General features: G+C 48.7%; 1 protein-coding gene across 2 annotated transcripts; it reads right to left on the bottom strand.

The window, feature by feature from the left end:
* Window positions 1-36,925: 36,925 nt before the first annotated feature.
* Window positions 36,926-136,286, bottom strand: LOC309377544 (transcription factor COE1-like). 2 transcript variants are annotated; one of them, XM_081924964.1, is made up of 18 exons: window positions 135,901-136,286; window positions 134,581-134,702; window positions 98,893-99,049; window positions 97,184-97,247; window positions 95,100-95,155; window positions 92,702-92,775; window positions 86,158-86,226; window positions 72,872-72,953; window positions 69,830-69,947; window positions 68,497-68,630; window positions 66,317-66,443; window positions 62,364-62,452; window positions 52,229-52,294; window positions 46,314-46,491; window positions 44,712-44,897; window positions 43,284-43,472; window positions 41,793-41,873; window positions 36,926-40,554 (listed from the first exon to the last, which is right to left on the bottom strand). In XM_081924964.1, the coding sequence occupies exons 1-17, from the start codon at window positions 136,225-136,227 to the stop codon at window positions 41,800-41,802; spliced, it is 2,112 nt and encodes a 703-aa protein (XP_081781090.1). In that variant the 5' UTR covers window positions 136,228-136,286; the 3' UTR covers window positions 36,926-40,554; window positions 41,793-41,799. The 2 variants fall into 2 exon arrangements, with proteins under 2 accessions (XP_081781090.1, XP_081781091.1); XM_081924965.1 differs by lacking the exon at window positions 41,793-41,873 and having other exon boundaries at window positions 135,901-136,282.
* Between the last annotated feature and the right edge of the window lie 7,321 nt (window positions 136,287-143,607).

The raw sequence follows: 143,607 nt of genomic DNA, 5'->3' as shown, positions 1-143,607 counted from the left end.
GCGCCTCGACCCGGATGTCGGCAGGGGGTGGGCTCCCCGTCCTCTCTGAACCCAGAGTGTTGCCTCCCCTGGGAAAAACTGCCTGTGGCTCTTCAAACACATGGCATGTGCTAGCATGTTGCCGAGACAAAAGCTGATGAGGGTTGCATTGGAGTCAGGAGAAGAAGCTCTGAGATTCCTCAACTTAGTGCCAAACTATGGTGAGAATAATTTTTGAATCGATAGTGTGTTGCTGTTGTTGGGGCACTTGCCAGGGGCCTCGATCCACAAGGAGGGGTAACAATACTTGGCCTTGTTTACTTATACTCTTTTCATCAGCCAAAGAAAAGTCCTCCTTTCCCTGCAGATTGGCTACTCACAATGCCTGCGTTCTCCTTCCACTGTCAGAAGCACCAGGGCACTGAATATTATTTATTTCAGGTCAGGTTCCAGCACTTAAACACAGCATCAAACAAACAATTTAGAACTTGCAGCCATTAAAAGTGTGTCCTAAAAGCCAACAAGGGGCTCAGTTGGTAGAGCGTGAAAAGTCACCTAACCTGCACTTCTTCAACTGTTGGGATAGCTCAGTCAGTACAGCATGAGGTTTTTAATCCCAGGGCTGTGGGTTCAAATCCCATGTTGGGCAAAATATTCCTGCATTGGAGGGGTTGGACTAGGTGACCCTTGTGTTTCCTTCCAACCCTACAATTCTATGATTCTATGGGACGTGGGTGGCGCTGTGGGTTAAACCACAGAGCCTAGGACTTGCCGATCAGAAGGTCAGCGGTTCGAATCCCCATGACGGGGTGAGCTCCCGTTGCTCAGTCCCTGCTCCTGCCAACCTAGCAGTTCGAAAGCACATCAAAGTGCAAGTAGATAAATAGGTACCACTCTGGCAGGAAGGTAAACGGTGTTTCCGTGCACTGCTCTGGTTTGCCAGAAGCGGCTTAGTCATACTGGCCACATGACCCGGAAGCTGTACGCCGGCTCCCTCGGTCAGTAAAGAGAGATGAGCGCTGCAACCCCAGAGTCGGTCACGACTGGACCTGATGGTCAGGGGTCCCTTTACCTATGAAAAGGAGCCAGCACAAAGAGCTGTGTCTCTAGCATCCTCTGGAGTAGGGGAAATCAGCCAGATGGGCAGAGTAATAATAATAATAATAATAATAATAATAATAATAATAATAATAATAATAATAATAATAGTAATAATAATAATGCTGTGCAGTGAAGGTGCCAGATGCATCTCTCTCTCTCTCTCTCTCTCTCTCTCTCTCTCTCTCTCTCTCTCTCTCTCTCTCTCTCTCTCTCATTACATGTTTTGTTTTACAATTTAAATACTCATTTTTACATCCTTAAGATATCAATGACTTCTCTTCTTCTCTTTCCATGGTTACATATCATAAATCGCTTCACATTTTACAGACACTATACCACTCAGTATTCCATTATTGCACCCATCAGAACTTATTTACATTGTTGAATTTATCTCAACACTGCCAGCATTTTCAGCTGCACACAGCTTTCCCCCCATATATTCAATAAACGTTTCTCAATCTTCTCTAAACCTATCTTCTTCTTGTTCTCTTATTCTATAAGTCCGCAAGCTGTGCACATTCTGTCAACTTAAGTTGCCACTTCTTCTTCAGTTGGGACCTCACTCGTTTTCCATTGGGGCTAACATAACACAGGCCTACATAAATAACCAGGAGCATCTCTGTGGGGAAGGAGTCCCAGAGCTCAGGGGCCACCACAGAGAAGGCCCTCTCTCCCTGGGCCACCACCTCCTGAGCCACTGAGGGTGGAAGAACTACTAAGAGGTGTCCCCTTTGCTGATCTCAGCACTGGAGATGGTCTGTAGGCAATGAAGGGGTCTTTCAAGTATTGGGGCCAGGGTAGCAGTTGCTGAGAGTCCTAGTTAAGAAGCAGGGTTTCTGTAATGGGCTCCTAGTTGGCCAGTGTGAGACTGAGCAGGGTGCTGGACCAGGTGGTCCTGATCCAGCAGTTGGGTTCTTCTTCTTATGACCAGTCCCTGCTTTGCGGTCACTCCCTGGGTCTTCGCTAAACCCACACCTGCTGCATTTCAAGGTTTTCCCCCTAAATTCAGCTCACTCCCCAGAGCTTCCCAGCTCACGGTGGCTGCCGCAGTTGAATCAATTCCTCAGGATTTGACAATTAACACCCTGGGAATTATTTGGGGGAGGGGCTACAGCGAGAGGAATAAACACCCCCCCCAGGCACACTTCAGACTTAATTGCTGCGCGTTACCTGCTGTGCACACCTGGTACATGATGGGCTACTTTCGGGATGGGGCTTTTGGCAATCTGCTCCATGCCTGCTCCCAGCCCCTTTTACTTCCATCAAATAGGCTTGCTATGCTCAAAAAAGGCCTCTCTCTCTCTCTCCTTCCTTCCTTCCTTCCTTCCTTCCTTCCTTCCTTCCTTCCTTCCTTCCTTCTTTCCTTCCTTCCCGCGTCCCGTCTTCCCTGAGCGGTGCAAAACATAATACCCCAGGCAGATAGCTGGGTTGCATGTAAAGGTAAAGGTAAAGGGACCCCTGACCATTAGGTCCAGTAGTGACAGACTCTGGGGTTGCAGTGCTCATCTCGCTTTATTGGCTAAGGGAGCCAGTGTACAGCTTCCGGGTCATGTGGCCAGCATGACTAAGCTGCTTCTGGCGAACCAGAGCAGCGCACGGAAATGCTGTTTACCTTCCCACCGGAGTGGTACCTATTTACCTACTTGCACTTTGATGTGCTTTCGAACTGCTAGGTTGGCAGGAGCAGGGACCAAGCAATGGGAGCTCACCCCGTCGCGGGGATTTGAACCGCCGACCTTCTGATCGGCAAGTCCTAGGCTCTGTGGTTTAACCCACAGCGCCACCCGCGTCCCTGGGTTGCATGTAACGCATTATAATTCACACACTGCAAAAGAGAAATGGCATGAGGGCTGTGTGCTGGGCCTGGGGGTTAACCCAAGCAATGCGGTCCAGGTCCGGTCCTGAATCCAGGGATTCCACAAGGCGTCCGTCTGACAGGGCCAAGGCAGGAAACCAGGCTGGGTCAGGCACAGTGTCTCAGGCAGGTTCCAGCAAGCAGTAATGTTGCTCCCACAACTTGGGGCGGAGTCCGATAGCCTTTTATTTCTGTCGGGTAACAGCTCGCCCGAAGGTGAGCACTCCTCCTGCGAGTACTCAGGTCTCTCCTTCTCTCAGATCTTAGTCTGTGCAGCTTGGGAGAGGTCGGTGGGTTACTAGACCCAGAGGCCGCCTCAGCCTGACTCGGCCCAGCTGGTGCTTGTTGCAGGAGTACCTGTGCAGACTGGGGCTCTTCAGAATCAGGCCCCAGATGATGCCTGAGGCAGAGGATCTGGCGTGGACTGAGACTCCTCTGGTTCCGAGTCCCTGGCCATCACAGGCTGTTGCTATAAGTGAATGATCTTAAGAACAGAAGAATGAAAGAAGTGCCTACTGGATCAGGCCAGAGGTCCATCTAATCAAGCAGCAACCCTGGTCAACTGCATGTCCCAATGGGAAACCCATGAGCAGGATTCGAATACAAGACCAATGCTCTTCATTCCTGCATTTTTCAACAAGTGGTCTTGTGGACTGCAGAGGCAGGGCAGAGCCATCAACAATAGCCATCAATAGCTCTCTCCTCCTCCGTGAATTTGTCTCATGCTCTTTTAAAGCCATCTAGGTTTGTGACCATCGCTGCCAAAAGACACACTGCAGACTCACGGTGTGCCAGGAGCTGTCCAATATAGCCTCTTTACATGTTTAAAAGCTTCTTAGGCACACTTTTTGTTCTCCGGTTCGGGATTTCTTTTCTTCCTTCCCTCCCCGCCCTCCAGTTATATCTTATTGAATTTTTGGTACCATTACAAATACAGAGGCAACTTAGAATACGAAAAGCATAACAGGAAGTCAACATCAGCAAAAATAATGAGACATCGGAAAGGAATTTCTGCATAGAAACAAAACCCACTTGCTATTTAATTGGGTAAGTACAGTCATTGGGACGCGGGTGGCGCTGTGCTCTAAACCACAGAGCCTAGGACTTGCCGATCAGAAGGTCGGCGGTTAGAATCCCCATGACGGGGTGAGTTCCCATTGCTTGGTCCCTGCTCCTGCCAAGCTAGCAGTTCGAAAGCATGTCAAAGTGCAAGTAGATAAATAGGTACCGCTCTGGTGGGAAGGTAAACGGCGTTTCCGTGCGCTGCTCTGGTTCGCCAGAAGCGGTTTAGTCATGCTGGCCACATGACCCAGAAGCTGTATGCCAGCCCCCTTGGCCAGTAAAGTGAGATGAGCGCCGCAACCCCAGAGTCGGCCACGACTGGACCTAATGGTCAAGGATCCCTTTACCTTTACATACAGTCATACAGACCAGCACTTTCTCCCCAAATTTAGTATAGAACCAGGGGTGTAGTGTGAGGGGTGCCAGAGGGGCCGGACCCCGGGTGTGGGTTTTCGAGGGCGCATGAAGTAGGGACCCCCTGGCAGTGCCGGTGGTAAGAGCTGGGGTGCCATGGCCAGCTCCTTCACCCTCCGCACCCAGCACACACTCACCCCTTTGGCACATGCGCGACCTCACCACACACTGTTGTGCATGCAACACCACTGTATAGAACACCGTACAAACATATATTTCAAAGAGGCATTGTCCTTGCCGCAAATTCAGGGTAGAGCTATCTTGGAAAGTCCTTTTTTATACACAAAAGGAGTCAAATAATACCTAAATATTATTTTCGGTTGTATAAGTCTTAATTTAAAGGTCCATCAATAGCTTTAGTATCAAGCAGTGCTTTTTTAATAAAAAAATGTTTAGGGGTACTCTAATTTTGACTCAAGAAAATCACCATTTTATAGTTCAAATCAGGAAAAATAAATACAGTAAATGGACGAAAGTACAAAGATTCACAACATGTTTAGGGGTATCAAGGCTAAAACACTTTCCCACGGTCTGGGTAATATTGAACATTCTAATTCTTTATTCCAGTACTTTCTCAAAGTCTGCATATTGAACTTATTGATTATAAATAAATATCTATACAAAGTAATCACAGGCTTTTTCATTTCCAAATGAGTTATCCAATTTCTCCAGTATCTTGGATGTCTCAGAAGCGGAAAATGCTGCTGGCCGAAACAAACCTCTTTGGAGATATTGTAACTGGATAGAGTACCATTGGGCCACATCTGATAGATGACACTTTGTCATAAAACAGCAGAAGTATAAAATTCATCTTCCTTGTCTATCAGTTGGTCCAAAGCAGGCATAGGCAAACTCGACCCTCCAGATGTTTTGGGACTACAATTCCCATCATCCCTGACCACTGGTCCTGTTAGCTAGGGCCTGCTCCAAAGTTGGACAGCTGCTGCCAGCCCATGTAGACAACACCAAGATAGATGGACCAATGGTCTGACTGGGTAGGAGCAATTTTCTTTCTTCATATGTTCCAAAAAGAGGGCCGGATTTGGCCCAGCGGCTGGTAGCTGCCGACCCCCTATTCTAAACCTACTAAATGGACCATAACGGAGAATATTGTGAAGGAAAATCAGTGACTTGAAAATGTTGCTTCTCCAAAATGATTTAAAAGCTAGCAGATGCACGGTGGGGGGAAACCTAAATATGGTACCTTAAGCAGGCACAGATGGAGCGTGAGCCAGAGAGAGTAAACAGGAGTTGTTTCCTGCTAGCTGAGTTTTGCAAAAGAGCCCGTCTTTGCTGTAATAGAGAAGATCTCCCTGGGGTTGTGAGTTGCTAAGCTGGGTGCAAGGCAGTTTGAGTTACGAGCTGGGGCGAGAGTTAAATAAACACCAAGCAGCAAGCTGCAGGCAGGTTAATGGAGAAGGCGACAAGTTTCTGAATGTGGAAGCCGGGGGTGTTTTCTTGGGCTCCAGAGACTTAGAAAACCAGCCAGGTGGCTTTTATGGGAAGATCAGATTTAAGGGGACTCAGATCAGAATCGGAGTCAAAGGATCCGTTGAGCAAGGAGCTGCTGTCTTGAGAACGTGTGGTCTGGCCTTGACGGAAAACACAGTCCACCACAGCACTATAAAACTGTGTGGAGATTTCAGTACAGTGCTTTAAAAAAGCAATTCAAGAAAGAATAGGAGATGGACCCATGTTCATGTAGAAACCACGAAAGAGATGGCTTTAATTGCATTCCTATCCCAGCTTCCTCTCTTTCCAAGGAGAGGAATACGTGGTTCTCCCCCTCCTTTAACCTCCACAACAACCCTGCGAGGTTGATTAGGCTGAGAGGCAGTGACAGGCAGAGAGCTTTGTGGCCGAGTGGGGATGTGAACCCTGTTCTCCAAGGTACTAGTCCGTTGCTCTAACCCAGGCTTCCTCAACCTCGGCCCTCCAGATGTTTTGAGACTACAATTCCCATAATCTCTGACCACTGGTCCTGCTAGCTAGGGATCATGGGTGTTGTAGGCCAAAAACATCTGGAGGGCTGGGGTTGAGGAAGCCTGCTCTAACCCATGGGAAGGCAAACTAAGGCGCGGGGGCCAGATCCGGCCCAATCGCCTTCTAAATCCAGCCCACGGACGGTCCGGGAATCAGCGTGTTTTTACATGAGTAGAATGTGTCCTTTTATTTAAAATGCATCTCTTGGTTATTTGTGGGGCCTGTTACAATTCCTGCTCCATTATTGCTGTCATGGTGTCAGGGAACTGACATCTAAAGCGCCGCAGGTGCAAAGGCTCCCTGAGGTTGAGAGAGCAGTAGCAGCGGAAGAGGGAACCAGTAGAGGGCGAGCAAGAACTCCAAGGGAAAGTGAGTCGGAGGGATGGCTCAGAGACGCTTCAAGCGAAACCAGTGGGGAGGTCTCAGGACCTCCTATAGGGACACCCACACCTCGACGGAAACTGTCACGCCGAGAGGCCAGACGACGTGTTTCCGTTAAGGAGCTTTTATGTTGGAAACGTTTCCGAAAGCAGCCACTTTCGGATACTACTAGTGATTGACGCAGCCATGCTGGAGGGGCTCCGTCACAGGCAGAGGTTTGAAAACCTGATCAAACTCTGAGGGACTTGCATTTTACGCACAAGCAGCTCATCGTCCCATCACAGCAATCCGAAAGTCACCGAAAGCCAGCTTGTGCAGAGAGAAGCATCATGAGCAACCCAGCCGGAACCGGGGGTGCAGGAGCAGCTGGAGGGGGTCCAAGCCTGGAAGAAAGGTACAGAGCGTTGGAGATCCAGTTGGCGCTGCAAACGGCGAGGCTTGAGGAGAGGAGGGCTCAGGATGCAGAAAAGGGAAAGGAGAAAACCACCCCGCTCGCCAGAAAGGTACCAGGATTGGTGCAGAAATTCGGGGGGGATCCCAGGAACTATCATGCCTTTAGAACAGAGATGCAATACGCTCTAAACTTGCAGTTTGATGACTTCCCCGACGAGGAATCGCGAGTGGCGTATGTGATTGGCCATCTCGAATCCGGGGCGAAAGATTGGGTTAGACCCCTGATGGCAGCGAATAATGAGATCTTAAAGGACACGAGGAAGTTTTTTCGTGCCATGGACCTGATGTTTTCCAGCGATATTGAGCAGGGGGTGGTGCGAAGGCAGTTAATGGCTTGCCAGCAAGGAAGCAGATCTGTCCGTGAGTACTGGACTGAATTTACTATGCTGATTCATAAATTGGGGTGGGACCTATCGGCGGAGCCCATCCAAATGCTTTTCGAAGAGGGGCTTTCTTCAACCGTCAAAGATGAGCTTTCCCGGGGGCCCAGGGCGGAGTCTATGGACCAATTAACCAAATCTGCGCTGGCCATAGGAGCGCGCCAGGAGGTGAGGGCTTTGGAAAGGCGGGAAGGGAAAGGAGACCGTTGGAGGGAGTTCCGCATTCCAGACATTCCAGAGCCATCTTTCCCGCCGGCAGAGCCGATGGAAGTTGGAACAGCGCGGGCGCGCGCAGTTTCAAATCCCAGTGAAGGGCGGAAGAAGGAGGGAAAGAGCGCCAAGAGATGTTATCTCTGCCAACAGCCAGGGCACTTTGCCAGAGTCTGCCCACAAAGAAAGGAATGGCAAGGGATGGCAGGAGCTGTTGGGGGAAAGGAAGAGGAAAGCAAGGAGCAAGTAAAAGCCAACGCCTGGCTGCCACCGTCGGGGCACAGCAGCCAGGCCAAAGAGCAATGAAAGTGCCCATGCCAGAACCTCCCAGACCTGCTTTAGTGATAGAGGTGTTACTAGAACTGCCAAACGGACACCCACTAAAGGTCAAGGCGCTTTTGGATTCAGGCAGCTCCTGTAATTTCATGAGTAAGGAGTTTGCAGCTGAGCACCAGATACAGACCATCCCTTTAAGTAACCCCTTGCAGGTGACTACGATTGACGGCAGAGAGCTGTTGGGGGGAGAAGTTAGCCAACAGACTGTCCCGATGATAATGAGAGTGGCAAGGCACACCGAACAGATAGCGTTTAATGTGGCCATCCTGGGAGGAGCGCCCATCATTTTGGGGATGAGCTGGCTGGCGCTACACGATCCGCTAGTGGGCTGGCATCAGAGGGTGGTCTCCTTTGGGTCAGCGCATTGCCTAGAACACTGCAAGGAGGGGAAGGTCTCGGGAGGAGACAGAGTCACCCTAGCGGGGATGGAAGTGATGGGCAAAGGGAAGGTGCCCCCGCAATACGCAGATCTGAGCAACGTATTCAGCGAAAGGGAAGCAGACAAACTGCCACCGCATAGACCCTTTGACTGTCAAATCAACCTACTCCCAGGGGCCCAACTCCCAGTAGGCAAGCTGTACGCCATGTCAGACAGGGAGATGCAGGAGCTGAGGGAGTTCATTGACAAAAACTTGAAGCGAGGTTTCATCAGAGAGTCCCGAGCGGTGGGGGGCAGCCCAGTGTTTTTTGTGGACAAAAAGAACACAGACAAACCGAGACTGGTGTGTGACTTCAGGGGCCTCAATGCAGTGTCGGAGCCCCTGGCTTTCCCTATGCCCCGAATTGACGACATTTTGACCAGAGTAAGGAAGGGAAAGATTTTTACAAAACTGGACCTGCGGGGGGCGTACAATCTGATACGCATAAGGAAGGGAGATGAATGGAAGACCACCATGTTTACCCCTTTGGGAGCCTTTGAATACCTCGTTATGCCCTTCGGTCTACAAGGGGGCTCCGCCTGTTTTCAAGCTTTTATAAACCACGTTCTGGGACCTTTGCTCTACAAGAACTGTGTGGCCTTTTTAGACGACGTGTTGGTGTATTCGGAAGATGAGGAACAGCATGTGAGGGACGTTCGAGAAGTGTTGGGCAGGCTGCAAGCCAACCAGCTGTGGGTGAAACTGGAGAAGTGCCAGTTTCATACCAAGGAGGTGGAATTCCTGGGGTACCGCTTGTCAGACAAGGGATTGGCCATGGATCCAGGCAAGGTTCAAGCGGTACTGGAATGGAAGACACCGAAGACCAAGAAGGACGTGCAAAGATTCTTGGGGTTTGGGAACTTTTATCGGAAGTTCATCAAGAACTTTGCCCACTTGACGGCGCCCATCACCGACTGCCTCAGCAGCAAGAAGAAATTTGTTTGGACGGTGGAGGCGGATCGAGCCTTTGAAGAACTGAAAAGGGCTTTCGCCTCGGAAGAACAACTTCTGCATGTGGATTTACAAAAACCCATGAGAGTGGAAACAGATGCATCCGACCGGGCTATAGGGGCGGTCCTTCTTCAACCGGGGAGGAGTGCGTCGGAGTGGAGACCGTGTGCATTCTTCTCGCGGAAACTGAATAAGTCCGAGAGGAATTACACGGTGTATGACAGGGAACTACTTGCCATTCACGAAGCATTCCGGAGGTGGAGACATTTATTAATTGGGGCACAACACAAGGTGCAAGTGTGCACCGACCACAAAAATTTAGAGTATTGGAGAACAGCTCGAGTGCTCAACCAACGACAAGTGAGATGGGCACAGGAATTCTCCAAATTTAACTTTGAGATTTGTTATGTGCCAGGCCCAGAAAACGTCAGGGCGGATGCGCTCTCACGCAAACCAGAATATTGGGAAGGGGAGGAGGTGATCGAAGAGAGACATGTCATCCCGGAGGACCGCTGGGTGTGTGGGGCGGCGCTGGTGGGGCAACGGGAACTGGTGGAGGAAACGGAAAATGATGAATATGCCCAGGATAAGCTCAGAGGTCTCAGGGGGGAGGGCGAGAGCCCCGGAGGTTTTGAGGAAAGAAATGGGGCATTGTATTACAAAGGGGCACTGTATATACCCGAAGGTGAATTGAGGGGGAGAGTACTCAAGCAGTTGCATGATAGCCCCACGGCGGGACATTTTGGGCAACACAAAACCATGTGGTTGGTTACCAGGGAATTTTGGTGGCCTAAGGTGAGGGAAGATGTAAGGGAGTATGTAAGAGGGTGTGACCAATGTCAGCGAGCCAAAGGGGAAAGAAGGGCGCCGGCAGGGTTATTAGAACCTTTACCCACACCAGAACGGCCTTGGGAAGCGATATCAATAGATTTTATGACGGATCTGCCAAGGTCCAAGGGGAAAACAGCCATCATGGTAGTAGTAGACCTGTTAACTAAGATGTGCCATTTTGTAGCATGCTCACATGCAGTCACAGCGGAAGAAACGGCGAAGTTGTTTGTGGAACATATCTTTAGGTTGCACGGGGCTCCCTCGAGGGTGATCTCAGATCGAGGCAAACAATTTACTTCCAGGTTCTGGAGGAAGCTCATGAGCTTGCTACACGTGGAAGTTAATTTTTCAACTGCCCGGCACCCTGAAACCAACGGGCAGGCGGAAAGGGCAAATGGCATTCTTCAACAATATCTTAGGTGTTATGTCAATGACAGAGAGAACGATTGGGTCGAAAAGTTGGCGTTGGCAGAATTTGCCTACAATAATGCGGAGAATGTGTCCACAGGGATGAGTCCCTTTTTGGCTAATTACGGGTGTCACCCCAGGGCATTTCCAGGGGAAGGAGGGGAGAGATGGAGCGTTCCAGCGGCTGAACATTTTGTAGAAGAGATGGAAGCCATCCATCAGCAGCTCCAGCTCAACTTAGAAAGGGCCAAGGCACAATATAAGAAGCAGGCAGACAAGAACAGAAGGGAAGGTGAAACCATAAGGGTGGGGGATCAAGTGTGGTTGTCAACCCAAGGGTTGCCGTTCAAAGGGGGTTGTAAGAAACTGAGGCCCAGAAGATTGGGACCCTTTGAGGTGATTCAGCAGGTCAACCCGGTAGCTTTCAAACTCCGATTACCCAACCACATGAAATTGCACCCAGTGTTCCACAGGTCGTTACTGTCACCATACAGGGGGGGACGTGAAGGGGAGCACGTCAGGGGACCAGCCTTGGAAGAGAGGGAACGCCGCAACCATGTAGCGGAAATCCTCGATTCCAGGTGGAAGGGTAATCAGGTGGAGTATTTGGTGGCGTGGGAAGGGGAACCGGAGTCAGAAAACACCTGGGTAAGTGCAGAGGAAGTCAATGACGAGGTTTTAACAGAAACGTTCCACCAAAGGTTCCCGAGGAAACCTCAGCCTATAGCAAGGTTTAGGAGGGAGTATTTCGGCACCACCGATGAGGAAGAGGAAATGGAAGGGTTCGCGGAGTCGGAGTTGGAAGATGGAGTGGACTCTGATGACGAAGAGTACCTAGAGAGTAGGAACAGCAACAAGTGGAAGGAAGTGTTCGCGACGTCGGAAGATGAGGGAGGTTCTTTCAGGGGTTTTACCTCCTCACCGCCAGTAGGAGAGGAGACGGGAGGGGGTGAAGGGGGCCCTGGAGGGGAGGTGGATGTCAGGGAACTGACATCTAAAGCGCCGCAGGTGCAAAGGCTCCCTGAGGTTGAGAGAGCAGTAGCAGCGGAAGAGGGAACCAGTAGAGGGCGAGCAAGAACTCCAAGGGAAAGTGAGTCGGAGGGATGGCTCAGAGACGCTTCAAGCGAAACCAGTGGGGAGGTCTCAGGACCTCCTATAGGGACACCCACACCTCGACGGAAACTGTCACGCCGAGAGGCCAGACGACGTGTTTCCGTTAAGGAGCTTTTATGTTGGAAACGTTTCCGAAAGCAGCCACTTTCGGATACTACTAGTGATTGACGCAGCCATGCTGGAGGGGCTCCGTCACAGGCAGAGGTTTGAAAACCTGATCAAACTCTGAGGGACTTGCATTTTACGCACAAGCAGCTCATCGTCCCATCACACATGGTGTATGTTTTGACTCCTCAGAGTGGGAAGTGACGGAGACAGAATGTTTGTGTTACTGTGTTCCGTGAAGTGGGACTATTGTCCTTTGTTCTTTCTCTTTGCTGTCTGATGCTAGAGAGAGAGGGAGCCATGTTGCAGTGCTCTGTGTGTGTTTATATGTAAATAAAGTAGATTAGCCAAAATGCTAAGTTGCTGAGGTCTGTCACGCAAGTTGTGCAAACTCTGCAGATCCCTAAGTGTGCCGATGTCTCTTGGCATTGGTCGCTGTGATGTTCAGGCTGAAGAAAGATTTTGAAGCTCCTGAACGATCAACCAGGAGGGAGAGGACATGCCAGTCAGGCATGTGTCTCTACCAGGGTCCTACTCGAGTGTAGGATGAGCTCCTGACAGTTTTTACATGAGTAGAATGCATATTTTGATTTAAAATGCATCTCTGGATTATTTGTGGGGCATAGGAATTCGTTCATTCCCCCCCCAAAAAAATATAGTCCGGCCCCCCACAAGGTCTGAGGGACAGTGGACTGGCCCCATGCTGAAAATGTTTGCTGACCCCTGGACTTGACTGACAGCTTTATATCCCACAACAAGGTCTGAAGGACAGTGGACCGGCCCCCTGCTGAAAAAGTTTGCTACACCACACCACATGAGCTCTGAAAAGACTGGTTAAAAAAAGTTGTGGATACTTTAGGTGGCTGTGACCAGGATGGTAGGTTTAGCAAACAACTAAACAACCTGGAAAAGTGTGACGAAGACATCCATTGAAAATCGGCATAAGAAAATACGGAAAGTTAGTATTATGGGTGAGTCATTCTCTGAGAGGGTAAGCACTGAGCGAGGATCACTTTTTAAAAAGAAGAAAGGGATGTATTTCCAGCAAGAAAACACACACGCGGGAATAATCAGATGTACAAATATAGGATGAGGGGACAGTTTTATGTGTGAAAAGGATCTCCGTGGACCACAAGCTGAACATGAGTCAACAGTGTGATGCTTCAGCAAAAAAAGTTAATGCTATTCTAGGCTGCATCCACAGAGGTCTAGTGTCCAGGTCAAGGGAAGGAATAGTCCTACTCTATTCTGCCTTGGTCAGACCCCACCTGGAATATTGTGTCCATTTCTGGGCACCACAGGTCTCCAATATGCTCACTATATCAATGGCGTCTTCTAAGTCCAAACAGTTCAGTTCATCCATCTTGGCTCAAAGGTTCTAGCATTAGCACATAAACACTTGCATACTATTTTCCTCTTTAAGTGATGTTGGCACTTGTATTTTGTATTTGATAGCATCTTAAAAAGCAGAGACATCACCCTGCCAACAAAGGCCCATATAGTTAAAGCTATGGTTTTCCCAGTAGTGATGTATGGAAGTAAGAGCTGGACCATAAAGAAGGCTGATCGCTGAAGAATGGATGCTTTTGAATTCTGGTGCTGGAGGAGACTCTGGAGAGTCCCATGGGCTGCAAGAAGATCCAACCTCTCCATTCTGAAGGAAATCAGCCCTGAGTGCTCACTGGAAGGACAGATTGTGAAGCTGAGGCTCCAAGACTTTGGCCCCCTCATGAGAAGAGAAGACTCCCTGGAAAAGACCCTGATGTTGGGAAAGATGGAGGGCACAAGGAGAAGGGGACGACAGAGGATGAGATGGTTGGACAGTGTTCTCGAAGCTACCAGCATGAGTTTGATCAAACTGCGGGAGGCAGTGGAAGACAGGAGTGCCTGGCGTGCTCTGGTCCATGGGGTCACGAAGAGTCAGACATGACTAAACGACAATTTGTCCTTGAGCCTCTCTGTGCATGCACAATGACTACTTCTCTGCCAATGCTACTTAAATTTCTATTCATTTGTTCATTGTTTTAAACTGTTCACCATCATTTTAAGGCTGCTTTTGACATTGTATTGCCGTTGTGTCCTGCTCGGGGACCCTCAGGGAGAGGGACTGGTTGTTAAACCGCCTTGGGAACTATAGTTCAGGGAGGAGAAAACAACTCTCGGCACTCCTAGCAAACTACAGCTCCCAGAATCTTTTGGGGGGAAGGTGTGACTGTTTAAAGCAGTGCTTTTAATGCAAGGTGTGAATGTGGCCAAGGTCTCGACAGGGAGTATTGGGGATAGAGACAGCTCAGGATAGAGACAACCTAGAGAGGAATCGTGCCCCCTCCATTGAAAGAGGTGCAAGGAGGTTAAGGAAGCACCGCACCGTTGTGTCTCATGCACCTGGTAATAAAATCCTCATTGGCTCAAACGCGGCAGGAGGAGGAACGGCTGCTAAGTGACTCCATCGCTTATCCTTGATTGCTCGCGGATGAGCAGCCGATGTTTCCTCGATGGACATTAATGTCTGGAAGATGTTTCTCTAATAGTCCATTACTGTTAATGGTTGGGACCTGCCCTGCATGCTGGGGGTGGGGTTGGCAGGGGGAGAGGAGCCTGGAGAATTACGTCGCTGCCACAAATTGATAAACAGCCCTGAGTTTTGCAGGGCAACAACACTGGGCAATCCCCCTATGAGGAAGAGCTGAAGCATTTAATACTTACAGCTTAGAGGAAAGGTTGAGCGAAACACGGCATGATGGAAGTTTTGTGCAGGAGAAGACTCCTGATGGCTCCTAGCCACGATTTCTACACTTTGCCTCCACGGTTGCAGACAGCATGGTTCTGAATCCAATTGCTGCAAACCACAGGTGGGGAGAGGACTCTGGTTCCTGGATCCTGCCTGCGGGTTTCCCATAATGGGCATCTGGTGAGCTGCTGTGAGAAGAGGATGTTGGACCACATGGGCCATTGGCCTCATCCAGCAGGCTCTTCTTACATCCTCAAGATTATAAAATTCCAAACACCAATTGCTGTTAACCCAAAGCAGAGACATCACCTGGCCGACAAAGGTCCGTATAGTTAAAGCTATGGTTTTCCCAGTAGTGAAGTATGGAAGTGAGAGCTGGACCATCAAGAAGGCTGATCGCTGAAGAATTGATGCTTTTGAATTGTGGTGCTGGGGGAGACGCTTGAGAGTCCCATGGACTGCAAGAAGATCCAACCTCTCCATTCTGAAGGAAATCAGCTCTGAGTGCTCAGTGAAAGGACAGATCCTGAAGCCGAGGCTCCAAGACTTTGGCCACCTCAGGAGAAGAGAAGACTCCCTGGAAAAGACCCTGATGTTGGGAAAGATGGAGGGCACAAGGAGAAGGGGACGACAGAGGACGAGATGGTTGGATGGTGTTCTGGAAGCTACCAACATGAGTTTGACCAAACTGCGAGAGGCAGTGGAAGACAGGAGGGCCTGGCGTGCTCTGGTCCAGGGGGTCACGAAGAGGAGGACATGACTAAACGACTAAACAACAACCTAGGTGGGCATAGGGCTCTGGTTCCTGAATCCCCCTTGCAGGTTTCCCAGAATGGGCACCTGGCTGGCCACTGTGAGAACAAGATGTTGGACTTGATGGGCCATTGGCCTGATGCAGAAGAGATATTTGGATGTTCTTAATAAAACAACAACAACAACAACAACAACAACAACAACAATTTATTATTTATACCCCGCCCATCTGGCTGGGCCTCCCCAGCCACTCTGGGCAGCTTCCATAAAATACAGTAAAATATCACACGTTAAAAACTTCCCTGAACAGGGCTGCCAAGATGTCTTCTGAATGTCAGGTAGTTGTTTATCGCTTTGACATCTGCTGGAAGGGCGTTCCACAGGGTGGGCGCCACTACCGAGAAGGCCCTCTGCCTGGTTCCCTGTAGCTTTGCTTCTCGCAATGAGGGAACCACCAGAAGGCCCTCGGCGCTGGACCTCAGCGTCCGGGCAGAATGATGGGGGTGGAGACGCTCCTTCAGGTATACTGGACCGAGGCCGTTTAGGGCTTTAAAGGTCAGCACCAACACTTTGAATTGTGCTCGGAAACATACTGGGAGCCAATGTAGGTCTTTCAAGACCGGTGTTGTATGGTCTCGGCGGCCGCTCCCAGTCACCAGTCTGGCTGCCGCATTCTGGATTAGTTGTAGTTTCCGAGTCACCTTCAAAGGTAGCCCCACGTAGAGTGCATTGCAATAGTCCAAGTGGGAGATAACCAGAGCATGCACCACTCTGGTGAGGCAGTCCGCGGGCAGATAGGGTCTCAGCCTACGTACCAGATGGAGCTGGTAAACAGCTGCCCTGGACACAGATTTAATAATAATAAAAATATTTAGATCCCACCCTCCCCAGCCAAAGGAAGGCTCAGAGCGGCTAACAACCATAAAAGTAACACAGTTTACATAAAATCACAATCAATTAATTGAAATGCATTCTAAAATCTAAAATCAATTCATTCTCAAATCAATTAAAAATCAAATTAATGGCAACCATTGGGCTAGAGTTCTGTGAGGATTACCAAAGGAGGGGGTCAGACTGTGCCTTGGCCAAAGGCCTAGTGGAACACCTCTGTCTTGCAGACCCTGTGGAAAGATGTCAAGTCCCGCAGGGCCCTCATCTCTTGTGACAGAGCGTTCCACCAGATCGGGGCCATGGCTGAAAAAGCCCAGGCTCTGGTTGAGGCCAGCCTAACTTCCCTGTGGCCCGGGATCTCTAAGATGTTTTTATTTGAAGACAGTAAGGTCCTCAGTGGGACATACCAGGAGAGGCGGTCCCATAGGTACGAGGGTCCTAGGCCGTATAGGGCTTTAAAGGTTAAAACCAGCACCTTGAACCTGACCCGGTACTCCACCGGGAGCCAGTGCAGCTGGTATAGCACCGGGTGAATGTGATCCTGCAAATAATCTTATGTTGGAAATAATCAGATGTTACGAAAGGAACCCCTGAACTCTGATCCCAGGGGAACCAAACTCCATAGTGCTGTTGCCCCTGAAACTTCCCACCACAGCACGTCCAGGTACAATTGATGCGTAATGGTTCCTCTTCCGCTCTCCCTTTTGCATTAGCAACAATCGCAGAGAGTTTTAAATGGGCTTTTAGTGCTAAGAGACCCTGAACACGTCTCCAGCAAGCACCCTGCCCAACCTTTTCTCGTAAGGGGAAGGAGATTCCCAGGGTGCTTCTGCAGCCCCCAGAGGCAATCATTGCATCCCTCCCAAGCCAGTTCATGGCCTGCGATGGATATGAGGTGCAGTTCAAAGTAGGAAGAGGCTGACAACACCCACAAGAAATGTATTTGCACAAGAAATCAGCACCTTGTCCTGGAGAGGTTTTATTCCCTCTGAAGGTGTGGGCACCCAGTCTGGGATTTCTTCCATATCACCTCCCCGTCTTCCCCTCTAAGTTTTAATTTATATTTTTTTAAACTGTTGCTATATCTGTATTGTCCCTGCTATGCCTAATTGCAGATTCAAATGTATCCCTATCATGTTTTATGACTTCCTTGATATTGTATGTGGGCTGGAACTGGTCTGTGACCGAAATAATAAAATTCTACCCTTTATGTCTTCCCTTCTCTAAGCTCAACATACCCAGCTCCTTCAACCGTCCCTCATCAGGCTTGGTTTCCAGACCCTTGAGCATCTTGGCCGCCCTAAACTGTACACCTTCCAGCTTGTCCATGTCGTTCTTAAATTGTGGTGCCCAGAATTGGACACAGGACTCCAGGTGTGGTCTGACCAAGGCAGAATAGAGAAGTTGTATGACTTCCTTTGATCCGGATGCTAGACTTCTGTTATAGACATAGTTGTTGCCATTTAGTTGTGTCTGACTCTTCATGACCCCATGGACCAGAGCACGCCAGGCACTCCTGTCTTCCACTGCCTTCTGCAGTTTGGTCAAACTCCTGCTGGTAGCTTCAAGAACACTATCCAACCATCTCGTCCTCTGTTGTCCCCTTCTCCTTGTGCCCTCCATCTTTCCCAGCATCAGGGTCTTTTCCAGGGAGTCTTCTCTTCTCATGAGGTGGCCAAAGTTTTAGAGCCTCAGCTTCAGGATCTGTCCTTACAGTGAGCACTCAGGGCTGATTTCCTTAAGAATGGATACGTTTGATCTTCTTGCAGTCCACGGGACTCTCAAGAGTCTCCTCCAGCACCATAATTCAAAAGCATCAATTCTTCGGCTATCAGCCTTCTTTATGTCCAGCTCTCACTTCCATAGATCACTACTGGGAAAACCATAGCTTTAACTATACGGACCTTTGTCGGCAAGGTGATGTCTCTGCTTTTTAAGATGCTGTCTAGGTTTGTCGTTATAGACATAGCGATTACATTGTTCTCCTCCTCTAGCTGGGAACACACATTACTCCACAGAGGGGTGAGGTTCATGTGCTAACAAGGTGTAGGGAACCTCGGGGGAGACCACTGCCCACCACAACCCCACGCAACCCCTCCAGAGCACAATCTGTGCCGTCATCCTATAAACCTGACATCGCCTGCAAAGCAATCACAACTCCATTTTGCTGCCCCCTTGGTCTAGTCCACAGATGGTTTTGATATCCCCGTAAATCATATTTATACAAGCCTACGCACTCTTGTGTGTATGGGAGCGCATTATATGTATATATATATAAAAGGACAGATGCATTTATTCCCCCGGGGAGGTCAGCAGAATTTATGAAGGGAAACAGCCACAGGCCTAGCTTTCTTTCTCCTGCCTTTTAAATAATAACAACAATAATAGAGAGTTCTTTTTTTGCTTTTCTAGGGCTGTCTGTGCATTGGAGAGGAGAAGAAGGGTTGGATTTGCTTGGATTTTTCAGTGGGGGTAGGAAAATGGCAGGAACAAATCCCAGTTTGAATCCCTATGTTTATTCGACCTCAACATGGATTTTGACTGCTGGGGAGGAGTCAGCAGAAAGCCCCTTTAAAACTGAGTTCCAGATTCAAAAAAATGCCCTCGACAAATGTGTATCTTTTTCTTGTTGTTCTTTCTAAGCACCCCAAATCCCCTTGAAGCACCCCGGTAGAAGGATTTGAAATGTGAGTTCAATCAGGACTACAGATGCGCAAATCCGTCCATTTTGATTTCTTCCAGTTCCTCGATTTTCCAGTCATTAGTTCAGTTCCCCACATTACCATATGAATTTGCCATTTTTTAAAAGCTCGTGAAAATTCACCATCATTTTAGCACCAATTTCTCAGAATATTCACATTTTCCTTCTATGCAAATTTTGCCCAATACACACATTTCGGCAAGCAATTTTCCCCAATATAAGGCATTTTTAAAAGAATGTTATCGCCACTAATCTGTGTATTTTATGCACACATTCCGCTGCTATGTTTAGTTTGCTTGATACTGTTTTTTAATGTTTCGTCTTAAATTGTTGTGACTGACTCTGGCAACTTAGGGTAAAGGGTTCTTAGCATCCGGAGACAATGAAAAAATGAAGTCAAAGCAGTGCCAGATTTACGTATAAGCTAAACAAGCTATAGGGCCCCACTCTCTTGGGGGCCCACAAAAAAAAAATTAAAGGGGAAAAACTGGATGTACATTTCCAAAATATAAGATAAAAAACAAATAAAATAAAACCTACATTCAGCAACAGTGTTTTGTGTTGTGTAGGCTCCTGTCAGGGAACTGCCATCGGAGCTAGAGGCGGAGGGAAGGCTCCAGAGGGATGCCGGAGAGGGTCCCAGCAGGGAGAGAGGCAGCCCATCTGCTGGGGAAGGAAATCAGCGTAACACCAGTGGAGAAGGGGGGCAGATGGGGGAATCGGAGAGGAGGCTCCAGGACTCCTCGCCAGAGACCAGCGGAGAGAGCACGGGTGCTCCGCTGCCCACACCCTCCCTGCGCAGAAGACTTCCGCGCAGGGAGAGTAGGAGGAGACTTGGCGTCAAAGAACTTCTTTGATGGAAGAAGTTCAAGAAACGCCCACTGACGGATTCTGCCAGCGACTGAGACAGCCACGAAGTGAAGGGCTGTCCAGACAGAAAGGGTTCAACCAGGTAACCTGGCCAGGAGTGGCGGCAACGTACGCACGAGCAACCCCTATAACCATTACAGCTCCTATTTGTTATGTGCAAATGCCTTTAGATACCTGTTAGGTCCATAAATTACCATATACCATATATTCAACACAATTTTTAAAATATTTTTTAAAGAAATGCTTTGTGCATCCTTGTCTAATCTTGCCCCTTTCCAAAATGCATTTGTTGGCATGTGCTTTCCTTTTAGTAAATCGAAATGAAATGAAATTGGGATTAATGGGTTTTTGCAGGACGGTGGTAATGGCATTTGCCCTTCTTCTGATAGGAAGTGCTCTGCGGGGGGTGTGTGTGACAAAAAATGGGGAGGTCGAGGAGGGTCAGTTGCAGAGGAGTGAGAAATATCCCTATTATTATTACAGTGGTATCTCGGGTTACATACGCTTCAGGTTACAGACTCTGCTAACCCAGAAATAGTGCTTCAGGTTAAGAACTTTGCTTCAGGATAAGAACAGAAATCGTGCTCACATGGCGCAGCAGCAGCAGGAGGCCCCATTAGCTAAAGTGGTGCTTCAGGTTAAGAACAGACCTCCAGAATGAATTAAGTACTTAACCCAAGGTACCACTGTATTGGAATTTATATACTGCCCTATACCCGAGGGTCTCAGGGTGGTTCACAGAATAAAATCAAGATCTCAAACCAAAATGCCTAATAAAAATAAAAGCAATAACCCAATAGCTGCTCCACCTCCCGAAAAAACACATTTTAAAAGGGCATAGGATGTAAATCAGATCAACCAAAGGCCTGGTGAAAAAGGAACCTTTTTGCTTGGCGCCTAAAGGGGTATAATGGGGTCAGCAACCTAAGGCCCATGGGCCAGAAGCAGCCCGCGGAGGTCATTTGACCAGCCCATGAGCCGCCCCCGAACTGAGCTGCCCACTCGCGTGCTGCAGGCTAAACCGGCGCAGCATGGCACAGGGACTCGCTTCCGTAGCGCTGAAAATCTTGGGCATGCACGCAATCTGACCCAATCCAGCGCAGGCCAGATAAACCTTGCTGACCCCTGGTGTATAATGAAGGCGTATTTTTATCTGAGGAATGTTGGAGGGTCTGCGTCTTCTGGGGCGCAGGATGTAGTGCGTGCACACACACACACACACACACACAAACATTTTAACCACAAATGGAAGCTTTGGAAGGAACCAAGCCATATTTACAGCCCAGAATGAAACCTGCAGCTGCGAGGCTATTAGCAACATGGAGAACTGGAGGAGGCGGGAGAGGAGGCCCAGTGAGACCCTTAAAAATGGAGCCAGTTGGAGCAGACTCAGCTCATTCCCCAGCAGCTGACTCTTGCAATGTGAAGCCCCCCCCTCCGATTCCTTCCTCTCCCATCTCCTGGATTTGGCAATCTCCGCTCAAGACTGCTGCCTGCAAACTCCCTCCCCGCCCATGGCAAAACATTCTTCTCCATCACCCACACCAGCCTGGAGAAGACTTTACGAAATTCGCACAGAGAAATGGCTTGCAATTCTCAGAACATGCCCCGTTTCTTGAGCTCAAGCAAATGCTTTACTCCGAGTCAGACCATTGGGTCCATCTAGTGCAGTGATACCTGCACTGGCTGGCAGCAGCTCTCCAGGGTTTCGGGCAGGGGACATTCTTTGTCCTACCCAGAGGTGCTGAGAATTGAACCTGGGAACAACTCATGCAACAAGGCAGATGTTCTGTTCTCCTTACTTCATTACAGTCATACCTCGGGTTACAGACGCTGCAGGTTGCATGACTTCGGGTTGCGCACTGCGCCGAAGCCAGAAGTACCAGAATGGGTTACTTCCAGGTTTTGGCGCATGTGCAGAAGTGCTAAATCATGCTTTGCGCATGTGCAGAAGAGGCAAATTGCAACCTGTGTGTGCGCAGACGCGGCACTGTGGGTTGCGGACACTGCGGGTTGCGAATGTACTTCCTGCATGGATCACGTTCGCAACCCGAGCGTCCACTGTACTTATACTTCGCATCAGTGGCATGCAGTGAAATTTTTCATAGGAGAACATTTAGGGCCAGAGGTGCCAGCTTGTGAGAGTGATGGGGCAGGGGAGAAGGTTGCGCACGTGACATTGCATGTGTGAGCATCGTGTCTCCCTCCCTAACCCAGGCAGAATCTTCCTGGGTTTTGGGAAGAGGGCACCAGGCTTTAATACTTTAATACTCTAATTTACCGGGAACATTTAGGGGGCTAGCCTAGTTCCCCATGTTCACTGATTGCACATCACTGTTTAGCATTTATACTTAGAGCTTATCCACACTTACCTTTCCAGGTATGGCCCTTGCTTCAAAGCCCCATATCCAAACACCCTTTTCTCCCTGCACCAGAGCTTTCCCCACGAAAACACACTCTTTAAAGCTGAATCGGAACAAATGGCAAATGGGAAACTCGAATGGCTCTTTTTTGCCCTTCAGCTTTAAAGAGCGGGTTTTCACAGGGCAAAACAAAAAAGGGTGCTTGGAAATGGAGGTTTAAAGTGCGGGCCTGTGTCTGGAAAGAGCGGGGCAAAAGTTAAGAGAGGATAAGAGGCAGTGTGGTGCAGTGGTTAGACTAAGACCTGGGAGACTAAATTCCCCTCTCGGCCATGAAGCTTACGGGGTGTGGCTGTGGGCCAGTCACTGCCTTTCAACCCAACCTACTTCACAGGGTTATTGTTGCATTTAAATGAGCAGGAGGAGGCCCATTTACGCCACGGCGACCTCCTTGGTTCAATCAATCAGTTTTGCATGTTCAAAGCCCCTCATGTGAACTTTTCAGTTTGTAATGTTTGTAACATCCCTGTCAGGATGCTAGGAATTATTTGTTATTGTTTGGCAGTTTTTGGTAGAAATAAATGACTTCCTGGTGAGGTGTCAGGCTTGATGAGGTGAAGGGGGTCAATAAACACAATCTCCCATCTCTTAAACTATCAATCAGTTTTGCATGTTCAAAGCCCCTCAGGTGAACTTTTCAGTTTGTAATGTTTGTAACATCCCTGTCAGGATGCTAGGAATTATTTGTTAGGAGCGCATTAATGGCTGCAGGTGTGTGTTTGTGTTGTTGTGCATACTTTCCAGAAATGTAGGACCAAACATCCAGAGCTCCTATAATCCCAGAAGCCACACCTGTCAATGATGCATCTCCCAGAGTCTCACTATCTCCTTCTCACCTGAGAAACTACCGTGTTTTGAGAGATGTCTTTCTGAAGCAGATAATGATAATAATAATAATAATAATAATAATAATAATAATAATAATAATAATTATTTATTATTATTATTATTATTATTATTATTATTATTATTATTATTATTTATACCCCGCCCATCTGGCTGGGTTTCCCCAGCCACTCTTAAAAGCTTCCCTAAAGAAGGCTGCCTTCAGATGTCTTCTAAAAGTCTGGTAGTTGTTCTTCTCTTTGATTTTTGGTGGGAGGGTGTTCCACAGGGCGGGTGCCACCACCAAGAAGGCCCTCTGCCTAGTTCCCTGTAACTTGCTTCTCACAGGGGGGAACCGCCAGAAGGCCCTCGGAGCTGGATCTCAGTGTCCGGGTAGAACGATGGGGGTGGAGATGCTCCTTCAGATATACTGGACTGAGGCCGTTTAGAGCTTTAAAGGTCAGCACCAACACTTTGAATTGTGCTCAGAAACGTACTGGGAGCCAATGAAGATCTTTCAGGACCAGTGTTATATGGTCTCGGTGGCCGCTCCCAGTCATGGGAACAAGAATTGTGGTAATACAATGCAATGCAATCCTGTGGGTGGTGAATATTAATTACAGGGGTGTTGTTTGGCTCAGCGAGGTGGTCAGCTGACCCAAGCAAGCCTCACATGACTCAGCCAGAGAGGGTCACCTACCATGGAGGTGCAAATGTGTGTGCTGGTAATTGTGAGACCCAAGACTTGACATATCTGCTTGGTGGAGCTTTCCAGCAAGGGAGCATTGTGCGAAATGGGCACGGATCCGTTTCTCAGCCCAGTGCACAGTGGCTGCCTCATTGCGTCCAAGAGATTGGAGAGCTAATAAAACTGACGTAGATTAAGCCCGAGAGTCTTTGACCTTCTGCGGCCAATTTGAGATGAGCGAATAAAAGAGGTCTGCTGATCGGTCCTGTTTCTCCTAACAGTTCTGGAGCCAAATATATGAGCTCTTAGACGGCCTTTACTTTGTTAACGGAGAAATCTGAGGGCTCCCTTGGCCAAAAAACAAGGACACCAGCCAGGAATACCAGAGCAAAACAGCCCTTGCAGACAAATAGTTTTCTTTGGGGGTTTTAAGGGGGTCTCGCCTCCCTCCCTCTCCCCAACATCCAGAAGCCCAAAATGGTCTGTGATGTGTGTGTGTTTGTGTGTTTTTTAAACCGGCAACCTTTCAAGCTGGCGAGCTGATGAAATATGAGCGTGAGATCCAAGCAGGAAAATAAAATTCAGCAAGGCAGTTGGGGGGGGGGAGCAAGGGGAAGGTTTTATGGCCCCCCACCATTGTAGGCTGGGCTGCTAAAAAGCTCAGCCAGGTTTTCCTCCTTTAAAATGCTTTTAGCAACTGCCTTTATGGGCCTCCGAAGTGACGTGAAACAGGAGAAACTCTAAACAGATGGGCCTATAAAAAGCATTCGGTTTTGGTTGTCAGATATAATGGCACTCCCGGACACAGTTCCTAAAATGCACACACATGGACATTATCTCACAGAGATGTGCGTGTGTGCGTGCGCATGCCTTCAAGAGCAGCATTCTGTTCTCACTGCGGCCGACCAGATGCCTGTGGGAAACCCATGAGCAGGATTCGAACGCAAGACCACTCTCCCTTCCTGTGGCTTCCAGCAGCTGGTATTTGGAGGCATCGCTGCCACTGGCTGTGGAGGCAGAGCAGAGTCATCCTGGCTATTATTATTATTATTATTATTATTATTATTATTATTATTATTTATATCCCACCCTCCCCAGCCGAAGCCAGGCTCAGAGCGGCTAACAACAATAAAAGTAACACAACATTCTAAATTCAATTCATTCTAAAATCAATTCAAAATCAAATGAATGGCAACCATTAGGCTAGAGTTCTGTGAGGATTAGCGAAGGAGGGGGTCAGACTGTGCCTTGGCCAAAGGCCTGGTGGAACAGCTCTGTCTTGCAGGCCCTGCGGAAAGATGTGAAGTCCCGCAGGGCCCTAGTCTCTTGGGACAGAGCGTTCCACCAGATTGGGGCCACAGCCGAAAAAGCCCTGGCTCTGGCTGAGGCCAGCCTAACCTCCCTGTGGCCTGGGACCTCCAAGATGTTTTTGTTTGAAGACCGTAAGGTCCTCCGTGGGAGGTACGAGAGTCCTAGCCCGTATAGGGCTTCAAAGGTTAAAACCAGCACCTTGAACCTGATCCTGTACTCCACCGGGAGCCAGTGCAGGTGGTATAGCATCGGGTGAACTTGATCCTGCGGCGAGGACCCCGTAAGGAGTCTTGCCGTGGCATTCTGCATCATTAGCCATCAGTAGCCATCATTAGCCCTCTCCTCCTCCACAAACTAGTCCAATCCTCTTTTAAAACCATCCAGGTTGGTGGCGACTGCTGCCTCCTGAGGCAGGGAGTTCCATAGGTTAACTGCATGACGGAGGGGATGTGATCATTTGGTCACCCCAGAACTGGCCCCTGGACTCTCCACTTCAGGTCAGAGGGCTGCTGGCTACCCCGAAAGATTAGTCTCAAGCCACAGCAGACAACTCCGAGTTGCAGCAGTTGATGGGCTGTCTCAATGAAAATAATGGAAGCAAAGCTATTTCCGCCCTGCAGAGGAGGTGGGGTTGCGGGCTTCACGTCCTCACCATGCGCACAGGGGCTGGAGCCTAGCCCCCACACGATTGGGGGAACCCCCAGCCGTGTCACTCCCTGGCCAGCCAATCAGCTGGCTCTGGGGGCGTGGTCTGCCCTATTTAAGGCAGGCACGGCTGGGGATCTCCCTCTTTGCCGCCCCGCCAGTTGTTCCTGCTTTTCCCACCCTCCAGCCCTATAAGGTTTTTGTTCCTTGACCTTGCTATGGACCTCGGTTGGTCGCCGTTTAGGGGCTTGGTAGGAATTTTTCCACTTGGCAAATTGGCACCAGCCACTTGGTTTTCGCCTACCTCGTAGCAAATCGTCACAACTTTCTGGGTATTGGCGGTTAGGCATTGGTATAGTTCTGTAGATGGAAGAGGGAAGGTTATGCCATCACCTGCCCCACATATTGAAGGGTAGTCTGGTAAAGGATTCGGGGGGCGTGGCCCTGTCCGAAGCCTGGGGAGGTGAGGGCCTAAGGCACGCCCCCTATTGGTGACCCCGGGGGAGTTCCTAGTTGATGTGCATCAGCAGGACTCCCCCTACTGGTGGTTAACCCTTTCCGGTCTTCAAGTGGATGGGCTGAAGTCGGATATAGACAGTTAGGACCAATGCCTAAGCCAATACCGCTCTTTACCTGTAACCAACAAAGTTGTGTCCTTATTTAGCCCATTAACCTTAATAATTGTGCCATGTGTCTTTATTTCCACTGGGGAGGACGGGAAATTGCCACGCAAACAACATCACAACTGACACCCCAAAGAGACACCCTTGGTCACGGGTTCAATCAGAAGCTGGCAGACTCTCCTCTGCCGGAGGTTTACAAGTGGAAAGTGAACGGCCATCTGCCAGGGATGCTTTAGTTGTGAGTCCTGCATTGCCGGGGTTGGACTAGATGATCGCCGGGTGTCCCTCTACAATTCCTTGATTCGAGTTGACCTGCAGCTTTTCCTGCATTCATGCATCCTTCCCCAAGGACCCACACGCATACACACACTCATACTTGTTTTTATGGGCCTGGCTGGCTCTGAGCCTTCCCGTCATTTATGGGCTTCTCACTCTCCCAACCCGAGTGCCTGCAGCTCATTTATTTTTACAAGCTGCTTAGCTCCATTCGGGCTTTTCTCAAGCCACACGCCTGGCTCAGTTTCCCTCGTCCCTCCTGTGTGTCACCGCTGGCACCTTGCCGCCACTAGCTAGATAAGAACAGCCCCCTTCCCAATCTGACCAGTTTTCTCACCCCATCATGCAGTTGCCGCCGTCTCCTGAATTTTCTGCCTTACTAAAGGGCAGATACGAGGGCACACCCTATGCTGAACGAGTTTGCCCATGTGGTCTGAAAGAGGTGGAAACGGCTTCACATGTGTTGCTACACTGCGACCTTTACGGGGATATTAGGACACTGTTTATCTCCCCTATCGTTCAGAAATTTCCAGGTCGATCTGAATCTCAGCGGCTGAAAATCCTACTAGGAGATAAAAACCCAGAAGTAACACTGAAAGTGGCCAAATTTTCTGCAGCTGCGATCAAGCGGAGGGCATTAGCTGTAAAAAAGTAAAAGACTTGACCCCTGGACAAGCCCCCCCATTTTTTAAGTCTATACATATACTGTAGTGCATATATGTGTATATATGTGTGTGTGCGTGGGTGTGTGTGCATATGTGTATTGCTTTTATGTATAATTTTACAATTTTTAATTGACACCATTATTCCCTTTGTAAACTATTGTTGTTTTTTATGTTTTTTCTGGTCTATGACCGTAATAAATTTATTCATTCATTCCCGTCATTTATGGGCTTCTCACTCTCCCAACCCGAGTGCCTGCAGCTCATTTATTTTTACAAGCTGCTTAGCTCCATTCGGGCTTTTCTCAAGCCACACGCCTGGCTCAGTTTCCCTCGTCCCTCCTGTGTGTCACCGCTGGCACCTTGCCGCCACTAGCTAGATAAGAACAGCCCCCTTCCCAATCTGACCAGTTTTCTCACCCCATCATGCAGTTGCCGCCGTCTCCTGAATTTTCGCTTGACACCGGACTGTGCCAAGACAACTGCTCCAGCATCAGGCTGACCTCACCCTGATCACAGTTGGATCACAGACCTATCTGTGGGTGGGCTCTTCTTCCCTCGGTGTCAAATCAGAGCCAGTAGAAATTTACAGGCAATGCCCTTCAATGCCCCTGAGGGTTGTTCAACTAACTTTAACGCAGCTCATAGTTCAGTAGAGCCATATGAGAGAGAGGAGCATGGTCGTGGGCTGCACATTTACATTGTTCTAGGTGGTAAAGGACATAGGTGAAAGCCAAGGTGATTCTCATATCGAAGTGACCTGTGATATCAGAATTATATAACACGTCAAGCAGAGGGCAGCCCTTTCTGGAAACAAACAGGCATTTTCATACACATATGGCAGCCATGTGTAGGGATCATTATGAAAGGAGCTGAAAATAAAAATCCATTGGTCTGATCCAGCGGGTCTCTTCTTAAGCCAAGGCCCATTTAGTCCAGAATCCTGTTCTCACAGTGGCTGGGCTGTTGCCCATGGGAAACCTGCAAGCAGAGGTCAAGCACCAACTGGGCAACATAAATGGGTTCTGAAGGAGCGTCTCCACCCCCATTGTCCAGCCTGGACACTGAGGTCCAGCTCCAAGGGCCTTCTGGCGATTCCCTTGCTGTGAGATGTGAGGTTACAGAGAACCAGGCACAGGGCCTTTTTGGTGGTGGTACCCGCCCTGTGGAATGCCCTCCCATCAGATGTCAAGGAAATGAACAATTCTCTGGCTTTTAGAAGACATCTGAAGGCAGAGAAGTTTTTAATGTCTGATGTCTTGCTGTCTTTTAATGTGTTGGAAACCGCTCAGAGTGGCCAGGGCAACCCAGTCAGATGGGCAGCATATAAACATCATCATCATCATCAACATCACCATTAAACTGGCCAAAAGACTGATACTGCTGCATTGAAAAGATCCATTTATTTAATGGATTGATGACCTGAGCAGATTGCTTATAGACATAGACTTTGCATGTACAGTGGTACCTCGGGTTACATACACTTCAGGTTACAGACGCTTCAGGTTGCAGACTCTGCTAACCCAGAAATAGTACCTCTGGTTAAGAGCTTTGCTTCAGGATGAGAACAGAAATCGTGCTCCGGTGGTGCAGTGGAAGCAGGAGGCCCCATTAGCTAAAGTGGTGCTTCAGGTTAAGAACAGTTTCAGGTTAAGTACGGACCTCCAGAACAAATTAAGTTCTTAACAAGTATAATGAAATTTGGAACTCATTGATACAAAACATAGTAGGTTAAAAATGATACTAATATATTAGAAATACAGTGGTACCTCTGGTTATGAACTTACTTCACACACCTCCCAAACTGTGGTGGCTGGGGCAGCTACATGCCTTTGCTGGGACCTGTAAACATTTTTGGAGGGGGAAACATGCATCCCTCAGAGTCATCTGTGTCACCAGATGCTGCAGACATTGCAGCAGATGTAGTGGTTAGAGTGCGGATTAGGACCGTGGGTTCAAATCCACACTCAGGGCATGAAGCTCCCTGGGTGTGACCTGGGGCTAGTCTCAGCCTAGCCTACCTCACAGGGTTGCTGAGAGGATTGAATGAGAAGGCGGAGAACCTTGCTACCTTGCACTCCTTAGAGATAAGGTGAGATATGCATGCAATGAATAAAAAAATAAAACCTTCATCCTTCAGAATTTACATCCTCTTGCACTTTTGTATGTATATAGACAGAGAGAGGTGACAGCAGTCACGAAATTAAAAGACGCCTGCTTCTTGGGAGAAAAGCAATGACAAACCTAGACAGCATCTTAAAAAGCAGAGATATCACCTTGCCAACAAAGGTCCGTATAGTTAAAGCTATGGTTTTCCCAGTAGTGATGTATGGAAGTGAGAGCTGGACCATCAAGAAGGCTGATCTCCGAAGGATGGATGCTTTTGAATTCTGGTGCTGGAGGAGACTCTTGAGAGTCCCATCAACTGCAAGAAGATCAAACCTCTCCATTCTGAAGGAAATCAGCCCTGAGTGCTCACTGGAAGGACAGATCCTGAAGCTGAGGCTCCAAGACTTTGGCCACCTCATGAGAAAAGAAGACTCCCTGGAAAAGACCCTGATGTTGGGAAAGATGGAGGGCACAAGGAGAAGGGGACGACAGAGGATGAGATGGTGGGACAGTGTTAAAGAAGCTACCAGCATGAGTTTGACCAAACTGCGGGAGGCAGTGGAAGACAGGAGTGCCTGGCGTGCTCTGGTTCAGGGGGTCACAAAGAGTTGGACAGGACTAAATGACTAAACAACAAGGAGACAGAGATAGAAATAGATACCTGCTTTTGGACCTGGCCCCACCCACTGTACGCTCTGGCCCCACCCACCATCAGCTGCAGGCCCTGACTGGTTCAGCAGCCCTTTGCAGCAGAAGTTTCTCCATCCCTGCTGTATGACATAAGGGATAAGGGATTAAATAGAGCCATGGAAAACAGAGCGTGAGGCCCTGTCTTTTGACACCCCTGCTTGGTCTCAGAATCTGTTTCAAGCAGCCTTCCAGATCCTGGTTCTTTCCTCCAGATGTTTCGGCCTACAACTCAACCAGAGTTGTAGGCCTAAACATCTGGATAGCACCAGGCTGGTTTAAATAGCCAAGTCTGTCTCTCAGTTCTCATCGCTGCTTAATTAAAGTCTGTGTTTATTGGGTCTGGGGATTGATCAGCGCTGTAAAGTTTCTACAGGAAAGCCGCTTCTACGGAGGACTGGCTCGGCTGAGAATATTGCAGTCATCATGGAGGCTGAGATGTGGGAGGAGTCGAATCAGGGCGTCTCGCTCCCACTGCAGCCAAAATATTGGCAAAAGCATCTTCTCAAGCCATGACCAATTACTGTGTCTTATTTGTCAACGTAGGAGAAAGCAGGCATGCAGCCATCATTCTTGACTTTTTGCATGCTGTTTATATATATTAAATTCCCACATGGTACATTCCATCCCCCCCCATTTTTTTTTTGAGGGGAGACCTGCCTCCTTGCAAAACCTTAGCTCTGAGGTCTCTTGCCACTCAGCTTGCACAGTCTGTAGAGCACAAGACTCTTAATCTCAGGGTTGTGGGTTCAAGTCCCACGTTGGGCAAAAGATTCCTGCATTTCACAGGGTTGGACTAGATGACCTGCGGGGTCCCTTCCAGCTCTATGATTCTACGAAAGTTGGCTTCAATGTGCAAAAGAGCTGAGGTCTTGCAAGGGTGAATTTGAGCGCAAGGCCCAGATTCAGAGTTTGTGGGAGAGCTGAACTGTCTTACCAAGTGCTTTGCTGCGATCTATGACAACACGGCTTCCTTGGAATGCTTCCCTTCATTGCATGACAGATGTCAAGCACGCTCTCATGTCCCCAAGTCACTGTCTGTCAACTCACTGATGAGTCAGTGTGATACAGTAGCAAGGAAAGCTAATGCAATTATGGGCTGCATGAACAGAACTCTAGCATCCAGATCAAGGGAAATAATAGTCCCATGCTATTCTGCCTTGGAGCCCTGTGTCCAGTTCTGGTCACCACAATTTAAGGAGAATATTCACAAGCTGGAATGTGTGCAAAGGAGGGCAACCAAGATGATCAGGAGTCTGGAAACCAAGCCTTAGGAGGAATAGTTGAGGGAGTTGGGTATGTTTAGCCTGGAAAAGACGAGACTGGGAGGAGCTATGAGAGCCATCTTTAGATTTCTCAAGGGCTGTCCCAGGAAAGAAGAAGAAGAGTTTGGATTTGATATCCCGCTTTATCACTACCCGAAGGAGTCTCAAAGTGGCTAACATTCTCCTTTCCCTTCCTCTCCCACAACAAACACTCTGTGAGGTGAGTGGGGCTGAGAGACTTCAAAGAAGTGTGACTGGCCCAAGGTCACCCAGCAGCTGCATGTAGAGGAGCAGGGAAGCGAACCCGGTTCACCAGATTACGAGTCCACTGCTCTTAACCACTACACCACACTGGAAGATGGAGCAAGCTTGTTTTCTGCTGCACAAGAGAGGCGGACCCGAACCACTGGATTTGACGACAATACAGCAGAATCCAACTAGACATTAGGAAGAACTTTCTGTCAGTAAGAGCTGTTTGAAATGGAGTATCTTGTAAGATGGTGGACTCTCCTTCCGTGGAGGTTTTTAAGCAGAGGTTGGATGGTCACCTGTCAGGGATTTTTTTTAGCTGTGATTCCTTCATTGTCGGGGTTGGGCTAGAGGTCTACTGCAGGTCCCTTGCTGCTCTGCAATTCTATGATTCTATCCATGAGCAAGAACATCCCCTGAGCACATGCACTCATTTACAAATATGGGATCCAATCTTGCTTGCTGGGAAAAAAGACCTTTCCAAGCCCCACTGGCCCTATGCTACCTCCCCTGTCCTAACCACACGAGGTGTTTTCTGGCTCCGTTGTTGTGGCCAAGAATGATGTCTCCATCTGCCGACTGGAAACGGCTCTGCCAAGGCACTTTTACTGCTGAAGCGGAGCCAGGGACACACCAGCTGTGAAAACACAGCTAAAGTAGCAGGAAGAAGTAGCCTCCTCTTCCTGGCCTGCCCCCTTACTCTGGATGGCTGGAAAAGAGGATTGGACAAATTCCTGGAGGAGGAGAGAACGAGCGATGGCTATTAGACAGGATGGCTCTGACCTGCTTCCACAGTTGGAGGCAGCAAGGCTTCTGAATAATGCTTGCTGAAAGCTGTGTTGCTCTTGTATTTGAATCCCGCTTGCCGGTTTCCGTTTGGGGCAACTGCTTGGCCACTGTGAGAACAGCATGCTAGACAAGAGCGGCCATTGCATACCCTCCAACATTTCTGTGATGAAAATAGAGATGAACTATTCCTTAATGGGATGCAGGTGGCGCTGTGGGTTAAACCACAGAGCCTAGGGCTTGCTGATCAACAGGTCGGCGGTTTGAATCCCCACGACGGGGTGAGCTCCCATTGCTCAGTCCCTGCTCCTGCCAACCTAGCAGTTCGAAAGCACGTCAAAGTACAAGTAGATAAATAGGTACCGCTCTGGCAGGACTCATTCCAATAAAGCGAGATGAGTGCTGCAACCCCAGAGTCATCTGTGACTGGACCTAATGGTCAGGGGTCCCTTTAACTTTACCTGTTCCTTAATTCAGTGGTACCTTGGGTTACATACGCTTCAGGTTACATACACTTCAGGTTACATACACTTCAGGTTACAGACTCCGCTAACCCAGAAGTAGTACCTCAGGTTAAGAACTTTACTTCAGGATGAGAACAGAAATCGTGCTCCGGCAGCGCGGCGGCAGCAGGAGGCCCCATTAGCTAAAGTGGTGCTTCAGGTTAAGAACAGTTTCAGGTTAAGGACGGACCTCCAGAATGAATTAAGTTCTTAACCCGAGGTACCACCGTAATATTATTTTACTATTTATACCCAGCCCATATGACTGGCTTGCCCCAGCCACTCTGGGTGCCGTCCAAAATATATCAAAACATAATAAGACATTAAACATTAAAAAACTTCCCTATACAGGGCTGCCTTCAGATGGCCTGGGGGGTCACATGACTCCAGTCACATTTCTCCAGTTTAAAATAAGGACATCCTAGGGAAAGGTGGGGCATTCTGGAATCAAATCAGAAACCAGGACAGTTCCTGTAAAACTGGGACTGGAAAACAGGGACACTTGGAGGGTCTCTCCCGATCCAGGAGGCTCTTCTGGCGTTCTTCTGACTCGCTTCTCATCCACAAGAAATCGCCTTCCTAACCTGCTGCCCCTTGCAAGGTGTTTTGAACTACAATTCCCATCAGCTCCAGGTTAATGGGAGCTGCAGTCCAGGCACCAGGTTGGTCAAGTCTGCCATAAGATATCTTGAACCTTCCCTTTGTGCCAACACCACACTGCGTAACTGAGGCACAGGTCACCGTCCAATTTTGTGCAATGCTGGCAATGGCTTCCTCGGCCATTGGCTACCCCCACTGTGCTCTCTGGACCCCACCCAGCTGGCAGGCTCCTTCGCCAGGCCCGTTTCGCGGCTGGATCTTCTCTCTTGCTCTCTGGACCTCTCCCACACCCACTCCATCTCGCGGCTTCTCCGCTGGCCTTCCGGAACCTTCCAATTGGCTGAGCCCAGGCCTCGACCTCAGCTCAAGCGGGACATGCCTTTGTCCACACACACACGTAGTAAATTACTTCCAGCCACCACCCTCTGACTCGTGTGGGTGTGCTGGGAACATGAATCAGCTGCCAAGCATCCGCAACCGCTCTGTAGAATTGCTGGGGAGGGGAATGACCCAGCTGGGTTGCCAACTTTTTAAGCAGCCTGTGCTCCTGTGCCTTTAAACAGAGGCTTGATGTGCAGACTTCCTCAGGTAATCATGTTTCTCTCCTCATTGTGGAAACTTTACCTGCAACGTGTGTGTGTGTGTGTGTGTGTGTGTGTGTGTTAAAATTGCTGTTGAACACACATACTATCCCCACCTCCCTTGTCATTTGTCAATCCTAGTCAGCAATCCATTTTGAGGGACAGTGCAGGTTGGTGGGTGAAGAACTGGGCTCAAGTCTGCATCTGATTCCGCTTTCGGAAGGTGGTAAATTCTCCTTCATCGGAGAGGTTTTAATTCACTGGAGGATTTTAAACCGAGTTTGGATAGCCATTGGTCAGGGCTCCTTTAGTTGCGATTCCTGCATTGCTGGCAGTTTGACTAATGACCCGCGGGGGTCTTTGACGTCCGGCTTCGCCAAAGACCTTCGTTGTCCTAGCCTACAAATCACGACGGGCAAGCAGGACTTAAACCAGATTAGATTGAGGATTGGGAGAAGGGGGTATGTTTGCATATTCCCAGGGTCAGAACAGGATAGTTATTGCTTCTGGCATTGAGAGACATAGCCCTCCACTTTAGAAAGCAGAAGATTTGGTTTGGGCCCCGATTCTGCACTACAGAAAACAGTCCAAAGCACTGGATTGAGTTCAGGGTCGGAGTTCACTTTGGGGGGAAGTGGGGCAAGTCCTCATTCACCACAATTGGTTGTTGGGAAATCAAAACCTGTCTTTTTGTTGTTGTTTTGTAAGAAGTGGATTAGGGACGCAGGTGGCGCTGTGGGTAAAACCTCAGCGCCTAGGACTTGCTGATCGCATGGTCGGCAGTTCGAATCCCCGCGGCGGGGTGAGCTGCCGTCGTTCAGTCCCAGCTCCTGCCCACCTAGCAGTTCGAAAGCACCCTTAAGTGCAAGTAGATAAATAGGTACCACTTTATAGCGGGAAGGTAAACGGCGTTTCCATGTGCTGCTCTGGTGCCGGTTCGCCAGAGCAGCTTCGTCACACTGGCCACGTGACCCGGAAGTGTCTGCCGACAGCGCTGGCTCCCGGCCTCTAGAGTGAGATGAGCGCACAACCCTAGAGTCTGTCAAGACTGGCCCGTACGGGCAGGGGTACCTTTACCTTTACCTTTAAGAAGTGGATTAAATTTACAAGCAAAGGGACCATTCTGTAATGGATTAAGTCTGCCAAGTTGCCAAGCCGTGTAGCAGTTTTTGTCTTGGGCACCTTTACAATTTTATATAGATTGGAAAGTAGTAGATGGGATTTGCAGGCATGGTAGATGCCTCTGAGAGTTGGTTGACTCCTGCCAAATTTCAGAATAAATGCAGCGGTCTTTTTGCACCAGGGCAGCCTTTACCGTTTTAGGGGAGGATTCAGAGTAATCAATCATTGTCCCCCAGCATTTTTGTGGGTTGGACAACAGCAGACATAAGGGGCAAGGAACCTGCCAAATAGCAGATGCATCAGTTCCATTTCTTGTGCTAGGCGTCCTTCAAAGTTTATTCCTTTCTCTCTCTTTTCAGGGGGTGGGCTGAGCGAACTATAAGGGCACCCATTGCTCCCACCGCCAAAAGCACCAAGAACCAGAATCTCCAGATAAAACAATTCCCTTTGATTAAAAACTAGATCTGTCAAATCACAGTGCAGCTCTCCCTCCCCTTATATGGGGAGTTTTGCTGATATGGCGAGCTGAAGAGACATTAGCTCAGTTTTAGCAGACGCTTGCCGGTGGGGTGGGTTTTGTGTGTGTCCGAGATGCCGAGGCACTTTGGGGACTCTCCGGTTTGACTTCACCCAGAAATAAAATCCCAGAATCTCTCTGAAGCTCAGGTTTCATCCCAAGCCAATGCACACCCTCATTTTCTAGTCAACTTGGAATATTTAGAGTTATATGGAAGTGTTCCTTTGGGGATGGGATATAGCTCAGACGTAGTACATCTCCTTTACATGCAAAGTGCTAAAATACATCTGACAGGGGAGGGCAAACATTTTTAAGGTACCCTGGCATCGGAGCCAACTCCTAGGGGCTGAAGGGTCTTAAGCCCTCCAATAAAATATTTTAGGGCCCCCCCAAAGTTGATGGACATTTCCATTCAAATAGTCTGTGTGTGTGTGTGTGTTGCATCATATGATCAATTATGAGGCCTACCAAGGCCTCCCCAATATTTGATTCAAGTTGGCAACGCTGCCCCTCAGCTCCTCTTGTACATATGTGTGTATTCCAACACACAGCTTGTGAAACTTGTGGGGCTGCTGGGAGTTGCAGTTCAGAACACCTGAAAGGCACCAGTTTGGCAGAGAGGGTGGCGCTGTGGGTTAAACCACAGAGCCTAGGACTTGCCGATCAGAAGGTCGGCGGTTCGAATCCCCATGACGGGGTGAGCTCCCGTTGCTCGGTCCCTGCTCCTGCCAACCTAGCAGTTCGAAAGCACGTCAAAATGCAAGTAGATAAATAGGTACCACTCCGGCGGGAAGGTAAATGGCATTTCCGTGTGCTGCTCTGGTTCGCCAGAAGCGGCTTAGTCATGCTGGCCACATGACCCAGAAGCTGTACTCCGGCTCCCTCGGCCAATAAAGTGAGTTGAGTGCTGCAATCCCAGAGTCGGCCGTGACTGGACTAATGGTCAGGGGTCCCTTTACCTCTAAAGAAATCCAAATTGAAACAGTATTTAGGGGGGAAGTGGCGGTGGGGTGAGGATAAGGACCACTCTGACCTTTCAACTTGAGAGGTGGGGGAAGAGGGTGCAAATATTTCAACTCTAGAGGTCCCATTTCCTAAGAAATGAAAGTCGTCGTTGATTGACATGTGCTTACATTGAAAAACAGTGCAGCCGGGCATTTATCAACATTGCTATTGTACAACAGCCGTCACAGGACACACAACGGACAATGTAGAAAATAAAATTAAAAATTAAAAACAATAATAAAAAAATACAAAGGAAACATGAAACAGGAGAAGGACTCTCCGTACGACAAAGATAAATACACAGAGAGAGAACAAGCCCCCGGCGAGGGGGTGGTTTGCAAGCCCACCATCCGGGGCTCTTCTTTCCCCATAATCTTTATTTACAAAAGTTTGATCCCCTCCTTCCCACTTGGAAATAATGCTAGAAAAATAACTGCGGGAGGCCGAGAGAAGATTCGCCTGAAAAGCCAGGGCGCGAGGCAGCAGAAAGCTCCCCGGCGCCAGCTCCGCTGGCACAAACACAGCGCCTCGTTTTTAGCGGGGCTGGGGCCGGAGAGCGCTCTGCTGGATCGCGCCCCAGTTTTTTTAAACTCTAATTCTCTTTTTACAAAAAAGAAAAGAAGTGTGTGTAAAAACAACAACACAGGACTGTATTTCTGTTGCTTTAAAAAAAAGAAAGGGAGAGGGTTTTTTATATAGATATTAAAAAAAGATATGCAAAAAACAGTGTACCGGCATTTTGTATGGGCTTGAGATTGCCCAGGTGGTTGAAAAGAAAACAAAGGAGGAAAATGTGAAACTGGAAGTAGGAACAAAGCCCTCCTGAAGGCCATTTTCCGAACATGGAAAGGCACGTCCTGAAATTGCTGTGGCTGCCGAGGGGGAAAAGGGACTGACAACTACTGCCAGTGTGAGTTTTCCAGGGGCCTTAGTGTGGAAACAACATGGTGGGTGCCCAGTTTACCAGGGGAGCGGCTTTAGGTGCCAAACCAGGTTGGGTGGGCACACGTGTTTGCCTTGTAATGCCAGCGTAGCGGGGTGGGAAGAATCAGTTCATGGGATGAGAAGGTGCTTAGCTCTTCGTCCGACGCTTGCTGAGTCTCCCCCTGGGGAAAAAGGATCCCCGCTAAAGTTGGGAGCAATCCCTGATATCTCGTTCCTTTCCGTCCAGGTCTGAAACTGAAAACCAGCCCATCGGGGTGGAAGCATTTGTGGGGGTTCGGCAAAGGAGTTCCCACACCCTCAAGCACCCCCCAATCCCCCAGCATTTTAGCAAATCTGGGATCAGGGGAGTGTTTGCTGAGGCAACGCCCAATTCTCAATTTTTGTGCTGTCCACAGGCAAGTTTCACGAACAGGAGCACATTCCTTCCAAAGGCTTGGCGTCTAGTCTACTCTTTAAACCGGTTTAATAGCCATTCCCTCTCCCCAGGGACCGGCAGTTCTCTGAGGAGAGGCTGGGGAATCTCAAAACAGAGTATCTACTATGTTTCCCCCTCAACAATCTAAAATTCCCATGTTTCCTTATAGGGGAACACAGATAAGACAACCAGGCAGAAGTTTATACCGTAGATTTCGGTTGCGGCCACACCATAAATTTAAAGCCCTCTTATACCACTTTAGAGAATCGTGGCTCCCCCCCCCAAAAAAAAATCCCGTGAACTGTAGTTTATCCAGGGTTTCCATACCACCCTCCGTGCCCGTAACAAAACTATAGTTCCCAGGAATATTTTTTGGGGGAAGCCATGACTCTTAAAGTGTTGATGTGACCACAGCTGAGAATCACTTTCCGTGGGCTATCCTAACACCTTCTCTGCCCCTGGGGGAAGAAAGCAGGCTCTGGGTTACCAGGGGAGGGGTATTGCAGGGGGTTGGACTAGATGACCCCTGGGTCCCTTCCAACTCTACAATTCTATGACGGGTTGGGGGTGGGTCCCCTATGGGGAGACATTCATGTAATCTGTGAGTCCGGGGCTTGGAGAGACGATGCCTGTGCTCTTACTCCAAGAGTACCTCTACCCTGCCTACTCCCTCCTCACTTTCTGCTCCTACAGGGCCATCTCTTAAGCATTATGCCAGGTGGAAAAATGCTTCCCGCAAGCCACAAACTGTGCCACCACTCCAGAGCTACTGCGGTTCACTGGTTGGGCCAGGGCCAGGGCCAGGAGACATGCCTTGCATGTAGAAGGTCCCATCTCCCACCTGCAAGGGAGGGATCCTTGCCTGACGTCCTGTGAAGTCCCTGCCACTAAGTATCAATGATGCTGAAGGTCCCATCTGAGCCAGGTGTATCTGTGCTCTCTATTGGTAGCTTCCTGTCAGCTACTGGGTCCCAGGGGAGGTGGGACCGGAGTGGGGTCCTGCCGTGTGATCCTCCCGATCAACGAGCTTGCAAAACCTTAGAGCTCTGAGCCCACCCTCCTGCACCGGAAAGCCAGCCGGTACGGGACATTTGCTGCTTTTTGGCAGAGAAGCCGGTTGTCCCCACGAAGGCTCCTGCCATTCACCCGGCCCAAGAGCACATCAATTTAGAAGGATTTGGCTTGTCGAGCCCTTTCTGGTTTCAGGAATCGGGAGACGGCGGCCCTTCCTGCCTCGATGGGGCGAGGCGGAAGGGAGCAAAGGAGAAACTCTCTCTGGGGGATCCGTGGGTGGGCATTTCAACATCTGGAACGCCTGGGAAGAAGATGAGCAACACATGGCCAAGATCTGGGCGGAAGGGGGAAAGCTGCCAGGGTTCTTCACACGTGTCCTGTTAGAAGGGGCTGCTTAGCCCCAAAACCTTCAGATTAAGACACGTGTGAAGAGGAGGCTGGTTAGCAGTTGCGGTTGACAAGGGATGGACCTTTAGGGCGATGCGATGGAGCGGTGAGCCCCAAAGGCTTTGCCCACAGCGAGGTCCTCCAGCACCCAGGTTTTTCTGTGCTGGAGGACTGATAGGGCCTGTGCGCTGCAAGGTGGGGGTTTAGAAAAGGGAAAGGCAGTGTCGCTGTTTGGAACGCAGGCTCTCTTCCCCCTCGCCGGAAAGCAATCTCCGGTTTGGCCAGGGGCGTAACGTGAACCAGCTTGCTTTGGAGCAGAGATGGAAACCCCCCCAAAGCATAGGGAAGACCACCCTCTGCTTGCCAAATCATTTCCTGGGGTCCACACCCAAGGCCACGGGAGCGACAATTTAAGAATAGTGAAGAGGAGGACCCAGGAGTCCTGGTGCAAAGGGCTGATGCTCAGGGTCCGGCTTCCAAAGGGAGACCCTCTCCGGCTAAGAAGGGAGAACACTCTGCTCTTTGCTGGGAGCAAATCTACCTGAGGGAGGGTAACCCAGGTGAGGGGATGGTGTGGGTGGGCTTTGCTTCCGATTCTTTAACCAAAGCTGTGAGGAATGCTGCAAGAGGGTGGGGTAAAGGAAGGATGGCAGTGCTGAAACCCCCTCAAACACCTCTCCCTAAAAATTGTATCTTCGCCCCCAGTTTGTGGCTGGGCATCTCCTGGTAGCAGATGAGTGAGCATCACTTCCCAGTGCTTGCCCCACTGCACTGCAGCCTCCCACCAGAAGGGGGAGCCATCTTGAAATCCTGCAGCCGGGTTGGAAGGAGGTGGGGGTGGGGAGGCGTGTGCTCCAGGAATGCATTGAGAAGGGCCCACACCCTTCCAAGTCCAAGGGTCTGGGTCAGCGCCAGTCTGTTGGTCCCTCCTTCCAGCCCAGCCCATCCTCCGTTTCCCGATCACATGGGCGGAACGATGAGACCCGACAACGCTGGAAAGCAAAGGAGAGAAGCGTCACGTTCTGCAGCCTTGTCACCAGCTGAGCCATGCTGTAGACAAAGGGCAAGGAACCTGCAGCCTTTCCGGGCAGCGCGGTGTAGTGGTCAGAGCGTTGGACTGGGAGACCAGCGAGCTCAGCCATGAAGCTCACTGGGTGTGACTTTGGGGGGCAAACACTGCCTCTCATGCTAGCCTACCTCACAGGGCTGTTGTGGGCATAAAACAGGGAAGGGAAAAAACAAAAAGTATTTGTGCATGCACGCCTGACAAAATAAAAATAAAAAAAGGGCGGGCATCGAGGAAATAAGATTTCGGCAATCCCAACCGCCCTTGCACCCAGTGTGTTTTGACTATGAGAGGTTTTTGCTTCCGGCACGATCCCAGGAACGTAGCCCCAGTGGGATATAATAATACATAAAGGTTGTACTCCAGTTCCCATCATTCCAAGTCAATATGGTCAATGGTCAAGCATTAGCAGGGTTGTAGTCCTGCCGTGTCGGTGATGGCAGCAGGTTCCTCACCCCTGATGGGACCCCTAAGCACACAGAGCCTTTTTACATGTGTGGAATTGCTTGTGCAAACCTGGTGCTCTCCTGATGGGAGTTGTAGTCCAACAGTATCCAGAGGGCACCAGGTTGGTCCTGCCAAGAGAGGATGAGAATCTTACCACTTTCCGATCTCCCTGGTTTGAACGGTGGCAGTCAGAAGAGAGAAGGCGATCTTCCTTTGCGCCTGTCGAGCTAGGCGAGCGGGAGATCCCTCTCTACTGAACTCTACCGAGCATGTGCAACAGCTCGTGTGCCCCTCGTCAAACCATAGGAGACACCACCTCAAAGGCCCTGCTGGAAATTGCACCTCAGGCCAATGCCGTGGCTTACGGAGGAGAATTCTTGCTGCAATCTCAGCAATCTGACTTGACAGCAGACCTCCTAAAAGCCAGGTCTCGCCAGGGCTGCTGGTTTGATAATCATAGGTGGTAAGGGTTAAGTGGACTTAGCTCTTTGAAATTAACGTTTTCTGGGCTGGTCTTTTGGGGAGAATGTAGCAGAAAGTGTGTGGTGGCAAGGGACCCCTCTGGTTAGTGGGTACTACCCTTTGGCGAGCAAAAGGGGTAGGCCCACCTCGCAAGGTCGCTGTTAAGGAGCCGTAATCATTCACAGCAAGAGGAGCAGAGAAAAGAGGGAGGGAAGGCCGACAGAGCAAGGCGCAAGAACGAGAGAAGAGACATACTGTGTGATTAGGAATAAGCCAGTCCTTGCAGCGACCGAGACGGAGTGTGGAACTTGTCTGCCGAATCCTCAAAGGTTTGGTCTGGTTACAGGACCCGGCAAGCAGTGGCGCAGGGCGGGCAAAGGACAGAGAGGTAGAAGCGAGAGCAAGCGAGAAAAGGAAAACGACGGGGGTGGGACGAAAGAAAGCAAAGAAGGAAAGGCAGTTAAGGAAGAGGAAAGTTTGCAGCCAAGGCTGACCTCATAAGCAACTGCTGCTGGGTAAAAGGGGCCTCATCCCAGGAACACCCACCCACCCAATTTCTACTCTGAGGATTCATCCGGTACGGGGTCAGGAAGGAGGCTAGGGGAATCCCTTGCTAGCATCTCTCCCGAGTCCCCAAGGAAGATGTTTGTCAAGAGGGCAGCCGTGGCACTGACCCGCCCAAAGGAGGTGATGCAGCACATCCAGGCTGCATAGTGTAGTGGTTAGAGCGTTGAACCCGGCCCCAGACCTAGGAGGCCAGGGTTCAAATCTTCACTCTGCCACGAAGCCCGCTGGGTGACCCTGGGCCAGCCACAGTGCCTAATCCACCTTGCAGTGTGGCGTGAGGATAAAATGGGGAGAGGAGGAACCCACCTTGGAGGAACTATGAATGCAATCAGCGTCGTCATTATTGGGCAGTATCCAGCTAAGTCGTCCTGTCAGTGCAAGGATTTACGGCGGTGCAATAGAATCCCCACTTTCCCCCCAACATGCCTCCTGCACTCAACTCCAGGGCATTGTGGGGACACCCTAGACATGATAGGAGTTGATAAAATCTTGCAGGGCACAGAGAAAGTGGATCTCCCTTTCTCGTTAACATTAGAACTTGTGGACAACCAGTGAGGCTGAAGGCTGGAAGAAGATTCAGGGATGGATAAGAGAAAGTTAGCCTGTGGAACTCCCGCCCACAGGAAGTGGTGTCGGCCACCAACTTGGATGGCTTTAAAAGAGCTTGGGACAAATTCATGGAAGAGGTGAAGGCTACCAATGGCTTCTAACCAGGGCGGCTCTGATGTGCTTCTATGCTCAGAGGCGGCGACGCTGCTAAATCCCTGTTGCTAGGAGCCACAGATCCTGCTTGCATACTTTCACACGCATCTGGTTGTCCACTGTGAGAACAGGAAGCTGGACTAGGTGGGCCCCTGGTCTGATCCCGCAGCTCCTTCTTACATTCTCCCTTCGCTCGTGCCTCCTACCCGCTTCCCAAATCGCCTCCAGAGGGTTGGGGGGGGGACCCAGAACAGATTCAGAGGGGAGGGAAGTCTGTTGCAGAAGTGCAAATCCTTGCGCTGAGGAGACGAGCGAGCAGGGCGCATCGTTGCCGTCGCCACCACCACCACACGGCAAACTGTGGCCGCCTCGCCCTTCCTGCCACATCCCACCCGCCCCTTTCCTGTGGCCCCGGCTTCCCCCATGACTTGCACCCCTTCGTGCCCCAGCTGCCACCGAAGGAGACGGACGGCTCACCCTGCAGAGTGTTCCCGTTGGCACTGGTGCAGGTAGGGGGCGGAGAGGCTTGTGGCCGCACCACGGGGGCAAAGGCGCTTTTCTGCTTGACGGCGGAGATCATGTTGACGGGAGAGAAGGAGAAGACGCCTCCTGGAGTCGAGGAGCTGGCGATGGACGAGGCCCCCAGAGGCGGGCTGGAGGGCATGACTGGCATGGAGAGAAGGACAGGGGTTAGCTGGCAGCGGAGTGAGCCGGGGCAAGAGGAGGTAAACCCCCTTCGGACTGTACTTTGTGTTTTTTATATGGTGAACCCACAACACTAAAATACAGCCATACCTCCGTTCTCGAACAGAATGCATTCCAGAAGTCCATTCGACTCCCGAAACATTTGGAAACCAAGACGCGACTTCCGATTGGCTTCTGATTGCGCAGGCACACCAGAAACAATAGCGGAAGCTGCATCGGATGTTCAGCTTCCAAAAAAACCCCCAAAACGTTCAGAAACTGGAACACTCGCTTCCGGGTTCTGCTCGTTCAGGAGCCGAAATGTACGAGTGCCAAGGCATTCGGCAACCTAGGTACGACTGTACATATTAAAAATAGGAACACAAAACAAACCATAAATTCCCTCCCCCAGCACATTATCATTATTATTTATTAAGTTTGCAGGGGGTTGGCCTAAATGACCCTCTTGGTCCCTTCCAATTCTACAGTTCTATGATTCTACGAACCAATGTGCAGGAACTGAAATGTAGCTGCCATTCAAAATTCGGCACTTCTCTGAATTTTGCAACTCAGTTCTCCAATGAAGCAATGTGTGGGAAAACATGTGTGTCACAGGGCAGTGTGACCAAGAAAAGCATATATTGGCAAAAACAACGTACCAAAAAGCATTATATCGGAGGAAATTGCATGCAAAAATGTGCACGTTTGGTGAATTTTTTATTTTTAATCAGTTCATAAATTTATATACTGCTTGATTGTAAAGAAAATAACCCTCAGAGCACTTTACAAAAAAAAGAATAAGCAATAAAAGTATTATTAAGAAAGAACCATTAAAATGTTTCAGAAATTAAAGTCAGCAATAAACTAAAAACAAACCACCCTTCTAGATTTCTGGGTAGGGTTGTCTAAACAAAAAATTTTTTAGCTGGCGCTGGGAAGAGTACAGTGATATCAAATTGACACTGAAAGTCTGATGAATTTTCACAAATTGCTGCAAAAATGTGGAGAACTAGATTCAGGATTGGTAAAGTGAGAAACTGAGAAATCAGAGACAGGGATTCGTCTATCCTCGGACCTCACCCAGGAGTTCCCAGGTTCAGCTTCCCCTACCATGAGGACTAGTCCCTTAGCCTTCTTAAAATGGAGCTGGGATTCTCAGGAAAGGGAAGCTCTGCCCAGGCACCCTCGACCGGCCCTTCCGCAAAGGCGGCAGACACTTACTGGCGTAGGGGGAGTTGGCCGTGGAGCCGTTGAGGAAGCTGGGGGACCCCGGGACCCCCAGGCTGGTCATGGCAGTCCCCGCATAGCCGTTCATGCTGGACGTGATGGTGTTGTAGTTGCTCTGCTGCGGGGTGGAGCTGGGGACATAGCCTCGCGGCGAGACACTGCTCGTGTTGCGTGTGTACCCTGGAAGGCAGGGCAGGAAGTTATATGGTTGCTCAGTTTACTAAGTATCTTAAGATGTCTTGCCTTCCATCCTTCCTTCCTTCCTTCCTATCTAACTTTCTCTCCTCTCTCTCTTTTTCTCCCTTCCTCTCCTTTCTCCCTCTCCTTCCTTCCTTCTCTCTTTCTCTCCTCTCTCCGCCTTCATTCCTTCCTATCTATCTTTCCCTCCCTTCCACTCCTTCCTTCCTTCCTTCCTTCCTTCCTTCCTTCCTTCCTTCCTTCCTTCCTTCCTTCCTTCCTTCCTTCCCTCCCTCCCTCCCTCCCTCCCTCCCTCCCTCCCTCCCTCCCTCCCTTTTTTCCTCTCTTCTCTCTTTTTCTCCCTGCCTCTTTCTCCTTCCTTCCTTCTATCTTTCTCTCCTCTCCCTTCATTCCTTCCTATCTATCTTTCTCTCCCTTCCACTCCTTTCTTCCTTCCTTCCTTCCTTCCTTCCTTCCTTCCTTCCTTCCTTCCTTCCTTCCCTCCCCCTCCTTCCCTCCTTCCTTCCTTCCTTCCTTCCTTCCTTCCTTCCTTCCTTCCTTCCTTCCTTCCTTCCTTCCTTCCTTCCTCACCTCTCTCTCTCTTTTCCCTTCCTCTCCTTCCTTCCTTCCTCCCTCTTCTTCCTTCCTTCCTTCCATCCATCTTTCTCTCCCCCCTCTCTCTTTCTCTCCCTTCCTCTCCTTCCTCCCTCTCCTTCCTTCCTTCCTTCCTTCCTTCCTTCCTTCCTTCCTTCCTTCCTTCCTTCCTTCCTTCCTTCCTTGACTCACAATGTTAGATTCAGGTATACAACAATGAAACCAACAGAGCTTGGAGGGGGCATCTGCCAGGGATTCCTGCATAGCAGGGGGTTGGACGAGATGACCTCTACAAATCTGTTTTGTTTTTGGTTTTTTGCAACAACAAGTTCCATAAAATAAGAAACACACCACCACTATAAAGAGATGAAATAATCAGGAACAATTATTAGAATAAGGCAGTTAGATATAGATATAGATAATGATCCCATCAAACCCCATCAAAAGCCTGGGAGTGTCATAACCTGGTACTGAAGAGGTGATAATGGCAGCCTTGCTAGGGTGACTGTGGGTGGTAGCCACTAATATAACAACAACAACAACTACCTGGAAGTGGCAGGGATTGAACCTGGGACCTTCTGCTTGCAAAACAGACAATCAACATAATTTTTCATTTGTACCCTGCCCATCTGACTGGGTTGCCCTGGCCACTCCGTGTGGCTGCCAGCATGTCTGAAAACATAGTAAAACATGCAAAGGCCACCCCCTTGTTGCCACCCTCTCTGAGACTTATCTTGTGGAAGGTCCTCAAAGGACGGCCTCTGATGCTGGCTCCCAGGAGTGGTCACGCGAGAGCCACAGTGAAGATGCCCAGCCGCTGCCTACCTTGCTCTGAGCCCTGGGTGGATTCGCTGATGTTGACGGCCAGCTGGCTCCCAAAGGAGTTGACATTCATCATGCCTGAGTGGGCATGGTTCCCGGTCAGCGAGGTCAACTGGTTGGGGTTGCGCGGGACGCTGTACAAAGCCTCGGCGATGTCCGCTGCTCGCTTCAGAATTATGTCCTGGGAGAGAGTGGAGAGAACGCAGACACCCGCAATCAAACCGATGGAATAATTCCATTAATTAATATTGAAAATAAGTCCATGTATGAACATCATCGGGACATGGGTGGCGCTGTGGGTTAAACCACAGAGCCTAGGACTAGCTGATCAGAAGGTGAGCGGTTTGAATCCCCACGACGGGGTGAGCTCCTGTTGCTCAGTCCCTGCTCCTGCCAACCTAGCAGTTTGAAAGCACGTCAAAGTGCAAGTAGATAAATAGGTACCTCTCCGGTGGGAAGGTAAACGGCGTTTCCATGCGCTGCTCTGGTTTGCCAGAAGTGACTTAGTCATGCTGGCCACATGATCCAGAAGCTGTATGCCGGCTCCCTCGGCCAATAAAGCGAGATGAGCGCCACAACCCCAGAGTCGGCCACGACTGGACCTAATGGTCAGGGGTCCCTTTACCTCTATGAACATCATCACTGTCGTGGTTTCAGTTTCACTTGGTTTGAACGCTGCTGCCCATTGGGAGCAGGTACGGCAGAAGGCTGGGAGCCCAACAGTAGGTGGCGCCAGAGGCAACTGATTTTCAGAGAATCATAGAGTTGGAAGGGACCCCCAAAGCTCATAGAATCATAGAATTGTAGAGTTGGAAGGGACCTCAAGGGTCATCTAGCCCAACCCCCTACAATGCAGGATTGTCAGCAAAAGAATAACTGACAGAAGGCCCCCAACCCCTACTTAAAAACCTCCAAGGAAAGAGAGTCCACAACTTCCTGTGGGATACCTTTCCACTGTCTATCAGCCCTAACTATCAGAAAGTTCTTATTTCTTGTCATGGAATGCATTGGTTTGGGACCTGCCCTCTGGACCAGAAGAAAAAAAGTTTGTTCCATCTTTCCTGGGACAGCCCTTAAGATCTATGAAGCCCCCACATCACATCCCAATCCCTTCTTCTCCAGGCTAAACATACCCAACTCCCTTAAGCCTTCTTCCTAAGGCTTGGTTTCCAGACCCGTGACCATCTTGGTCGCCCTCCTCTGCAGACCTGCAAGCTAGTCAAGATCCTCTTTAAGCTGTGCTGCCCAGAACTGGACACAGGACTTGAGGTGGGCTCTGACCAAGGCAGAATGACCCCAAGGATCAACCCCCTGCAATGCAGGAATCACGGCTGAAGAATCCCTGGCAGATGGCCGTCCAACCTCTGCTTAAAAAGGGAAGGAGTGATCGCCATCTTCATTCTAGTTTTGCCCTCATTCTCCTTCTCCTTCTGGCTGACAGGTTTCCCTGCCTGCTTCTGAGGGGGGTTCAGCATCCTTCAGGATCGGACCCACTTCTTCTTTGTTCCTGCTCCGAGAGTAACATGTAGCCCGGCGCAGGTTTCCCCTGGGAGAGTAGGCTGAGAGCTGAGGCCCGCCATTTTGTTTGCGAGTGGGGGAAGATTTATGCCCTGGGAAGGGAAAAGTGACGAGGGACTTGGAGGAGGAAAACAAGGCCCCATTGCGGAGTCGAATGCCTCCCAGCCGATGGCCTGACCCCACGCCTCCACGAGCCCAAAGCAATATCCGTGCAGGTGGTGCTAAGCGCTGCTGAGCCATGAAAGCACCGTCTGGGCCCAGTTACGGGGGTGCGGGAAGGATGGGGCTGCCTTGAGCCCGTGACTTAACGGCCCTGGAATTCCTAATGACGAACAGATGTGGGGCTGGAGAGCCAGGCCCTCGTATGGGGCCCAGCTAGCTGCATGCAAGGTTGGGTGTGTATGTGTGTGTGGGAGAGAGGTAGCAAACAAGGTCCGGGACATGGAAGCAATTACTGGCAGCGGGACCGAGAGAGGGACGTAAAAACGGGCCGGATGACCGGGGTCCCTGGAACGCCGCTCTGAAAAAACATCCCCCCCCAAATCCACCGACCTGCGCAAGATACAAACATGTGCTGCTCCTTCTGCACCGTCAACAATATTTTGATTCCTCTCCCACCCTGCACCACAGGTCCCAGGGTGGGTTACGGCAATTAGAGAGAAAAATACAGTTGTTAAAAAGAAAATTGTTTCCAGCACGGACAAGGAGAGGGGTGGGATCCCGGAAACACATCTCTCAAGTATCGCAAGGAAGGAAACCAGCACCGCAAAGGTGGTAAACACACCTGGAAGCGGAGGGCGTGCGTGGGCCTCACTGGCGGCCGAGGGCTTGGCCAGGGACCCCCATGTGGAACGGGGTTGAGATGAACAAGTCGTAAAGGGTCCGCATTGATATATAGCACTTTTGGGTGCCTCGAGGGCTTACAGAATCGTAGAATTGTAGAGTCATGAGTCATGGATGCTTTTTCCTGCATTGCACTGGGTTGGACTAGATGCCCCTTGGGGTCCCCTCCAGTTCTAGAATTCTATGGTTCTATGTGTTGGACCCCGAACGTCATCTAGTCCAACCCCACGCACTGCAGGAATCGTGCCTGATCTTTTATTCCCCTTCCTTCCCTCCCCCTCCCCTTTTTATGAAGATTACCCTCTCTGGGATCCTACGGCTAATTCTCCCCTGGTCTCCTCGCTGGCCCAAACAGGACTCATTTAGCCAGCTAGCCCTGGGGATCATCTAATGTTTATTGGATGGATTTCCCCCCTAAATTGATTTTTGAATTCTGAATTTATTATTCACATTTTATACTGTTTTCTTATGCTGTTTTTTGTTGCATCAATTAAGTGTTTTAGATTTGTTGTTAGCCACCCTGAGCCCAGTTTTCCGAAGCGGAAAGGGCGGGGTATAAATAAAAATTTATTATTATTATTAAAGTGAGCCTCGAACCCATAACCCTGAGATTAAGAGACTCATGGCTTGCTGGGCACTATTTCAGCTGTCCTTACAACAATCCTATGAAGCAGGATATTCTACGCACAGGGATATTGAGGAGGAGTGAGCAGTGGCTCGCGTCATTAGGACAGGTAGAAAAAGATGCTTCTTCACGTAGCACATCGTTAAAACTGCAGAATCCTTGCTACAGCAGGCAGAGATGGCCTCCAGCCTTGATCAGAACACCAGACTATGGTTACCAGATTTTTCCCAATGAATCCGGGGACCCCCGGGGACTCAGCTTTTTTGAAGCTGAGTAGCAACAGGGAGTCAGTAGTGGGGATGGTGAGGCAAAAGACCCTGGGTCCAAACACACATGCATATTGTATAAAGGTGCAAAGGCCTTCTTTCACACCCTGTGAAACATAAATGCACAGAGTTTTTAAAAAACTGGGCAATGGCGCGCCACTCGCCCGTGACTCCTGAGCCTCCCCCGATCTCCTGACCCTTTCCCCTTTTGTTTTGACAGATCGAGGGAGGTTCAGGAGTCAGGGCGGCTGGCCATTACCCAGGAGGGGCGCAAGGCACGCAGTTTCTCTGCCAGGCAAGGCACAAAGCCCTTCTTTTGCACCCTGTGAAACATAAATGTGCAGAGTTTTTTAAAAACTGGGCAATGGCTGCCCATGACTCCTGAGCCTCCCCCGATCAGTCAAAACAAAGGGGGGAAGGGGGCAGGAGATCTGTACCGCTGGACGTCCCCGGTTCCCCTTTGCGCACAAGACACATCATATGGGGACTTCCAATGAGGAAAAATGGTGGGCGCCATGGCAGCGAGCAGCTCCTGAAGTCAGCCAGAGCCAACTGTGCTACCAGGCTGGCTCCGGGCTGCTGAGGCTGCCGCTGCCACATTTCCTGGGGACAGATTTGCAAATCTGGGGACATTTTGGGGACAGAATTTGCCCAGGGACAGATTTGCAAATCCGGGGACTGTCCCTGGAAACCAGGGACGTCTGGTAACCCTACACTAGACTTCTGTGGATGCAGCCTAGAATAGCATTAGCTTTTTTTGCTGCTGCATCACACCGTTGACTCGTGTTCAGCTTGTAGTCCACCAAAACCCCCAGACCCTTTTCACATGTACAACGGGCAAGCCAGGTGTCTCCCATTTTATATTGGTGCAGTTGGTCCTTCCTGCAGAAAGAGTTGGTGCTTTAGTTGAGATTCCTGCATTGCAGGGGGTTGGAACAGATGACCTTCAGAACCCCTTCCAATTCTACCTTTCTCTGATTCCACGACTGAGCTGAATGGACCATTGGCTTGACTCCACCTAAGGCTGCCATTGAAGAAGTCCCACAGAGTGACGATACAGTGGTGCCTCGCAAGACGAAATTAATTCGTTCCGCAAGTCTTTTCGTCTTGCGAGTTTTTCGTCTTGCGAAGCACGGTTTCCCATAGGAATGCATTGAAAATCAATCAATGCGTTCCAATGGAAACCGCCTTCAGACCAGGTCCGGGGACAGTCTGTCCCCCGACCTCTTCTGAAGGCCGGCGGGGGGCGGAAGTCTTTGCTCCCCCCCCGCCTGCCTTCCCGGCACAGCGGAGACTTCTCCGCTGTCCCGGGCGATCTTAAAATGCTGGCGGGCGGCAGCGAACCCTTCGCTGCCGTCCCCCAGCATTTTAAAAAACCCTGGGACAGCGGAGGACTTCTCCGCTGTCCCAGGGCGATTTAAAAGCCCCCACAAAGGCAGGCAGGGGGGACAAAGACTTTTGCCCCCCGCCAGCCTTCAGAAGAGGTCCTGGACCTCTTCTGAAGGCCGGCGGGGGGCGAAAGTCTTTGCTCCCCCCGCCTGCCTTCAAAAGCCGTCCGGGATAGCGGGAAGCGCTTCCCTGCTATCCCGGACTGCTTTTAAAATGCTGGCGGTGGGGAGCAAAGCCTTTCGCCCCCCGCCGGCCTTCCTGGACCTCTTCTGAAGCCCAGAGGGGAGCGAAAGGCTTTGCTCCCCACCGCCAGCATTTAAAAGAGGTCCCCGGAGATTTCCCTATGGGCTTTCTTCTTGTGAAGCAAGCCCATAGGGAAATTCGTCTTGCGGAACGACTCAAAAACGAAAAACTCTTTCGTCTTGCGAGTTTTTTGTTTTGCGAGGCGTTCGTCTTGCGGGGCACCACTGTACGCTGGGACCCTGGGGCATTGTGGGAAAATGTAAAAGGTGACACTCAGGACCCACTAATATAGGAGGGGGTCTTGCTTGTCTAGATGGCCTGCGGAGGGGGGGGGACCCTGACTCCCACACCAACAGTGCTCTGGCTCAAGGGAAAAACACACACCTTTGGGTTAGGAAAGGAGGCAACAACATGTGTGTGTGTGTGTGTGTGTGTGTGTGTGTGTGTCTGGTGACAGGAGAGGATTTTGTGGCTGGATCTAGAGATGGCAAAAAAACATTTCAGGAAAACACGTTGTAAACTTCATAACGGGAAATCACGTTGGCGAAAGACAGGACTTGACAGCACCATCTGGTGTCCCTGTGTTACAACGAATATAGAACACTTTTTCTTTACTTATGAGTCCTGAGTTGCACAGCCCCTTCCGACAAGTCTGGCTTGATAATAATAATAATATAATAATTTATTATTTATACCCCGCCCATCTGGCTGAGTTTCCCCATCCATTCTGGGTGGCTTCCAACCAAATATCAAAAACAATACAGCGTCAGACATTAAAAACTTCCCTAAACAGGGCCGCCTTCAGGTGTCTTTTAAATTAAAATAGTTGTTTAAGGACTTGACATCTGAAGGGAGGGTATTCCACAGGGCAGGCACCACCACCGAGAAGGCCCTCTGCCTGGTTCCCTGTAACCTCACTTCTCGCAATGAGGGAACCGCCAGAAGGCCCTCAGAGGAGGACCTCAGTGTCTGGGCTGAACAATGGGGGTGGAGACGCTCCTTCATGTATACCCCAAGGGGAGTCTGAGGCCTACCTGGTTGTTGTGCGGCATCCCATATAATGCTTCCACCAGGTCAGCCGCTCTCTTGAGTAGCACTTCCTGTGGGGAGGGGAAAAAAGGACAGGCTGACTGCAGTCCCTCTTGGAAGGCAAACCTTAATGCAATCACCCCGCAAGAGTTATACCTTTTGATGATTATTCATTCATTCATTATTATTATCATTCCAAGCAAATGTGCTATTTACAATCAACCTGATACAGGTGTACGTACACATAAAACATGGGCCTTGCCCAATGCCAGCTTCTGGCGTTTTCACTATCAGTGCCAGAAAACTGACAGTATTGGGAAGGTATTTATTATTATTTTTGACATTGCTGAAAATGTTTGTGAGCTCTGAGGGTTCATAATTTGGGAGTTGGTTCAAAGCGAAGCCTCACATGAGAAAACACAAAAGATTACAAAAATGAATAAAACTAAATCAAATTTATGTCAGAAATGTAAAGCAAGAGAAGGTAGCATTTCATCATATGTGGTGGGCATGTTTTAAGCTAAAAGACTTCTGGGAAATGATTTATAATGAATAGGTGAAGAACTACCAAGAGAAGACAAAAGACTTTTTATGTATGCAATGGTGGTGGCGAGAATGTTGCTAGCCCAAAAATGGAAAGAAGAAGAATTACCAATGAAGGAAAAATGGCAGACGAAATTGATGGAATATGCGGAAATGGAGAAAGTGACGGGGAAGATCGGAAACCAAGAGGCTCAAGTATTTGTTAAGAGACTGCAGTAAATTTGTAGTTTACTTAAAAAACCACTGTAAACAGTTAAAATCATTGGTAGCGTTGTAATTACATTTGTAATGTGAAATTGATTATGATAAACAATAGTTGGATAAAGTAAAAGATGCAGAAAACTTAAACTTTTAATATAAGAACCCAGGGAATGGAGGGGAGGAAGTCTGAAGGTTCAGAGAAACTTGTAATTTAATGTTTGAATTGGTTAGAGATAAAGTGTATAAATTTTGAATTCTGGTGCTGGAGGAGACCTCTGAGAGTCCCATGGACTGCAAGAAGATCAAACCGATCCATTCTGAAGGAAATCAGCCCTGAGTGCTCACTGGAAGGACAGATCCTGAAGCTGAGGCTCCAAGACTTTGGCCACTTCATGAGAAGAGAAGACTCCCTGGAAAAGACCCTGATGTTGGGAAAGATGGAGGGCACAAGGAGAAGGGGACGACAGAGGACGAGGTGGCGGGACAGTGTTCTCGAAGCTACGAACATGAGTTTGACCAAACTGTGGGAGGCAGTGGAAGACAGGAGGGCCTGGTGAGCTCTGGTCCATGGGGTCATGAAGAGTCGCACACGACTAACCGACAACAACAAAGTGTATAAAAATGTGAAAATCTAATTTAAAAATGTTAAAAGAAGAAGAAGAGAAAACACATTTAGCCCTTGCACTGGCCCTGCCTGCCTGTGCCTCTTTGAACATTGCAACCACATAATGCTCTTCTCGAGTGACCTGTGGCTGGGATCACAAGGCACTTCATGTCTCTGCAGATTTCCACTAGAAGGCGACAACCATCCATACAATCATCTGTATCTTTTGCAGGCAAACACACACACACACCAAGCTAGCAACTTATTTCTTGGTGGCTCCTTAAACATTCCCCGCACGACAGCTCTGAGCAGACCAGCTGCATGCAAAAATGTATCTGCATATCCCATTGCAGGGATCACCAGCTTTTGGGATCTTGTGGGCATATCTGGAATTCTGACACAGAGCTGTGGACACTTAGGCCTGTCTCAGTCGCTTCTCCTGCAGTCACTCTGGATCACACCAGACAGATAAAGAAAACACATGCACTTACCCACACAAACTCTTTGCATTTCTACGGAGTGAAAGCCGTCTCTTTTAGGATTTGCATGATTTGACATGGGAGCAAGGGGGAGGGGAACCCCAACCACTAACAAATAAAAACTTTACATTGGGAGACTGTGCAGGTAAAACAATAACAACAACAAAAAAGGATTACAGATCTGGTGCTTGCCAGAACTACAAGCAGATTGCTCTTCGTTGGGTAAATAATTCCTGCACGGCAGTGGGTTGGACTGTTAGAATTCCTGCTACGTGATTGCAGTCATGGGATATTTGTCTATCACATGATGGTATATGTTTTGACTCCACAGAGTGGGAAGTGACGGAGACAGGATGTTTGCGTTACTGTGTTCCATGAAGTGGGACTATTGTCCTTTGTTCTTTTTCTCTTTGCTGTCTGATGCTAGAGAGAGAGGGAGCCATGTTGCAGTGCTCCGTGTGTGTTTATATGTAAATAAAGTAGATTAGCCAAAATGCTGAGTTGCTGAGGACTGTTACGCAAAGCTGCGAAGACTCTGAAGATCCCTACGTGTGCTAATGTTGACAACAGTCGCTATGATGTTCGGGCAGAAGAAAGCTTTTGAAGCTCCTGCACAAAAGACCAGGAGGGAGACAACATGCCAGTCGGGCATGTGTCTCTGCCAGGGTCCTACTCGAGTGTAGGAAGACCATTGGGCTCCCTTCCAATGTTACAATTCTATGATGATTCAAGACATTGCTTCTTGTTAATCTCTCTCTTTCTCTCTTTCTTGGATGACAACAAAACTGGCAACAAATTACAGAATGCACCTATGGTTTGACGGTGGTTTTGAAAAGATCCTTTGAAAGCCTTAAGAGTCTATCTTGGATTAAGCAACTGCTGCTGAACCTCTTTCAGAGCAGCTTCTAATGTGTGACGTATATGGACTTGTCTGTGATGAAAGCAAGGGCGACAGCACCTGCCATCTTCATATTTTTTGGTCCTGCGAACTCTCCTTCTTTTAACTTTGCAGTACGATTGCATCGTAGGCATGAGTTCTGTTCCGAGGCTTCCACACATATGCAAAAATGCATATTCTTGAACCACCACCCCCTGTGCGAAAATCCTTACCCCCCCAGAGCTGGTGTGCTGAGCAGGACTTGCCCGGCAAACAAGGCCGAGAGCTTAAAAGCTTTCTAGACCTGCTCAGTGTGCTGCCTTGGGGGTGCTCTCGCAAGATCTCGTGGGTCTGTTCGAGTTCCCACGATATCTCGCAGGGCCGCCCCCAGGCTTCCAGAACTGGTGCGCCCAGAGGACCTTGCCCAGCGGAGGAAGCCAGAGAGCTTAAAAGCTCTTTTCGAGCCGAGAAAACTTCGCATGCATTTAATTTGCACAATTTCAACCGGCCAGCCTTACACAACGCAAGGCTGAGATTTCACAAGCTAAACGGCCATGAAATGTGGCCGTACTGTATTACCCAAAGCTCTCAAGGCGACTTAAGCAGCAAATCAATAAATATTTAACTATTTTAAACTAGGGGTGGCTACCCCCGCTTGTGCTGCTCACCAACCCCCTCCCTTTACAGTCCTCCCCACTTCCTCTGACAGCTCTTTCAAACTTGGGGTTCCCGTCCCCTGCCCTGTCTGTGCAAACCCAAGACTGTGAGAAGGCAGTATAAATCCTTCAGTGGGAGCTGCGTGATGCTAGCCTTATGCTTCTATGTCTATAGGAAGAAATACAACCATGATAACTGTAGGCTCTATGCCTTGTACACCACCCAGCAAGCTTCTAAGATTTCTAATTTTATTCTGGATTTTATTCTGATACTGATCTGATTTGAGGATGCATTTTAATTGACTGTCTGATTTTATGTTAATGTATTATACATTTGATGTTAGCCGCTCTGAGCCTGGCTTCAGCTGGGGAGGGCGGGATATAATAAAATTTATTATTATTATTATTATTATTATTATTATTATTATTAATCTTGTAATGTTGGTCGCGCACTTTTTAGACATGCATAATTTCGCGACACAGTAAAATTCAGTTTTGCTAGCAAAGCGGAGGTTAAACTACCCCCTTTCTAGTCCCGGAATGAGTGCAAGGAGTGTTCGTGCGACACCTCTGCAGGCTGCAGCCAACACACTAATGTGTCGTGACACACAGTTTGGAAAGCTCTTTGTGAAACAGCAGCACAAAAATATTTAATTGCAGCATTTAATTGGTTGAGGTCCTAAGAATCTGGAGGGAAGCGGCTGTCTTTTTGAGCCTCTGATTTCAGTTGCGTCTCAGGGAGAGGTCCTTGCTGTGCTCCTTAACCTGCCCCCTGGCCTTCCCCTCCCCTCCCAGCCCCCCCCAGCCCACTACCAATGATGACGGCTCTAGACTGTACATCAGGATCTCAAGGCTATTGGATTGCTGTCAAGCTAAGTGCCAGCAATCAGAAGTTCTTGCTCTTCTGTCCTCTGCAATATCTCCCCGATCAATACGGTAATGGAGCGGAGGGGGGGGAGGCTTGGGGCTGGCGGGGGGGGGATGGGGGGGAGAGACTGCAGGCCGCTTTGCACACATTTAGCTCCCGTTAAGGGGATATAAAACACCCAGTTATTTCTGGACTAAATCAGCAAAGGGGGGCCAGGAGGACGACAGCAGATAGGTGGCCCCTCAAAGTCATGCAGCCCCCCCCAGGCCAAAAATACTTCTGCAGTCTGGGGGAATGACAGAATGTTAAAAATGTGGGGGTGATCAGCATGAGACCTTTTACCAGCTGAATCCATGAACAGGGCTCAACTGAAACCAGATCAGCTGGATAGCTCAGTTGACTAGGCTGTGGTGCTGATAACACCAAGGTTGTAAGTTCGATCCCTGTATGGGACAGCTACGTATTCCTGCATTGAAGGATCCTCAGGTTCCCTTCCCATTCTATGATTCTATAATTCTGGAGGGCTGGATTTGGCTCTGGGCCTGAGCTTCCTCATGCCTGGCATAAACACACAAACATACACATTACTCCTGACACACTGTCAACTCTGGTCAGATAGGTGTTGAGGGATTTTTTTTTAACAAACTGTCAGACCTGTTTGGCCAGCCTGCCTCTTCCAACTAATAATAATAATAGTAATAATAATAATATTGTTATTTAAATGCTGCCCATCTGTCTGGGTTTCCCCAGCCACTTTGGGTGGCTCCCAACAAAATAGTAAAAGCATAATAAAAGATTTGACCATTAAAAACTTCCCTACACAGGGCTGCCTTCAGATGTCTTCTAAAAGATATTTAATTATTCATCTCCTTGACATCTGATGGGAGGGTGTTTCACTGGGCGGGTGCTGCCACCGAGAAGGCCCTCTGCCTGGTTCCCTGTAACCTCACTTCTCGCAGGGAGGGAACTGCCAGGAGACCTTCGGAGCTGGACCTCAGTGTCCGGGCTGAATGATGGGGGTGGAGACACTCCTTCAGGTTTACAGGGCCAAGGCCATTTAGAGCTTTAAAGGTCAGCAACAATACTCTGAACTGTGCTCAGAAACGTACTGGGAGCCAGTGTAGACCTTTCAGGACTAGTGTTATATGGTCTCGGCGGCCACTCCCAGTCTCCAGTTTGGCACCTACATTCTAGGTTAGTTGTAGTTCGTTTCTGATTCATCTTCAAAGGTAGTCACAGGTAAAGCCCATTGAATTCTCTAAAAACGCTGCTGTGTCCTCTTCCAGCCTACATTCCTGCAGCCAGGACACAGTTAAGCTTGCACACACACACACACACACACACACACAATTAGCATGTATACCTGTTGTCAGTTCTGCATGATGCATGGGGCGAAGGGCAGGGTGGGGGACCGCGATGCTGAGAAAGGAGGAAGGGTCTGTTTCATCATAGCCCGGATACGACAGGTAGCTTAACTATGATGAATGGCTGGGCCAGACCAGCCACTGCCTTGAAGTCTTTGCGAAGGGAGAGAGAAATCAGTGGATACAGAGATTCACTGTCACAATTAATAAACCTCTCCCGGGGGGCGAGGGTCCTCTGTTAAGGCTCACGCCGGCATCTAGGGAACCTCTCTGCAAGGCCCTGCGTGCTGCAGCGATGCCTCCAAACTTACCAGAGACGGGAGGGCTGTCAACTTTTTAAGCCGCCTGCTGCATCTCTGCAGGTGGAAGTATTTAAAGAAAGCCTCTCCTGCTAATTTCTGCAGTTCGAGCTGTGTGCTTAAAAGCATAGGAGCAGGCCAGGATGCTTTTGCTCCTTCGGGGTGGAAGTTCCCTGATGGAGGCCAGGAATTCCTGGGTTTAACAGCTATCAGTGGCAGCTTGCTGTGATGCCCACATTCTGCTCCTTCCCAGCCCGACATGGAGATGTTGGGCACCGAAAGTGGGACCCGTTGCATGAAAAGAAAGTGTATAACCCCCAAACTGCAGCGTAAGAACATAAGAAGAGGTTTTCTGGATCACACAGAGTGGCCCACTTACTCCAGCAGCCTCTTTTCCCAGGGGCCAACCAGATGCTTGTGTGGAACCTGCAAGTAGGATTCGAACACAAGATCCCTCTCCTGTGGTTTCCAGCAATTGGCATTCAGAAGCATCACTGCCTCTGGATTGAGTGAATATTGCTTTTATATAGCAGACAGGTGAAAAATTGGAAGTTCTCTACTTTCTGAATCTTAGTTTTCTAACTTTCTCCTTTAACCTCCTCCTCCTCTCTTTTTCTCTTTCTTGTGTTTTTATTGTAACTAGATAAAAGTCTTGGTTTGGTTAAAAAAGAAGGAAAGATATTAAGCCTTGTATTTCATTGCCTTCAACTGTGGAGGCAGAGTATAGCCATTGTGGCTACTAGCTTTTGAAAGCCTCTTCCACGAATTTGTCCAATTTGTAAAGCGATCCTAGTTGGAGGTCATTTCTTCCACCTGAGGCAGGGAGTTCCACAGTTTATTTATGACTATTATTGTTTTAGGGGACGCGGGTGGTGCTGTGGTCTAAACAACTGAGCCTAGGACTTCGCAATAAGAAGGTTGGCGGTTCGAATCCCCGTGACGGGGTGAGCTCCCGTTGCTCGGTCCCTGCTTCTTCTGCCAGGGACCAAAGCACGTCAGTTCCAAAGCATGTCAAAGTGCAAGTAGATAAATAGGTACCACTCCGGCGGGAAGGTAAACGGCGTTTCCGTGCACTGCTCTGGTTCACCAAAAGCGGCTTAGTCATGCTGGCCACAAGACCCGGAAAACCTGTCTGCGGACAAACGTCGGCTCCCTCGGCCAGTAAAGCGAGATGAGTGCCACAACCCCAGAGTCGTTCGCGACTGGACTTAACTGTCAGGGGTCCTTTACCTTTTCATTATTATTATTTTATTACATTTCTATACTGCCCTTCATTCGAGGATCATAGGGCAGCTTACAATATAAAATTGTAACTTTGTGCCATGCGAATATTCTGTAGTCTTGCTTCCTCTTTGCCTGTTGACAGGCCTGAGGATCACCTTCTGGACAAGGAAATGAAGCAATTTATTTGCACCCCACCCCATAATTAACTTGCGGGATTCCTTACCATGAAATGTGCTTAATTGCAATGAATGTCGGGCTGACACCTGCAGAGTTGGCATTAAGACACCTGCTTAAAACTCACCTGATGGGTGATCTAGCCATATCTGATATCTTAAGCTGATCTACTGATTCGAAATGCATTTTGTTTGTTTGTTTTGGGAACATAATTTTACAGCTGATTTCGTTCTCTCTAACATATAGATCTCTGAATGAAACAACTAGGGCAGACTTTGCAAGGCTGGTGCATGCTCAGATGTTTTGGACTACAGCCGTGCTGTCTGAGGCTGACGGGCATTGTAGTCTAGAAAAATAAGGAGGGCAGCAGGTTATCATAGTTTAGAGTATAGGCGAGTAACAGGTGGCATGACGGAAGTGCACAAAATTCTGCTTGGCATGGGCAGAGTGGATGGAGAAAAATATTTCCTATTTCCTATTTCCTAAATCCTACCTACGGGACCACCTCTCCCAGTATGCCCTGCGGAGGACCTTAAGGCAGTGGCGTAGTGTGGGTTGTCAGCACCCGGGGCAAGGCAAGTAATTTGCGCCCCCTAACCCGGGGCAAGGCAAGTAATTTGCGCCCCCTAACCCGTTGATTTTAGTAGGGGCAGAGAGCTGCGAGTGCAAGCGCCCCCCCCGATGTTGCGCCCGATGCAGCCGGCCCCCCCTGCAACCCCCATGCTACGCCACTGCCTTAAGGTCCATAAAAAGCAACACCCTAGAGGTCCCGGGCCCTAAGGAAGTCAGATTAGCCTCAACCAGAGGCAGGGCCTTTTGAACACTGGCCCCGACCTGGTGGAACGCTCTGCCTCATGAGACCAGGGCCCTGCAGGATCTGATTTCTTTATGCAGGGCCTGTAAGACAGGGTTGTTCCGCCTGGACTTCGGCTTGGAATCAACTTGATCCGCTCCCCCTCTTTCCTTTCTCCATCTGTGATGGAACTCCTATTTGGGGACTTCCCTGGCTTTTTTCTGGCCCACGTAGGACCAGTCTGGATAGTTGGCCTTGGTGAAGATTTGATGTTTTCATCCCCAAAAAGTTTTTGAGTTTCTGTGGAAATGAGGCTGCATTTTAATGTTGTATTTTAATCTTGTTTTCAAGTTATATTTTAATCAATTGTTTTTATGCCTGGTGTTAGCTGCCCTGAGCCCGGTCTTGGCTGGGGAGGGCGGGGTGTGAATAAAATTTATTATTAAACTACGGAACTCCTTGCCACAGGAGTGACAGCTTTTAAAAAGGCCTGGACAAATTCGTGGAGGAGGAGAGGACTATCGATGGCCAACAGCCAGAATAGCTACGCTTTTCCTCCACTTCTGAACACCAGTTGCTGGAAACCACAGGAGGAGAGACTGCACTTGAGTTCGAATCCAGCTTGTGGCTTTCCCCCTGGTTGGCAACTGTGAGAAAAGGACGCCATCTTATGTACTTACACGCCTGGCTTAGAAGCTCTCACAAACACCTCAATTCTTAAGTGGAGGATGTTGGAGAAGATGGACTACTGGTCCCAAGCTGCAGAGCAATTGCGACGGCCCCGTACACAGAATCCAGTTCCTCAGTGTGCCAAGGCGACAGGAGCAGTGCTGCGCCATGCGCTCCGGCACCAAAGGGAGGCTTGCGCGCAGGAACGCGCCCGCAGCAGCGATTGCAGCGTCCCTGTCAGCCCATGATGAATGGCTCCAATTTGGAGGCCGGTTCTCGCTGTCACTCTCCACCCAAAGGCCCTCCCTCTCGCCGCCAGCTGTTCTCTGCCCGGAGGCATTAGCTACGCTTTGGCGAGGACAGCCGGAGCGCGTGGAACAAAGGAGCAACCTGTCTCCGGCAGGCGAAAGACTAATCGAGGGGTCTGCGTGCCGGTTGTGTCGGGGAGGTGCACGGGGCTCGCCGACGCACGCTATTGATGCACTCCCAGTCTGATGATGTGGGTCTCTTATTGCTCCGGTGCCAGCAGGTGGAGAGATGCACAGTCCCCTGAATCGGCTGGGCTGTAGGAGGCCAAGACCCACCCGGCCCAGTGCTCTGCTTCTGAGAGAGGACAGGGAAGCAGACCATCGCCCTCTTCTCTGGTGACTGGGAGCGGCTGCCGGGACGACATAACACCAGTCCTGAGAGATCTGCATTGGCTCCCAGTACGTTTCCGAGTACAATTTGAAGCGTTGGTGCTGACCTTGAAAGCCCTAAACGGCCTCGGTCCAGTAGACCTGAAGGAGTGTCTCCACCTCCATCGTTCAGCCCGGACACAGAGGTCCAGCGCCGAGGGCCTTCTGGCGGTTCCCTCACTGCGAGAAGCGAAGTTACAGGGAACCAGGCAGAGGGTCTTCTCGGTGGTGGCGCCCGCTCTGTGGAACACCGTCCCACCAGATGTCAAGGAAATAAGTAGCTATCTTATCTTTAAAAGACATCTGAAGGCAGCCCTGTTTAGGGAAGTTTTTAGTATTTAATGCTGTATTGTTTTTAACACTCAATTGGAAGCTGCCCAGAGTGGCTGGGGAAACTCAGCCAGATGGGTGGGGTATAAATAATAAATTATTTTATTATATTATTTGTGTCGGGACCTGGTTCTTGGTGGCGCACAGAGGCTCCCTTTTGGCTTAGAGCCCTTGGCAGACCTTCCCTCCACAAAATCCCCTAGCCTCCGAACATCGTGGGTTGTGATTCGGCGCTTCCGCGCATGCGTGACCGCCGAAACCCGAACGTAACCCGTTCTGGTACTTCCAGGTTTCGGTGGTCTGCAACCCAAAAAACCGCAGCCTGAAGCGGCTGTAACCCGAGGTATGACTATACACTTGAATGCCTTGTGAGATTCCCTACCTTGGGCAAACGTTCAGGGTCTCCGGGGTGCCGTGGAATCACCTTTTGCAAGCGCAGGAAGCCGTAGTCGATGGTTGGCTCATTCAAGGCTGCAGGCAGAAAGAGTGAGCAGGTTAGAATCCAGTGAATTGGGCTCGTTGTTGAGGAACAGCTTGGCCAGAATGGTGTGGCTTCTCCCATAAATTTGTGCATTTCTAAGCTGAACTTCGGATACCAAATCCCGTTCACAGAGGGCTTTCCTCTGGACACCGTTATCTCCAGACATATTCTAAACCTATTTTAAAGTCATTGCTTTAGTTCCGTATCTTAACTACACGCTGGGCGAAGGAGTCGTTCTTTTGCTGTGTGCTGAACCTCCTGGCTTTCAGCCCCGTATGGTGTCCACCAAGCCCCAATGTCACAAGAAGGAGAGAAAAACAACTCCCTATTCCCTTTCCCTCTCAAAAAAGGTACTTATTCACATCTTTCATTTTATTTAAAGCATCTTCACCCTTTAACAGAAAAAAGAGGCTTCCTTGTAGTCTAAATGACACCACACAAAAGGAAAAGGGAGGAGGAGGGAGGAGAAAAAAAGGCTAACAGGCGCTAGTTCTTAGTTACATAGTTTCTGTAATGACCAGCTGGAACAGAAAGAATTCAAGGAGAGGAGGAGAGTTGAAATGGTGGAGGGAGCAGGGCCTCTGAATACCAGTCGCTGGAATTCGCAGGAGGGGAGAGAACTCTTCTTGGTTTCCGATTGGGGCATGGCAGGGGGCTGGACTAGATGACCCTCGGGGTCCCTTCCAAATCTACGATTCTATGATTCTAACCTCCTCCAATGTAGGAATAAAGGTAAAGGGACCCCTGACCATTAGGTCCAGTCATGACCGACTCTGGGGTTGCAGTGCTCATTTTGCTTTACTGGCTGAGGGAGCCGGCATATAGCTTCTGGGTCATGTGGCCAGCAGGACTAAGCCACTTCTGGCGAACCAGAGCAGCGCACAGAAACACCGTTTACCTTCCTGCCGGAGTGGTACCTATTCATCTACTTGCACTTTGACGTGCTTTCGAACGGCTAGGTTGGCAGGAGCAGGGACTGAGCAACGGGAGCTCACCCCATCGCAGGGATTCGAACCGCCGGCCTTCCGATCGGCAAGTCCTAGGCTCTGTGGTTTAACTCACAGCGCCACCCGTGTCCTGATAATGTAGGAATAGCCTGCGGCAAAAGTTCCAAAAGCACACCTTCAACCTGCCCTCATACAAGATGCCTTCTGGGACAATAAGGAACAGCCAGAATCTGCCCACAGGAACATAAGGAGAACGTCGCTGGGACAGGCCAAGGGCCCACCTGGTCCAGCCTCTCACGGTGGCCTGTGGGACACCCGCGAGCAGGATTCGAACACAAGAGCCCTCTGGGATCCAGAAGAATTGCTGCCTCCCACCTTGGGACGCGGGTGGCGCTGTGGGTAAAACCTCAGTGCCTAGGGCTTGCCGATCGCATGGTTGGCGGTTCGAATCCCCGCGGCGGGGTGAGCTCCCGTCTTTCGGTCCCAGCTCCTGCCCACCTAGCAGTTCGAAAGCACCCCTAAGTGCAAGTAGATAAATAGGTACCGGAAGGTAAACGGCGTTTCCGTGTGCTGCGCTGGCTCGCCAGAGCAGCTTCATCACGCTGGCCACGTGACCCGGAAGTGTCTGCGGACAGCGCTGGTCCCCAGCCTCTTAAGTGGGATGGGCGCACAACCCTAGAGTCGGACACGACTGGCCGGTACGGGCAGGGGTACCTTTACCTTTACCTTGGAGGCACAGAAATAGCCATCACTGGTCCTCACCTTCAGGAGACAGGCAAAAACACCCCTCTTTTCCCTGGCCTTTGACTAATTAAACAATCTATGGCCTTTTAATCTCTCTCTCTCTCTGTGTGTGTGGTGGTGGAGATTGTATCTGTATCTCTGGCATGTATATATGTGTTTTTATATTGCGAACCGCCCTGTGATCCTCAGAGAAAGAAAGGGAAAGAAACTGAACAAATAACAACATTGATATGAATAATCATAAATGATCTATTCTCCCCCCTTTCCGCTCTCCTCCTCTTTCGCCCCCCAATCTCCAAGGCACAGAGAATCAGGGATTCCACCCCCCTCCAATAACCTGTCTATCACCCAGAAGGCACATACTCCACCTCCCACTTTAAACCTCCCCCCTCCGAGATTGGCGCGCTTCATTACTGAACCAAGATGAAGATAGATTGCCTGATTTAGCGTAAACATATGCTGCAATTCCAGTTCTGGGCAGCGTTCGTGCAGGAGTAATTGGTATTGATTTTCTCCCTGCTCCCCCCCCCGCCCCCACCCATGGAAGGCCTTTCACAGGCCAGAGCACACGGGATTACCCATGCAACGAGGGGGGGACGTGGGTGGGATGACACACACACACAGAGATGCGGTCACAGGGTTGCGCTTTTGGGGACAGGGGAAGATGGGCCGAGATGGGGTCTTGACAGCTCCACCGTTCTAAATTCCTCACGTTGGCTCAGATGCGTGAAGGGCAAGGCCAGAGCACGTGCCCCCATCGTCCCAGAGGCGGGGGGTGATTCATACGCTTGGCCCCGCCATTGGGGGACCAGTATAATTAAATAATAATAATAATAATAATAATAATAATAATAATTTATTATTTATACCTTGCCCATCTGGCTGGGTTTCCCCAGCCACTCAGGGCGGCTTCCAACAGAATATTAAAATACAATAACCTATTAAACATTAAAAGCTTCCCTAAACAGGGCTGCCTTCAGATGTCGTCTAAAAGTCTGGTAGTTGTTCTTCTCTTTGACATCTGGTGGGAGGGCTTTCCACAGGGCGGGTGCCACCACCGAGAAGGCCCTCTGCCTGTTTCCCTGTAGCTTTGCTTCTCACAGAGAGGGAACCGCCTGAAGGCCCTTAGCGCTGGACCTCAGTGTCAGGGCAAAAAGATGGGGGTGTAGATGCTCCTTCAGGTATATTGGACTGAGGCCGTTTAGGGCTTTCAAGGTCAGCACCAACACTTTGAATTGTGCTCGGAAACGTACTGGGAGCGAATGTATGTCTTTCAAGACCAGTGGGATATGGTTTCAGCGGCCGCTCCCAGTCCCCAGTCTAGCTGCCACATTCTGGATTAATTGCAGTTTCCGGGTCACCTTCAAAGGTAGCCCCACGTAGAGCGCATTGCAGTAGTCCAAGCGAGAGATAACCAGAGCACGCACCACTTTGGTGAGACAGTCCGCGGGCAGGGAGGGTCTCATCCTGTGTACCAGATGGAGCTGATAAACAGCTGCCCTGGATACAGAACTGACCTGTGCCTCCATGGACAGCTGTGAGTCTAGAATGACTCCCAGGCTGCGCACCTGGTCCTTCAGTGTCACAGTTACCCCATTTAATACGAGGGAGTCCTCCGCAGCTGCCCGCCCCCCCGTCCCCCCAAAACAGTACTTCTGCCTTGTCAGGATTCAACCTCAATCTGTTTGCTAAGAAGCAAACTGGATTAGGAGAATTTGCTGTCTGCATCCTGCTCTCGCAGCGGCCAGCAAGGTGCCTCTTCTGGGAAACCCACAAGCAGAATTCGAACACAAGAGCCACTCGACTTTCCTGCGGTTTCCAGCAACTGGTATTCAGAAGCATCGCTGCCTCCGACTGTGGAGGTAGCACATAGCCATAGCGGCTAGTAGTCAACCCCTGCCCCCTCCTCCTCCATGAATTTGTCTAATCCTCTTTTAAAGCCACCCAGATCTGCCATCACTGCCTCCTGTGGCAGAGAGTTCCATAGTGCAACCATGCAAAGATGGACTTTCTTTGATCTCTCCCGAAGATGCACTGACCACTGGCAGCAAACCCAAGGATCATCATTTCACAGCAAAGCCAGGAGTTCCAAAGGCCACGTTTGACTGTGAGCTGTCTGGGCAGAAAAGCCTCCCCACAAAAGAAGACCGCTCCAACTCTCACCAGTGTAAACAAAGCGTCCTGGTGCTCCTTTGCAGAACTGCTTCGATTTGTAGGAGAGGGTCACTTCCACCACCCCAGGAATATGCCTTGGCGGAGTCTGCACACGGATTGCGTGTGGTGTGATGAGCTGTTAAGAGAGGTGGGCAGACATTTAAATGCAGAACAAGCGCCAATGGCAAATTGAGACCAGCATCCTGTTCTCACAGATCATTCAAATTGCAATACTTTATTGTTACTTGTACACAAGCACCCCCCACTCAGCTCTCTTGGTCTTAATTCCCCTCATTTACTGACGCACACCCACCAAACCCGAAAGTCAGTTGCCCTGTTGTTATCTTTTCATTCAGCAGCCTAACAGCCCACGGATAGAAGCTGTTATTCACCCTGTTGGTGCGACTAATCATGGGTGGGATGCGGGTGGAGCTGTGGGTTAAACCACAGAGCCTAGGACTTGCCAATCAGAAGGTCGGCGGTTTGAATCCCCGCGATGGGGTGAGCTCCTGTTGCTCGGTCCCAGCTCCTGCCCAGTTAGCAGTTCGAAAGCACGTCAAAGTGTAAGTAGGTAAATAGGTACCGCTCTGGCGGGAAGGTAAACGGCGTTTCCGTGCACTGCTCTGGTTGGCCAGAAGCGGCTTAGTCCTGCTGGCCACATGACCCGGAAGCTGTATGCCGGCTCCCTCGGCCAATAAAGCAAGATGAGCGCCGCAACCCCAGAGTCGGCCACCACTGGACCTGATGGTCAGGGGTCCCTTTACCTTTACCTATATCTTCTGCCCGAGGGCAGGAGATCAAGAAAGTGCTGGCCAGGGTGTGAATCATCCCTGAGAATTTCCCTCACTCTCCTGAGGCAACGTTCTTCCGCTATTTCACCCAGCGGATTCACGGGACAGCCCATAATATCTTGTGCTGTATTCACCACCCTCATTCTGGTGGCCCCTTCCTGAACTTTTACGGAGCTCTGGGGCCGCTGCTGGAGAGCCAGAGGCCACTGAGCCTGAATTTCACAGACCAGAGACCCAAGAAAAATCTCCCAGAGCACTGTCAGGGCAGAGTCGGGACCCTCATGCGCACCTTTCCCCGAGGAACCCAATGTCCCCAATCGGACCTTGCCTATCCAGCAGGTCACGGAGGGCAGGAGACTATGGAAAGGAGGAGGAGGAGATGACCATCGCAGGGGTTGGACTAGATGATCCTTGGGTCCCTTCCAACGATTCTATGATTCTATCTCCAGGCCAGAAGGCTGGCCCTTTAAGAGCTATCCACAAGGCGGCAGTCCTGTAGCTAAGAAGAAGAGCATCTGCCTTGGGTTCAAGTCCCCAGAGATCCCTGCTTGCAACCCTGGAGAACTACAGCTGCCAGTCCGAAAAGACAATACTGGACCTGGTGGGCCACACAGTGGTCTGGCTCTGAATAAATCAGCTACTTTCCCCTGTGGGATCCGGCACCAAACCAGAACACCCTTCCTTTTCATCAGTTAAGTTGCCAACCACAGCTGTGCAACCAGATGCAGAGGCCTCTCTATGCTGCAACCTCCATTGTTTTGCTGCTAGCTTGAACTGTCATGGCTCCCTGCAAAGCACCCTGGGAGCTGCCATTTGGCAAGGCTGCTCACAAATCTTCAGGGGGGGGTTGGGGGGGGAGATTGGCACACAAAGTTTCAAGTCCTCAGTGTGCACATAAAAAGAAATCGTTATTTAGGGGAACTGAATTTAATTCTAAATTCTATTCCAGAAACAGGGAGATTTCAAGGGGGTCAAAAAAAATATGGATGTACCGTGCTATATTAGAAGCAAAAAAAACTTGTTTTGATGGATTGGAAGAGCCGCAAAAAGATTCCATTTAGCACATGGATTATGGACAGATTAGCTACATACGAACAAATTGCATGTCAACGCAAAATAAGAATGGATAAATATGAAGAAATCTGGATTGAATATTTAAGCGATAAGGCGGACAGTTGTGGGAAGTAGGGGGAGGAGAGAGAGGTGGGGAAATATTGTTTAAAAAGGTGTAGTCGTAGGTATATCAGTGCATTCAAATCTGAATTGTCAAATTGTGTGATTATTGTTGTTATGGTTTTTGTTGTATGTGTCTTTTGCGGTGGATTTTTGTATAGAAAAAATGATTAAACAAATAATAATAATAATAATAAAGTCCTCAGCGTGCCCCTGGAGACTCACCTCGCTCCACACCAGCATGGTGCCAAAGACCACCTGCAGCCCGTCAAAGAAGTTGTCCCCGATGACGATGACGGTGGCGCCGCCCGTCGTCCAGCCTTCGCTGGGGCTGATGGCTTTGATGCAAGGGGTGGCAGCTTCAGGCAGGGAGGGGGGGAGAGACAAGGCAGAGAGTCAGAAAGTGGGGTGAGCGGAAGAAGAGAGGTGCAGATCACCGTAAGAAGGGAAAGTGGGCAGTGATGTGGGGCGCAGAGGAGGGCAAAGGGGATGGCAGTGCATGTTGGAGGGAAGGAAAAACAGGCAATGAAGGGGGTTGGACTAGATGGCCTTTGGGGGTCCCTTCCAACTCTACAGTTCTCTGATTCCAGGCTTCCGAGCCAATGAGGATTATAGAGAACCATAGGCTGTGAAAGCCCCAAGAGAAAGGTGGTCCTTCTTCACAGAATCGTAGAGTTGGAAGGCATGGCAAGAGCTATCTAGTTCAACCCCAAATCATTTGCCCACATTAGTGCACAGAAAATATAACAACAACAACAACAACAACAACAACAACAACAACAATAATAATAATATACTACAGTGGTACCTCTGGATATGAACGAGATCCGTTCCGGAGCCCCGTTCGCATCCTGAAGCGAACACAACCTGCGTCTACGGATCTGTGGGTCACAATTCGCCACTTCCGCACATGCACGTGACGTTGTTTTGAGCTACTGCGCATGCGCGAGCGGCGAAACCCGGAAGTAACATGCTCCATTACTTCCGGGTCGCCACGGAGCGCAACCCAAAAATCCTTAACCTGAAGCTACTTCAACCCGAAGTATGACTGTACTACTACTACTACTACTACTACTACTACTACTACTACTACTAATAATAATAATTTATTTATACCCCGCCCATCTGGCCGGGTTTTCCCAGCCACTCTGGGCGGCTTCCAACAAAATTTTAAAATAAAATAGTTGCTGTCGTCATCCGTCTGTCAGTGGAGTGTGCCTCCGGGGGTGGAGTCAAACCACTGCATTAGCAGTACCAAAGGGTACTGCGCACGTCTGGGCAGCATGCATGGGGGACCTGGGCTGCCCAGACAACAAGACCCCCCTCTCGGCCTCACTGATGGGCTCCAATGAAAAGCAGAGTGATATGTTAGGCACCAGCTTGCCGGAAGGAGGCGTACAAGGTGCCACAGAAAATAATATATGGAGATGAGCAGTGATCATTGCAATGCATCAATGTACAACTGGAAGATTCTTTCGTAAACCTAGAATCTGTGATAAGCTCTGGCTGCGATAAGATCTGACGCCTGAGTTTGCCACTGCGCTGCTACAACACAGACCTTCAGAGGGGTCCAGCCTTCTTGCTCGCCTCCCGTGCTTGGAGTTGTTGTGCACAAACATGTTATCAGACACCGCCAGGACATGGCCGTCCACATTGACTGTCGTCGACACCACAACCTAAAGGGGAAGAGAGATTAGGGGTTTGCCAAGGAGGAGGAGACATCTAGACTCCCAGCAAAACAGCAATTTCCTGGTCCTCAGAAGGTAGAAAAACAGGCTAGACAACCATCGGGGTCATTCCATCAGAGAGAGGGCACCGTCCAGGACTATAGGGTGACATCTGCCCCTGTCCTGCCCCACTAAGCATCTCTGATGCAATTTGTCACAGCCAGATTTGCACCTTGATGCCTTTCAGCTGCTTGGCTGCACATTCTCTGCACAAAGAAATAAGGTGGAAGGGCAGCTGCCAATTTGCACACTGGCAGGTGCGCAGGCTGGGGTCATTTTGGACTCACAGCTGTCCATGGAGGAGCAGGTCAACTCTGTGTCCAGGGCAGCTGTCTCCCAGCTCCATCTGGTACGCAGGATGAGACCCTATCTGCCCGCAGACTGTCTCACCAGAGTAGTGCATGCTCTGGTTATCTCCCGCTTGGACTACTGCAATGCGCTCTACATGGGGCTACCTTTGAAGATGACTCGGAAACTACAACTAATCCAGAATGGGGCAGCTAGACTGGGGACTGGGAGTGGCCGCCAAGACCATATAACACAGGTCCTGAAAGTTCTTTATTGGCTCACAGGACATTTCTGAGCACAATTCAAAGTGTTGGTGCTGACCTTGAAAGCCCTAAATGGCCTCAGCCCAGTATACCTGAAGGAGCATCTCTTCCCCCATTGCTCAGTCTGGACACTGAGGTCCAGCGCGGAGGGCCTTCTGGCAGTTCCCTCACTGCAAGAAGCTAGAGAACCTGGCAGAACGCCCTCCCATCAGATGCCAAGGAGATAAGCAACTATCTGACTTTTAGAAGACATCTGAAGGCAGCCTTGTGCAGGAAAACTGTTTTTGAATGTTTTATTACATTTTTATATGTGTTGGAAGCTGCCCAGAGTGGCTTGGGCAATGCAACCAGAATGGCAGGGTATAAATGATAAACTTGTTATTATTATTTCTCTGATGAGTTTCTTTAAAGAAATTATAAAATGTCCATTGGTGTCTGGCTATTGCAGGGGTATGCGTGGAATCACACATAAACTGTGTTTCTGCAGGGGAATCGAGAATCTAGGACATTTTAAAGTCATCTGGTCGGATTTTTACTTCCTATGCTTCGGACGTAAGACGCTCAACATTAAAAATCCACGCCAGCTTGGGAAATATAGATGCCTGGGTATATATTTCTTCTTCCTACTATTCGTTGTGTGTTTGCTTGCTTGCTGTCTATGGCACGATGCAATACCCCGCCAGCGCACTTTGGGTCTGTGAATAATGCCAGCCTCATGCAAGGAAAGGGACCTCAGCAGGACCCAGAGGGGCCACGCTGTCTGTGGGGGCAAGAAGGGGCTCCCTGGGCCTCAACCGGCTCTGTCTGTCTGGCTGGGGGGCTTCATCATCAGGTTCCTCTCCTAACGATATGGTAATTGTGACATTTTTACATGATTAGCAGCCATTCCAATTTGCATAGCGCGGGTGCCTGGGAGCGAAAGCACACCCACCTTGATGAGGGAAGGAGAAGGAGCAGCAGCAGCAGACGCCGCCGCTACAGGCGAGAGGCGAGTGCGAACCACGCTTAGTAGCAGTGGTGGATTTAGGCAAGCAAGACCGACTCGCTTGCACTGGGTACGGAGGCCCAGAGGGCACAACGGGGGGAATTGCAACAATGACAAACAACGATTAAATACAATAAACTCTGCTTATAGAGATGGGAGACACAGAGGCATGCCAACAAACGAACGTCTTTGCATTAGGGGATGTCTTGAAGTAGAGGACCTCATGCATTATATCTTGCGCTGCCCCTTCTATAATGAAGCAAGAGAAAGGTTTTTAGCACCTATAAGGACAAGGTCCCCTGGCCAGAACCCCTCTGACATGATTTTATATCTCCTCGCAGACACAGATAAGTATATGACCTGGCGTGTAGAACTCTTTGCAACTGCCGCTAGGAAAATTAGAGCAAATTATATAGCCAAGGTAGCCACCAACTGTAAAGGAGATAAATTTATTTGACCCTACCTACATCAAGCTATATTCTGTCTTTATAACCAAACTCCGCATATAATTGCACATTGTATCAATCAACATTATTTTTTAATATATTAGTGGCCATGTGATAATTTCAGCTTATAAATTTTATTGTTTAATGTCTTAACTTGTATATTAAGTTACTTTTATAGCTCTGTTTAGAGTAGGTAATGTCTTGATAATATAAATGTTTTAAGTTTTTTGTATCAATCCAGTATATTTTCCTTTAATCGTTGGGTGATTCTGTGCACATTGCGGCAGCCTTTGGCTATGTGCAATAAAACTGACTGACTGACTTACAAACAACGGCAGGCAAGAGGTGAGGGGACTTCTAATTTTGGCACCGCACAGGGCATTGCTGAAGTTTTAAAGCTCAAATTTCAGTTGAAATTCCTGCATTGCAGCGGGTTGGACCAGATAACCTTTGAGGGGTCCCTTCCATGAGTCAAAGTCTGCTCTAGGCAATGGCGGAAGCCAGCAGGCAACAGGCACACCCGTCCCCACCTTAACCCTGGTTGCAAATTGTTTCCCGAGCCCAACTCAAGGTGCTCCCATTGACGTTCAAAGCCCTAAGGCTTGGGGACCCAGTCATCTGCAAGAAAGCCTTCTCCCATATCAACCAGCCCATGACTGAAGCTCAACGGGTGAGAATGGGACTCCTGAGGGCCCTCTCGCTGGGGAAGGGCCTTTTCAGTGGGGGCCCTTGTGTGTGGAACTCCCTCCCGACTAAGGTGTGTCTCTGGCCCCATCACACTGTAGCATCTTTCTCAGTGGCTCTTTGGAGAGGACCAGATCGCTCCTGCTGCGGTTTTTGTCAGGAAGGAACAGAAGTATCAGGTGAAAGGGAAAACGGGGAGTGTCTCACCTGGAAACGGCGCATGTCCCGGGGGTTCCCTGCATTCTTCAGGCAGTTCTGGTTGCATTTGAGGAAGAACTTGAGGAAAAATCTAGAAGGAAGAGGAGAAAAGAGGGCGTTGCGTTTACCCAGAGAGAAGCCATTGCTCTGGCTCTCCTCGGTGGTCAAGTCAGAGGTTGTGTCCACTGGGCACCTTGGGGCTGGTAGGGCAGAAAGCGAGGAGCCCAACAGCAGGGGGCGCCAGAGCCAATGTTGGGAAGAGCCAACCCTGCTGAATTCTACAAGGGCAAGACTGTAAAAAGAGCTGATGGGCAGAGCCAACTTCTGAACTGGGTGTAAGTAAGGCAGGCAGTAGGTGGGAGGAGGCTGAGGTTGGCAGGGCACTGCCCAATTTGCCCTGACGGACGAGGCTTCATGGTGGTCACCAGATTTCAAGCCCTGGTTCCTCACCTGCTGGTTTGGCTCAGGTGCTCTGGGCAACTTGGCCGCAGAGAACTTCAAGAAAGTTGTTTTTCCCCCATTAATTCAAACCACAATTCAAAGTGTTGGTGCTGACCTTTAAAGCCCTAAACGGCCTCGGTCCTGTATACCTGAAGGAGAGTCTCCACCCCCATCGTTCTGCCCGGACGCTGAGGTCCAGCTCCAAGGGCCTTCTGGCAGTTCCCTCACTGTGAGAAGCCAAGTTACAGGGAACCAGGCAGAGGGCCTTCTTGGTAGTGGCACCCACCCTGTGGAACACCCTCCCACCAGATGTCAAAGAGAACAACAACTACCAGACTTTTAGAAGACATTTGAAGGCAGCCCTCTTTAGGGAAGCTTTTAATGTTTGATGTATTACGGTATTTTAATATTTTGTTGGAAGCTGCTCAGAGTGGCTGGGCCCAGCCAGATGGGTGGGGTATAAATAAATTATTATTATTATTATTATTATTATTATTATTATTATTATTAGGAAGCAACAGTATCCAAGCACCTTCTCTGGTCAAACCAGCCTGGACTGTGGCCGGTGCCTGTCCAAACCCCTTTCCTAGCACCCTCGTTCACCCACCCCCAATCCTTGCCTAAACGGATCATGCACCCTTGCCTCCCTTCCTCCCACGCGCCTGGTGGTCGCGCTGGCCCTTTAAGGCAGCCCTGAAATGCACCCTTCTCTGCTTAAGAGGGTATTGATTGGAAACTGATCCCCGGCTGCCTCCGAGGCAGCTAATGGGCTTTATTGCTGCAGAGTACGATCAATCAGGGAATACAAACCCTGGAGATATCTGAGCCCTGGGGGAGGGCGGGGCGGCGGCGCAGATGGCATGGAGTGTGGGGCGAGGGAGGCCTGTGCTGGATGCAGATCTGAGCCACGGCTTCACACGCCCAGCTCCTTCCAGGAGATGCGGAGATACCTGGAGTCACCCCCAAATTGCCACTGGGGTGCATGTTATAATGTTCTGCTTTCTGCGCCTTTCGTAGCAGCCTGAGAATTGCTCACTTTGCTGGGCTGCTGTTCAAGGCAAGGGAGTTTTTAAAGCAGAGGTTGGATGTCTAATTCTACAATTCTGTGATTCCATGAGCTCACTGTGAGTTTCTAAAGCAGACCGGGAGCCTGGGTGCCCGCCTTTAATGGGTATGAGAAGCTGGGCATGAGAAACTGCGGAGAGCGCCAGGCCCTCAGGGGAGGGCACACAACTGGCAACCTCTGTGCATCCAGAGAGCCGTCAGCGGCTAAAGTCCGACACCAGCCACACCCTCACGGTGCATTTAAAGCGCATGGCTTACCCCAAAGAGTCCTGGGAATGCTCACAAGGATGGAAGAATGAGGAAATCCCAACAAAAGAAAAATTGATGAGCTACGCAGAGCTGGCTAAATTGACATACAAATTGCAGGACAAGGACAACTGTGACTTTAAGGAAGAATGGGAGCTTTTTACATTATCTAAAAAGACAACAAAATGAATTGGACTCCTTGGCAGGTTTTGAATAAACATACACCAATTTATTAGTTGGCAACTTGGTAGATAGATAATGTAAGGATATGTATAATTTTATAACATGCAGGGAATAATATGTGCTGAGAAATTAGAGAGAGGAGCTGAGGGGAGGGTTTGAAGGGGGGAAATAACGAATATGATATGTTTTGATAATTTGTTATGTTGAAATTGTTAATAAAAACATTAAAAAAGGGTGCTGGAAATGCTAATGGCCTTAGGGGCAAACCGCAGCTCCCAGGGTTCTTTGGAAGAAGCCACAGGTTTTAAACATACGGTGTGATTGTGACCTTTCTGGGCTCGGCTTGGAAGTGGGGTCACCTGGAGTACTGTGTCCAGTTCTGGGCACCACAGTTCAAGAAGGACACTGACAAACTGGAACGTGTCCAGAGGAGGGCAACCAAAATGGTCAAAGGCCTGGAAACGATGCCTTATGAGGAACGGCTAAGGGAGCTGGGCATGTTTAGCCTGGAGAAGAGGAGGTTAAGGGGTGATATGATAGCCATGTTCAAATATATAAAAGGATGTCACATAGAGGAGGGAGAAAGGTTGTTTTCTGCTGCTCCAGAGAAGCGGACACGGAGCAATGGATCCAAACTACAAGAAAGAAGATTCCACCTAAACATTAGGAAGAACTTCCTGACAGTAAGAGCTGTTCGACAGTGGAATTTGCTGCCAAGGAGTGTGGTGGAGTCTCCTTCTTTGGAGGTCTTTAAGCAGAGGCTTGACAACCATATGTCAGGAGTGCTCTGATGGTGTTTCCTGCTTGGCAGGGGGTTGGACTCGATGGCCCTTGTGGTCTCTTCCAACTCTATGATTCTATGATTCTATGTGGCGGAAGCTGACTGGTTTTGGGCTTCCGTCTGCAATGCCAGGAGAAGCGATTCCATGAGGCATGTCCAAAGATCCTTTGCCAAGGTCACAGAGAGCCCTGGAAAGTGGACTGGGTGCATCTGCAGCAACGGCTTGCCAGACACACCGTGGATCGTGAGGTGTGGCAAAGATCCCTTGATAGTTTGCCAAGGTTCCCAGGATCCTGAGGAAGGTGTGCCAAAGACGACGGCCGAGAGATGATCTGGGGGCCTGAAACCAAGCCTTATGAGGAGTGGTTGAGGAAACTGGGTGCTGCTTTTGACCTTTAAAGCCTTATGCAGCCTAGGACCCACGTACCTACAGGACCGCCTCTCCTGGTATGCCCCGTGGAGGACCTTAAGGTCCACAAATAAAAACACTTTGGAGGTCCTGAGCCTCAAGGAGGTTAGATTGGTTTCAACTAGGGCCAGGGCCTTTTCAACACTGGCCCCGACGTGGTGGAACGCTCTGTCACAAGAGACTAGGGCCCTGCAGGACTTGACATCTTTCTGCAGGGCCTGCAAGACAGAGCTGTTCTGCCTGGCCTTTGGTTTGGACTCGGTCTGACCTTTATGTTTCTCTCCCCTTATGGTCTTGATTTATCAGATTTATTGAGGACGGGGTATGAAGAAGAAGAAGAAGAAGAAGAAGAAGAAGAAGAAGAAGAAGAAGAAGAAGAAGAAGAAGAAGAAGAAGAAGAAGAAGAAGAAGAAGACAGCCATCTCCACATATTCAAAGGATTGTCACATGGAAGATGGAGCAAGCTGGTTTTCTGCTGTGCCAGAGAAGAGGATCTGAACCAGTGGATTCAATCGACAAGGAAGGAGATCCCAAATAAACTTTCCGATGCTGAGAACTGTTTGACAGTGGAACGGGCTACCTCAGAAGGTGGCGAACTCTCCTTGGCTGGAGGTTCTGAGGTTGGGTGGCCTCCTGCCAGGGATTCTTTAGCTGCGATTCCTGCATTGCAGGGGGTTGGACTAGATGACCCTCGGAACCCCTTCCAACTCTACAATTTACGATTCTGCAATCTTTTGAAAAGGACCGGGGAAGAGGGGGAGGAAGAGAGAAGTGGGCTGAGGGGAGAAGGAGGACCTGGAAAAAAAAATCCTGAAAAGATGGATGGAAGCCAGAGAATACGATTCCTTCTCCAACCGCATTCCGGGCTGATGAAATATTTAGGATGCTTGTGTAGGGTCCTATAATTGTCATCCTAGCATCAATAATTAAGGGGCGGCAGCCGTGCCTGCTCTGGAGAGGACCGGGAAGGCTGGGAAGAGAGGAAAAGCCAGCTCTAAACACACACATCACACACACACACACACACACCCTATAGCTGTCAACTTTTCCCTTTTCTTGTGAGGAATCCTATTCATCGGAATAAGGGAATTTCCCTTAAAAAAAGGGAAAAGTTGACAGCTATCACACACACACACACACTCTGCCCAGTCGTTGCTTTGTAGAACAACTTAGGCTGGCAATTTAAGGGCAATGAATGCAATAGTACGGTTTGGGTTTTTTTTTATAAAGTGAGATGAGCGCCGCAACCCCAGAGTCGACCACGACTGGACCTAATGGTCAGGGGGGTCCCTTTACTTTACCTTTTAGGAGCAGAGGAATCTGCCATATACTGAGCCACTGGTTGTCCAACTAGCTCAGTAACATACCCTTCAACATTTATCCAGTGAAAACAGAGACATTCTTCTTCTTCTTCTTATTACTATTATTATTACTATTACAGTGGTACCTCGGGTTATAGACGCTTCAGATTACAGACTCCGCTAACCCAGAAATAGTACCTCGGGTTAAGAACTTTGCTTCAGGATAAGAACAGAAATCGTGCGGCGGGAGGCCCCATTAGCAGTGCTTCAGGTTAAGAACAGTTTCAGGTTAAGAACGGAGCTCCGGAACGAATTAAGCACTTAACCCGAGGTAAAGGTAAAGGGACCCCTGACCATTAGGTCCAGTCATGGCCGACTCTGGGGTTGCGGCGCTCATCTCGCTTTATTGGCCCAGGGAGCCGGCGTACAGCTTCCGGGTCATATGGCCAGCATGACTAAGCCACTTCTGGCGAACCAGAGCAGCACATGGAAACACTGTTTACCTTCCCGCCGGAGTGGTACCTATTTATCTACTTGCACTTTGACGTGCTTTCGAACTGCTAGGTTGGCAGGAGCAGGGACCGAACAACGGGGGCTCACCCCATCGCAGGGATTCGAACCGCCGACCTTCTGATGGGCAAGTCCTAGTCTCTGTGGTTTAACCCGAGGTACCACTGTATTATTATTATTCTACACGGCCCATCTGACTGGGTTGCCCCAGCCACTCTGGGCTGCTTCCAACACATATAAAAACAGAATAAAACATTCAACATTTTTAAAGAATCTTCCCTATACAGGGCTGCCTTCAGATGTCTTCTAAAGTTTGTATAGTAACTTATCTACTTGGCTTGGGGCGTTTGCACAGCTCCATACCCTCTAACATTTCTCCAATGAAAATAGGGATATCTTAAGGAAAAGCAGGATCAGACCAGAAACTTGGATGGCTTCTGTAAATCTGGGACTGTCCCTGGAAAACAGGGACACTTGGAGGGTCTGCTAATCTCTACACAAATTGGCATTAGCTTTCCAAGGGTTCACACTGTGGACGTTCTCAGCACTACCCAGAGATCCCAGGGACTGAACCTCTGGCTTTCAAAGCAGATGACCCTGTGTGTCCTTCCCTATTCCTCTCCTCCGGCTCCATCCCTTGTAGTAACTCCTTTCCTACAAGCCTCTGAATCCTGCCCTCGTTCATCATCAGTTGTGGTTACTCAGGCTGAGGGCATCTGTAGTCCAAGACATCTGGACCAGGCTGGGGAATGAGGAGGCTGAGCTGCGCTGGGGTTTCCAGGCCTTGGACCTCCAGCTAAATCTTCGATATCCCAGTTATGCTCCCCACCTCCTTCACCCCCTGCAAAATAGTGTACAGTACCAACCAACCAGAAACTGTCTGCAGCAGAAAGACTGCTGGATCCTTCAAGGGGTGAATTTTTCTACCTGCTTTCCTCCCAGATAAACAGGAGTTGTTTCCCAAATATTTACTCTTGCATGCTCCCTCTTTTCCAGAGTGGCTAGGGCAACCCAGTCAGAAGGTCAGGATATAAGTTAATAATAATAATAATAATAATAATAATAATAATAATAATAATAATAGTCCTTTTTGCAGGGACTGCCCTTTGCATTTTGGGCAGGGACACGAATGCATTTGGTTTGAAACATTTTTCCAAATGTTAAGATCTTATCGCCTTGCATATTTTTACAAGTTGCATCGCTGGCATCTGAATTTTGTCACCGCGTGTTATTCTTTTGGTCCGAAGGCAGCAAATAAACAAACGGTACAAAACAACAACACCACAGTCCAGTTGTGTATGTGTTCTGTCTGTCAGAATTTTTCTAGCAGAGACTATATTTTCCGTGGGGGTAAAGTCAGCGGCTTCATTTTAGACTTTGTGCATCTGTTCATACTGTGTTCTCCAGGCGTGTGCCCTCATGTGTCCCGTCTTGCTCTTGACGGGACATTGGCCTAACCCCGCTTGTTGTTGTTTAGTCATTTAGTCATGTCCGCCTCTTCGTGACCCCCTGGACCAGAGCACGCCAGGCACTCCTGTCTTCCACTGCCTCCCGCAGTTTGGTCAAACTCATGCTGGTAGCTTCGAGAACACTGTCCCACCATCTCGTCCTCTCTCGTCCCCTTCTCCTTGTGCCCTCCATCTTTCCCAACATCAGGGTCTTTTCCAGGGAGTCTTCTCTTCTCATGAGGTGGCCAAAGTCTTGGAGCCTCAGCTTCAGGATCTGTCCTTCCCTGCTTGGCCACCCGTTATTCCTGCACACACTTCTGCTTGACATAGGTTCAGAGGCACCACTGCCTCCATGAGGACTAGTTGCTTCTCAAGTACGGAGGAGCTGGTGGCAGTGCAGCAGCATCTGCAGAGTTCACCCAGGTGATCTATCAGGGACAGCCTCTCTCTCTCTTTTTAAGGTTAAATAAAAAAAGCTCTGCACCGAGCCTAACGGAAACGCACGGTCCCTGTTTTTCAATATTATTTGTTCAGAAGAACCGAACTTTGGAGGTTAATGGCAGGAATGAAATCTGGGGGGAAAGGAGAGGTGCAGACTTAAGACTCAGGTAGGCTGGAGTTCCTGCTTTGCTTGCAGGTGTTAATCAAGGGAAGGAAGACATGCAGAAAGGTGGAGGAGATGGAGAGATAGGGGGGTACCCCCTCCCCCGATGGCAAGATTGACAGGGAGCCAGCAGAGACCCCCTCCCTGCTTCTGCCATGCCCACTGCCCTCCCCTCTGGTGCCACTGACTTCAACTGAGAGACAAGAGAAGAGAAATAATAAAAATAAACAGACGTTGTCGGACTCCTTCACCTCCTTTAACGGCAACGGCGCACAGAGGCCCGCGGAGTTAAAAATAAAGACAATGTGCATACATTAGCATCCATAATGCACAACTCTCCCCATTTAATATGCAAATTCCCAGCAACGCTGCCGAACACCTTCTGTTCCGAGCGCATAAATTTGAATTTGCAATTAGAATAATCTTGTATAATTAATGAAAAGCGTCAATTTTAGCTCCTAAGTAATTTGATTAACATGTTGATAGGGCACTTATCGGGCTCTCTAAACCAGAGGGGCTGGGCGTCTCAGGAAGGAGAGGAAGGGGAAAACGGGGAGAGAGAGGGAGGGAAAAGAGGGAGGGAAGGATGAGAGGGGAAAGGTGTGGGGGCAAGGAGAGACCCCATCTTCCCCTGGAACCAAAGGAATGCAAGGTTAAGAGAAAGTGCTGGGAAGGATGGAGGCATGAATGGGAGTCAGAGAGATAGACAGGGAGAGAGAGGAGGCTGGATGACATGATTTAAGAACATAACAAGGGCTTTTTTTCCAGCCGGAGCTCAGCTCCAGCACGTCTAATGGCCCTTCTAAGAGAATAAGGTTCATGGTGAGCTCCGGCACCTCTTTTTCTAGAAAAATAGCACTGTCTAAGACGAGCCTAAGGGATACAGGTGGCGCTGTGGGTTAAACCACAGAGACTAGGACTTGCCAATCAGAAGGTCGGCGGTTCGAATCCCTGCAATGGGGTGAGCTCCCGTTGCTCGGTCCCTGCTCCTGCCAACCTAGCAGTTTGAAAGCACATCAAAGTGCAAGTAGATAAATAGGTACTACTCTGGCGGGAAGGTAAACGGCGTTTCCGTGTGCTGCTCTGGTTCGCCAGAAGTGGCTTAGTCCTGCTGGCTGCATGACCCAGAAGCTGTACGCCAGCTCCCTCGGCCAATAAAGCCAGATGAACGCCACAACCCCAGAGTCGTCCACGACTGGACCTAATGGTCAGAGGTCCCTTTACCTTTTAAGACGAGACTGCTGGATCAGGCCAATGGCCCATCTAACCCAGCATCCTGTTCTCACAGTGGCCAACCAGATGCCAGTGCGAAACCAGCAAGCAGGATGCAAACGCAAAAGCAGCACTCTCCCTTCCTGTGGTTTCCAGAAACTGGAATTTAGAAACATTTCTGCCTTCAACTGTGGAAGTAGAGGAGACCCATCCAGGCTAGTAGCCTTTGACAGCCATCTCCTCCATGAATTGTCTTTAAAAACCATCTCAGTTGTTGGTCATCAGTGCTTCCTGAGGGAGCGAGTTCCATAGTTTAGCTCTTCCCTGTGTGAAGAAGGTCTTCTCTTTTCTGTCTCGAATCTCCCAAGCTTCAGCCTGATTAGATGCCCATGACCTCCAACGTTACAAAAAATGAAGGAAAATCTTCCTCCATCCACTTTCCCCAGGCCATGTCCACTTCTGGTCTACAAGATCTCCTCATCAGATGTCTACCCAGTTGTGTGACCTGATCTGCCCAAACTTTACTTCCTGGAGTTGGGTTTTTTCTTTTTGTCCTGTCCAGAGTGCAGAGACGGTAGCTTGTGTGTGTGTGTGTGCTTGTGTCTGCGTGCGATCTGGCTGAAGGAGAAGCTGAAAGATCAGAGCACACAATGGCTGCTGGCCAGACAGACCGTAATAGCTTTGATTCTTCCCCTCCTAATCTCCCCGCTGCCTTGTCAATCCCCATTCTTCTCTGTCGCCTGCCGGCTGTCTCCCGGGTGGCTTGAGTGACAGGCAGCCATCCCAAGGCACCGGGCCCCTCTCGCCGCAGCACCGATGCTATCGCGGGTGGACAAAAGCTGGGGAAATGTCAGTGCATTATCGAGGCACCCTGACCGCCACCAGGATGCAACAAAATGGGAGGAACGTTTTTTCCCATTGGCCCATTGTGCAATTGATGGAGAAAGTGACTTCCTTACACACACACACACACACACACACACACACACACACACACACACACACAATCTTCTTTCCAATGAAGAGAGGGCAAGACAGACGAACATTTTCTCCACAAGTCAGGAGGGTGGTTTGTTGTGAAGGTTCAGGCCCAGCTAGAAATGAGCCGCAAATTTCCCAGGTATTCTCTAGCAGCTCAGAAGGTTAGTCTGCAATGGGAAGCAATCGGGCCCCTCAACTCTTGGGCAAGACGAAATTAATTCGTTCCGCAATTTTTTTCTTCTTGCGAGTTTTTCGTCTTGCGAAGCATGGTTTCCCATAGGAATGCATTGAAAATCAATCAATGTGTTCCTATGGAGACCGTCCGGGGACAGAGGGGAAGCGCTGCGCGCCTTCCCCTCTGTCCCCGGACCTGTTTCAAGCAAGGGGCGGCGGGGAGAAGATTGCTTCTCCCCGTTGCCTGCCCCGCAATCTCCATAGGGAAATGCGTCTTGCGAAGCGGCTAAGAAAACGAAAAACTCCTTCATCTAGCGAGTTTTTCATCTTCTGAGGCGTTCGTCTTGTGGGGTACCACTGTATAAGCATTCTAAAAACACAGGCCAGTTGCCTCACCAGGCATCCTGAGCCATAAAGTTAGTATGTAACTTAGATGTAGTTAATCTTTAGGTAGATCTTAAGGGCCAGGAAGAGAGTTCACAAAGAGACGGTAAATACTACCCATCCTTCCTCTCCTGTTTATTCCTGCTTATGCCCTCCGGGGTTTTGCTGAATGAATTCCTCCTTTTATTCCTATTTTATTTACTCTGAACTACATATGCATGCTCAAGTAGGAAATAGTTTCTTTGTAGTTTCAACTTCAGTGGTTCGAATCCCTGCGGCGGGGTGCGCTCCCGCTGCTCGGTCCCAGCGCCTGCCAACCTAGCAGTTCGAAAGCACCTCCGGGTGCAAGTAGATAAATAGGGACCGCTTACCAGCGGGAAGGTAAACGGCGTTTCCGTGTGCGGCTCTGGCTCGCCAGAGCAGCGATGTCACGCTGGCCACGTGACCCGGAAGTGTCTTCGGACAGCGCTGGCCCCTGGCCTCTTAAGTGAGATGGGCGCACAACCCCAGAGTCTGTCAAGACTGGCCCGTACGGGCAGGGGTACCTTTACCTTTTAGTTTCAACTTCAACTTTGTCCCCACGTGGGGTTTTTTGAAATGCTCAGAGGAAATCTGATTGGTTCTTACAAACACTGTGTAAAAAGTTCTTTTGTGAATAAAACGACCTGGGTCGGAGGGTGGACAGGAATTATTATTATTGGCACTCCTCCCAGAGTTTTGCTGGTCAAGCCTCGTGTGTATTTTATTAATCAGAGTCCAAACCTTCCTTGCTTTGGGAACGCTACACCTCAGGAGGTTTTGGATGGGAAGAGTTGTTTGGCAGTGGAAAGGTCTCCCTCAGAAGGTGATGGGCTCTCCTTCCTTGCAGGTTTTTAAGAGGCAGAAATTGCATGGCCATTTGTCGTGGAGACTTGAGTTGAGATTCCTGCATTGCAGGGGGTTGGACTAGATGACCCTTGGGGTCCCCTCCGACCCAACAATTCTAGGATTGATGCGACCCAGAGGCCCAAGCCCCTCTTGATGTGGCCAGTGGGACTGGGAACAATGCTAACCATGGCTACCCCAGCAACACAACGCATGCACAGTAGTGTCTCTTGCACCACAGTTCCCTGCTTCTCTATGCATGCACAGTAAAGCAGGTGTGGCCAGCATAATGTGCTCCAGATGTTTATTTATTGCATTTTTATTTTAACATTTGTATACCACCCTTCATCCAAAGATCTTAGGGCGGCTCATAGCACAAAAGGGAAGGTTGCAGCATCTCCTATCATCCTCCACCACTGGCTATGTTTAGAAGGGGCTGATGCGAGTTGGGAGACCAACAACAACAACAACAATTTAATATTTTACACCCCGCCCATCCGGCGGGGTTTCCCCAGCCACTCTGGGCAGCTTCCAGCACATATAAGATGTCAAACATATAGGGCTGTCTTCTGGAGGGTACCCAGTTGCTTACCCCTGCAGTACTACCTTGTCCCCCAGGGTTCCCTGCTTCTGCAAGTGACCATGTTCACACATTGGACTAGATGACCCCTCATGACCCCTTCCAACTCTGCAGTCCTAGGATTCTAGGATCCAGCTTGGTGTAGATGATACCCCTAGGGATACTCTAGGGAACCCCCTCCCTAAAGAAGCCAGACTGGATCCATCCTTGCTGTGCTGGCAGGTGGAGTCCGTTTTATTCCAACAATTCAAAGTGTTGGTGCTGACCTTGAAAGCCCTAAACGGCCTCCGCCCAGTATTCCTGAAGGAGCGTCTCCACCTCCATCATTCAGCCCGGACACTGAGGTCCAGCTCCGAGGGCCTTCTGGCGGTTCCCTCATTGCGAGAAGCGAAGCTACAGGGAACCAGGCAGAGGGCCTTCTCAGTAGTGGCACCCGCCCTGTGGAACGCCCTCCCATCAGATGTCAAGGAAATAAACAACTATTGGACTTTTAGAAGACATCTGAAGGCAACCCTGTTTAGGGAAGTTTTCAATGGTCAATGTTTTATCACTTTACTATTATTATTATTATTATTATTATTATTATTATTATTAACAACAACAACAACAACAACCTGTTGGGAGCAGCCCATAGTGGCTGGGTAAACCCAGCCAGATGGGTGGTGTATAAATATTTTATTTTTACTTTTATTCCAGCTGGCCTTTGGGAACTGACTGGTGATTTTTTAATTAAAAAAAAAATGTTTTCAATAGAGCTATGCTGTTTTTATTTTAATAATATGGGCTTTTTATATCGTTTTAATTCTATCAGAGTTGAATTTCGTCTTAACTATTACACGTTTTTAGCTTTTTGTAGTTCTCCTCTGCTGTTTTAATCTTCGTAAGCTGCCTTGAGCACTGGTCTGGGGGGAAAGTGATATAATAATAATAATAATAATAATAATAATAATAATAATAATGGCAGTTTTGTGTACTACCCTTCATCCAAAGATGTGGGTCCCTTGAAGATTCCTGGGCATCTTGGCAAAACACCTACTGAACTCACCCCCCCCGGCAAACATTAAACTCTCACTTTGATAACTGCAGCTGTGTCTTTTTAAGGCGATGGATGTGCCTATCTTTGTGAGCAAAGTTCCGTGATTGACAGAAAGACAGAAACAAATCAAAGGCAAAAGGCAGATGCCCCAAACTGTTTGGGAGACCACCTAAATGGAGCACACAGGTCACAATTTGAGGTCCTCTAATATGAGTTTACCATTTCAGCACAGGGAGTTGGGAATAAGATGGTGGTGGCAGTGCCTGGACTCACAGACGACGGAGTGCACACAAGTTTGGCAAACCTAGAGCATGGGGCAGGCTGCCTGTTAGCACATGGGCGGGGGTTGGACAGTATGTGTGGCTGTGCATATCCCATGCCTCCCTGGCCGCACTGAGCAAGGACCGAAGCTTAGCACCTGCTGCAGAAGGCAACCTCTTGAAAACAAGAAGCGTCACCCAGCTTTCCCGTCTCGCAAAAAGCACAAACAAACCAAGGGCCTAGTCCTCAAGGTTAACAGAGGCGTGAATGGAAACCTCCGGCCAACGCCTGTTAAAAACATGAGAATCCCAAAGAGGGGGCCAAGAACGCCTTCTAAAGGCCCTGTGACAATAACTGTAGCTTCCTTGTGCACCATGTCAGAACAGTGGTTTTCCAAGTGAGCTGGAAAAGGCTGGAATTCGAACCCAGGGCTTTCTGCATGCACAGCAGCGGCTCTGCAGTTGAGGCACAGCCCTGCTCTCTTTTACCCAGAAGAAGGTTCAGAGGCTCCATGTTGCAGTTCTCTCATCCCACTGCCCAAAATCTGAATGGGGCAATTGAATCAGCTCTGAACCTTATGCATTCCAGCAGATCTGTAATCAAGCAGTTTTCTGTAATGCAGAGCTCACCCACACAACTTTTGCTCTGTACTTTCTAGGCATAGGTTTGCACGTTCCTGGTCCGTGTCCAATTGCTTTGCTGGGTTTTTTTCCTTTCCCCTGGAAAATGTGCTCTTTAAGGCTAAATCGGAACAAACAGCAATGAAATACTGCAGTTCTATTGCAAAAATCCTGGGGCGTTCTGCAGCTCCTTACCTGTCGATGATGACGGGGTCAGACGGTGTCTCGTTGCGGTTCCCACAGCTTTTCTTATCACAGCAGCGGCTGTAAAGGCAAAAGGGGAGTGATCAGGAAAGAGCAGAGACCCTGAGCAGCGTCCAGGGTGTTGCTCAGAAAAGGTCAGCCAAAATGGCCAAGGAGACAGAGCAATTCAGGTGAGCAAAGAGGGGCATGAGAGAGGGACATATAAAATTATGCATGGCATGGGGGATAGATAGATAAAACTTTATTCACATTAGCCAGTGGCCATAGCAACAGTAAAACATTGCAGTATACGCAGAAAAGGAAATTTGATATAAGAGCACAATTTAAAGTCCTGAATCAGCCGTCAGTTAGTTGAACTTATTCTGATTGCCCCTGCTATGAACCTAGCAGCTTTTGCTGTTATCTGCTCATTTTGATCTGATAGAAGAAAGGACATTGTGGCAGTGGTTGAGAGCTCTGGGATGGTGAGTACGAGTGGGGTGATGATCTTGTTCCACAGGTCTTTGTAGAGAGTGCAAGACAAGAGGACATGTGCCGCTGTTTCATTGCTACCATCTCCACAGGAGCAAATACGTTTCTCAAGCAGGATCTTTTGGAAACGACCCTCAAGTACCGCAGATGGCAAAACACCCAGTCTTGCAAGTGTAAAAGCACGTCTGTATTTTGGGATCATAAGTTTGTGCAGATATGGGGCCAGAGAATCAAAATGGAGAGGTGGAAAATGAACATACCAAGGGCAGAATTTCCTTATAGTGGCCAGGTTGTTCTGATGCTCAATATCTTTTAGACATTGACCAATTAGACTGTTTGCTTTAGTAAGGCCTTAGTGAGTAGGTGTTGTGGGGATAGGTCACAAGAGTGAAGTTTTTGAGGGACATATAAAATTATGCATGCCATGAGGGCGGGGGAATATAGAGGTTTTTATCCCTCTCCCCTAACACTGGACTTCACAGGATCTGGATATTGGATTTTGGCAGTGGTACCTATTTATCTACTAGCACTAGTGTGCTTTTGAACTGCTAAGTTGGCAGGAGCTGGGACAGAGCAATGGGAGCTCACCCCGTTGTGGGGATTCGAACCGCCAACCTTCTGATCAGCAAGCCCAAGAGGCTCAGTGGTTTAGACCACAGCGCCACCTGCATCCTATTCACTATGCAAGCCATCTTGAGCACCTTGGAGAAGAAAATTGGGATGCAAATACAATGAATGAACAAAGGCAGCAGTATAAAGAGAAGTCTACTGGTCAGGGGTGCAGGTGCGAAATACATTTACTTGGAAGTAGGGTGGGACGGAGGTGAAGTGTGCAGGTGTGTTGTATGTTTCACACCAACAAGCCCATTTCACAGCAAGTAGAAAAATAGCAATGCTGCTGAGTTAACAGTCGCTGGAAATCACAGGAGGAGACAGAGTGCTCTTGCACTCGGATTCTGCTCGCGGGTTTCCCCTTGGGCCACTGGCCTGTTTCTCTATGCTCCATGCACAAGGATTTAAATTCACGGCTCAGACACGGTTCTGTCGAGGACTGCGTTTGGATCAGGAGCCCCATCTGAGTGAAATAATAGAAATCAACTCAAACCAGACCCACTTTCCGTTTGCACATTCAGCTGACACGAGAGCATGGGTCACATTCAGCAACTGTATGTGAGCCATGCAAATCAACAAGTGCATGCTCTTTCACACAAGAGGCTTGCAAGTATGCTCAGTGTCATGTGTGAAGAAGAAGAAGAAGAAGAAGAAGAAGAAGAAGAAGAAGAAGAAGAAGAAGAGGTGTTTGGATTTGATATTCCGCTTTATCACTACCCTAAGGAGTCTCAGGGACGCAGATGGCGCTGTGGGTTAAACCACAGAGCCTAGGACTTGCCGATCAGAAGGTTGGTGGATCGAATCCCCGCGATGGGGTGAGCTCCCGTTGCTCGGTCCCTGCTCCTGCCAACCTAGCAGTTCGAAAGCACGTCAAAGTGCAAGTAGATAAATAGGTATCGCTCCGGCGGGAAGGTAAACGGCGTTTCCATGCGCTGCTCTGGTTTGCCAGAAGCTGCTTGGTCATGCTGGCCGCTTGACCCGGAAGCTGTACGCCACTCCCTCGGCCAATAAAGCGAGATGAGCGCCGCAACCCCAGAGTCGGGCACGACTGGACCTAACTCTCAGGGGTCCTTTTACCTTTAAGGAGTCTTAAAGCGGCTCACAATCTCCTTTCCCTTCCTCCTCACAATAAACACTCTGTGAGGTGAGTGGGGCTGAGAGACTTCAGAGAAGTGTGACTGGCCAAGAGCATCCTGCAGCTGCATGTGGAGGAGCGGGGAAGCGAACCCGGTTCACCAGAATACGAGTCCACCGCTCTTAACCACTAGACCACACTGGCTCTCAGGTGGGCACTAATCAAGCCTAGAGGAGGTGGGCTTACTCGCCTGTGTGAACTGTGCCACAGAGCACTCAAAAATCGAAAATAGCATCAGGGCGGAATTTCTGATCTTGCTTAAAATGTCCGGGGAAACCCGGATGTATAGCAGCCAATGTTTTGGGTTTTCTGAGTCTAATTTCCTTTAAAAATTGCTCCAAAACTACATTTTTGAGCAAAAGTTTGGCCAATAAAAGCTCTTTTGTCTCCAGATTTTCACTTTTTGAAATACGGCAACCCTAAAATAGACAAAATAAATAAAAAGATTAAAATTAAGTTTGTTCTGTGTGCGTGCATATGAAAGCTTATACCCAGAACAAACTTAGTTGTCTCTAATGTGCTACTGGACAATTTTTTAATTATTTTTTACTGTGTCAGACCAACACGGCTACCTATCTGAATCTAAAATAGACAGTTTGGATGATCTGGATGTCAGGGAGTGAGATATACGAGGGGACTACCTAGTACTGGAGGTTTAAAAGCAGAGCTTGGTTGGCTAGCTGACATGGATTCTCTAGCTGTGATTGCAGGGGTTGGAAGAGATGACCTTTGGGGTGCCCTGAAACACTACAATTCTAACATTCTGCAATCCTTCCTTTTGACTGTCCTGAATCAACCTGCTTTCAGCTTCCAAAGCTCCAGTGTCATGAGAGAGGGGAGAAAAATGCCTTTTCTGTCCCCTTTCTCTTGAAAGAAAGTCCTTCTTCACGCAACACGTGGTTAAACTTCGGAACTCACTGCCACAGGAGAAAACTGATTGCCAACAAGTTGAAGGGCTTTAAGAGAGGGCGAGGCAAATGCACAGTGGAGAGGCCTATTGATGGCTATGGCTCTGCCTCCATAATTCGAGAGTTGAACATCACCGACACTTCAATTGATCAAACTTATCCTCGTTGATATCGAACCCTTGAGCGCAACATCACCGACACTTCGTTTGATCAAACTTACCTTTGTTGATATCTACAGGAGCCTGGCTAAAGGAACGTTAAAGACTGAATCTTCCTTTTGTACACAATTTGAATGAGTTTTCTGCTTGTGGCTTCTGTAGCAGATCTTGTACATAGCTCGCTCAATTTTTGGATTATTAATAGAAGATTTTAGTGATGTATGGAAGTGAGAGCTGGACCATCAAGAAGGCTGATCGCCGAAGAATTGATGCTTTTGAATTCTGGTGCTGGAGGAGACTCTTGAGAGTCCCATGGACTGCAAGAAGATCAAACCTATCCATTCTTAGGGAAATCAGCCCTGAGTGCTCACTGGAAGGACAGATCCTGAAGCTGAGGCTCCAAGACTTTGGCCACCTCATGAGAAGAGAAGACTCCCTGGAATAGACCCTGATGTTGGGAAAGATGGAGGGCACAAGGAGAAGGGAACGACAGAGGACGAGATGGCTGGACAGTGTTCTCGAAGGTACCAGCATGAGGGAGGCAGTGGAAGACAGGAGGGCCTGGTGTGCTCTGGTCCAGGCGGTCAAGAAGGCACGACTAAATGACTAAACAACAATAAAAGATTTAGAAGGTAGAATGGTTTGTTAGCGTTTTGTGTGCCACTTATGTGCTGCTTGCTTTATATTGGTCCATAATTCGAGACAGCAATGTTTCTGAACACCAAATCAGCTCGGCCACTGTGGGAACAGGATGCTGGCCATTCCACCCTCTTGTGGCAATGAGTTCCATACTTCTGACTATGTGCTCCAGCTAAAAGTCTTTTCTCTTGTCTGCCCAATCCCCCAGCCATCAGCTTCCTCGGACGGCCCAGAGTTCTAGTCTTACGAGATCAGATTCCAATTTTCTTTTAATGATTCCGCCAGGTACTGCCGCTCACGTTAAATATAATTAATATCTTGGCCTGATAAACAACCAAGGGCTCTGTTCTGCGCCCCGCAGGGGAGCCGCCATCCCACCCGCCGGTTACACAAACAAATCCGAGGGCGTCTCAGCCAAGGCGCTTAACCTCCCCCCTACCCCCCCACCCCAGATATTCCCCACCCGCCCCCGCCATCTATTCCCTCAACCCCCAAGATCATTAGCAAGGTTCCTGGAGATCAATTAGCCATGAAAGTTGGCTCGGAGGCAGGCGCACTAATTTGCACAAACACCGAGCCCTGAGTGTCGTAAACAAGGCAGGCGTTAATGGGGCACCAGGGAACCTGGCAGAGCCGGGTGAAAAGATGCCAGCCTCCTTCTTAAGCAGAGGTCGGACGGCCATCTGTCATGGATGCTTCAGCTGAGATTCCTGCAATGCACGGGGTTAGACTAGATGTCCCTAGGGGGTCCCTTCAACTCTATGATTCTAAGATCCTCTGGCTCGTCTGATGGACCTGCTACATCCCAGTGCTAAGCTGTGAGCCAGTGGCAGCATAGTGCTTAGAGTGCCGGTTAAGAGCCTGGGGGAGATCAGGGTTCGAATTCCCCACTCGGCCGTGAATGAAGCTCATATTGCCTCTTGGTCAGGGGTCAGCAAACTTTTTCAGCAGGGGCCGGTTCAGTGTCCCTCAGAGCTTATGAGGGGCCGGACTGGATGTCTGTTTCTAAGTTGGGGTGGGGAGCCTGAACGTGGCCCCCCAGGTCTCCGAATATGGCTGTAGAAATTGCTACACGTTCAAAGCTAGCAGCACCTCAGGGAGAAAACCGGGTTAGGCTCGTCTCCCTTGCATGCTAGCTTTCTGCATGCAGGGAGTTTCCAAACATTCAGTCCCCCTCCCTTCCAGGCTGAAGTGCCAAGGTGGTGTAACGGCTAGCGTGTTGGACTAAGATCTGGGAGAGCAGGGTTCAAATCCCGACTCAGCCATGAAGCTCAGTCACCATCTCTCAGTCTAACCTGCTTCACAGGGTTGTTGAGAGGGTGAAATGGGACAAGAACCATGCACAGCACCTTAAGATCATTGAAAGATATAGGTGGTATCTAAATGTAATAAAGAAATTAACAACAACAGAGCCCATTTCATGTGGCTTGGCTCCCGATTACACACCAACGACTTATTTATATTTATTTATGCACAGAATCTGCCCTTCACTATATGGCCCTAGGCTGTAAAACAATACATATGCAATTAAAAAACCCCACATGATATAAAAATAAATAGCCTGGGCTCCATCATGACTCCTCACTTGGGATTCAATCACATATTGAGCTTGCAAATTCAGGTTGCAGAGTTGCAGGTGTTTGTCCAGGTCTTGTGCAACAAGGAGCAGTGTGGCCTAGTGGTTAAGAGTGTTGGACCAGGACCTGGGAGACCAGTCATTGCCTCTCTGCCTAACCTACCTCACAGGGTTGTTGCGTGGATTAAATGAGGAGGGGAAGAACCATGTACGCCACCTTGAGCTCCTCGGACAAAAACACTGGGATATAAATGCAACAGCTAATTAAAATAATGTCAAAAACCGCTTCCCCAAAAGACCAGACTATTTGAGATAGAGAAGGAGATGGGAAGATGCACTGGAAAATGTGGGATCACTCTAGGTTTGACGGAGCATCATCTAGCCTCCCCACGAGCAAACCAAAACGAATATTCGTGGCAAAGCCAACCTCGTCTAACCTCCCTGCAAACAAACAATGATGAATGCTCTGTAAACAGGTTGTCTTGAAGGGATGGTTTTTTAATGCACCTTTCCAAAGTCTGATGACCTTTTGAGATGGGGTGGCCAGGCCTGCAGACTTTGCCCCCAATACGCTGGCAGAAGAAAGAAAGAAAGAAAGAAAGAAAGAAAGGGAGAAAGAAAGAAAGAAAGAGGGAGGGAGGGAGGGAGGGAGGGAGGGAGGGAGGGAGGGAGGGAGAGAGAGAGAGAGAGAGAGAGGGAGAGAGAGAAAGAAAGAAAGGAAGGGAGGGAGGGAGAGAGGGAGGGAGAGAGAGAGAGAGAGAGAGAGAGAGAGAGAGAGAGAGAGAGAGAAGGAAAGAAGGAAAGAAGGAAAGAAAGAAAGAAAGAAAGAAAGAAAGAAAGAAAGAAAGAAAGAAAGAAAAAAAGAAAGAAAGAAAGAAAGAGGGAGGGAGGGAGGGAGGGAGGGAGGGAAGGAAGGAAGGAAGGAAGGAAGGAAGGAAGGAAGGAAGGAAGGAAGGAAGGAAGGAAGGAAGGAAGGAAGGAAGGAAGGAAGGAAGGATCCCCCCACTGCTCCATGAGGGAGCTGAGACAGGCTCACCTGCACATGATTTCATGTGTCAGCAGCACACGGCACATCTCTGGATTCTTGTCTTGCCCTTCGTAGATGATTGCCTGGAAAACAGAGGGGGGGGGCGAAGGGAAGTGTTAAGGAGAGGAACAACCCAGAAAAACTCCACACCCAGATGCTTCGGCACTCCAGGCTCTTTTCATGGGCCAAGGGCAGAGGGCATAATGTTTTAGCTTTGTGTTCAATTCCTCCCCCCCTTTAATTATCTTATGTGCAAATCCTCATGGGGCCGTGGTTTAGAAGGCGATGAATGAACCGATGATGATGCTAATTATGAAAATGATGCGTGCCATGGAAAAAGTACATAGAGAAAAAGTTTTCCTCCCTCTATCCTAACTAGAACTCGTGGACATTCGAGGAAGATTTAGGATAGATAAAAGAAAGTCCTCCTTAATGCTGTTGTTAGACTGTGGAACTCTCTGCCACAGGAGGCAGCAATGGCCACCAACTTGGATAACTTTAAAAGAGGATAGGAGAAATTCATGGAGGAGAGGGCTATCAGTGGCTACTAGCCAAGAGGGCCACGCTGAGCCTCCACAGACAGCAGAGGGCTCTTGTGTTCGAATCCTGCTTTTGGGCTTCCCACTGAGGGATCTGGTTGGACATTATGAGAGCAGGTGCCTGATCACCTCATCTGTCTCCTGAGAAATCTCTACGTGGGACAAGAAGCTATAGTTAGAACTGGATATTTAACAACTGATTGGTTCAAAATTGGGAAAGGAGTACGACAAGGCTGTATATTGTCTCCCTCCTTATTTAACTTATATGCAGAATTCATCATGTGAAAGGCTGGACTGGATGAATCCCAAGCCGGACTTAAGATCGCCGGAAGAAATATCAACAACCTCAGATTTGCAGATGACACAACCTTGATGGTGGAAAGTGAGGAGGAATTAAAGAACCTTTTATTGAGGGTGAAAGAGGAGAGCGCAAAATATGGTCTGAAGCTCAACATCAAAAAAACCAAGATCATGGCCACTGGGCCCATCACCTCCTGGCAAATAGAAGGGGAAGAAATGGAGGCAGTGAGAGGTTTGACTTTCTTGGGCTCCATGATGACTGCAGATGGTGACAGCAGGCACGAAATTAAAAGACGCCTGCTCCTTGGGAGAAAGGTGATGGCAAACCTAGACAGCATCTTAAAAAGCAGAGACATCACCTTGCCAACAAAGGTCTGTATAGTTAAAGCCGTGGTTTTCCCAGTAGTGATGTATGGAAGTGAGAGCTGGACCATAAAGAAGGCTGATCGCCAAAGAATGGATGCTTTTGAATTATGGTGCTGGAGGAGACTCTTGAGAGTCCCATGGACTGCAAGAAGATCCAACCTCTCCATTCTGAAGGAAATCAGCCCTGAGTCCTCACTGGAAGGACAGATCCTGAAGCTGAGGCTCCAAGACTTTGGCCACCTCATGAGAAGACTCCCTGGAAAAGACCCTGATGTTGGGAAAGCAGGAGCAAGTCTGGGCTTCCTCCTCCTCCTCTGTTTGGCCTCAGCAGAGAGCCCTGGGTGTGTTTGCGTGTGCTAAGCAGGTGCTAAGCAGCAGAGGCTCCCAGCCCATCAGCACCAGAGTTAACAAAGCCTCCCCTGCCTAATGGTGTTGATTAATGATGGTGAAGCTTAATGAAGCATCTCCCAGTTTGGGATTTATCTCCCTTGGGCTCCCCGCTCAGGAGGGGAGGGCTGGAAGGAAACCAATTTTGAGGCTGATTTTGTTCCTGGGACAAAACTGAGATCTATCTATCTATCTATCTATCTATCTATCTATCTATCTATCTATCTATCATCTATCTATCATCTATCATCTATCTATCTATCTATCTATCTATCTATCTATCTATCTATCTATCATCTATCTATATCTATCTATCTATCTATCATCTATCTATTGATCGATCAATATCTTCTTTCTTTCTTTCTTTCTTTCTTTCTTTCTTTCTTTCTTTCTTTCTTTCTTTACTCTCTCTTTCTCTTTCTCTCTCTCTCTTCCTCTCCTTCCTTCCTTCCGAATCATAGAACTATAGAGCTGGAAGGGACCCTGAGGGTCATCTAGTACAGCCCCCTGCAATGCAGGAATCTCAGCTCAAGCATCCATGACAGATGGCCACCCAACCTCTGCTTAAAAACCTCCAAGGAAGGAGAATCCACCACTTTCCAAGGTGCTCCCTCCCACTGTCAAACAGCTCTTGCTCTCAGAAGTTCTTCTTGAGGCTTAGTCGGAGTCTCCTTTCTTGTAACTTGAAGCCATGGGTTCGAGTCCTCCCCTCCAGAGGAAGAGGGGAGCTTGTTCCATCTTCCACGAGATATTCCAAGATGGCTCTCGTAACCCCCCCCCCGACACCCTTCCACACTTTCACTGGGGGCTGTTACCTGCTTGGACATGGAGTCGATCAGCCGCACATAGAGGTCCTGCTCCGTCCGAAGTCCTGCGAGGAAGAAAAGCGAGAGGAACGTTTGTCTCTTCCATTCTGGAACTTCCTATCCCCTGGCTGAAAATCACAGAGGCCCTCCGTTTTCAAAATGGTGGCACAGGGGCTATGCCAGTCCCAAAATTTGGGGGGCGGCGGCGGCAAGAGGTGGCGGAGTTTGGCACAACCGGCCAACAACTCTGGTGTGGTGCAGCGTTTAGAGTGTCGGACGAGGACCTGGGTTCGAATCCCCGCTCGGCCATGAAGGGAGCTCACTGGGAGACCTTGGGCCCAGCCGCTGCCTCTCAGCTACCTCACAGGCCTAGCTGTCAACGTTTCCCTTTTTTTAAGGGAAATTCCCTTATTCCGAATAGGTTCCTCGCAAGAAAAGGGAAAAGTTGGCAGCTATGCTCACAGGGTTGTTTTGGGGGTTCAGTGAGGAGAGAGGACGACCGCCTTGAGCTCCTTAGAGGGAAAAAAGGAGGGATATGAAATAATAATAATAATAATAATAATAATAATAATAATAATAATAATAATAATAATAATTTATTATTTATACCCCGCCCATCTGGCTGAGTTTCCCCAGCCACTCTGGGTGGCTCCCAATCGAGGGTTAAAAACATAACAGCATTAAATATTAAAAACTTCCCTAAACAGGGCTGCCTTCATATGTCTTTTAAAAATAAGATAGCTGCTTATTTCCTTGACATCTGATGGGAGAGGGTTCCACAGGGCAGGTGCCACTACCAAGAATGAAATAAAACTAAACTACTTGCATCTGTTATCAAACCGTGATTCTTTTCTGATGATATGTGAGCCGCTGGGGGCTGAGCCTTGAATTGGGACCTGAGGGACTCTGAAAAGCCTAAACTTGGAGCTCGCATGATGGCTGATGGGAACTGTAGTCCAAGCCACCTGGAGGACCCCTGGTTAGTGCAGTGAATGGATGCAGCGACTTTGCAAAGAGGGCTGCTTTTTGCATGCCTACGTCTCCATGCTCTGCATGATGGGAGTTGTAGTCAGGGATGATCCCTGGGTCAAATTCAAGGGGCTAAACAACCGGGCCCCCAAATACCTGAGAGACACCCCTCTCCTTTCCTAACGCCCCTCTTGGGTACTAAGATCGGCAGGGGGGGCTCTTAGTAGTTCCTCTGCCCCCAGAGGTTCGGGGTGGTAGTGGTGGCCTGGGGGTGGGTGAAGAGGGTCTTTCTGTGGTGGCCCCTAATCTGAGGAACTCCCCACAGAAGTGGGCCTGGCAGCTTCATTGCACAGCTTGTGGAAGATGCTGAAAATGCAGCTCTTTTTGTGATAACACAGCAAAAAGAGGAAAAACAAATTAAGCCACATATAGGTGGAGGGAAGACAAAATTTATGTCTGTATGTTTAGTTTGTATGTTTGTTTTCTTTTTTGTAATCTAAGTTGAGAGGTGTATGTATCTATAGAGTGGTACCTCAGGTTAAGTACTTAATTCGATCCAGAGGTCCGTTCTTAACCTGAAACTGTTCTTAACCTGAAGCACCACTTTAGCTAATGGGGCCTCCTGCTGCTGCCGCGCCGCTGGAGCACGAGTTCTGTTCTCATCCTGAAGCAAAGTTCTTAACCTGAAGCACTATTTCTGGGTTAGCGGAGTCTGTAACCTGAAGCGTATGTAACCCGAGTTACCACTGTATAGTAAGTTTGTTTAGTGTTTTGGTTTGTGTTTGTAAGTATTGCATTTATCAATAAAAGTTAAAAAGAAAGATGCATCTCTTTTCACTGGCTTCAGACACTCCTGTTTTGAAATTTTAAGTTGTTTTAAACTGATTTTTTTAATGCATTAAAAAAAAATATTGTGCTTTATTACCAATGGTGTTTTTTAATTGCCGTCACATGCCCTGTCTTAGGGTGAAGGGCAGGTAATAATAATATTGGGAATTGTGTTTTGAAACATATGCAGGGCATCAAGCAGACGAAGGCTAGTTTTAATTGTTTTAAATCATCTGCTTTCTGGGTCCCCCTGAAAAAACGCCATGCAAACATAGCAAATTAGCAATATTCCTTACCGTTACTGTACAAAAGCTGTAACCGGTAGTGGATGCCATTGTTGGTTTTCTCTCCAGTCTGCTCCTGAAAGAAAAGGATAAGGTATTGTTTTGAAAACACACGCTGTAGCTGAAGACTCTCCGCCATCTTGCACTAGCGAGACCCGGATTCGAATAATCTGCCAGCCGTGAGACCCCCGACTTTTTGCCTAACTGACATCACAGGATCGATGTGAGGATAAAGTTTGGAGGCAAACAATGAAAGGTGCCGTGGAGAAAAAGCAGGATCAAGATATGATGAATCAATGCTAGGATAAGCTCAGTTGATAGAGCACGAGATTCTTAATCTCAGGGTTGTGGGTTCGAAACCCACGTTGGGGAAAAGATTTATGCATCGCAGGGGGCTGGACTAGATGACCCTCGTGTTCCCTTCCAACTCTACAATTCTCCGATTCTATGAAATATTTGAAGAAATAAAGAAAAAACCAATTTAGTCTTACATCCGTCTCACCATCAGAAGGAGTCGATTTTTGAGAATATGCAAAGCAGTTTGCAAACATTATCTCAGGAGTCCCTCACAATAACCCTGAAAGGTGGGTTGGGAAGTTTTTAATGTTCAAAAAGGTAAAGGGACCCCTGACCATTAGGTCCAGTTGTGGACGACTCTGGGGTTGCGGCGCTCATCTTGCATTATTGGCTGAGGGAGCCAGTGTACAGCTTCTGGGTCTTGTGGCCAGCATGACTAAGGCGCTTCTGGCCAACCAGAGCAGCGCACGGAAACACTGTTTACCTTCCTGCCGGAGTGGTACCTATTTATCTACTTGCACTTTGACGTGCTTTTGCACTGCTAGGTTGGCAGGAGCAGGGACCGAGCAACAGGAGATCACCCCGTTGTGGAGATTCGAACCACCGACCTTCTGATTGGCAAGCCCTAGGCTCTGTGGTTTAGACCACAGTGCCACCTGCATCCCATTTTAATGTTTAGGGACGTTTTTAATGTTTGATGTTTAATTGTGGTTTAAAATATTCTGTTAGGAGCCGCCGAGAGTGGCTGGGGAGGCCCGGCCAGATGGGTGGGGTATAAGTAATAAATTAGTAGTAGTAGTAGTACTGTTACTCCCAAATTGCATAGGGGTGGGCAGTGAGACTAAGATAGCCAGGCCATCACCACAGCAGGGATGAGGTTCAAACAGAAGACTTGCTGATTTTGAACCAGGGACTGGGAAAGCTGAAATTCCCACTTCTAAGTCCTCAGCCCTACAGTTGTCCCCCCATTCTATCCAGGCACTCTATCCAGGTCTGGAGCCACAATGCCCCATCCGATGGCGTTGAACCCATGGCCCTGGGGGCCGCCATCTTGGTTTTTGGAAAGGCCCCGGAAGTCAACTTCCATTGTATGGCGGAGGTGAGCATGAGTAGGGGAGGGACACAGTTCACAGAATCATAGAACTGTAGGGTTGAAAGGGACCCCGAGGGTCAACTAGTCCAGCCGCCTGAAATGCAGGAATCTCAGCTGAAGCATCCATGACAGATGGCCGTCCAACCTCTGCTTAAAAACCTCCAAGGAAGGAGAGCCCACAACCTTCCAAGGGAATAACAGAATTGTAGTTGGAGTCCGTTCCATGGTTGCCGCCATTTGGATATGATGCCTCAAATCTGACCCCTAGAGGGGGTTTTTTTGTGGAGGGTGGGAGGAGAGAAACGACCGCGCAACCCGATTGGCTCCATACCCTGTCCTTCTCCACGAAGTCGATGAAAGACGTCCTCTCGATCTCCACAGGCTGCCCGTGCCGGTCGTACATGGCCAGGACGAAGTGGAAAAAGTTTGATTTCCTGAGGTTGGACGGGGGCTGCTTCTCGAAATGGGCCCGAGCCAGCCCAACGCCACTGCGAGGGAGAGACGGAAAGGAGAAGCCTTCAGGAGAGGCGAAAACTCCAGCCAGAAGCCCCCTTCCCTGCCAACAGCCCCCCCCCACAAGCCTAAACAAAAGGGAGAGCAGGATACGGGGGTATCTATGCCAGCCTTCGCCAACCCAGTGCCCACTGGACCTTGGGCCAGTCGAAGCTTTTCCGCGTAGCCTACCTCGTAGGGTTGTTGTTTGGATGGAATGTGGGGGGGAGAGACCCAATGCCACCTCGAGCTCCTTGGATGAAAAGGTTTGGTAGAAACACAATAAAAAAATTAAGAAATCTGGTTTTCTTAAATGAATGAATAAATAAATATTTGTTGTGCATGGTTTTATTGAAGTGTCGTAGTAATACAGTGGTTCTCAAACTTTTTTTTCTTTGGGGCACGAAGATAAAAAATCGCTCATAAACGTTATTTATGTATGCCACTACTGCGGCCCGTGTTTCGTTAGCCCCAAAATGGAAAATGAGCGAGGTCCCAACCGAAGAAGAATGGCAACTTAAACTGATGGAAAACACACAGATTACGGACTTAACATATAGAATAAGAGAGCAAGAAGAACATAACGTTTGGAGAAGATTGGAAAACGTTTATTGAATACATGGGGGGGAACTGTGTACACTTGAAAACGTGGGCAGCGTTAAGATAAATTCAACAGTGTAAGAAAGTTCTGGTGGATACAATAAAGGAATACTGAATGGTATAATTTGTGTAAGATATGCAGGGATTTATGATATGCAAAATGAACCATGGAAAGAGAAGGGGGGAAGTCACTGATATTTTAAAGGTGTTTAAACGAGTATTCTAAATTGTAAAACAGAAAATTTAATAAAAAACAAGATAAAAATTGCTCGTGCCACACTGAACTTCTTAACTGATAAGAAATAGGTTGGAAAACACAACTAGGCTGGTCCCCAGTATCACTTGATGCCCTTGCTCTCCTTTGGAAAAGAGAGCTATCCATATTCTGCAAATAAAATAGCTACTAAACTATACAACACTGAAATGTTTAGTTTTTCGTTTGACCGTCCTTGAAATTTCCCTCTGCGCTTGCAACCCTCTCCTGCCACACCCTTGGAGAACCACGGTAGTAAAAGGATGATGGATGGGGAAGATGAAAGCTTCCCTTGTTGATTTTCTGTCTAGTAATGGCACAGCAAGGTTCTTTTTTTGTGGGAGGGGACATTGGGGCCTTACTCTCTTCTCGGAGAAGTCGCAGTCCATTCCCTTGGGGCAAGGGCAATGCTCCCCAGATTATGCCACCGACCCTATCAAAACCTGACCCTCCAAATATCGTCCCTGGGCACACTTGATAAAAGGATGCCACCTGTTGGCTTGTTCTGCCAACTGCAGGAAGCACTGTCCCTCGGGAACAGAATCTCAGCCCCAGGCAAAGGGCAAAGCGGAGGTTAAGGTAATAATAATAATAATAATAATAATAATAATAATAATAATAATTTATTATTTATACCCCGCCCATCTGGCTGGGTTTCCCCAGACACTCTGGGCGGCTTCCAACAGAACACTAAAATACAATAACCTATTAAACATTAAAAGCGTCCCTAAACAGGGCTGCCTTCAGATGTCCTCTAAAAGTCTGGTAGTTGTTGTTCTCTTTGACATCTGGTGGGAGGGCGTTCCACAGGGCGGGTGCCACCACCAAGAAGGCCCTCTGTCTGGTTCCCTGTAACTTGGCTTCTCGTAGAGCGGGAACCACCAAAAGGCCCTCGGCGCTGGACCTCAGTGTCCAGGCAGAACGATGGAGGTGGAGACGCTCCTTCAGGTTTCTATCATGCTCCCTTCTCTCAGCGCACGGCAGGCAGAAGTCCAACAGGTGCAGCCAACTCCTGCCACTCCTCCCCCAGGCTGAAACAAATACGCCAGACGTCTCTGCTGAAGGCATGGCTGCCACATGACGGGGGCAAACTGCCAGGGGGTGGGGGACATCTGCCAGGCCAGGTGGCCTGGTTCTGCACACCGCGGTGCAGGAGCTCGCCTGCCCATTGAGCCAGGCACTGCCAAATATCGCAGCCTGGAGACATCCAGGCCCTGGATGAATTAAGGTGTCACCAATGAATGCACCCCATTCATAGAAGCTAGAAGCTTCCCCCCCCCCCCGAATTCAACCACACGTTTGACTGGCGCCTCCTTTTGGCCAAGCACTGCAACTGCAGCCACCTCTGGGCAGGTGCATTCCTGAAAATGAATGAAACACGAACTTGTGGCATTGTAGCTGCAACGGTTAATTCATGTGCATGGAAAGTGAAGGGGACTCTGGGAACTCAGGCCTTGAGAGGCAGCAGGTGGCACCTCGTAGGGATAGAAGGTGGAGCCTGTTATTAAAAGAATATGACACCCTTCATCTCAAGATCACAGGGCGGTTTGCAAAATAAAAATGCAACATGCGTAACGTTAAAAGAAACCAACGCATCCTCCCCACACATTTAAAAGGCCATGTTGTTTAGTCGTTTAGTCATGTCCGACTCTATGTGACCCCCTGGACCAGAGCACGCCAGGCACTCCTGTCTTCCACTGCCTCCCGCAGTTTGGTCAAACTCATGCCGGCAGCTTTGAGAACACTGTCCCACCATCTCCTCCTCTGTCGTCCCCTTCTCCTTGTGCCCTCCATCTTTCCCAACATCAGGGTCTTTTCCAGGGAGTCTTCTCTCCTCATGAGGTGGCCAAAGTATCGGAGCCTCAGCTTCAGGATCTGTCCTTCCAGTGAGCACTCAGGGCTGATTTCCTTCAGAATGGAGAGGTTGGATCTTCTTGCAGTCCATGGGACTCTCAAGAGTCTCCTCCAGCACCATAATTCAAAAGCATCAATTCTTCAGCGATCAGCCTACTTTATGGTCCAGCTCTCACTTCCATACATCACTGCTGGGAAAACCATATTCAGATACTCTATGCCTGTCCAACTCATTGCTGTGACACGGCTGGCTCCGTGCATGCTAATCTATTATGTATTTCGGAAAGTTTGTTTGCAAGGCAGATGGGCACCTCTTAAGATATCGCAACCAAATTTTGCATGACAGTAAGAGCTGTTCAACCGTGGAACAGACCACGTGGGAAGACAGTAGACTCTCCTTCGTTGGAGGCTTGCCAACGGAGCGGGCATGGCCATCTGCCGGGCATTCTGGAGCTGTGATTACTGCCTTTGTCTTTCCCCTTTATCTGCCACACCTGCAATAAAACATGTCTCTCCTGTATCGGTCTCTACAGCCACAGCAGGCGCTGTAACTCTCTAGTTGTTTGACTTCACCACCTGATGGCACACTCTTCCATTGTCTCTCGAGACAGACAGATGCCAACCAAAGTAAGACTCCTTGATTGCAGGGGGTTGAACTAGATGATCGCTGGGGTGCCTTCCAACTCTTCAATTTCATGGCTCCTGAGATTGAGAAGCGGGTTTTTATCTGCTTGGGTAGAATTGGATGCCACTTGGCATCAAGACAGCAGACTGAACCTTTCAAAACTGTGCTGATTTTAACCACAAATTTCAAAACTCCCTGTTTTTTTGGTTTCTTAGATTTCCCAAGCAATGCCAGGTATGCAACTGTGGTGCATTTACAAGCAAGATCCTAAAACAGACCTCTGTTCTTACATACTGACTGGCCACATTTTAAAACCTGAACGTATCCCATTCGGACTGGAAATAGTTTTCGCACAAGCTCAGCATTAAAAGCACATTGCAAACCAATATCAAACAATGCAATCAATGGCTCTCGTATTTGTGATCTCACTCTCTGAGCTCAGTCCAGTTGGGATGAGGCTCTACCTCTCTTTTAAATCAGAACCAGTGGAGGGGGTGAATGTCCTGTGTGAGTGTCTGGAGGTGGTTAGAGGATAGATGATGGCTAACAGATGGAGGTTGAATCCTGACAAGACAGAAGTATTGTTTTGGGGGGACAGGGGGCGGGCAGCTATGGAGGACTCCCTGGTATTGAATGGGGAAACTGTGCCCCTGAAGGACCAGGTGTGCAGCCTGGGAGTCATTCTGGACTCACAGCTGTCCACGGAGGCACAGGTCAATTCTGTGTCCAGGGCAGCTGTGTACCAGCTCCATCTGGTGCGCAGGATGAGACCCTACCTGCCCGCTGACTGTCTCGCCAGAGTGGTTATTTCCTGCTTGGACTACTGCAATGCGCTCTACGTGGGGTTACCTTTGAAGGTGACCCAGAAACTACAACTAATCCAAAATGCGGCCGCTAGACTGGTGACTGGGAGTAGCTGCCAAGACCATATAACACCTTTCCTGAAACAGCTGCATTGGCTCGCAGTGCATTTCTGAACACAATTCAAAGTGTTGGTGCTGACCTTTAAAGCCCTAAACAGCCACAGCCCAGTATATCTGAAGGAGCACCCCCATCGTTCAGCCCGGACACTGAGGTCCAGCTCCAAAGACCTTCTGCCGGTTCCCTCACTGTGAGAAGTGAGGTTACAGGGAACCAGGCAGAGGGCCTTCTCAGTGGTGGCGCCCGCCCTGCGGAATGCCCTCCCATCAGATGTCAAGGAAATAAGCAACTACCTGACTTTTAGAAGACATCTGAAGGCAGCCCTGTACAGGGAAGTTTTCAAAGGATGATGTTTTATTGTGTTTTTACTATTTTGCTGGGAGCCGCCCAGAGTGGCTGGGGAAACCCAGCCAGATGGGCAGGGTATAAATAATAAAATTATTATTATTATTATTATTATTATTATTATTATTATTATTATTATTATTTTACAACCCCTTTATATCAGTGGAAAAGATCTGAGCATTTGCCAAACAAACCCAAATCAGTGGAGCAATGAAGTGCTGCCCTCTTGCAAGACTGTGCTTTATACTGTATGTGAAAGTTGTTATAAAAGCCGAAGAGGAGAAGGTGACGACTATGACAATAGCACAAAAGAAACGACGTCCATAGAATCACAGAATAATTGTGGAATTGGAAGGGACCCCTGAGGCTCATCTAGTCCAACCCGCTGCAATGCAGAAACGTAAACTGGGATGTAGACTTCAGCCCCACACATCAGCAACCTGCATGTGTGGGTTGCAGCTGATCAGCTGGTCCCCTTGGAAGTGGCCTTCCGCAAACCTGGCATCCTGAATGCTTCTCTGCAGCTGATGGGAGTTGTAGTCCAAAAACTATCTGGAGGGCGAGGAGTGTCTTAAGAGGTTGTGGGTTCCACCTTTGTGCAGCTGTCTCTCTAGTGCCCGGAATACAAACCAACTTGCAATAAATGTGCCTCAGAAAACGGAGAAGGGAGATCAGAGATTGTCAGGCCGTATGCTGCTGTCTGCCAGACCACTTTTCAAATCAACTGTCAAAGGTTGCGGTGAGGCGGGGAGTTGGATGGAAGAGAAGGACAGCGAGCCTGGAAGTCTCTATAGTGTCTGCAGAAAGCAGTCGGCTGACATTCACCCGAGAGGGCAGATTCTTAGAAAACCTCCTTCCTTTTTCCTTCACACTCAACACCTGCAGCTGAAAAGCCCTTTCGAGAAAAAGGAACGTTCTCTTTGGGATTCCCCCAAAAAGTCCTTCTCATAGAACACAAGGACTGCAAAAGGCCTTAAGAGGAGACCCATGCTGGGAATATTGGGGAGGTTTTTCTGTTTTTGGTATAAGCTGCCCTATACAGAATCAGACCATTGGGTCCATCTTGCTTAGCAATGTCTACACTGAGTGGCAGAAGTTCTCCCAGCCACACCTAGACTGGAGGGGATTCATAGAATCATAGAATCCTAGAGTTGGAAGAGACCACAAGGGCCATCGAGTCCAACCCCCTGCCAAGCAGGAAACACCATCAGAGCACTCCTGACATATGGTTGTCAAGCCTCTGCTTAAAGACCTCCAAAGAAGGAGACTCCACCACACTCCTTGGCAGCAAATTCCACTGTCGAACAGCTCTTACTGTCAGGAAGTTCTTCCTAATGTTTAGGTGGAATCTTCTTTCTTGTAGTTTGGATCCATTGCTCCGTGTCCGCTTCTCTGGAGCAGCAGAAAACAACCTTTCTCCCTCCTCTATGTGACATCCTTTTATATATTTGAACATGGCTATCATATCACCCCTTAACCTCCTCTTTTCCAAGCTAAACATGCCCAGCTCCCTTAGCCGTTCCTCATAAGGCATCGTTTCCAGGCCTTTGACCATTTTGGTTGCCCTCCTCTGGACACGTTCCAGTTTGTCAGTGTCCTTCTTGAACTGTGGTGCCCAGAACTGGACACAGTACTCCAGGTGAGGTCTGACCAGAGCAGAATACAGTGGCACTATTACTTCCCTTGATCTAGATGCTATACTCCTATTGATGCAGCCCAGAATTGCACTGGCTTTTTTAGCTGCCGCGTCACACTGTTGGCTCATGTCAAGTTTGTGGTCAACCAAGACTCCTAGATCCTTTTCACATGTACTGCTCTCAAGCCATAGGTCTCTTGTAAGCAAGGAAGGTGCTCAGCCCCCCTTTCCGCCACGCTTAGACAGGCACAGAGTCCGCAACAAACTGTTACACGGAAGCCAGCTTTTCATTTTCGTATTTTGCATTTTGACGTTGTGAACTGTGATCTTCGGATAAAGGGAAGTATCCCAATTTAATAAATAATAATAACGACTTCGAAGACGCTGCGTCTCCAAAACACAGAGAGCAGTTTCAAATCAAGCCTAGAAACACCTTGGCTTTACTAGGGGGAAAAAAGGGAAAAGAATATGGGCTGCTCCCCTTTTTATATAATTTTACTCAAAACGCTCTGCTTCGAAGAGGCCACTGCGCAGCCTGCCTTGCACTTTGAATGCTGAATTTTGTTCCACCGCTTAGAGCGGTGATGACTTTGGAAAGGAAACAAGCTCTCTCCTGGGAGACCTTCAGCTCAGAGCTCAGACTAGCTTGTAATAAAACCTGGCGTGCCGTGTAGCCGAGTCGCCTGGGCTTTCTCGCTCTTATCAACGCCGAAGTTGCACAGGCAGAATATATATAAAAAGGCCTTCCAGAGGCCCTGACACCGGGCTCTCTGTGCCGCACAGGAGCCCTCTGGATCTGGCCTGAGAACCCGAACTCAGAACCAGCCCTACGCTCTGGTCACAGACGGTGCCAACTTTGGAAAAAGCAAAAATGGGAAGATCCCACTGCACACTTAGAATCATAGAATTGCGGAGTTGGAAGAGAGGAGAGGAGATGCTGCGATCTGCCCTTTGGTGCTACGAGCCGCCCTGAGATCTTTGGATGAAGGGTGGTATACAAATGTTAAAATAAAAATGCAGTCAGTAAACATCAGGAGCACATTATGTTGGCCACGCCTGCTTTACTGTGCATGCATAGAGAAGAAGGGAACTGTGGGGCACCAGACACTACTGTGCAGGCGTTGTGTTGCTGGGGAAGCCATGGTTAGCATTGTTCCCAGTCCCCCTGGCCACATCAAGAGGGGCCTGGGCCTCTGGGTCGCATCAATCCTAGAATTGTTGGGTCGGAGGGGACCCTGAGGGTCATCTAGTCCAACCCCCTGCAATGCAGGAATCTCAGCTCAAGTATCCACGACAAATGGCCATCCAAGCTCTGCTTAAAAACCTCCAAGGAAGGAGAGCCCATCACCTTCTGAGGGAGACCATTTCACTGCCAAACAACTCTTGCCACCCACAACCTCCCAAGGGAAGACTGTTCCAGTTTGAGGGGCAAAATTGAGAAGAAGCCCATTTGCCTGCCAGCCGCCCTCAAATATATATTCAACGCTATCCCCTTCTGCCCAAGAGTCGAGGGGCCTGATCTCTCCCCATTGTAGACTAACCCTCTGAGCTTCTAGAGAATATATGAGAAATTTGGGGCTCATTTCTAGCTGGGCCTGTGTATTCCCTGCACCTCCTGACTTGTGGAGAAAATGTTTGTCTTGCCCTCTCTTTGTTGGAAAGAAGATTTTGTGTGTGTGTGTGTGTGTGTGTAAGGAAGTCACTCTCTCCATCAATTGCACAATAGGCCAATGGGAAAAAGAAAGTTCTTCCTAACATTTAGTCAGGATCTCCGTTGTTGACCTTTGAATCCACTGGTTCAGGTCTTCGCCCCTGGAGCAGTGGAAAACAAGCTTGCTCCGACTTCCATGTGACTTATTCTAGCCCTGCCCATGTTCCCGAGGAAAGGGAAGGCTATTGAAAAGAAAAGGCGCAGCCAATCAAAACATCCAGTTCCATTAAGTTAGCCACACTTGTTGAAGAAGGAGGAGGAGGAGTTTGGATTTGATATCCCGCTTTATCACTACCCTAAGGAGTCTCAAACCGGCTAACATTCTCCTCCCCCCCTCCCCAACAAACACTCTGTGAGGTGAGTGGGGCTGAGAGACTTCAAGAAGTGTGACTGGCCCAAGGTCACCCAGCAGCTGCAGGTGGAGGAGCGGGGATGTGAACCCGGTTCCCCAGATTATGAGTCTACCACTCTTAACCACTACGCCACACTGGCTCTCGGTGCCCAAAGCAGGCGTGCCCAAACTTTTTTTCAAAAAGGGCCAGATTTGATGAAGTGAACATGTGCGAGGGCTGACCAAAGTTGTTGAGCTTTTTTTAGGATTGATGTTGCTGCTGAGCTGTTTTTAGCTTTTGAAAGGATTTTACCCCAGGACAGGCTTCCTCAGCCTCAGCCCTACAACTGCCACGATCCCTACCTAGCAGGACCTACAACTCCCACGATCCCTAACTTGGCCTACAACTCCCATGATTCCTAGGTATCAGGACCAGTGGTCATGGATGCTGGGAATTGTAGTCTCAAAACATCTGGAGGACCGAGGTTGAGGAAGCCTGCCCCAGGACATATACCGCCACAGGGGCTGGATTCAATCGACCAGCGGACCAGATTACGCCCCCGAAATGGAGGACATGCCTGGTTTAAGGCTTCCTGGCTGTCAAATGCAACCTTCACGGGGCGGGTTTTGTGGAATGTGCTCAGGCTCTGATTTTTATGGTGAAGGTACAGGACCATCTCCATTTGTCCCTTCACTTCTTGAAAGTTGGCCAAGGGAGCGAGGCTGCCTCCGATATTCCAATGGCCCAACAGAGAGAAGACAATTATGGCTCCGGATTTCAAGTGGGCGCAGGAGCAACTATTGCACAAGGTTGTGGCAACGACTGCCACCTTTCCCGCCAGAGCTTCCTGTGCCTTTATCATTAGCCTGCCAGGCAGAAACTGAACAGGCACTGCTTTCCCTGCAGCAGAATTCCCTGGCAGAATTTCTGCCTGCCACACAGCTACGAAAAGGAACAGGAATCCTACTGGGATGGCAGAGTCAATTTACACATTCCAGAAGCGCTCACGGACTGGATCTTTCCCTGTTGCTTCAGAATTTAAAGTGAGCCTAGGGGAAGAGGGGAATTATGTGTGTGCTCGATGTAGCCCCCTATATTACTTCTCCAGCCAAAATTGTCCCCCAAAGCACCTATCGAATTTCTGAGGCAATGCATCAGTCTCAGGCGCCTTTGCTTAGCGCTGAAGTCAACTTAAGTTCAGAGTAAACAGAATTTGCACCTTATTCTCTCCCAGGTAGAATTGCCAAAGTTCTTGACCTGCCCCTTTGCATATCACAACAGCTTGATCTGCAGCTGTTAACAAACGGTCATATTTAATCTCCATGAGAATCAAGCTGCTGTTAAATGCAAGCCAGGTTTTTTTTATTGTTGTCCTTCCTTTAATGCTTAAAAAAAAAAAATCAGTTGGCAACTCTAGATCCTGGTTCTGATTTATATATATTAAGAAAAGCCCTCAAGAGCTTTGGCCCTGACTCGAGATGGGGGAGAAAAATTAATTCAATTCACATTTAAGGGTCTAATTTGCACTTTCAGAATAGCAGGAAGAATGAAACACAGCCTCTCTCTTTTTTTGGAAATCTGTATTGTTCTGAATTTTGCAATGCAACCTTCCCTGGCCAAAAAATGCACATACTGTAGTTAAGTATGCATAGAAATGCATGTATTTCTGGAAGCAGCAGACAAATAAACATTATAAAAGGGAGGGGAAAATGCTTTGCAAAAGAGGGTATATTAGGCAAAATTGCATACAAAGATGTGTAAGGAGAGATTCTAAAGCTGCAGCTGAAATTTCAGAAGGAGTGGTTTTTACACACACACACACAGAGGTACCTTGGTTTACGAACTTAATCCATTCCGGAAGTCCGTTCTTAAATCAAAGCATTCTTAAACCAAGGCGTGCTTTCCCATAGCGGCAGGGGACTTGATTTACAAATGGAACACACTCAACAGGAAGCGGAACATGTTCTTATTCCAAGGCAAAGTTCACAAACCAAAACACCTACTTCTGGGTTTGCAGCGTTCTTAATCCAAGTTGTTCATAAACTAAGCTGTTCTTAAACCAAGGTACCACGCTCTCTCTCTCTATATATATATATATATTGCGTACACACACATACATGCACATACACACACACACTCACTCACTGATGTGAAAATGGGGAGAATTGCATGAGTGGAAAAATGTGAAACCCAACCTGTCCATCCTCATGCTCACTCCTTGTTTTCTCTCCACCCTGAGCACCATATTCAGAGATATACTGCCCTTAAACAATGAAGCTCCATTTAGTAATGATGGCTAATAGCCGCCAACAGACGTAGCCTCCATACATTTGGGCTTTTCCCAGGCGAACCCAGGCTTGGTCTACCTGACAACCTGATGGAGATGGAGATGAGATGGAGATGTTCAACTTTAGACTACAGGCAGGTGTTTGGTTTTTTTTAGAGCTCCTTGCAGGAAGAAATCTAACACAACGGCAATCACTTTTAGCTAGAACCTGACGCACAGTGGCGCTTCTCCTTTTTCCATGGGGAAGCATTGAAAGTGGTGCCCCCAACAAAGAGGCACAGTCAATTTTGCCACCTCATACGCTGCTGCCTGTAGTACATAGGCATTAAGGTCGGGCCAAGCCAGGGGGTCTCCCCACATAGCATGACAGCAAATTTCACAGGCTGAATATTTGATAATAAGAAAGGAAGAGGGTGAACAGACCCTCTAAGTGTTCCTATTTTCCAGGGACATCTTGACCTTTAAAGCCCTTTGTGGCTTAGGGCCCTCGTATTTACGGGACCGCCTCTCCTGGTCTGCCCAAAAGAGGACCTTAAGGTCCATGAATAATCATAGTTTAGAGGTCCCGGGCCCTAAGGAAGTCAGACTATCCTCCACCGGGGTCAGGGCCTTCTCAGTGGTGGCTCTGACCTGGTGGGATGCTCTGTCCCAGGAGACCAGGGCCCTGCAGGATTTAACCTCCTTCCATCAGGTCTGTAAGACAGAGCTATTCCGCCTGGCCTTTAATCTGAATTCAGCCTGATCTTTTATTTCCCTTCTCTTCCCTTCCCCTCCCCATTTATGAAGATTACCTGCTCTGAGACCCCACAGCTAATTCTCCCCTGGCCTCCTCGCTGGGCCAAGTAGGACCACTTCAGCCAGCTAGCCCTGGAGATTATCTAATGCTTATTAGATGGATTTCCCCTAAATTGATTTCTGAACTTTGAATTTTATTGTTATTCATGTTTTTACACTGTATTTTGTCCAGGTTTAGAACCCAGGACACTTTTATGTTCATTTTTTCATTTTTTGCAGATTTATAAAACGTTTTGGAAGTCACTGATACAGTGTGTAGCAAGACAAAAATAAGATCATTATTATTTTAATCACACACTCAGTAAACTGAAATAAATAAAAACTATTTCTGCAATTGTGCAATTAGTTTTCCTTAAGCTGGCTGAGTCAGAAGCTACAGAAGAAGCTTCAATTCCACAGCAGCTCCAAAGTCATGACCCTTCCAAGCAAGACATTTCACACCATGCGTTAAGAGTCTGAATTACCGTATTTTCCATAAGACGCACCTAATTTTTAGAAGAGGAAAACAAGAAAAAAAATATTCTGAATGAAACAGTGGATGTATGATTTTTGTGGTTCATGCTGTGGCCACAGACATGTTCTTTCACGGTGAGTTTTTGAAAAAATCCTGAAAATCCATGTGGATCCAGGCTTTGTAACCACGTTTTTGCGCCACTGCGGTCCAATGAAACAGTGGGTGCATGATTTTTTTGGTGCAGGCTATAGCCTGCCAACCTAGCAGTTTCGAACTGCCAACCTAGCAGTTCGAAAGCACATCAAAATGCAAGTAGATAAATAGGTACCGCTCCGGCGGGAAGGTAAACGGCGTTTCCGTGTGCTGCTCTGGTTTGCCAGAAGCGGCTTAGTCATGCTGGCCACATGACCTGGAAGCTGTATGCCGGCTCCCTCGGCCAATAAAGCGAGATGAGCGCTGCAACCCCAGAGTCGGTCACGACTGGACCTAATGGTCAGGGTAGCCATGGACATACTATGGGATCTGATGGTGAATTTGGGGTAACCCAATGCAAAAATCCTGAGGATCCATAGGCTTTTACCTCCCCCCTCCAAGGCAGCCTCCTTTATCACTAGCCTACCTTATCTCCCTCCCGATCGCTTGCCGATTACCTGCTTCCTTTCAACACCCCCTTCCCTCTTGTTTGCCTTAGTGTCTTTTCCTTAGCTGGAGTAGTATTTGCTCCTCCTTTTCTTCTAATTTCTCTCCTCATTGCTTGAGCCTTCCTGTCTCCTCTCCTTGCAGGTTTGCTGTCTTTACCTCCCCACTTCCAGGCAGCCTCCTTTATTGCTAGTGTCCCTTATCTCCCTCCCGATCGCTTGCCGATCAGCGGCTTTGTTTCAACACCCACTTCCCACTTTCTTAAAAAAAAAAAAAAGGTGGGGGAAAAAAAGCATGATCTGCCCCTGGACAATTTGGCTCCAGGGACCACACATTCACTCCATAAGACGCACAGACGTTTCCCCTTACTTTTTAGGAAGAAAAAGGTGCGTCTTATGGAGCGAAAAATACGGTAACTAGTTACTAAAAACCAACCAACCAAACAAACAAAGAGTTAAACCTATCTCTACAGAAGAAGAAGCGGCTATTGGCCGCTTGCGACCAAGTGAAGATGTCCGGGCATCAGGATGGCACCTGACATATCCACCATCTGGAGATGCATGCCTGGGGATCCTTGGAACGTGACTGTTTTCACACACTAAAAACGCATCCTGCAGAATTCTATCAGTGATATTTTCACTGCACAATCAAAAGTAGTACAGTGGCACCTTGGTTCTCAAACTTAATCCGTTCTGGGAGTCTGTTCGACTCCCGAAACGGTTCAAAAACCAAGGAGTGGTTTCCGATTGGCTGCAGGAACTTCCTGCACTCAAGTGGAAGTTGTGTCGGATGTTCGACTTCCAAAAAACATTCACAAACCGGAACACTTACTTCCGGGTTTGTGGCGTTCGTGAGCCGATTTGTCCGGGAGCCAAGCCGTTCGAGTACCAAGGTACCACTGTGTTGAAAAATCCAACTTTTAAGCCATCTGGTCCCAAAATGGCAACTTGACATTTCACTGAGGCAGCCTGGCTTAAGGAGCCATTTTGCACCTAGCTTCTATAGCTGAGTTTCTAACACTGAGAAGCAGTAGCAAACACTTGGTCAACACAGAGACTGGTGCTCCCCTCTAAAAAAACAGCATCTTCGCCCTAGATGGCCCTTGGGACCAATTTTGACTCTACAATTATATGATTCTAGGACTCTTTTATATCCTTCAGAGAAGGAAAGGGCAAGTTACAGACTAGAGGGAGGGTGTATCTCTGAGTTAAGGGTCCTTTTTATTTTCTGAAGCTGAAACAGGGAATGAAAATATCCAAGTAACAACTGGCTGCTATGGGCTGTAATTTCAAACACACTACCAGCGAGTAAATCCCGTTTAGCCCAGTGGGTCTCAGTTCTGAGTAAACATGCTCTGAGGCTGCACAATCTGCTTGCTTAAGGTGAGAGTTATCTTGCACTTTCTCCAGTAGCCGAAGAAGGCAGCGACAGGGGTTTAGGGCAATATGCAAATTTATTTAAATTTAATCAATCAGATAAAAGGCAGATGATTAATCAACGATGCACTCTGCCACTGGTCCTAATTTTACACATTGTGGGATGGTTGTGTTTTTTTTTTTAAAAAAAAAACAAAACAGTTTATTAGCACTGACATAAACACATGACCATCTCGGCCAAGATCGGCACCTAGCAGCCCAAGTCAGAAAACCCACCCGGACGTCAAAAAAAGTGTGATTTTCTGGGAACTTCCCTCCTGGATTTCTGTGCTCCCAGCAACCTTTTGGCTCTAAAAATACCCTGTGAAAGAAAAAGAGGTTGTGCAGGTTCCCTGCTGATTGAAGGATCCGTTTTGACAACCAGCTCCTTCGCTCCTCTCCCCCCAGCCCCATCTTCAAGAATCTCCTCCCTGCAGCTGAAAAAGGCTCTTTCGCTCCAGCGTTTCAATCAGAGAAATGCAGGGAGAGGGGGCCAGCCCTCGTTAAAAACAAGAGGCAAATTTCCTTCCCAACCTTCAGCCCACAGACAAGAAAGTAAGACAATCTCTCTTCCCCCTCAGCATAATCTCCTAGGTAAATTACTCTTCCACCCACTGACTCTTCCTAGGCTGCTCTCTGGGTGTCCGTTTAGCTAAAAAGCAGGGTGGGGGCAGAGAGAGGGAGAGATTTGTAAGTTATATAGATAACTTAGGGAGGGGGGGAAATCAAGGGAAATCTCGCCTGCTTCTTGTTTAGGACCCAGTTCCCTGGGGGTAAAAACTGGGTCTCTCCCACTATCTCCCCACCACCACCACCACCCTGGACCCATCACACCCCTACTGTCAGCAAATGCCTGTCCCTTCTCCTTAATTTCCCCCCGCCCTAATTTTCTGAGCAGCTCCAGGTGACGGGGCTAGGAATCACATTAGGATCGTGAAAGGGACACCCAGGGGTGATCTAGCACAACCCCCACAATGCAGGTTTGATGGCCTGGGACTCAGAACCAGAGGAGTCTCAGTCCACACCGGATCCTTTGCCTCATCTGAACCAAGTTTGGGGCCTGACCCTGAAGAGCCCCAGTCTGCACAGGTTCTCCTGCAACAAGCACCAGCTGGGCTGAGTCAGGGGCCTGAGCCTGCCCTGGCTCCAGATGTGGGGATTACCTCATTGCCTTCAGCTGGGTCATCACTTACAGCTGCTCCACTACCGGTTGGGTCAGGAGAGGCTGAGGTGGCTTCTGGGTCTAGTAACCCACTGACATCTCCCGAGCTGCAGAGACTAAGGTCTGAGAGAAGGAGAGACCTGAGTACTCGCAGGAGGAGTGCTCACCTTTGGGCAAAACAGGGAGGTGAGTCACCAGGGGATCAGGACCGGCCGTTACCCCAACAAAGATAAAAGGCTGTCGGACCCCGCCCCAGGTTGTGGGAGCAACATTGCTGTATGCCAGATCCTGCCTGAAATCCTGTACCTGTCCTTGCCTGGTTTCCTGCCTTGGCCCTGTTGGACTGACTCCTAGTGGAGCCTCTGGATTCTAGACTGGTCCTGGACTGTGTTTCATGGGTTACCCCCAGGCCCAGCACAGTAGGAATCATGGCTAAAGAATATGATACGGTATGATAATGTTTATTGTCACTGTCCCATATGGAACAACAAAATTGAAAAAATCTACATCAGACATTCAAAAACCAACAAGCCTCCTATCCCAGCCTGGTTAGCCCCCTAAAAACTGATACCCCATAATTAAATACAATATACTCCCACAGAGACTACCTTACACTGCGTTTAAAACCAAAATTGCATTTGGATAGAAACTGTTTCTCAGGCGGCTAGTCCTAGTCTTTATAACCCTGGACCTTCTTCCAGAAGGCAGAAGCTGAAAGAGATCATTTCTGGGGTGCGCACTATCCTGCGCTATCTCTGCAGCTTTCTTGTGGCACCTGGAAGCGTAGATTTGTTCCAAGGCGGGAAGAGTGCACCCAATTATTCAATTATTCTGAAATCCTCTGAAAGGCAGCCACTTGTTTCCCATTATTCTGCTGCCGGCCACTGGGTATATTTGGGATGCGCCCCGCTGAAGGAGGAGGGCGTTTGATGGGTTATATCAGGGCTCAGCCCTGCCTTGACCTGGGGTCTACTCAGATGAGAGGTAAGGACAGCCAGACCCACTGGAATATTTCCACCCAGAACCTGGGGAGTCATCGGACCTAGACATGCCAGGACTCCAGGTCCCCCAAAATGGGCTACAGCCTAGAGGATCAGAAGAAATGGAAAGACAAGCAGGAACTGGGGTCTCTCCGTTACTATGGATTTTACAGCCCTGGTCCCATCCATTGACCAGGGGACTAAGGGACACTCAGTTGTGTGGGGCTACAGTAAGGGGGTGGGAAGTATTTGATCCCTTGCTAAATTTTCCCGTTTGCCCTCTGACGAAAAATATGACCAGTCCATAATTTTAATGGTAGGTTTACTGTAGCTGTGAGAGACAGACTTTGATCCCTCTTGAGATGTGTGCAAACCTGGTGGCCACCTGCAAGAAACGTCTGACCTCTGCAACTGCCAACAAGGGTTTTGCCACCGAGTACCAAGTCATCTTTTGCAAAGGGATCAAATATTTATTTCACTCATTACAATGCACCTCAATTTCTGACTTTTGTCTTCTGGGTTTCTGGGGGTTTTCCTGTTGTTATTCTGTCTCTCACAGCTACAAGAAACCTACCATTAAAATTAATGGACTGGTCATTTTTTTCGTCAGAGGGCAAACGGGCCAATTTAGCAGGGGATCAAATACTTCCCACCCCCTCACTGTATGTGTCAATTTGATGTTTCATTACAAAGCATCTGGAGGACACCGGGATAGCAAAGAATGCCTTATGACGAACCGCGTTGCGAGCTGCCTTGGGAATTGATCGGCTGAAAGGCAAGAGTTTAAATTCCCCAGAAACAATTAAGCAAGCCCATAAGGAGTGGTTAGAAAAGGGGAGCGGACAGATCTTTGCTGTACGCAAACACTGAAATGGTTTGCTTAGCTTCGTACAGCAAGGTTAAGTCTCAAAAGTTCAGGAGTGTGCACCAACTTTATTAGCAGCTGGAAAGGAGGGTCTTTGCCAAACAGTGGAGAGCACGGCCAAAGCAGGAACGGTTGTGGAAAATGTGGGAATGCAAAATCTCAAATGAAAAGTGCAATTCTAAGAGAAGTTCGGCATATTCTTACGATTTACATAACAGCGCAGCTATCTGTCACAGATGCCTTTTCAAGGGCCTGGAATATTTATGTATTATATTTCGTGTCTAAGGATGTTGTGGGCGCTGCCTTCTGAGAGTTGTGCGATTTGAACCTCCTCGGCATAAATGCAGATGCTTAAATAAACGCTGTTTGAAAGCTGTTTGAACGCCAGCAGCTCGTGACGTAGAAACCGCTTTCCACATATGGATGCCTGAATCTGGATGGTTTTCTCTGTGAATAAATGAAGTCTCTCATGCACTGAGTGTCCATTTCTGCAGACAAGCGTCAGGGGGAAATAAAAAGGAATATCGGTTTCGTTTAGTTGTTGATTCCTTTAAAAGGGTTACACATAGCTGCTGAAACAAAGGCAGACAGGTGGATATAAACACAGGAGCTCACACTTTGCAAATTGCACGTTTCAGGATCAATCTCTAGGTATTATTATTATTATTACCCTATCTTTTTTCCGGACCAGGACTCAAAACAACACGCAAAAAGCTAAAACATAAAAAAGTTTTTAAAAGGAATTTAATGGAATTAATATTAAAAAATGTGTGTTTTGGTTTTGGTTTCAGTTACAGATAGGTAGCCGTGTTGGTCTGCCATAGCCAAAACAAAACAAATTTCCTTCCAGTAGCACCTTAAAGACCAACTAAGTTATTTCTTGGTATGAGCTTTCGTGTGCATGCACACTAGGTATCTGAAGAAGTGTGCATGCACACGAAAGCTCATACCAAGAAATAACTTAGTTGGTCTTTAAGGTGCTACTGGAAGGAAATTTGTTTTGTTTTGGTTTTGTTTTTTTTTGTTTTTTTAAAAAGGTACGGTTGGGACAGACTCCTGTTTGAAAGCCCGAGGAGCTGCTGGCAGTCAGAGTAGGTAATACTAGCCTAGATGATCTGATCAGTAAGGGAGAATTTCCTAGGAAGGGATGCAGTCAAGTGGAAAGCACATCCTTGGATGCAAAAGGTCCCACCTCTTGGTCTAAGTTAGGGTCTATCTGTAACACAGTTACAAGTCATCAGTAAAACAATCCCCTTCCAGAAAACACTATTAACAGGGAGCTACATCCACCGAAATAGTCCCAGTTGGGCAAAGACGTCTGCTCGTGCAACAGAATTTCTCTTCCCTCTGCAAGCCCTGCACTGCCATCTAAAATTTGCTTTATTTGGTCCTGTTGTTGCATGAGGGGCATCTCACAAAAGCAAGTGTTGTATCAGCAGTACAAGGCAGAAGCTTTGACAAAGGCAGACTCACAGGCTCCAGGGAGCTGAGTTCAAATTCTGGAAAAACCCCAACCCTGTTTTTTGGGGCAGAGAGGGGGAAGGGAAGTTCTGTTGTGCAAATTGGTCTCTGCATGAATGGGAGGGTTTTGTTGAGAGATACCCCAGCCTGCCAATGGAGCATTCCTTCTGGTTTATTTGAAGAGGCTAGCCGGTGTCCCCTCGAGCAATTGCCAACCTGCCCTTTGCCATGTGTTTCTCTGTCACTTTGCTTACAGCAAACGGTCCCAATTTTGGGGGGTGAGGCGGGGGGTAGAAGTGATTATGTTCTGCAAGGGCACCAAATCCACTTTAACGGCACAATCTATATTTGCTGGTGTGCGACTGAATCCACGCCCCTATAATAATGCCCATTAAGACACTTTACAGTTTCCATCTGTAAATAAAGTAATGGATCTCTCGGATATTCTGTATATGCACACATGAACAATACCCAAGAGCCATTAACTTTATTCACGGATAGAAATTTCCAAGAGCTTTAATAGATAATACTATGTTGTTATTATTAATGCAGTTGGCTTCGGGTTTCTTTGGGTCAGGGAAACAATGGGATATGAACATCTTGAACCCGGAATCCTTCCAACGGGCTTGATGGGGCCAGGGAGGCGGAATAAAACCATGACCCTGGGGGAAATCTCCGCAGGACTAAGACGGGGGATCAGCAGGGTGACAAAACGGCAGAAATCCAATCCTGATTTTATCGGGAGTCAGAGATTTTGGGCTGCTGGATTTATGGCAATCTCAGATTTCGTCTTTTAAAAGCCAGAGGCAGCAGGAAGTTGAGAGGGGGGGGGAGAGAGAAATAACATTTCTGAATAACCATAAAGTCTCTGGAACTGCGGGGGCTTTTATAGGAGGGTGTGAGCAGGGGGTGGGATGGGGGTGGGGAGACCCCAGCAAATACTTAAAAAGGTAAAGGTACCCCTGCCCGTACGGGCCAGTCTGACAGACTCCTGGGTTGTGCGCCCATCTCACTCAAGAGGCCAGGGGCCAGCGCTGTCCGGAGACACTTCCGGGTCACGTGGCCAGCGTGACAAAGCTGCATCTGGCGAGCCAGAGCCGCACACGGAAACGCCATTTACCTTCCCGCTGGTAAGCGGTCCCTATTTATCTACTTGCACCCGAGGGTGCTTTCGAACTGCTAGGTTGGCAGGCGCTGGGACCAAGCAGCGGGAGCGCACCCCGCCGCAGGGATTCGAACCGCCGACCTTTCGATCGGCAAGTCCTAGGCGCTGAGGCTTTAACCCACAGCGCCACCTGCGTCCCTTAGCAAATACTTGGTACAGTATAAATCTCCTAAAACGCCATCTTAAACTTGTTTTCTTTGGTCCTGCTGTTGCATGAGGGGCATCTCATGAGAACAAGTGTTTGACAGAGGCAGACCCACGGGCTCCAGGGACCTGAGTTCAAATTCTATAGTCAGAAGGGGAGATAAAACTCTGAATGCAGCAAAACCAGTATAATCCCACTGGGATTAACTGTGCAGGATTTCAGCCCCAGTTGCTAACCTTCAACTGCCCCTCTCTGTGGGAGCGCTCACACGTTACATTCAACGAGTGCACAATCCGAGGACTGTTGTGCACAGTGACTGAGCTGCATGCTCACCCATCTATTCACAAGTTACGTTAGATGAGTGTGCTGTCTGTGTTCCTGTGTGTACGCACAGGTAAGCCACACAGATCAAGAGGTGTACAACAAATACTTGTAACATGTGAGGAGACACCTTGTACCTGGGTCTGGCACGGCGTGTGAAAGAACCTATTCTCTATTTAAAAGGGGGGCAGCCAGTTTTAGAAACTCCCCAGGCGTGTTTTGCAACTGGCACGGGTCTAATTGCGACCATATGGTGATTGCTGGATGCCAGTTTGGCGACTGGCATCTCTGTCTGGCTAGCCCAGGCATAGGCAAACTCGGCCCTCCAGATGTTTTGGGACTACAACTCCCATCATCCCTAGCTGGGATGATGGGAGTTGTAGTCCCGAAAACATCTGGAGGGCCGAGTTTGTCTATGCCTGGGCTAGCCCCACCAGCTTCCTTAAGAAGGTAAGCTTGAATAGCTTATTTATAGTTACAGGTAGGTAGCCGGGTTTGTCTGCAGTAGTCAAAACAAAATAAAAACAATTCCTTCCAGTAGCACCTTAGAGACCAACTAAGTTTGTTATTGGTATGAGCTTTCGTGTGCAGGTATCTGAAGAAGTGTCTATGCACACAAAAGCTCATACCAATAACAAACTTAGTTGGTCTCTAAGGTGCTACTTTTATATGCCTGTTGTCTTTGTCCATGGAGTTTTCTTGGCAGGGATACTGGAGTGACTTGCTGGTTCCTGCTCCAGGTGGATCACATTTGGTCAAAACTCTTCACTATGACCTGTCCATCTTGGGTGGCCCTGCACGGCATAGCTCATAGCTTCTCTGAGTTATTCAAGCCCCTTTGCCACGGCAAGGCAGTGCTGGAGGAGACTCTTGAGAGTCCCATGGACTGCAAAAAAGATCAAACCTCGCCATTCTTAAGGAAATCAGCCCTGAGTGCTCACTGGAAGGACAGATCCTGAAGCTGAGGCTCCAAGACTTTGGCCACCTCATGAGAAGAGAAGACTCCCTGGAAAAGACCCTGATGTTGGGAAAGATGGAGGGCACAAGGAGAAGGGGACGACAGAGGACAAGATGGTGGGACAGTGTTCTCGAAGCTACCAACATGAGTTTGACCAAACTGCGGGAGGCAGTGGAAGACAGGAGTGCCTGGCGTGCTCTGGTCCAGGGGGTCACGAAGAGTCGGACACGACTAAAAGACTAAACAACAACAACAGCCGTGTTGGTCTGCCATAGTTGAAACAAAATTAAAAAAAATTCCTTCCAGTAGCACCTTAGAAACCAACTAAGTTTGTTATTGGTATGAGCTTTCATGTGCAGGTATCTGAAGAAGTGTGCATGTACATGAAAGCGCATACCAATAACAAACTTAGTTGGTCTCTAAGGTGCTACTGGAAGGATTTTTTATTTATTTATTTAGCTTATTTATGACATTTATATTCCAGCTTTTTCTCCACCACGGAGCTCACAGTTCAGAGCAGAGTTTGAGAACTTAAAGAGGGAAAGTCACCTTATCCAGGGACAGTCCACAGATAGAGTCCCACCTCTTTTTCTCAATGGTGTCGCAGACCATTCATAATGTAGGAATATCCTTCACAACTGTGAGCAGGACAATGGGCAGCTGGTAAGCAAAGGCAAGCTGCAACAATTCACTATCATGTCATTCCCTGCTCCTGCTCAGGCGGCACAGAAAAAGAGTTTGGGTTCCAGAAATTGATTCCGATTGCGCAGATAAAAATATAACGGATAGAATTCCACAGGGTGGGGTATTAGTGTGCGAAAACAGTCCAAATCCGCTGGCATGCACCTCCAGATGGTGGAGATCTCAAGCACCACCCTGGCACCCTGGCACCTTGGTTGCAAGCGGCCGGAAGCCAGGTGCACAATGCGCCTGGCGAATTTCGAACACTGGCTAGGAACTGTAGTCCAAAGCGGCTGGACTGGGGACGGCTGCCTCAGGCTGTTCCTTGAGAAAGACTTAAGCCTCCAGAAACTCCCTGAGTCTGCAAATCTCTCTCCCTCCTTCCGAACCTCCCGGCCAAGCGAACACACCTGCATTCAATTCCATTCCCGTTTCCCCCAAACCTTGCCATTGCTGCTCTCTCTGTTCGAGGCAGAAGGAAGGAAGGAGGGAGGAGGAGAGAGAGAGAGGGAGGGTGGAAAAAACACCAGGATGCTGGTAATGACTGCGCTCACTGAGTCTCTGAGGCTGGCGAGGCAGCGCCCATCAATTATTAAAGAAAATTGGAGCATTTCCTAGCAAACCAGAGCATCGCACAGCCTTTACAGGAAAACCAACTCTTCCATGCGCTGGGCCGCCAGGAACCCAGCTGGGGGACGGCGCAGAAATCAGACGTGCTCCATTAGGGTCAACGAAACTGAAATCCCCACCCCCACCTCTCACACTCTCTCCCCCCCTTGGGATCACCAAGGCCCCCATCCTGAGCTGCTGGGTGAACGGGCACCGCCACCACACACAGGAAAGCCCCCAATGCCTCTCTCTTTCCTGCGACAATGGCCGTTCTCATTTCGTAAGGCCGGCCTTGCCATTGGGGAACCTGCGCAAGAATCCCAGGGCGCAATGGTGGTTGACTAGGGTAGCATTCTCCCCAGCTCTCTCCTCCCCTCCTCCTTCCTTTCATCTTTTTTTGGGGGGGGGGACGCAGGTGGCGCTGTGGGTTAAACCACAGAGCCTAGGACTTGCTGATCAGAAGGTCGGCAGTTCGAATCCCCGCGACAGAGTGAGCTCCCGTTGCTCGGTCCCTGCTTCTGCCCACCTAGCAGTTCGAAAGCACACCAGTGTAATTAGATAAATAGGTACTGCTCCAGCGGGAAGGTGAATGGTGTTTCCGTGCACTGCTCTGGTTCACCAAAAGCGGCTTAGTCATGCTGGCCACATGACCTGGAAGCTCTATGCCGGCTTCCTCGGCCAGTAAAGTGAGTTGAGCGCCACAACCCCAGAGTCGGCCATGACTGGACCTAATGGTCAGAGGTCCCTTTACCTTTATCTTTTCCTTCAACAACTATTGCGAGAAGAGAGAATTGAAGGGAGAACAACATATTCTTAGGACAGATAAGAGGAAGTCCTTGTGCTATTAAGACTCTTGCCGCCGTTGTCACATACATAATTAAGTTCTTTATTTTCCAATAGCACAAGAATGGAAGAATGAGGAAATCCTGGCAAAAGAACAGTGGCAAGGGAGATTAATGGATTATGTGGAACTGGTGAAATTGACATACAAACTGCGAGACAAGGACAACTGTGGCTTTAAAGAAGAATGGGAACTTTTTACAAATTACTTAAAAGAACAACAAAATGAACTGGACTCCTTGGCAAGTTGTAAATAAACATACACAAATTTATTATTGTTAACATAACAGGCAGATAAATTGAGGATCTTTGCAAGTTTATAATATGCAGAGAAAAATATGTGTTGAAAAATCAGAGAGAGGAGCTGAGGGAAGTCTGGGGGGGGGGAGAGAGGGAGGGAGGGTTTATCTTGGGGAGGGGGGAGGCGAAAATGGGGGGGATGAAGAGGATAGGTTTTTGATAATTTGTTATGATGAAATTCTTAATAAAAACTATTTTTTAAAAAAGAGGAAGTCCTTCATGCAGCACAGTTGAACTGTGGAACTCATTTCTGCAGGCGGCAGTGATGGCTACTAAGCCGGATGGCTTTAAAAGAGGAATAAGCAAATTCATGGAGGAAAGTGCTATCAATGGCTGCTAGCCAGCATGGCTATGTTCTGCCCCCACAGTAATGACAGTAAAAATAAGAATAGGAGCGAGATGGCACGCCCAACCCCTGAGAACACACCTATGTGCATAACAAGTCCTCCATTATTATTATTATTATTATTATTATTATTATTATTATTATTAATTTTATTTATTTATATCCCACCCATTTGCCTGCGTTGCTCCAGATACTCTGGGCAGCACTTGCCATGAGCTTCAACAAAACGGCCACAGCCTTGTGAACAACTGGTCACCTATGGTGATCGCAGATCATCTCCAGGTAGGACAGCTTAACAAAAGTTGGCTGCTATACTGTAAAGGTCACAAGGTACCTGCAGGAAGGCTGGGTGTGTGGCAGCCACCAGGGGTGCGTGGACTTAAGGACGGGACTTAATTGCAAAGGGTGAGTGAGGGAGTGGCTGGAATCCCCGGCTTCTGAACTGGCCGCCGTGGCTACCAAAGGATTTGCCAACAGATTTCTGCACATAGCCTACTACTGTTAAATGCACAGCAGCAGGCCAGGTTGGGCTGGTGTAAAGGTAAAGGGACCCCTGACCATTAGGTCCAGTCGTGGCCGACTCTGGGGTTGCGGCGCTCATCTCGCTTTACTGGCCGAGGAAGCCGGCGTACAGATTCCGGGTCATGTGACCAGCATGACTAAGCCGCTTCTGGTGAACCAGAGCAGCACACGGAAACACCGTTTACCTTCCGGCCGGAATGGTACCTATTTATCTACTTGCACTTTGACGTGCTTTCGAACTGCTAGGTTGGCAAGAGCAGGGACCGAGCAACGGGAGCTCACTCCGTCATGAGGATTCGGCAAGTCCTAGGCTCTGTGGTTTAACCCACAGTGCCACCCGCATCCCTGTTGGGCTGGTAAGCCTATGGCTAATTCAAGTGCCCTTGTCCATGGACGTCAGAGCCTCCATAGCTGCAAGGGAACATAAGAAGAGCCTGCTGGATGAAGACCCATAAGAAGAACCATCCTGTACTCAGTGGCCGACAAGGTGCCTGTAGGAAACCACCAACAGGATCTGAGCACAAAAGCATCTCTCCCCTCCGATTGTTTCCAGCAACTGGGTCTCAGAAGCATCTTTGCCTCCGACTGTGGAGGCAATGCAGAGCCATCGTGGCTCATAGTCATCAACAACCGTTTTCTCCATGAATTTATCCAATCCCCTTTTTATAGTACTCCAGGTTGGTGGACCTCACCAATCCTGTGGCAGAGAGTTCCATAGCTCAACCATGCGAAGCATGAATTGGTGAATTGATGAATTGGAAGAGCCGCAAAAAGATTCCATTGAGCACATGGATTGATAATATGGACAGATTAGCTAAATATGAACGAATTGCATGTCGACACAAATTAAGAATGGATAAATATGAAGGAATCTGGAATGGATATTTAAGCGATAAGGCAGATAGTGGGGGGAAGTAGGGGGAGGAGAGAGAGGTGGGGAAATATTGCTTAAAAGGTGCAGTCATAGATATATCAGTGTATTCAAATCTGAATTGTCAAATTGTGTTTTTATTGTTATTATGGTTTTTGTTGCTGCTTCTTTTGCGGTTGTTGTTTGTATTGAAAAAATGATTAAATAAATTTAAAAACAAAAAACCATGTGCTATGCGAAGAAGGACTTTATTTTATCTATCCTGAACCTCCCGCTCCCATTTCACTGAATGCCCATGAGTTCTAGTCCTAGGAGAGAGGGAGAAAAACTCTTCTCTATCTGCTTTCTCTGTGCCATGACATACCCTTACAAGCTCCTATCACCAGTATACCTGAAGGAGCGTCTCCACCCCCATCGTTCAGCCCGGACACTGAGGTCCAGCTCCAAGGGTCTTCTGGCGGTTCCCTCAGTGTGAGAGGCCAAGTTACAGGGAACCAGGCAGAGGGCCTTCTCAGTAGTGGCACCTGCCCTGTGGCCCTCCCACCAGGTGTTAAGGAAATAAACAACTATTGGACTTTTCGATTTTGATTCGAGTTTCTACTGAAATGAGGCTGCATTTTAATGTTTTAATCTTGTTTTAAAGTTGTATTTCAATCAATTGTTTATTTATTATTATTATTATTATTAGACATCTGAAGACAGTGCTGTTTAGGGAAGCTTTTAATATTTGATGAATCACTGTACAGTGGTACCTCGGGTTAAGTACTTAATTTGTTCCGGAGGTCCGTTCTTAACCTGAAACTGTTCTTAACCTGAAGCACCACTTTATCTAATGGGCCTCCTGCTGCTGCTGCGCCACCGCTGCACAATTTCTGTTCTCATCCTGAAGCAAAGTTTTTAACCGAGGTACTATTTCTGGGTTAGTGGAGTCTGTAAGCTGAAGCGTATGCAACCCGAGGTACCATTGTATTTTAATATTCTGCTGGAAGCTGCCCAGAGTGGCTGGGGAAACCCAGCCAGATGGGCAGGGTATAAATAATAAATCATCATCATCATCATCATCATGTTGCCCCTTACTTGCCTTTTCTCCAAACAGAAAAATCCAGATTGCTGTAGCTCCACCCCCTTGATCATTTTGCTAGTCTTTTGCTGGACCTTTCCCCCAACTCTGCATTAGCTCCTTGCCAATTCCCTGCTGTCACCTGCCTTTAGCCTAAGCCGCAAGCTTTACCATTTCCAGCATCTCTGAGCTTGTGCCATTTCTCCCAAAACTCAATTTCTCCCACCACCCCCCGTCCTCAACACCCGCCCTGCTTCATCGGCATTAACGTGCATAAGTGGGGTGAGAGCCGTTTTGGAAAGACTGGCTAGACTGTCCACAAATGCAGGCTGGAGATTTTGAGGATGAAAAACCGGGGAGCACCTGGAAGCAGCAGGTGTGGGCACAGAGCTTCCGTTGAGTTCAAAACAATAGGCCAGGTGAATTGTCTCATTGTGGGATTCCTCAACTAGCACCTCACACCTGGGGCTGGAGAATAATATCCTCCTACAAGTGGGCTGCACAGCCCAACTTTAATTAATTACAGCACACCTGCAACTGACGTGCATTTAACTTGTGCACATTCAGCTTTAAGCACATGGTAATTTTTTTTAAAAAAAATTAAAATTAAAAGGGGTCAGCTATTAAGGGGGGAAAGAGTCTGGCAATTCCACCTACTAGTGAACCTGGAGTGCTTTGACTATACGCAATTTTGGCTGTAGGCGAGATCTCTGGAAAGCAACCCCCACGTACGTTGCAGACTTACTGGATTTTTTAATATTATTAAATGCAAGGGTTATTATGAAGTTAAAGCAACAATCCAGTGGGAAATATGAAATAAAATAAAGGGGGGTAAACCTCCTGAGAATGTTCTTTATGAGGTAATGGCTGTGAACCCTGGTTTGTTTTTGTTTTGGTTTTTTTTGGTACTCCCTCCCCATCCCATTTATTTTATTTTATATTTTCAACTAGATTCATACTTTAATTTCATAAATGGCTTGGCTTTTTTTTGTGATGGGACTCACCAGTGTGCCATTTTGTGCTGGGGCCCACGACACTTTTAGAAAGTAATGGGCACTGACACCTCCTTGTTTGTTAATTTTGTTTTTCTTTTTATAAAAAAGAAAAGAGACACTGCTCAGTGCCAACATTCTGTTGTCAAAGAATATCATAGAATCAAGTGACCATGAGGGTCATCTATGTCAAGGCAATAAACAACTATTTTACTTTTAAAAGACAACTGAAGGCGGCCCTGTTTAGGGAAGTTTTTAATGTCTGACACTGTATTGTTTTTAATATTCGGTTGGAAGCCGCCCAAAGTGGCTGGGGAAACCCAGCCAAATGGGCGGGGTATAAATAATAAATTATTATTATTATATTATCGCCAAAGAATTGATGCTTTTGAATTATGGTGCTGGAGGAGACTCTTGAGAGTCCCATGGACTGCAAGAAGATCAAACCTCTCCATTCTGAAGGAAATCAGCCCTGAGTGCTCACTGGAAGGACAGATCCTGAAGCTGAGGCTCCAAGACTTTGGCCACCTCATGAGAAGAGAAGACTCCCTGGAAAAGACCCTGATGTTGGGGGAAATGGAGGGCACAAGGAGAAGGGGACGACAGAGGACGAGATGGTGGGACAGTGTTCTCGAAGCTACCAGCATGAGTTTGACCAAACTGCGGGAGGCAGTGGAAGACAGGAGTGGCTGGCGTGCTCTGGTCCAGGGGGTCATGAAGAGTCGGACATGACTAAACAACTAAACAACAACAACAAAAGTCCAACCCCCTGCAATGAACGTGGGGCTCAGATCCACGACCCTGAGTCTCAGGCCGTACCGACTGAGCTATCCCAGTTTAATATTTTTAAGAGTGCAGATGAACGAGAAAGTTAAAAACCTGTGACTCTATCCATGGCCAGAATGGCTGCCTACCCCCTCCAGAACCAAAGGTAGCAGATGTTGCCCAGACACAGCAGAATCATAGAATTGTGGCATTGGAAGGGGCCCCCAAAGTCATCTAGTCCAGCCCCCTCCAAGGTAGAAATCTCAGCTAAAGCATCCATGACAGACGGCCACTCAACCTCTGCTAAAAACCTCCAAGGAAGGGGAGGCTGCAAGGGAGAAACTATAACCCTTTCCCCCATCACTCCTCTGGGTTGAATGACTACAATTTGCCCCACTGAGGATAATTTTTACCCCAAACTATGACATTAGTAACTTGGAGGCAGGCCTGGCGCAGCCTTCTTTCATCCAGTACAACTACAACTCCCATCATCCCCAGCTTCCACAGCCTAATGGGAATTGTAGTCCAGCACATCCGGAGGGCACCAGGCTGGCCTAGACTCTAGAGGGTTAACCGCAAAAGCGCACTGCGTGGTCAGGTCTTCCGCATTTGACGCTCAATCTCAGAGCCTCTACAAATGTGGCGCACGCAGGGTGTTTTCGAAAGATGCAATTGTGTGTTTTTGCAAATACTTTGCTGAAGTTGTCAGTTGTCGCTTCCATTTTTGGTACACCGCTTAGAGATATTTTAATCGTACGTTTCTGAGCACAATTCAAAGTGTTGGTGCTGACCTTGAAAGCCCTAAACGGCCTCAGTCCTGTATACCTGAAGGAGCGTCTCCACCACCATCGTTCAGCCCAGACACTGAGATCTAGCGATGAGGGCCTTCTGGCAGTTCCCTCATTGCAAGAAGTGAGATTACAGGGAACCAGGCAGAGGGCCTTCTCGATGGTGGCACCGCCCTGTGGAATGCCCTCCCTTCAGATGTCAAGGAAATAAGCAGCTATCTTATCTTTAAAAGACATCTGGAGGCAGCCCTGTTTAGGGAAGTTTTTAATATTTAATGCTGTATTGTTTTTAACACTCAATTGGGAGCCGTCCAGAGTGGCTGGGGAAACTAAAATTATTATTATTATTATTATACATATTAAGTGGTGTGGGAATTGAATAACCCAATCAAATCATATAACAGCAAGCCTAAAAGAACGAGTACGTTCTTTCTGAAAACGAGGCCAGCCAACAAACAGCAGTGCCATCGCACAAAAGGAAAGTGACAAGCGGCAGAAAACATATAGTGTAAGGGTGAGTGGGATTCTCCTGCAGCAAGGAGTTCCACAGAGAAAGGGCTGCGTTCTACACACCATTTCACAGAGAACAGGAAGTGCTTCAGAGCTTCATTAGCTGGTATTCAGTGAGGAATATAAGGGAGAAGGCATAAAGGATGCAAGATCTCAGAAAAGTTAACACCAGAACCTTGAATTTGGCCTGGAGGGAAACGGCAATCGATACGGACTATCCAAACCTGGGATTTCAGTTTGCACATATTGATAAGTAGCCTGCAATAGTGGAATAGTGGAAGAATTCTGATCGCCGAAGAATCAGTGCTTTTGAGTTCTGGTGCTGGAGGAGACTCTTGAGAGTCCCATGGACTGCAAAAAAGATAAAACCTAGCCATTCTTAAGGAAATCAGCCCTGAGTGCTCACTGGAAGGACAGATCCTGAAGCTGAGGCTCCAATACTTTGGCCACCTCATGAGAAGAGAAGACTCCCTGGAAAAGACCCTGATGTTGGGAAAGATGGAGGGCACAAGGAGAAGGGGACGACAGAGGACGAGATGGTGGGACAGTGTTCTCCAAGCTACCAGCATGAGGGAGGCAGTGGAAGACAGGAGGGCCTGGCGTGCTCTGGTCCATGGGGTCACGAAGAGTCAGACACGACTAAACCACTAAACAACAACAACTGCAATAGTGGGAGCCTTCAGATCTGTCTCCAAGGGCTGCCCTGCAGAAAGCAGGGCTGCAGTAATCTGATCCTCCAAACTGAATAGTCGCGATCAAAAATCCATGAGAGGTTTTCAGCAAATCGATGCCTCCCTCTCTCTGAGCAGAGGGGGGTGGGAGCGAAATATAGGAGCAGGAAAGGAAAATGGTTGGCTATCGTTCTCTGGCTACCGGAACGAAGAATACAGTTCTGGGAGACTCAACGATCAAGTCAAGCATCAATTCCGTCACCGGTGGAGGGACTGGAAATTGAGTGTGAACCGATCAAGAGAAGCTCGAGCTCAAGGAAAGGAAAACAGGAAACCAAGATTTGAGGAATATCTGCACCAAAGTGAACCAATCTTCCAGGTGTTTAATCTCCGACTACGAAGAAAACCAGCAAGAATGCTGGCTGAGAGGTTGGAGATGCAACAGCCCCCTTCCCCCTCTCCCTTCACCTACACAGCTGTTAACTTTTCCCTTGTCTTGCGAGAAATCCTATTCGGAATAAAGGAAAAAAGGGAAATGTTGACAGCTATGTTCACCTACCAGCAACTGATATTATTAGCCTCTAAAATATTATTTACCACTAAAAAAAACCCTTCCAAAACACGTACTGCCCCCCCGAAACCTCACCCCCTTCCCCAAGATTTTTTCTCAGCTGATCAGCAGGGAGGATGTTTGCTCTGGAGGAAGGTTACAGAGATCAAACCTGCACATTCAATCCAGGTTGAGATCTGCAGGTGAAGGAGAGGGATGGGAAGAGATTTGTCCATCCTGACATCTGGCCACATCTGGCCACATCTGCTGCCCAAGGTAAACAGGGTGCCAGCATTGCCTTTGACTGGATCCTGTGGTCAGCCTCTTTATTCCCACGTACATTTTTTACAAAGCTGCCTTCTCTGTTTTGCACGGCCTATTTTCCCATAATTTCGGAAACGCTTGGAAAGTCTCAGAAACTGCCACTTGCCAGAAGGTAACAGCCAGCATCCACTGTGCTATTAAGTCAAAATATTGCAACTTGGGCCACTTTAGGCTGGATGTGCTTGAACCGCCTGTGCAAATATTCCTGACATCGTCCCCTCCCTTGCAGCCCAGATTACCCAAGGTGCTTAAATGAAAATCTGATTCATTTGCATCCGGCACGATTCTGCAGCTGAACACAAACTTTTCCCCAGGTGGGCTGAATTCTCTCTGCTTTCAACGTGCAAGCCGACTCCTGCACGACTCAGACTGGTTTCTTTTTTAAACAACTCCCCCCACCACAAAAGGACATAATAGTGAAGCCCTTCTTCCCACTGATTTACAGACTATTAGTTCTGAATGTGCTTTTTAAACCAACGAGATTTGTTCAAGCAGGTAGGTTCAGGAGTACGGTGCAATTGACTTAACTGATCAGGCTGATGGCATCTGTCGCTGGCTGCATGCATGAGACTGCATGCAGCAGAACAGCCTGGCCAATGCCTGCTTGTCTGGGAAGAATTCAACTCAGTGCTTACAGCAGTGCAAAGCTTCCCACCCCACTATGCCCCATGCCATCCCCAAAGAAGAACGTAAGAAGAGCCTGCTGGATCAATGACCCATCTAGCACAGCATCCTGTTCTCACAGTGGCCAAACAGATGCCTGTGGGAAACCTGAAAGCAGGATTCAAACACAAGAGCCCTCTCCCCTCCTGCAGTTTCCAGCAACTGAGATTCAAAAGCATTATTGCCTCCAGGCGTGGAGGCAGGGTGTAACCATTGTGCCTACTAGCCATCAATACCCCTCTCTTCCACCATGAATTTGTCTAATCCTCTTTGAAAGCCTTATGGGTTGGTGGCCATCACTGTGGCAGGGAGTTCCATAGTATAGGGGAACCCCCTGAATAAACTTGGGTGGGGTGGGGGTGGGGAGACAGGGATAACGTTCCATTGCCCACAGAGAAATACTTGCTCTGACAGAGCATTCATTTCGGCACTGCTCTGAGCACAACCCTTTGCTTATTTTAGGCTGTGCATCCCTTATGAGTTTTTGAAACACTAAGCAGAATAGAAATGCTTCCAAATAAAGAAAAATATAAATTAACTCATGGCAAAGTTTGCCAAACGAAGGTAAGGGCGGTGAACTCTTGAAATGGCAGCTTTCAGAATTTCTCTTGGACGAAGATTCAGAATCAGGAGGCATGATGAAGAATCAGCGCTGAAAATTAGGAGAAAACACAAACCACCTGACACCAGAACAAGATAAGTCAACACAACAGGGTTGGCAGGAGCCTCTGAGCCCCTGGCAAATACATTCCGTGTCTTGCTTTACAGCTTTGACACAGTCAGACGAAACATGCTCTGACTTCTGGCATCTGGGCCCTAGGAATGGCAGGGAGTTTACTGCCTGTTTGCATACGTTCTATATATTTTGATGTTATATACCATATTTTTTGCTCTATAAGACTCACTTTTTCCTTCCTAAAAAGTAAGGGGAAATGTGTGTGCATCTTATGGAGCGAATGCAGGCTGTGCAGCTATCACAGAAGCCAGAACAGCAAGAGGGATTGCTGCTTTCACTGCGCAGCGATCCCTCTTGCTCTCCTGCCTTCTGAGATTCAGAATATTTTTTTTTCTTGTTTTCCTCCTCCTGAAACTAGGTGCGTCTTGTGGTCGGGTGCGTCTTATAGAGCAAAAAAATACGGTAAATCTCAGCTAATGCTGGGGTCCGGCATAGATGAACACAAACACAGAAAATGAACGGGGTAGAGAGGGGTGGGACAGGTAGATGAGATCAGTCCTCGCTCACCAGGCACCCTCCAAATATTTCTGGACTACAACTCCCATCAGCCCTAGCAAGTGTGGGGAACTGTAGTCCAAAACATCAGGAGGGTGCCAGGCTGGTAAATATACTATTACGCTAAGTGTGGTTTATTCCTTTGGAAGAAGATGAGGGCAGAACGGAGGGGTGGCGATAGGACTGGGAAGGATGCAACAGGAAAACAGTTGCATGGAATAGGGAAGGCTGCAAGCAAGATACAATATCTCAATGTAGTTTACGGTTAAAAAAAAGAAAGTGTTTCTCATTCTTTCCTGGAGATTGCCACAAAACAACAACAACATCAACAAATCTAGTGCAAATTCTTTCTGGGTGAAATCAGCCTGGATGGTTCATGCAAAAACAAGGGGAACGTTCTCTGTCTTTTTTAAAAAAAAATGCTGAACCTGACTCTGTCAAGGGATCTTGTCTGCGTCTCGCACACTGCCTTTCCTCAGATATTCCAGTTTTGCTTAACCATTTGAGTTGACCTGCTCAGTCCAGGGAGATAATGGGGAAATGCAATATCTTGTTAGGGCCCCCCCCCCCCGGATAAAGGGAGGTGAACACACTCCTTGACTTGATAAAGCTTCGCTGCCTCTTCTTATGTCTAATTATTGTATCAGGTTATCATCTCTTCTTGGGTCATTAGGAAAAAAGCCCACTCACCAAATCTCATCCAGATTCAGCTAATTACGATGATTTTTAGCTGCGCGAAATCCCACGGCAAGACCTTATTCGACACAGATCCAAACCCTTACTTCTCGCAAGCTACTACAAAGCTGCCTATGACTCTGTTTGGGGCATTCTACCAAAAAACCCCAAAATACCCCATGCAGGATGGAAGGCCGGAGGGCTGGACTCAACGATGGAGAAACTGAGGCAGCAAACCAGTCACTTTCTGCCAGCTTCTAGCCTACACACGGTGTTCCAGGGAGAATAAAAAACGGTGATAGAATTATAAAGTACAACTGGGCATGATCCACCAGAAGGTTCTGCTCCCCCTGCTTGCTCCAGAGAACATCTGGGTGGAATGTGCCTTTTTACACTGAAAACAGAGGAATGATCAACATTAAAGACTCAAGCCAGCTAGCAGAAAATTATTTCTTCACAGCTCTCCCGGTCTTTCCCAGATGCCGCCTGAAATCCTTTCAGCAGAGATGCCCACCTTTGTACCTTCTGCATTCCAAGCATGTGCTCTGCTACTAAAATATTCAACATTTATTTGGGGACCTGGGGTGCACTAGGGACCATGCAGGCCCAGCACAGCTGCACAGGCCTTTCAAAGCTTGCGGCATTAGCATTTCCAGAGGCACAAATAAATCTACAAAGTGCGCCGCAAAACCCTTTACTAGGGCACAATTCTCAAATCATATAATTCAAAATACAATTCTCAAATCACCATATCATATAGCCAAAGAAGGTGACTTGGGTCAGCGATGCACGGGACCCAGCTAGTAGGTTTCCAAACTCCAGGAGACAACAGGCTGACAACAATAAATTCAGTTGCAAATTGCAGGTGAATGATATACTGGAGAAATTAGGGGGGTGAGTTGTATCCCTGCTACATGGTTAGTTATGCAACCTAACTCTTTCTTCCTTTGTTTAAGCAACCTCAAGTAAATGTCAAGCAAGATCAGATGTCAAAGGTCAGGGAACATTTGAGATCGATAGAAAATCAATTCAAATCAAAAAGAAGCAAACTCCCGGAGCCATTGAGCCCAGGGAGAAATGATTCATACATCCCAGCTTATCGACCAACAGGAATAATTGTAAAAGATAGAAAGGAATGGTGGGGGCGAGAGAGGAGTTTGCGATGTGGAGCAATTTTGTACGAGAGCACCAAATTAAAGCATACTTGGGGGGAGGAGAGAGGAATAATAAAATTAGACCCACAGTTGTTGTTGTTGTTGTTTTAAAAAAATCAACAACCCACTAATGTCTGTTTCAGAAATTTGCAAGCAGAATTGCGAACTTGAATCCTTGGCATCAGTCTAACTTTCTTCCAACGCTGTTTTGCTTTTCCACCCCAAAGTGTTAACTTCAGAAACACTTTCCAACAGCTTGACAACAAGAAATATAATACCAGTTTCAGGGTGTGTGTGTGGGTGTGTGTGGGTGTGTGTATGCGTGTGTGTATGTATATATATATATATATATATACGAAAGCAAATATATATATATATATATATATATATATATATATATATATATATATATATATATATGTATATATATGTATGTATGTATGTTATCTGACACCTCCCTTCAGTTCCAACCTAAACTGTTTTTGATTCTGCTGAAAAACCCATCTGAAAAGAGTTATATTCATGAAAGTTCCAATGAGTTATAGTGAAACTTTAAGAGCAAAAACAAAGGTGAAATCAAGGTAGCTGTCTTTCTTCCTCTCTTACTTAGGTTTAGCGATGGTGTTTTACCGGGAGATTTAGCAGGGGAAATGATGGAGGCCCTACACCCTCCCGAAAACTAAATAATTGCAATTGCAATTCTGAAATTCCCCCTTCCTTTAAGCAGCTCTCCCCCCCCCCCCAAGACGTAGCAAATAAATCAACGACACGCTTTGCCCGTCAAACAGGAGAACTGGAATAACATGCGCCAGTCATCGGAAGAAAAAAATAAAGAAGAATGAACACCTTTCCCGTCCCAAACTCCTTGCCCCTCGACTTCTGCAGGAGAACCCAGTAAATTCTTGGCAAATTTCGAAAAGAGACAGGTATTGGGGATGGGGGAAGAGAGACAGAAAACTATTGAAAGAAGGAGTTTGGGGGAGTTTCTTCCTCTCTCTTTTTTTTTGGGGGGGGGGTTAAGCATTTTCTGCCAGCCTTCTGCAGGCCCTACCTTTGAGCTGCGGTGTTGGCATCCAGAATGCCAGTCCCGTGCATCCAAGACCTCACAGCTGACAGCCCACCACCGGTCAAAGGCTCTTCCTTCATGGTCAGCCCACCTCTGGGGAGACCCTCCTGGATGGAGAACATCAAAACAGCCTTTTAAGGGTCCTGGGTGTGCACGGCAGGGGGCGCGGAGTGGGTGGGGAACAGGTCTTCTCGCCAAAACAATCCCAACCCCCCAACCCCCAGTCAGGGAGGGCTTCCACCGAAGAAAGTTTGGGGCTCCACTGTCTGCTTTCTTTTTTGGGAAATTCCTCTCAAGCTTGGGGCAGGGTGGGGGGCAAACTCCTAGAATCCCCCTCAAAGCAAAACAGAAAGAGGGGATCTCTTCAGAAAACCAGAATCCAGCGGCTTCCAAGGTGGATTCAGGGAGAGAGTTTCCCTACTCAGCCACCTGCTCCTGAGCAGCTCGCAAAACCACGAGGTGCTGGGGTGACAATCCAAAGGCGGAGTATTTTGGACCGGTTTGTTTGTTTCCAAGTGACTGGGGAGGGTGGTTCTTGTTGGGCGGGGGGTGGGACTGGCTGTGTGTAAAGGGGGGGGGAGAGAACAGCAGCCAAGCAGCTGGGAGGGGAGGGTTGTGCAGGAGGGGGGGGGGAGAGAGAAAGGGATGGAGGGAGTGAGGAGAGGCAGAGAGAGAAGCCCCGGTGGGAGAGGGGGAGGGGGGAGGAGGAGGTGGCGAAAGGGGGGAGGAGGAGGGGGGAGAGGGGGCTGGAAGGAGGGATGAGAAAGAGAGAGAGAGAGAAAGCGAGGCAGGGGAAGAAAGGAGTGGCTGGAGGGATGGAGAGAGAGAGCGGGGTCAGGGCAACCGGAGGAGGCGCAGAGAGGACCAGAGCAAAGGAGAGAGAGAGAAAATAGAGGGATGGAGACAGGATGCCGAGGAGGTGAGGAGGCGGAGGGAGGGATGGAGAGGGCAGGGCGCCGGATGGATGGATGGGTGGTCGGGCGGGGAGGAGTTCAGAGGCCGGACGAGCGCCCGGCGGGCCGGATCAAGAGCAGACGCCAAGAAGTGATGGAGAGAGGGGACAGGACGGACGGCCCGTCCCGGGATACGCAGAAAGTTCAGGGGCGCACCGGGGGAGGGAGGTGAGTGGGGGAGCGGTGCGCGCTCCGGATCAGGGCGCCTGGGGACCCAGGATGGGGGTGGCGTGGGGGAAGAGACAGTGAGCGGCGTTTTGGGGGGTATGGAGGACAGTTGGCACTTTCTGGGGCGCCCCTTCTGGAGAGAGCCCCCCGCCCCCCCAGGACTGGAGCCCCCGAGGGGCTTTACCGAGGGCGCAGGCGGGTGGGAGCGCGGGCCGCCGCCGCCGCCGCCTGCGGAGCCCCCATTCGCGGGCAGCAGCAGCAGGAGGAGCCTCCGGCGAGGGTCCCCGGAGAGCAGCCCAGCGGCGGCGGCTGCTCTCGCGCGCCTCCTGCGCCTCCTCCTGCGCCGCCCGGCCTGGGCTCCCGCCTCGTCGCCCTCGTCGTCGTCCTCGCCGTCCGGCAGCAGCACCATCAGCACGGCCAGCCAGTGCGGCGCGGGGCCGGCGGACGGGGACTCCAGGCGCAGGGGGACGACGGGGCTGCCGCCGCCTCCGGCCGGGCCGAGCCGGGCCATGCCGCCTCCCTCCGCCTCCCCAGGGAGGGAGGAAGAGGAGGAGGAGGGGAGGGGGCTGGAGCCACCGGGCCGGGCAGGCTGACATCATCCGGGGAGGAGCGGACTCCGGGGGGACGGACGGACGGAGGGGGAGGAGGAGGCGGCGGAGGAGGAGGAGGAGGACGATGGCCACGGGCGGGGGGCGCGCGGGGGGCGATGGCGGGGAGCAGCCTCCCCCCATCTGAGAGTGGCCCCCCAAGATCGACCCCGCAGCGCGCGCCCCGAAATCCTCTGCAGGGCGCACTGCCTTCGGGAACCTCGCCTGTGTGTGTCTCCCCTCCCCAAAAAGAAATGCATCTCTCTAAACCCCACAGAGCTCACCCCGGTCGCCGCCACCCCCAAAAACGGGGGAGCAGCCTCCCAAGTAGCCCTCAAGATCAAGTCGCCAGCGAACCCCCGAAATCCTCTGCAAGGGCGCGCTGCCTCCGGGACCTCTCCATATGTAGGGCCCACTATAAAAGTAGATGTGCCTCTCTAAACCCCACGGATTTCACACACACACCCCCCAAAAATGTGTAAAGTGGAAAAATCCTCTCTGGCCCCAGATTTTCTCTCCCCCACGGCAGGCGTTTGGATACCTGCTCCCCAAAAGGTTCCCAGGATTGCCGCCTTGTGCAAAAGAGGAGTTTTTGGTCCCCACCTCAAGGTCCTGAGAGCTGATTCTCCCATCTGGACACCAGCCCTGTAGAGGAGTCTTTGGACCAGGATTCACCCACAAGCGTGTCACCCTAAGTCGCCCCCTGCCCTGAGCTCTCTTCCACGTGTTCCCCCACCCACCCACTCTGGGGTGCCAACTTGAATAAAATATTGGGGGGGGGCAGGTAAGTCCTGACCTGCATAATCTGTCACAGGACATGGCTCTCACACACCATTTGAATGGCAATGCCCAGCAACTTTGGGGAGAGGCTAGTCCCCTCATATATTTTATTGGGGGGGGGTGAAGGGAAGTCAGCCCCTAGGAGTTGGCTCCTATGCACCCTACCAGGAACAGGCCCCAAAAGCCCTGCAAACAGGCTTCGCTGCAACCAGATTCTGCATTCCGCCCCGACCTGTTTAATGCAATCCCATCGAACCTGCATGTTAATGTTCAGAAGTGATGTTGGGGCACCTTTCGGCATGGAGTTATGTGTGGATGTGGTTAAAGTGGGACATGAAAGCTGATGGCACCTAATTATTATTATTCCAGGAAGCCCTAACCTGGGAAAAGCAACAAGACTGAATTGAGGGAAAGTAGACTTTTCGCTCCTCTGGAAATCACTTTGCATTCGGCATAGCCCGCCCGGAAGTTCTCCTGCTCACAGACGCATTGGGGAAGAAGGAGAACTTACAGGTGGAGTCCAGTAGCTTGGAAGGGCAGCAGGAGTAACAGCATATTTTGTTTTCATTCATTTATTTCTTAGTACCTTTATATCCCACCTTTCCTGCAAGGAAATTGAAGCTGCGTACATCAATTCTCCGCCCTCCATTTTATCTTTGCAACAGCCCTGCGAGGGTAGGCAAGGCTAGGCTGAGAGAGAGAAACTGGCCCGAGATCACCTGGTGAGCTTCATGGCTGATTGGGGACTAGATTGGGGTTACCAGATGTCCCCATTTCCCGGGGACAGTCCCCGGATTTGCACATAAGTCCCTGGACAAATTCCATCCCCGGAATGTCCCCGGATTTCATCTAACATCCCTGGGAAACGCAGCAGCAGCAGTCTCAGCAGCCTGGAGCAGTTGGCTCTGGCTGGCTTCAGGAGCTACTCGGAAGTCCCCATATGATGGTGGTGCAGGGGCTCTCAGACGCAGCTTCTGGGCTGCCTCCACCTTCCCTGACCCCAGCAACTAAGCTGTGAAGGGAGGCTTCATGCTGCCTAACGGAGCAGCCTCCCAGCTCCTACTTGCATGCAAGCAGGAGCGGGGTGGGGATCTCTCCCTTCCCAGCTGAGGGATCCCTGCCCCCTCCTGCTTGCATGCAAGTGGGAATGGGATTGGGGATTGGGGATGCTCTGATGGCCTTGCCACCGCTGCTGCTCTCAGCCCTCCTTGTCAGAGCCTTGTCAGTAAAACAGGGATATGTTTGTTCTCTGAAAAGTTCCTATATGATCTCAAGCGAAGTGCACGATGCTGGCACTCTAGACTCACTGTGTGTTTGTCAAAAGAAGCTGTATTGCTTATTTTATGTTGATGATATTCTTTTCTTTTGGAAGGATGTCAAAATGTACAATAGCGCCCTAGCTCAACTGAAGGAGCACTTTGATGTGAAAGACTTTGGTGAGGTAACTAACTACCTATCTCTGGAAATAGAGAGAGACCAAGATGGTAATATTTTAGTACACCAGTCACAGAAAATTGCTGATGTGTTAACCAAACTAAACCTGATGGGTGCTAACCCTGTAGACACACCAATGACAACAGGTTATCAGGTAGATGATACTGAAGAAGCATTTTCTGACACTACACTGTACAGAAGTGTGCTAGGCAAACTAAACTTCATTGCCAGATGTTCAAGACCTGACATTGCAGTTAGCATGAATTTGCTAAGCAGACATGTCAACAATCCTACTGTTAAGTATTGGAGAACTCTGAAATGCATATTTGAAAGGCACTATGCACTAAAGGGGATGCGGGTGGCGCTGTGGGTTAAACCACAGAGCCTAGGACTTGCCGATCAGAAGGTCGGCGGTTTGAATCCTCATGGCGGAGTGAGCTCCCGTTGCTCGGTCCCTGCTCCTGCCAACCTAGCAGTTCAAAAGCACGTCTAAGTGCAAGTAGATAAATAGGTACCACTCCGGGGGGAAGGTAAATGGCATTTCCATGCGCTGCTCTGGTTCGCCAGAAGTGGCTTAGTCATGCTGGCCACATGACCCGGAAGCTGTACGCCGGCTCCCTCGGCCAATAAAGCGAGATGAGCGCCGCAACCCCAGAGTCAGTCGCAACTGGATCTAATGGTCAGGGGTCCCTTTACCTTTACCTTATGCATTACAGACTGAGATTTAACAATCAGAAGTCTGGTGGTCTTGAGATATTTGCTGGTGCAAGTTTTGGAAGTGAAACTACAGACAGGAAAAGCACGACTGGAGATAGGAGCCTCGGAGGAAGGGGAAACGTGGCGGTTGAGGTCAAGGCGGCAGCGGCCGCTCTGCCACCACCATCGCTGCAGCATCAACGTCCCAAATGTGTAGTATTTTTGTTTGTTTGTTTGTTTAAAGTGTCCCTGGATTCATTGGGGAAAAAAATCTGGTAACCTTAGACTAGATCCCTCATCTCCCAGGCCCTAGACTGAGACACCAACCACTACCCCACACTAGTTCCTTCTTCACCTCTTCAGTCCTGACACAGAATTGCAGTAAAAACCTTAGAGCTCATCTAGTCCAACCCCGTTCAGCGCAGAATCTGCAGTGCGATTTGCAGCAGCGGCATCCCTGGTAGACGGATGCCCAGCCTTTGTGTCAAAAGCAGGTGATATTCTGCATATGGGAGGTGAAGCCTGTGGTGTAGTAGTTAGTGGGCTGGATCAAGACCCAGGAGACCGGGGTTCTAATCCCCACTGGGTGACATTGGGTTAGCATCTGTCTCTCAACCTAGTATTCCTCGTAGGGTTGGTGTGAGGATAAAATGGGGGAGGTTATGTATGCCAGAGTGGGCTCTCTGGAAAGGTGGGCTGTAAGTGAATAGAATAAAATGATGTACATAAGAACAACTCTGCAGGATCCGGCCAGTGGCCGATCTAGTCCAGCATTCTCACAGTGGTCAACTAGATGCCCTAATGGAAGCAGGTTTCGAACACAAGATCCCTCTCCTGTCCTGCAGTTTCTAGCAACCAGCATTCAGAAACATCGCTGCCTCTGACAGTGAACGCAGAGCGTGAGGATGAGCGCTCACACAAACATTTACTTTGATATCCAAAGATAGTTTAGCAGAATCATAGAATTGTACACTTGGAAGGGGACCATACGGGCCAGCTAAAATAATGCAGGAATCTTTAGGCTTGAACCTCAAACCCTGAGACTGAGAGTCTCAACTCGCTTGTGGGAACAGCTCAGAGGCTGCGAAAGAAGGAAGGTTAACAACAGGAAGAATTAGAGGAACCACCAGAAATGGCTATGAAAAGCATTAGAGATATGAGATGATTAGAACCTTCCAAACTTGAAGCATGGGAAGTCCTATTAAAAAATTTAAAATTTGGTGGAATATTTGGATTATTAGATACCATATTTTTGCTCTATAAGACGCACCAGACCATAAGACACACCTAGTTTTTGGAGGAGGAAAACAAGAAAAAAAATATTCTCGATCCCTCTTGCTGTTCTGGCTTCTGGGATAGCTGCGCAGCCTGCATTTGCTCCATAAGACGCACACACATTTACCCTTACTTTTTAGGAGGGAAAAAGTGTGTCTTATACAGCGAAAAATACGGCATGTATATGTATAATTTGGAATAGTTATTGTGATTTGATTGGATAGTGGAAAATTTAATAAAAATGATTTTTTTAAAAGAGAGAGAGAGAGAGAGAGTCTCATGTTCTCTACCGACTAAGCTAGCCTTTCTCTACCTGTGGCTCCCCAGATGTTGTTGGGCTACAACTCCCATCACCTCTAGCTAGCAAGGCCAGAGCTCAGGGATGATGAGAGTTGTAGTCCAACAACATCTGGGGACCCACAGGTTGAGAACCGCTGGACTAAGCCGGTTGCACATCCATGGTTAAACTGTGGAACTCTCTGCCACAAGGGGCAATGATGGCCTGCAACCTGGATGGCTTTAAAAGAGGATTGGACAAATTCATGGAGGAAGAGAGGGATATGGATGGCTGCTAGCCAGGAGGGCTATGGTCTGCCTCTGCAGTTGGGGGCTTGTTGCTGGAAACAATGGGAGGGGAGGGGGCTCTTGTGTTCAAATACCGCATGCTGGTTTCCCACAGGCACTGAGAAAAGAAGATGCTGGGCCAACTGGTCCCTTGGTCCGATCCAGCAGCCTGTTGTTATCTTCTTCTTCTTTTTGAACGTTTTTTATTGACTTTTTCCACATAACAAATTATTTCATCAATTATATTTCCCCCCATTTTCCCACTCCCATCTCCCCCTCGTACCCCTCCCTCCCCCTCCATCTTCCCTCAGTTCCTCTTTCTGATTTATTAACACATATCATTCTCTGCATGTTATAAAATTGTAAAAATCTCTAAATTATCCATCTATTATATTAACAAATAAATTTGTGTCTGTTTATTCAAAACCTGCCAAGGAGTCCAATTCATTTTGTTGTTTCTTTAAGTACTTTGTAAAAGGCTCCCATTCTTCTTTGAAGTCACAGTTGTCCTCATCACGTAGTTTGTGCATCAATTTTGCCAGTTCCGCATAGTCCATCAGTTTCCCTTGCCACAGTTCTTTGGTCGGGGTTTCTTCATTCTTCCATCCTTGTGCTATTAAGACTCTTGCCGCCGTTGTCGTGTACATAAATATGTTCTTCATTTTCCTTGGCAGGTCTTTCCCTGCAAACCCTAACAAAAATGCTTGTATTTTTTTTTACAAATGTTAATTTAAACATTTTCTTCAACTCATTATATATCATTTCCCAATTTTTAAAAATTTCCTCTGCAATCCCACCGCCTGTTGTTCTGTTCTTAATGCTTTTCAACAGAGAGCAATTCTGCACATCGTGATGAGCCACCGAAATACAAGATGTCGAGTGATCGTGTGAATACGATCTGTGGGAATGTCCCCTAGAAAGACCACCATCCCACTCTGGGCTTTGGCACAAGTTAACTGTCTTTGATGGCTGGTGACTGCTAGCTATTGAGCATGCCACAGCTTCCATGAAAGCTGGGGAGGGGGGTAAGGCAGGTGGATGGGAAACGTGGTCGTATTTTATAGGTGCACAGTGGAAGAACTCTTCCACCTTTTTGCAGCTGGGTGGCAAGAAGCATTCGGGGTGCGGGGACAATGCTTCATGCTGCTGGTCTTGAGGAAACTGGCGTTGCTTTTTAAGAGACTGTACCAGTTTGTGTGGATGCCTGCCTGCTCGCTGTGTAACTTGTAAATAAAGAGATCTTACCAGAAAAAAACTCAGCAGCCATGGAGTCTCTATGTCCTTCCAAGGGAAGCTGCCCAATCCAAAAAGGTAGCTCCAGAGATGTCCTGCAACTCTCAGGAAGCAGGAAAAGCCACAAACGCCAAGGGCTCTGCAACTCCCTGTACTTGATACACACACACAAACTGCACAATTGCAGTCGCACATGCAATCAAACCCCATCCAGCAGTTTTAAGATATAAAGGACTTCCCTTCTTCTCTTTCCACGGTTCATTTTGCATATCATAAAAGGTAAAGGGACCCCTGACCATTAGGTCCAGTCGTGACAGACTCTGGGTTGCGGTGCTCATCTCGCTTTGTTGGCCGAGGGAGCCGGCGTACAGCTTCCAGGTCATGTGGCCAGCAAGACTAAGCCACTTCTGGCGAACCAGAGCAGCGCACGGAAACGCCGTTTACCTTCCCGCCGGAGTGGTACCTATTTATCTACTTGCACTTTGACGTGCTTTCGAACTGCTAGGTTGGCAGGAGCTGGGACCGAGCAATGGGAGCTCACCCTGTCACAGGGATTTGAACTGCCGACCTTCTGATTGGCAAGCCCTAGGCTCAGTGGTTTAACTCACAACGCCACCCTCGTCCAACTTAGCATATCATAAACCCCTGTATATTTTACAAAAACTATACCATTCAGTATTCCATTATTACATCCATCAAAACTTATTTACACTGTTGAATTTATCTCAACGCTGCCAGCGTTTTCAGCTGTACACAGTTATTTCCCATATATTCAACAAACGTTTTCCAGTCTTCTCTAAACGTTATGTTCTTCTTGTTCCCTTATTCTATACGTTAAGTTCGCAAGCTGCACATATTCTGTCAACTTAAATTGCCCTTCTTCTTTTGTTGGGACCTCGCTCGTTTTCCATTTTTGGGCTAACAAAACAAGGGCCGCAGTAGTGGCATACATAAATAACCTCTTTTGACACCTGGGAATTTCAGTCTGAATTATCCCCAACAGAAAAGACTCTGGGGTTTTGGGGGGAAAGTACTTCTCACCTGGAGCATCATCCTTCTCACCTGGAAGGCAAAACCTTCTCACCTGGAGCATCATCCTGTTTTATTTTTCTCTTCCAGGCCTGCCCCTCACATTCACCACTTCCCTCTCCCAGCCCTGGATCTCTCCCTCCCACATTCTCAAGATCTCTGTGTGAGTATCAAAGACTCCTTTGCTAAGCAGCTCACAGTTCCAGCCCAGCTACCAGGCAGCATAGGGCAAATTTTCACAGGGAGTGCTGGATGCAAAATACAGCGATGGGTTTAGCGCTGCCACCGAAAAT

The sequence above is a fragment of the Podarcis melisellensis genome (assembly GCF_964234715.1).
Source record: "Podarcis melisellensis genome assembly, chromosome: 9".
Lineage (NCBI taxonomy): Eukaryota > Metazoa > Chordata > Lepidosauria > Squamata > Lacertidae > Podarcis > Podarcis melisellensis.
This window is presented reverse-complemented; position numbering and strand designations above follow the sequence as displayed.

Coding starts and splice junctions, on each gene's coding strand:
- LOC309377544 (XM_081924964.1), bottom strand. CDS start 136,227: ATGGCCCGGCTCGGCCCGGCCGGAGGCGGCGGCAGCCCCGTCGTCCCC. Junction 92,776..95,099: donor TCGACTCCATGTCCAAGCAG/GTAACAGCCCCC, acceptor TCTGTTTTCCAG/GCAATCATCTACGAAGGGCA. Junction 86,227..92,701: donor ACACATGAAATCATGTGCAG/GTGAGCCTGTCT, acceptor TTGCCTTTACAG/CCGCTGCTGTGATAAGAAAA.